The sequence below is a fragment of the Aquarana catesbeiana genome, linkage group LG10 (assembly GCF_042186555.1).
Source record: "Aquarana catesbeiana isolate 2022-GZ linkage group LG10, ASM4218655v1, whole genome shotgun sequence".
NCBI classification, from domain to species: Eukaryota; Metazoa; Chordata; class Amphibia; order Anura; family Ranidae; genus Aquarana; species Aquarana catesbeiana.
This window is the reverse complement of record NC_133333.1, coordinates 94,307,707-94,451,885: the sequence shown is the minus strand read 5'-3', so window position 1 is coordinate 94,451,885 and position 144,179 is coordinate 94,307,707.

Below are 144,179 nucleotides of genomic sequence, written 5' to 3'. Positions count from 1 at the left end.
ATTGTCGGCAATGCAATAGCCGCGGGTAGTTTTAAATGAGTTTTTTCCTTCGAAATGTCATTTTGCTGTCAGATTGTTCTAAACACAGGAAACATGCGCCCCTTTACAGGCATACTATAGACACCCCCCAGGTACGAAATTTAAAGGGATATTACACTTTTATTGATTGACTTTAAGCATTATTAAAATCACTGCTCCTGAAAAAACGGCCGTTTTTAAAACTTTTTTTTGCATTGATCCATGTCCCCTGGGGCAGGACCCAGGTCCCCAAACACTTTTTATGACAATAACTTGCATATTAGCCTTTAAAATTAGCACTTTTGATTTCTCCCATAGACTTTTAAAGGGTGTTCCGCGGCATTCGAATTTGCCGCGAACACCCCAAATTGTTCGCTGTTCGGTGAACTTGCGAACAGCCAATGTTCGAGTCGAACATGAGTTCGACTCGAACTCGAAGCTCATCCCTAATCATCAGTTTAAAGATCTTGAACAGGAAACAAATGAAATACGCTTACGAGAAATGGTGGATTCAGATGCCGGTGACACCGAATCAGACAGGCTTAGAGATCCAAGATGGAAGTGGTTGTCAAAGGAACCCCGGATCTCAAGGGGAATCCTTCCTCTGTTGTCCCAATCGCGACTGCCAGTCCGGAGTGACCGAAGGGAAGGAGGGAAATCCAAACCACATGGAAGTCTCGGATGTGTGTGTAGCTCAAAAAAATATATAAAAGCGCCAATGGTGCAGATCAATGGTATATTTATTGGATGACACCAATAATCCAAAAAACAGTTAAAATAGCGTGATCACGTTAATAAGTAAAATCAAAGTGTAGGGAAGAGTGTAGCTCGTCCAACGCATTTTGTCCAATTGGACTTCAACTGGGGCATCAAACTCATCCTCTACACTGTATAAATATATATAAAAACTACACAAATACTAAGACCAATCAAACATCAGTAAAATGGTCACATGATAAATCAGCTCTTGATAGGGCAGAGAGGAGTCAGCTGTTTGCTGTGAAGTATCCAATGGGACCCCAACCAATAAGAAAAGAGGGATATATCTAATAGCCAATGAAAAACACACTAAACAGATGGAGAAGATAAAGGCATGTGAAAAAAGCCCGCGAACATAGAATCTCGACAGAGCTGTAGACATCTGTGCCCAATCAGAACTGTTAGGAGTAAGACACGTGGAAGACAAAAGGTCACATGACCGCGTCTCATCCGGCACGACACAGTGACCCGAATAATAAACACTACGCAATCGCGTGAACAAGACTAATGTGATATGTAGAAAAACAAAAACAAAAGACCACGTGACCTGTCACCTGATAAGAATGTGAGGATCCAAAAGAGGAACACGTGACTTGTCACCGGACAATGTCACGTGATCTCGAGGAACCAATGAAAAGATCCCTTGGAAAGGCCAAGCCAGAACAATACGCAAGGAGCGTAATCTGACGGCATTCAATATAAGTGCAGCGAGTCCTAGCACGGGGACACCCGGAAGTTATGGTGGACAATCGCCACTGCTTCTCATGGTGTCACCCATGAGAAAAAAACCATGACTGGCGCCCCTGTAAACCCAAAAATGTGAATGGGATATATGTGAAAAAATCTATAAAAACAAATGAATGTGTGAACATCAATTTATAAAAGGCTGAGATGGTACGTGAGGAGTTGTGTGTGAAACTCATAGGGTATAATGGAAAAAAGATAAAAAAGTGTGTGAATGAAATGAGAGGGGAAAAAAACAAGGGATAAAAGGATGAAAAAGTTTCCATGACTCTTAAAGTAACTCTAAATGGTGTGATGGTATGTATATAAATGTGAAAAAATATTAAAGGGTGAATATATATAGTATAACAACCACTATGTGGGCAAGATGACTAAGCCTGATTAATGAAGGAATTATTGTCCCACTCAACATTCATCCCGTGGGGCGAATAAGTCCGTAGTTCGAATATCCAGTATGTCTCGAGTCTAGAGACACCCCGTAATCGAGATTCGCCCCTCCAGTTGGCAATAAATTTATCAATTATGAGGAACTGAGTACCAGTGGGATCCTGATTGTGGTGCATCAAATAGTGCCGTGGAACTGTATGGTTGATCTTGCCTGCCTGAATGTTGGTTAGATGTTCACCTACTCTGACAGGAAAGGTTCTTTTAGTACGACCCACGTATTGTTTTTTGCAAGGACAAGTTATAAGGTATACTACATATTGTGTAGCACAGGTAGTAAAAAGTTTCATGGGGTATGTACGTTGGGTAACCGTAGACTGAAAAGTCTCAGTCTTTCGTCTCCCATTGGTATTGTGAAAACATACCCTACATTTCCTACAAGGAAAAAAAACCTTTACAATTCTGAAAAAAAGGCACGTTTTTAGGTGGGTCAATAACATTGGGGGCGATTTGTCCTTGAATGGATCTGGCTCCTCTGAACACAACTCCAGCTTGTTCCGGAAGCACCGTGCCTAAGAGGCCGTCATTTCGAAGAACCCCCAATGTTTTTTACTAATATTCCGGATTTGTCTGGCTTGAACCGAATAGGTGGTAAAAAAAGACCACTTAAATTTATCATTATTACTCTTCCTCGGATTGGTAGCCAATAAGGACCGTCTATCTGTAGACGCAACCCTTTGTATTTCGGCATCCAATTCAATGCTAGTGTAGCCTTTTTCTATAAACCTGTTTTTAAGGGTTTGGGCTTGAATTAAGTAATCTACCTCATTGGTGCAGTTACGTCGTAGTCGAAGAAATTGGCTGCGAGGCACGGATTTTAGCCACTGCGGATGGTGGCAACTATCCACTGGGATGTACCCTTTTCAATCCGTGGATTAGAAATATGTCCTAAACTCTAAACGTCGATTGTGGACATTAATTTCCAGATCTAAAAAAAATGTATGGAGGTAAGACTGGCTTCATAGGTTAGCTTGATGCCTCGATCATTACAATTCAAATGGGCCATGAATTCCTGTAGGGAGGGAAGGTCACCCTTCCATAGGAGGAGGATGTCGCTATGTAACGAGCCCAGAGAGCCACTTCTGGCCTTCCAGATGCATAGACAACATCCTCCTCCCATTTGGCCATAAAGGGGTTGGCCAAGCTGGGGGCAAACTTGGCCCCCATGGCCACACCTCTTATTTGTAAGTAAAAATTATCATGAAAATAATTATGAGTCATTGCGAATTTAAGAAGATCCATAATAATATTGTGCTGTAATGGTGGTAAGGAAACATTCTGAGACAAATAATATTCTATTGCAGCAAATCCGAGATCATGAGGAATGCAGGTATATAAGGCAGAAATATCGGCCGTAACCAGAATCATATCCTCCTGGTAAGGGATGGATTCCAATAATCTAATAGTGTCTCCTGTATCTTTTATGAAAGAGGGTGTACGACGAACAAGCGTTTGTAAACGATAATCAATGTATTGTCCTATCCTTGATGTGACCGAGTCAATACACTGACTATAGGTCTGCCAGGGGGGGATTGACTGGGTCTTTGTGTAACTTAGGCAGATAGTATATAGCAGGAATGCGAGGGGCCGATGGTATAAGGTAACTACTTTCTTTTTTATCAAGGATCCCTAAGGAGGAACCTTCTTTGACCAGCTGGGATAGGGCCTTTTTATATGTCGTGGTAGGGTCTATATGAATGCATCTATAAGTGGTTGAATCATCTAGAATCTTATGCATTTCACAAACATATTTTGCTTTGTTCAAAACTACTATAGCTCCCCCTTTGTCCGCAGGGGGGAACAATCAAATCCTTGCGTTCACAAAGTAGTTTTAAACCTGATCTGGAGTCAGCAGAAGCAGGAGACTATGAAAAGGTCAAGCGGGAAATCCTGGTGCGACTTGGTATCACCTTGGCAGTTCGAGCACAGTGGGTCCACAGCTGATTCTTCCAAGACGAGAGGCCCCCAAGATCACAGATGTTCAACCTAATTCACTTGGTGAGGAAATGGCTACAGCCGGAGTCCCTGTCTGGGCCACAAATAGTGGAGCGTGTGGTCATGGACCGGTTCCTGAGGTCACTACCTATCCCCTGCAGAAGTGGGTGAGTCAAGGAGACCCCAACTTGGTGGACAACCTCGTGGAACTTGTTGAAAGGTACTTTGCTGCAGAGAGCCTGGTCACCACAGCCGCACTTTCCTCCCAAAGCCACAGTCTCCCCAGGCAACCGGACTGTTCCAGGGGAAGTGGGTGGTAAGCATGGCAAGGAAATAGGGGGGAGGATTTTTTGGTGCCAGGACTGAAGTTTGGTGTTCCAAACAAGGGAAGCCACTGCCTGTCATCAAACCAAACTGGGGAAACATCAGGTGTTTTCGTTGCAAAGAACTGGGACATGTTGCAGCAAACTGTCCATTGACAGATGAACCAATGCAGTGTGATCTATCTATTAGAAGGCAGTCTATGTTTGCTGCTGTTTCATGCGCTACAGCACCAAATATGGGAAAACACATGTGCCAAATGACTGTTAATAATAAGCCTATTACGGTCTTGCTGGACTCTGGAAGTTTAGTGACTTTGGTTACAGCTGAGATGGTTTAAACTGTGAATTTGCATGCTAAAAAAGTTGCTGTGATCTGTGTACATGGGGATACCCGCAAGTATCCTATAGCCACTATTTAGTTTAAAACTGGCTTAGGTACGGTGACTCATCCGGTCGGACTTGTGCCCCACTTAGTGCACAAGGCCATCATTGGTAGGGACTTCCCTAAGTTTTGGGAACTGTGGGATTGTCCCGACCTGGTCGCAGTATCTGACTCAGTGACAGAGCCAGAACTCCTGGCCACTACTAACAATGTGGGTTCAGGGGACTCTTCTCAGGGCTCCCCAGGTTTTCCTTTCTCAGTTATGGCAGGAGAGCTGGAGGAGCCTGAGGAGGTCTCCACAACCAGTGGAGCTAGACAGCCATCTGCTGAATCTGAGCCTACATTGGAGTTTGCTGACCTTAATGTGCACAAGGAAAATTTTGGTACCAAGCAGAGAAAAGACCCGACCTTTGCCAGGGCCTGGGAAAATGTAATAGTGATTAATGATGTACCTGTTGAACCAGGGGACAGGCTCTGTTTTCCTTATTTCAACAGCAATAAAGATTTACTGTATCGTGTATGTAAAAAGAATGATGAAGTGGTTGAACAGTTGGTGGTCCCTAAGCCATACAGACGGGTGTTGTTGGAACTTGCCCATGGGCAGTTGCTAGGAGGCCATTTAGGGGTTGAGAAAACTACTGAAAGGGTGTTGCGCAGGTTTTATTGGCCCGGGATACAGAAGGATATTGAAAATTATTGTCAATCCTGTCCTGTGTGTCAGATGTCAGCCCCACTACCCCACTTCTGAAGTCCTTTAGTGCCCTTGCCCATTATTGAAGTTCCCTTTGAGAGGATTGCCATGGACCTTGTGGGTGCACTCCCCAAGTCTGCTTGGGGGGCGTCAGCATATCCTTGTAATCATGGATTATGCTACCCGTTACACCGAGGCAGTTCCCTTAAGCACCGCGTCTGCTAAAAACATTGCCAAAGAGCTGTTTATGGTGTTCAGTTGTGTTGGCATCCCTAAAGAGGTCCTTACAGACCAGGGCATCCCTTTTATGTCACGAATAACTAGGGAGCTCTGCAAGTTATTTAAGTTGACGCAGTTGCGAACCTCGGTGTACCATCCTCAAACGGATGGCTTGGTGGAATGCTTCAATAAGACATTAAAGAGCATGTTAAGAAAGGTTGTTTACAAGGATGGGAAAAACTGGGACTTCCTGATACCATGCTTGATGTTTGCCATCAGAGAGGTTCCCCAGTCCTCTACGGGGTACTCTCCATTTGAGTTGCTTTATGGGAGACACCCTCGGGGACTCTTAGACATAGCCAAAGAAACTTGGGAGGGGGAGCAGACACCCCATAAAAGTGTAAATGAGCATATCGCTCAAATGCAGGACAGGATTGCAGCAATCAGGCCAATGGTAAAAGAACACTTACTGCAGGCCCAAGCAGCTCAACAAAGGATATACAACAGGGGGGCCCAACTCAGTGTTTTCTCACCTGGTGACAGGGTCCTGGTGTTAGTTCCCACTGTTGAGAGCAAGTTCCTGGCTAAGTGGCAGGGCCCCTTTGAAGTAATTGAAAGAGTTGGGGAGGTCAATTACAAAGTATATCAACCAGGAAAAAGGAAGCCCGAACAGATTTACCACATAAACCTGTTAAAGCCCTGGAAGGATAGACCGGCGTTAACTGCGAGGTCCCTCCTGGTAACGCCTAAGGGTACTGAGTCCCCTCTGGTCCCTGAGGTAACGATTCCAGACACCCTGTCATATTCCCAAAAACAGGAAGCTAGAGAGTTCCTGATAAGGAATAAAGAGACATTTTCAGAGTTACCTGGCACGACTTCAGCAGTTCAGCATGATATTGTTACTGAACCTGGGGTCCATGTCAAGCTCAAACCATACCAAATTCCTGAAGCGAGGAGAAAGGACATCAGTGACAAAGTTAAAAGAATGTTGGAGCTAGATGTCATTGAGGAATCCAATAGTGACTGGTCTAGCCCCATCGTGTTAGTCCCAAAACCAGATGGCATTTGGAGGTTCTGTAATGACTTCAGGAAGCTTAATGCAGTGACAAAGTTTGAAGCATACCCAATGCCCAGAGTAGATGAACTTATAGACTGAGTTGGCAAGGCTCGCAATCTGACCACTTTAGACTTGACAAAAGGTTATTGGCAAATACCCCTGACTGGTAGCTCCAAAGAGAAGACTGTATTTGTGACCGCGGAGGGTTCCTTTGAGTATTGGATTGCAAAATGCCCCTGCGACATTTCAGAGTGCCATGGACAGGACCCTAAGACCCCACTGACGATATGCAGCAGCTTATCTAGATGACATAGTGGTACATAGCACTGACTGGGGGTCTCACTTGCCCCGTGTACAGGCTGTCCTTGATGCCCTCTTCAAAGAAGGTTTTATGGGAAATCCAAAAAAATGTGCCATTGGTCTAGAGGAAGCCAAGTATTTGGGCTACACTATTGACCGTGGTGTCATAAAACCTCAAGTGAGTAAAATAGAAGCCATCCAGGAGTGGCCACGTCCTGCAAACAAGAAGCAGGTCAGAGCCTTTCTTGGCATTGCGGGGTATTATAGAAGGTTTATCCCAAATTTTGCAACTATAGCTACCCCACTGACAGACCTTACGAAAGGGAAAGACTCTGTAATGGTGAAATGGTCCTCAGTAGCAGAGGAATCTTTCTGAGTCATGAAGAAGGCTCTTTGTGCACAGACAGTACTGTACTCCCCCGATTTCTCCAAAGATTTTTTGGTTCAGACGGATGCGTCTGATGTTGGTATTGGGGCAGTACTATCACAGGTACACAATGGGGAAGAACACCCTGTGGTGTACCTAAGCAGAAAGCTCAATGACCATAAGAAAAGGTATGCAGTCATTGAAAAGGAGTGTTTAGCCATAAAGTGGGCCATGGAAGCGATCAGGTACTATTTGTTAGGGTGCCAGTTTGAGTTAATAACTGACCATGCTCCCCTAAAATAGATGGCCCAAAAGAAGGAGACTAATAGATGGGTGAAACGGTGGTTTTTGGCTCTACAGGATTACTTATTCACTGTAAAACACAGACCAGGTGTTGAGATGGGGAATGTAGATGCCCTGTCCTGTGTTCACTCCTGCTGGGCTACAGATGTTCCAACCCTGGGGTTGAAACGGGGGGGGGGATATGTAGCAGAGCGTCCCAGAGAGAGACAGGAAAAGTCCTGTTCGGGGTTTATACATCTCCCAGGCTCCTCTCATACACGTTCAGGGATCTCTGATCCATGGTCCAGTTCAGGCCTTGGTCCTCTCCCCCAGGCTAATTTAAGCTCACCTGAGCAGACAGCCTTTGCTCTTGGCCTGGGAACCTCAGACAACTTCTGTGTAGGAGAGCAAAAGGTTGGTAGAAGCTATTAAGCTGTGAATGTGGCAGCTGACAAGCTGTAGACTTGCTCAGCCTGGTAGTTAGGATCTGTAAATATTGTTTAGTTAGCGCCGAGACACGGCTAGGTTTTGTTTTGGCTATTTTTGTTCCTATTTGTTTTTGGAACAATGTACAGCACCTGTATATAGACTTGTATATATCACAAATAAACACCGCACTGTTTGTCACTACTTCACTGGATTTGGTATCTGTGCCTGAAAGACTGTACCTGCTACCTGTCCCCCAGGTTGCAATATATATATATATATATATATATATATATATATATATATATATATATACACAGTGGGGACGGAAAGTATTCAGACCCCCTTAAATTTTTCACTCTTTGTTATAATGCAGCCATTTGCTAAAATCATTTAAGTTCATTTTTTTTCCTCATTAATGTACACACAGCACCCCATATTGACAGAAAAACACAGAATTGTTGACATTTTTGCAGATTTATTAAAAAAGAAAAACTGAAATATCGCATGGTCCTAAGTATTCAGACCCTTTGCTCAGTATTTAGTAGAAGCACCCTTTTTAACTAATACAGCCATGAGGCTTTTTGGGAAAGATGCAACAAGTTTTTCACACCTGGATTTGGGGGTCCTCTGCCATTCCTCCTTGCAGATCCTCTCCAGTTCTGTCAGGTTGGATGGTAAACGTTGGTGGACAGCCATTTTTAGGTCTCTCCGGAGATGCTCAATTGGGTTTAAGTCAGGGCTCTGGCTGGACCATTCAAGAACAGTCACAAAGTTGTTGTGAAGCCACTCCTTCGTTATTTTAGCTGTGTGCTTAGGGTCATTGTCTTGTTGGAAGGTAAACCTTCAGCCCAGTCTGAGGTCCTGAGCACTCTGGAGAAGGTTTTCGTCCAGGATATCCCTGTACTTGGCCGCATTCATCTTTTCCTCAATTGCGACCAGTCGTCCTGTCCCTGCAGTTGAAAAACACCCCCACAGCATGATGCTGCCATCACCATGCTTCACTGTTGGGACTGTATTGGACAGGTGATGAGCAGTGCCTGGTTTTCTCCACACATACCGCTTAGAATTAAGGGCACAAAGTTCTATCTTGGTCTCATCAGACCAGAGAATCTTATTTCTCACCATCTTGGAGTCCTTCAGGTGTTTTTTAGCAAACTCCATGCAGGCTTTCATGTGTCTTGCACTGAGGAGAGGCTTCTGTCAGGCCACTCTGCCATAAAGCCCTGACTGGTGGATGGCTGCAGTGATGGTTGACCTTCTACAACTTTCTCCCATCTCCCGACTGCATCTCTGGAGCTCAGCCACAGTGATCTTTGGGTTCTTCTTTACCTCTCTCACCGTGGCTCTTCTCCCCCGATAGCTCAGTTTGGCCGGGCGGCCAGCTCTAGGAAGGGTTCTGGTCATCCCAAACATCTTCCATTTAAGGATTATGGAGGCCACTGTGCTCTTAGGAACCTTAAGTGCAGCAGAAATTTTTTTGTAACCTTGGCCAGATCTGTGCCTTGCCACAATTCTGTCTCTGAGCTCTTCAGGCAGTTCCTTTGACCTTATGATTCTCATTTGCTCTGACATGAGTTGTAAGGTCTTATATAGACAGGTGTGTGGCTTTTCCTAATCAAGTCTAATCAGTATAATCAAACACAGCTGGACTCAAATGAAGGTGTAGAACCATTTCAAGGATGATCAGAAGAAATGGACAGCACCCGAGTTAAATATATGAGTGTCACAGCAAAGGTTCTGAATACTTAGGACCATGTGATATTTCAGTTTTTCTTTTTTTAATAAATCTGCAAGAATGTCAACAATTCTGTGTTTTTCTGTCAATATGGGGTGCTGTGTGTACATTGAGGAAAAAAATTAACTTAAATGATTTTAGCAAATGGCTGCAATATAACAAACAGTGAAAAATTTAAGGGGGTCTGAATACTTTCTGTCCCCACTGTGTGTATATATATATATATATATATATATATATATATATATATATATATATATATATATATATATATATATATATATATGTATGTGTATGTAGGTAGATGTTTTTACAGGAAGATGATATATATATATATATAGTTTGTGATATCATGATAAAATAAGGCCCCATCTTACCTTTTAAAAATACTTGTTCCTCTGTCTTGTGGGAACTATTGAATGTATCCAGGTGTTAATTGAATTCCTTTTGTTTTACAAATAGTCTTTGCAGACGTCGAGGCTCCATCTCCCCAGGGGCCATTGACATGCTGTCAGGGAATCAACAGCAGGAGACGGGCTCTAGGACCCAGCATCTCTACCAGCATCTCTGGCAGGAGAAGGACTTTAGGATCCAGTATCTCTACAAGCAGGTCACATGGGTCTATATAAGGAAGTCTGCTAGTGTCTGCAATTGCTGGTTTGTCTTCAGCTCCCCCTGTCTTCCTGTGCCCTGTATTATCTGCTGATCTGATCTCCTGTGTACCGACCTGGCTTGTTTTGACCTGCTCTTCCTGATCCTCTGGCTTGACCCTTTGGCCTGCACCTGACTTCATCCTGCCTGCTCCCAGCATCTGACCCCGGCCTGGCTATTGGACTCTGCTTATCCTGCTCCCTGTACTAAGATGCAGCTGATCTTAGGTCATTCTGATCCTGGACTGTCTCTCTGTGAATGACCCCTGGCCTGGCTCCCGGCTCCGCTATTTAGTTATTCCACTGGACTTTATCTCCTGGACCTTTTGAGCACACCTGTCTCCAGAAACCCAGCACCCGTGATTCTGTGGGCACCACACCTGCTGTTTCCACCTTCAGTGGTGTGCTGCCACAAGGGGAGCCCTCCCAGTATCTCGGACTCCTACCAAGTTATTGACACATGCAAATGTCAGAACTGTTTGGGCTGGGGATCAAAGGAGTTGTTCATTAAGTCATAGACTTGGAGGCACCATAACCTTAAAACCTGAGCATGAACTTTTGGAAAGCTTCAGAGGTAGCCAATCAGAATTTGAGGTAACTCTTAACCAATGAACATTAAGCTTCAGAGGTAGCCAATCAGAATTTGAGGCAACTCCTAACCAATGAACATTAGGCTTCAGAGGTAGCCAATCATAATTTGATGCAACTCTGAACCAATGAATGTGTTGCATCTGTTGATTGGTGGATAATGAATATAAAATAGGGGGAAAGCTATCTGTTCTCCCTGTTTGACTCCAGACCATTGAAACCACAGGATGTCTGTGTAAAGTATACTCTTATCTCTCTTTACTTTTTCCCTAACCTTTTCTATCCTAGGATTTATCTTATAATATTGATAGCCAGTGTATGTCCTTAGTAACCTTATCTGAGTTTGGCATAAATTATCTCTGTAGCCTGGCAACACTGTACCTGTAACATCACTTGAGATATCTGATCATTTCTAATTATTCGATCGTTTCTTTTCTGTATAAATAAATGTAATTGTTTATCTTTTCGCACCGTTATCGTTAGTTTTTAATTCTTATATAGACAAAGGTTTTAATCACTTATTTTATGTATCGTTAATCATTTAAGTGAGGTATAAACATTGCCATCATACATGTTAGGTATCTATTTACTTGACATAACATCATTTTTCATATTTTACAAAAAAATTTGGGTTATGTATTGTAATTCATTAAAATATAATTTTTCCAAAAAAATGTAAACATTTGAAAAACTGTTTCACGAGTACTATGTGACATAAAAAATTGCAAAGACCACCATTTTATTCTCTAGGGCCTCTGCTAAAAAAATAAAACAATCATATATTATTTGGGGGTTCTAAGTAACTTTCTAGCGAAAAAACCTTGGATAGGGATGGGAAGATATGGAATGCCCAGAACTGTTGTTAAAAGTAACTTTAGGATTTGACTCGGCTACCAAATAAACATTATACGCCTGTCATCCTGTAGGATAAACAGATCAGCTCCACTGGTCAAAGAAATTATTTCAGACATTGAATTGAAGTGCATTCTGTTCACAGAATAATTGCCAAGGCACCTGGCTTCTCTTTAGGATCCCCAAGCAAGCGGTGCATGTGGGTATCTGTGCTAGCTTTATTTGGCTCTAAGCTATCTCTCTGTAGAATGCTAGCTGGGTATTGCACATGGCTGCTTCTCCTTAATAGGCTCTGGGGTGTAGTGGTTGAAGCTACTAACTCAGTCCCTTCAAAGATCCTGTAGCTCATGTGGTGACTGCTGAATAGGTCTTCTGTTGGACTCGTCCCATTGGCTCCTAGGGTGACTCAGCTAAGCCTAGCTAAAGGCTAAAGGCTGTGATGCTTCCTCTGCTGCGCTCTCTCTTTCTCTCTGTTTCTCACTGGCTCCTTTGTTCTGACCAGGTGCAGAGTCCCCCAGCATAGAGGCCCCCTTCAGGCGACAGAACCCTGGACTCTGCTCCCACATGGCTAGGCTCCAGAATATTTAAGGCTTGTCTCTCCACCTTCTGGGCCATCCTCATCTTGGCATTGGAGGAGATTCCATACATTTTCTGGTCTCATCTCTGCCCTTTTGTGCATTACTTTTATAGATCTTGAGAAAATAATTATACATTTTTGAGTATATTTGGTTGTTTGTCAAACAAAACCATGTAAAAAAAGTTTTCAATAAAAATCACTTGATTAGAAAAAAAGCTACAACTCTAATGTGGAAATGAGGCCAAATGACTTGACTATGCAGGAAAACACAAGAACTGGCTATAACAGAAGGCAATTTATTCACAGAAGGCCTGAGTAGTGGTACCAGGATAAACATTTAGGGTTCCTTGCAGATTTGGGGATGCATTTCTGCACACAGAGTTGTAAATTTGGTGATAATTAATTGTCTCCTTGGTGCTGCAATGTACAGGGAGACATTTATTCATCATGCAGTACCATCATGCAGGGGTGGACTGACCAGTCGGTCCAATCGGACATGGACCGAGGGCCCGGCCGCTAAAGGGGGCCCGCCAGCGCCACCTGCTGGAGCCTTTAGGGCTGGTGATCATCTTTTCGGGCCCGCACGGGCCCCAGCGCTGCCTCGGAGGGTAAGGGGGAGGAGGGCAGGCGCCGCCGCATCACATAGAGCGGGGATCTCCCGCTTACCGATGTCGTCCGATGTCCCGCCTCCTTTGATAAATATCTCACTGGTCCAATGCTGGGACGTGTGATGTCTAACAAAGGAGGCGGGACATCCGATGACAGTGGTCGCCAGGTGTCACAGCGGGAGTTACCCGCTCTGTGTGATCCGGCGGCTATTCCCCATGCACTGATCAGCCTGCATAGAGGGGGGAGGGGGCACTCTGAGGCTGCATGGAGGGGGCACTCTGAGGCTGCATAGAGGGGGGAGGGGGCACTCTAAGGCTGCATAGAGGGGGGAGGGGGCACTCTGAGGCTGCATAGAGGGGGGAGGGGGCACTCTGAGGCTGCATGGAGGGGGCACTCTGAGGCTGCATGGAGGGGGGAGGGGGCACTCTGAGGCTGCATAGAGGGGGGAGGGGGCACTCTGAGGCTGCATGGAGGGGGCAATCTGAGGCTGCATGGAGGGGGCACTCTGAGGCTGCATGGAGGGGGCACTCTGAGGCTGCATGGAGGGGGCACTCTGAGGCTGCATGGAGGGAGCACTCTGAGGTTGCATGGAGGGGGCACTCTGAGGCTGCATGGAGGGGGCACTCTGGTGAGGGTGCATGGAGGGGGCACTCTGGTGAGGCTGCATGGAGGGGGCACTCTGGTGAGGCTGCATGGAGGGGGCACTCTAGGTGAGGCTGCATGGAGGGGGCACTCTGGTGAGGCTGCATGAAGGGGGCACTCTGGTGAGGCTGCATGGAGGGGGCACTCTAGGTGAGGCTGCATGGAGGGGGCACTCTAGGTGAGGCTGCATGGAGGGGGCACTCTGGTGAGGCTGCATGAAGGGGGCACTCTGGTGAGGCTGCATGGAGGGGGCACTCTGGTGAGAAGGCACTCTGGTGAGGCTGCATGGAGGGAGTACTCTGGTGAGGCTGCATGGGGGGAGCACTCTGGTGAGGCTGCATGGAGGGGGCACTCTGGTGAGGCTGCATGGAGGGGGCACTCTGGTGAGGCTGCATGGAGGGGGCACTCTGGTGAGGCTGAATTGAGGGGCACACTGGTAAAACTGTATTGAGGCTGCATTGAGGGGCACTGGTGAGGCTGCATTGATGGGCACTTTTCAGGCTGCATTAATGGGCACTGATCAGGCTGTATTCATGGGCACTGGTGAAGCTGCATTCATGGTGAGGCTGCACTGATTGGCACTGGTGAGGCTGCACTGATTGGTACTGGTGAGGCTGCATTGATGGGTACTGATGAGGGCTTTTTCTAACATAGACTCTCAAATGGGCACAGAGAGGGCCCGCACACGCAGGCAACGTCATTATGTGTTGCGCCATGTGTCTCCGCGCACAGGGCCTGCTGCAAAACCTTCTAGATCTACCGTCCCGGATAGGGCAAAGGTCACCACTTCCCTCCAAGTACCTCCCTCACCTCGGCAAACAGTTCCCAAAATGGCGGAAGAGGGGAGGACACACCAGCCAGCCAGCCACCCACCCACAGCAGGGCCAGGGTGCCAGCCAACCACCCACGGTGATCCACCCACAGTGGGGCCAGGGTGCGTGCCACCCAACCACCCAAGGTGACCCACCCACAGCAAGGCCAGGGTACCAGCCACCAACCCACAGTGACCCACCCACACCAGAGCCAGCCAGCCACCCACAGGAGCCAGCCACAGAGGATGCGGGAGCCAGCCAACCACAGAGGATGTGGGAACCAGCCACAGCTACAGTACACGTAGTTAAGGTAAGAAGAGCTCTACACAGTGCCAATTTTATTTCTACTTTGTGAGAGGTTGGGGCAGGGGTGAGAGTCATGGCACAAGGAGGGGGTCTTATGAGGACCAGAGTGAATGAAGGTGTTCACTGTACACTCTGTTAGAAAGAGGCCCCCCTCCAGTTCCCATTATACTCCTTTGTAGTCTCTAATAGGTCCTGGAGGGGGGTCTCTCTCTCTAACAGAGATTCTCTAATGGACACTGTTAGAGAGAGACCCCCCTCCAGGTCCCATAAAAAAAAAAGGCAGAAGTTGTACTTTGTGCAAAATGTAGGGGCGAGGTCAGGGGCAGGCCATGGGCGGGGTTAGGGTGAGTCATGGGCGGGGCCTGACAGGGGGCCCTTGCTTTATTTGGTCCGGGGGCCCTGAGTGTTGTCAGTCCGCCCCTGCCATCATGGAGACATCTGAATAGTCTCAAATTCATTCTAGAACAAGGTAATCACTCCTTCAGCTAACATAAAAACCAGTCCTGGAAGGGATGGTATGCTCCTGCCCCCAGAGCCCCTAACATCATTTGGTCCGTCTGGAGCTAAATGAGGGAACAGAAGCAAATGAGACAGCCTAAATCCACAGAAGAACTTTAGTTGATTCTAGATGTTTGGAACAACCTACCTTTCAAATTCCTTAAAAACTGTGTGCAAATGTACATATGAAAAGGGGTGTTGTTTTAAAGGCAAAGCGTGAACAAGATAAACATTGATTAGAAGTTTTTTTTTTTTTCGTTTATACACTTTGTATGTTGTTTTTTGATAATTAACAATTCATTTATTTTCATTACTTAAGTTACTTATTTATTTATTATTATAACCATCGCTTTCTGTTTGCTATTGTTTTCTTCAGTTCTTTATTGTTTATAATGTGAGTCTTCTTGATCTTAATGTATATTTATGACTGTGAGAAGAAGGAAAGAGAGAAAGATAATAGGCAGGGCTTTATTTATATTTTAAGTATATTTAATATTTACATACATATTAATAGTTATAGCAACAAAATATAATTAAAATAGGAGATTAAAACATTAGCAAGTGAAAAAAATACTGCTACTACTTGACTTTTTTTGGATTGAATATCATTACAGATTTTATGTGTGCGTGTCTTTTAATTCCTTCACTGAAGATTTCCCCCACTGTCTGGTAATTATAGTTATTATATCTTGTAAAGGGGTCTCATACAAATCTCCAAAACAAATAGTTTTCGATTGCTTTACTATTGCTGGTTTTAATACTTTAATTAATAATCCAATGTGTTCTATATTATTTTTGAAAACTATATACACTCCCTGTCACTTTTTGTATTTAATTGTGTTTTTACTATTAGCTCCAGGTAATGGCATTTTAATACATCATTCTGCTCCTCTGTGCCAGCCTTGCGTCAACCCAGCTTAGTATGTGGATCTCCTAATAATCCTGCTCACACAATAGCTGTGAGGACAGAACCTCAGCCATAATTATCTGTAGAATGTAGAGCAAGGAAGACCAGCAGATTAATCTTAAAACGTCTGCTTTAATCTCTGTGCTTCTTCTGTAAACCCCCCTCTCTTTCATCTTCACTTCATTTGTTGTAAAATGTAAATTTGTTGGAAACCTGCAGGTTAAAAACTAGAGCCAGAGTGAAAATTAAATTCGCTTCCTACAGACAGACGACACACTGTGTTGTGGACTTTCAGATCAGAACAATCTTTGCCAGTCTTTGCCTATCCTCTTTCTACCAATTGCAAAGACATTTGGCTGATGTCCAATTCTGTATCTATAACTTTAAAAAATGCATATGTTTCAGATGTTGCTTTAAAGTTTATCCAAAATGAAAAAAAAAAACATGTTTTGCCTAGAGATAAAGTGTCACCATTGAGGATATTCTCCACTCTCTTTGTCCTGCTAACCATAGGCATGCACAGGGGGTGTGCCGGGGCATACCCCAATCCAGGGCCGGCAATCAGTCGATAACAATCTACCTGTCGTTTGTGGGCAGGTGATGAATGGACCATAATCCTTCCATGACAACTCCCGGAACCTGAACAGGAGGGGAGCCCTTTACTGGATCTGATCTGTATTTTCCTCCTGCAGCCACTGAAAGTCTGCTTCTTCTCCTCTCCCTCCCGCCAGCATTCAGCAGCTGAAGGAGGAAAATACAATGGATTGGTACCAGTATATGCCACCCCTGCCGCCCCTACTCTCCTCTTATTTTTTTCAATACCAATCACACACCATGTTCATTTAATGAATTAATCAACTGCTAATTTCAACTATTAATTATACACTATTAATCACTTACAGATACTTATTTTTTCCATGTGGGGTTTTTTCTTAATAATAAAAACATATATATATATATTCATATTTTTGATAACATAATCAAAATAAGCTCATTCATATACTGTACAATAGAATTTTTTTAAATAAATATAAATATTGGAAAGGACTTTAATAGTCTGTCTGGCATTGTGTCAGTCTGTCAAGAGTTTGATAGCTGATTGTAACTTGACATATTGTCTTTACCTGGGATTATGCTGCAGGTGATGTCTTTCTTCTGCCTCAGAGGGTATTTAAAGTGTGGCTTCTTGTAAGCCCCTTTGGGCTGGACTCCTTCCCTGGAGAGGCGGGGATGAGCCATGGAGCTTACGGGACAACCTAACAGTTTTTATATTTCTGGTTGCGGGATCATCTCTTCCATTTCCATTTTTCAGCTGTAAATATTTTATTATTGTGTGTGTGGGTGTGTGCATGTAGCACTTACCCCCGAAGGAGCTGCTGGTATTTGATTGGGCTTACCATTCCTTTCCTGTTTCACCATATCCATCATAGGGGTCCCATTAAAGACTTCATTTAGTAATTTTAGCTCTGACACACAGTCTCATTCTTAAATGCTTTATTTAGGAAAGACACATGCAATAGAGGGATGAAGGGTTTAGGGGAATTCAGGTACCTTGAATTTGCAGATCAGGAACCCTCTCTTTGATCCAGAGGACAACAGCTCCACAACTGGATTCAGCAACCACCGGACAGGCCTCTCTCACTGACCTAGCAGCTGATGTGATGCTCGGTTATTGTCTCTGCCACAGACTTTAAGATTTGGTGTAACTGTTACACAATCCTCTGCGACAGGATTGGGTAATTAGTGACTTGTTGCAATATCAAGGCTTGATCACACAGTACCAGTTCCCTTCTTTCGAACCTACGGTACTGTACGGTAGGTGACCCGGGACGCATCCTCCAACTGAGTCTCCAGGCTCTTCTAGAGGCACCGGCCTTGTTGCGCAGTCCTCTCCTGAAAAGTCCTCCCTTGCATCCTACAATCACTCGGTTTCTTCCCGCAGGCAAGACAGCACAGGACCATCCCTGGATCAGTAGGCCCCAAGACTTTTGGGCCTGCCTTCAGTAACGATGCCTCAGGCCAGCCGGCCCTGAGACAATTTGATGACAGCTACACACCTTAGGACAGGAGGGCCATCAGGTTCGAAGTCTCTCCTGTCACGGGGTCTGCTCCTTAAGTACCCCCTCCCAGAAGGCACAGCAGGCAGACCACACCCACTGACTGTTTCCGGGCAAGAAGGCACTTAATACACCCAGCTTGTTGCAATTTTCATCCTTGGCCAAAATAATAAAGCGCCATCCCCAGCTAAGCTGAAACAGAACCAGAATTTACAACAATTGCAGTCTGAGAGCAGCTAACATCAGAGCACTGAGCCACTCTGTGAAAAATGACAGGACACAGGAGGCTGCAAAATGGATTGATGCTTGGCAGCTGCAGATGGGCATGTTAGCTGCCCGGGCCCTCCTCCTGAACTGACAGGTCCGGGCCCCGTACACCAGGGCTGGTGGTCCCCCCTTATCAGTGGCCGTGACCATATGCAAAATGGTGAAGGTGGGGTAGTTTAAGCTAATGCAGTTGGGCAGTACTTAACTGATAGGAGATGGAGGGGCTTAACTAATTATTACCCTTTCCAAAATATAAAACCCTCACAAAAATGCAAGATGCTGCTTTCAAAGGCACACTTGATATGACTGTAAACATATTTTTTAACAAACATGTTATGCTTACCTGTTTTGTGCAATGGTTTTGTACAGAGCAGCCCCGATCCTCCTCTTCTCGGGTTCCCCGGCGGCGCTCCTGGCTCCTCTTCTTCATCGGGTGCCTCTACAGAGAGTCGCTTTCCATGGGGGCACCTGTGCCTGCTGCTATCAATCTAGCCACTGAGCTTCTGCACATCGCTGGAACGATCGGGCTCCTCAATTCAGGTCCCCCGCTGGCACTCCTGTCCCCTCCCTCTGTCCAGTTCCCCCATGGGGGCACTCATGCATGCTCGCACCTGAGCTCCACTGCTGCATCCATTGACACAGACAGTGGGACTCAGCCCCCTGCTCCCTTGTCACAGGCTTTGATTGACAGCAGTGGGAGCCAATTACATGCCCTACTGACACTGTCTTTTTCGTAGGGGGGGGTGCCAAACGGAGTCTTTGCCCCGGGTGAAAGAATTTCTAGCTTCGCCACTGATGGTGGCACACCTGTGGGCTCAATCTCAAGCTACCCTGTCTGCCTCCATTGATACAGTGCAGCTTGGTCCCACCTACCACTCCCCCACCACAGGATTTGATTGACAGTAACAGGGGCTAATGGCTCCTGCTGATATCAATCTGCCCTGTGAGGAGCCAAAGAGAGCGTAGAGAGCTTCTGCTCTCAAACACAGTGCTGGAGCAAGATTGGGCTCAGTTAAGTATACTGTAAGGGAGGGCTGAGGGTGAGCTGTACACAGAAGTTTTTTTTTTCTTATAACAACTTAAAAAAAAATATTATTAAAAAAGAAAAAATAATCCACTAAACTGATTCATTTATTTCATTATTCATATTCATATTAATGCATCTCTGCTCATTCGGTTTCTGTACAGATTTGGTCATGAAGATCTCCTACTGATGTTAAAAGTTATAATACATTCAAGCAGACCAAGACAGGATGAGCAGAAAGCGAAGCAGATTATCAAGGAAGTAGGACTGCAGATGTAGCACCCTTACCAGTTTACCTGCTGTATTATCCTTTTCCTATACAAAATTGTTTATTTTGCCTAGTGTTATTTTGAATAATTTACCTGTCTAAATAATTTTAAATGTAAAAAAAGGTTTAGTCACATAGAAGGCTTTTATTTGCAGACTTTTTAATAAATCCCATACATGTTTTTCATCAAGTAGGAAAACAACCAACAATATTTTCAGTTATTTTACAATTACCAGTTTTTGATTAAAAAAAAGTTCAAAATGTTTTTTTTGTTTTTTTTTTGTTTCCTTTTTTACTCATTGTATTGTGACACCTGCAGACTTTCTATGCAAGTCCACAAAGGCATGGATTAATGAGTTTAGGTTGGAGGAACTTGACTGGCCTGCACAGAGTACTGACCTTAGCCCGTTAGAACACCTTTGGATGAATTAGAGCGGAGACAGCGAGCCAGGCCTTCTTGTCCAACATCAATGTCTGACCTCACAAATGTGTTTCTGGAAGAATGGTCAAACATTCCCACAGACACACTCCTAAACCTTGTGGACAGCCTTCCCAGAAGAGTTGAAGCTGTTATAGCTGCAAAGGGTGGGCCAACTCAATATTGAACTCTACGGACTAAGACCGGGATGCCATTAAAGTTTATATGTGTGTAAAGGCAGGCGCCCCAATAATTTTGACAATATAGTGTATATATATATATATATATATATATATATATATGTATATGTATGTATATATATATATATATATATATATATATATATATATATATATATATATATATATATATATACAGTATCTCACAAAAGTGAGTACACCCCTCAAATTTTTGTAAATAATTTATTATACCCTTTTATGTAACAACACTGAAGAAATGACACTTTGCCACAATGTAAAATAGTGAGTGTACAGCTTGTATAACATTGTCAATTTGCTGTCCCCTCAAAATAACTCAACACACAGCCATTAATTAAAGTGAAAATGTCCAAATTGGGCCCAATTAGCCATTTTCCCTCCCCGATGTCATGTAACTTGTTAGTGTTACAAGGTCTCAGGTGTGAATGGGGAGCAGGTGTGTTAAATTGGTGTTATTGCTCTCACTCGCTCATACTGGTCACTAGAAGTTCAACATAGCACCTCATGGTAAATAAAACTCCCTTAGGATCTGACAAAAAGAATTGTGGCTCTACATAAAGATGGTCTAGGCTGTAAGAAGTTTGCCAAACATTGAGACTGAGCTGCAGCATGGTGGCCAGGACCATACAGCCGTTTAACAGGACAGGTTCCACTCAGAACAGGCCTCTCCATGATTGACCAAAGAAGCTGAGTGCACATGCTCAGCATCATATCCAGAGGTTGTCTATGGGAAATAGAAGAATGAGTGCTGCCAGCATTGCTGCAGAGGTTGAAGGTGTGGAGGGTCAGCCTGTCAGTGCTCAGACCATACGTCGCACACTGCATCAAATTGGTCTACATGGCTGTCGCCCCAGAAGGAAGCTTCTTCTAAAGATGATGCACAAGAAAGCCCACAAACAGTTTGCTGAAGACAAGCAGACTAAGGAAATAGATTACTGGAACCATGTCCTGTGGTCTGATGAGACCAAGATAAACTTATTTGGTTCAGATGATGTCAAGCGTGTGTGGCAGCAACCAGGTGAGGAGTACAAAGACAAGTGTGTCTTGCCTACAGTCAAGCATGGTGGTGGGAATGTCATGGTCTGGGGCTGCATGAGTGCTGCTGGCACTGGGTATCTACAGTTCATTGAGGGAACCATGAATTCCAACATGTACTGTGACATACTAAAACAGAGCATAATCCCCTCCCTTCAGAGACTAGGCCGCAGGGCAGTATTCCAACATGATAACGACCCCAAACACACGTCCAAGTCGACCACTGCCTTGCTAAAGAAACTGAGAGTAAAGGTGATGGACTGGCCAAGCATGTCTCCAGACCTAAACCCTAATGAGCAGTTGTGGGGCATCCTCAAATGAAAGTGGGAGGAGCGCAAGGTCTCTATCATCCCCCATAAATATATATAGTTTTTCTGCTTACAAGCTCCTTGTTTCATAATTTTCGACAGTTTGAAATTAAGACACAAATCTGGCTGTCGTGAGCAACTTTTTCTTATATCGGTGTCTACAAATTTACCAGTACAGTAATAAGTATTTAATTGCAGTATTAAGATAAACATAGTATACACCTGTTAGGTAGATCATATATTTACCATATTTATCGGTGTATAACACGCACAGGCGCATAACATTCACCCCAATTTTAGGAGGGAAGTTTAAAGAAAAAAAAACTTACATTTTGAATAAAATGAGCAAAATCAGGGTCACAGCTCATCAATGCACCCTGGTCAGTGCCCATCTGCAGCCTCTAAATTGCCCATCAATGAACCCTGCTCAGTGCCCATCTGCAGCCTATAAATTGACCAAAAATGCAGCCTGTTCAGTGCCCATCTGCAACCTCACCTTTCCCATCATTGCAGCCTCGCCAGTGTTGGATTATTCCTGCTGTCTCCAAGGGAAGATGAGGAGCAAGCGCCGCTGAATTACACAGAGCCGCGATCTCCTGTGTACCCGGCGCTCCGTCACTCACAGCCATGCCTCCTGGCCCTGCTCATATGATAGACAGAACAGTGGCCCAATGCGGGGCCAGGAGGTGTGGCTGTGAGTGACGGAGCGCCGGGTAAACAGGAGATGGAGGCTCTATGTATTTCAGCAGCGCTCGCTCCTCTTCCCTCAGAGACAGCAGAGATCGGTGTATAACACGCAACCACGATTTTCCCCTGATTTTAAGGGGAAAAGGTGCATGTTGTGCCCTGTACACACGGGTGGACTTTTCGGCAACAAAGGTCTGGCAGTCTTTCCGACGGACTTTTGAATGGACTTTTGACGGACTTCCAACGGACTTTCGAACAAACAGACTTGCCTACACACGATCACACCAAAGTCCGATAGATTCGTACGTGATGACGTACGACCGGACTAAAATAAGGAAGTTCATAGCCAGTAGCCAATAGTTGCCCTAGCGTCGGTTTTCGTCCGTTGGACTAGCATACAGACGAGCGGATTTTGTGATAGGAACTGGGTTCGGCGGAGTTCTGATGTAAAGATTTGAAACATGTTCCAAATCTAAAGTCCATCAGATTTTCGACAGAAACAGTCCGCTGAAGGTCCGATGAAGCCCACACATGGTCGGATTGTCTGCCGGATTCGGTCCGTCGGACATGTCCGCTCATGTGTAGAGGGCATTATATGCCGATAGATACAGTAATTGTATATTTATGTATAAATATATATACATTAGAGTTAAATGAGTGATAGTTGTAATAGGAAGGATAGAGGAAATTCAAAAAGAGTAACAATCTGTGCAAAAAATGACAGTTGGATTCTATATAACAGTCAGAATAACAGAGACACAATTAAATTAGTGAGCCTGCTGCTCTCTGTGTCTGAAGACAGAAAAGGATAATAGCTACATGCTCACACAGGGATTATTATACTAAAGAGAAGTGAAGTGTTCACTTCAAACATCCAATCATGGATAGGAATTTCATTTACACATGGTAGCATGTTTGAAGTGAACACAGGTTTACTTCAATTGCCTTCAGCATTTTAGTAATTGACCCCCATGGTGGTTTTTGAAACACAGCATTCTGAGATCCAAATAACATATGGTTCATGAATTATTAGGAATGTTGTATATAAAAAACAGCTTTCCCTGCTGTGTGTGAGCTGCTGTTGCTCATCCTGACTCATGGACAGAATGACATGAACACCTACAGTATCTCTAAAAGTCCAAGGGGACTGCTGACATTTAAACTATTTGTAAGATACTTTTTGTTTTGGAAGGAGTAAGGAAAAGTTAAAACCCTTGTGAGGCATTTTACTATATGTGTCCCATTGGGGAGAACATCTCTCCAATTAAATAATTTTTATAAGTTCATACTGCAACAAGCATCCTCTTTGGAAGATTCCCCCTTTATTCCTGTTCTGGTATCAATTTTTCTCTCATTTTCATTCCTGGTGACAATTGTCTCCAAGACAAAAAATGAGAGTGAATCCCCCAATGGGGACTCAAACAGCAATATGAAACTGATATGGGTCCTAAACCTTTAATAATGTATTCAAAATACAAAAGAAAAGTTTTGACTTTAGATACTCTTTAAAGGAAACCTTTACTAAGGGACCACCCAGACTGCCATTGCTGTAATTTCCTGAAAATTCCAATTGCCCATTTACCTCTCATTTCAATACTTTCTGTGACACAGACTGGGAGCTCACATGAAGATCTGAAAAGTCAAGGTAACGTCAGAAATATTTATTTCCTGGGACCTACATGGCATTATACATATAGTATACATGTGGTTGATGCTCTGCTATTATCCAACCCAAAGGTCCAATGGATTGTTAGAAAATATAGGTCTTCTATCACTCCCTTCTGTTTCTTGATATCTGATATTGATGAAATATGTGATATTGATTCAATTCCATTGTTTGGCATCTACCTACCCATGTAACTAATAATTTACAACATGTATGTTGCCATGTAGATACCACAATTTAAATATTATATGCTTACCTAACGTAACTTTCCTTTCCTGATTCTTACTCATGGCAGTGTACTGTTCCCTCCCTTGTCTTTTTCTATCTGTGAGAATTATGGAAGGCTATAGTGCCAGTCTTGTATAAATATTCAGTGTGCCTGTGGGTCGGGTGGGTTTAGAGCACCAACCACATGCAGGAAAAAAGTATATTATACGTATGCTACCATGGCTAGGCACCAGAACAGTAAATTTACATTAAATATGCAATTTTGTTTCTTTATAGCAGGATACATATATATATTGTACATTCACATTTGTCCCTGCCCTCAATGAACTTAAAGTTTAGGGTCCTTAAAGCAGTTGTATACCCGCACATTAAAAAAAAAAAAAACAAACCCTGCAACCTATGCAGAGCATACTAGTTCATTATGAAATACTTACCTCAGAATGAAGCCCCTGTATCGGAACCCAGTCCCATGCCGAGGGAGCTGACATCTTGTCCTCAGCGTGTCTTCCGGGTTCGCGGCTCTGGCGCTGTGAGTGGCCGGAGCCGCGATGATGTCACTCCTGCGCATGCACATGGGAGTTTTCTTCTCGGCAAGGTCCAGCAGAGTCTGCCGGACTTCAGCTGGGCATTCAGAGAGCATGCGCCACTGACGTCAGTGGCTGCACGCAAAGGGAATATCTCCTAAACCGTACAGGTTTAGGAGATATCAATTTTACCTACAGCTAAGCTTTATTATAGGCTTACCTGTAGGTAAAAATGTCAAATTTGGGTATACAACCACTTTAACGCACATCCATACATACACACTCTAGGGCTAATTTAGACAGGAACCAATTAACCTACCAGCATGTCTTTGGAGTATGGGAGGAAAGCGGAGAACCCGGAGGAAACCCATGTTGGGACAGGGAGAAGATGCAAACTCTAGGCAGGTAGTGTCATGCTTGGGATTCGACTGACGACCCTAGTTCTGCTTCGTGGAAATGCTAACCAATGTTGCATAATTGTTCCATCCCAGTGACTAAGGAAATACTCAAGCCTCTGTATAAGCACGACAGCCAGATAACTGTTTTTGTTCAGTAGGAAAGGTTAAAAATGGCAGTTTCCATATTCTCTCAGTTCAAATATCCTGTTGACACCCCTTGTATTCCAGTTAATGTACTGATTATTATTTAGAGTGGAGTTCTATAATTTTCCGAAATACTGTAACTGTTTTCCTGTGCTGTGTAGGTGACAAGTTCTTAAGCTTTCATAATGCAATTATTTTTTTAAACTTTGCATAATAATAAAAAATAGAACTATTTCAAGAAGACGGCCCCACTCATTACACACAGCAGGCGCTGTGTGGCCGTTTCAAGTTTTTGCTGCAAATGTATTTCACTATGACATTTCAAGCCACTCCTCCTGACCAACTTGTCATATTGATGGCTTTCTGTTTCTTATGCATGCATGAATATTTATTGTTTAGAATTATTTAAATTCTTTTAACAGTACAGCAAATTGGTAATTGAAATTACTATCTGAAACAGCTGGATTTCTCCCGCATCTTAGAAATTACCTTTAGTGGGCTACAGGATTAAAAAGAAGGTAGTGATTTTGAGAACAATATTCTGTGCCTGCTCCTTTAACAGTCTTGGCAGGTTTATATTTTCCTGGTTTGATCCTTTTACTGTACAGAGTGAAATAAAAAAAAAATCTCACAGCAAGTCTTGGCAGGTAAAGGAACACGCAGTAGCAGAACTCGGAGTGAAAGCATAAAATACAAAGTAAACAGTAATGCTAAAATATAAGCAGCAGGTTTAAAGACAGTTTTTTTTTCTCTTTCAGAATCCTGAATTGACATATTAGGAAAGGCTTGGTACTGTGCTGCCAATTGGGAATCAATAATCACTGCAGATTACTTTTTGGCAAATAGAGTTGTTTTAATTTGTGTACCGATAAAAATAGGTAGGTCTTTCATGACAACAGCTAGTGCAGTATAGAGCTAGGGAGACATTCACTGTATACGGTTAGATGCTGGTGTTCGCCCTCTGTGTGGCTTCAAATTAATGAATGACACAAGTTCACTGCAGCTGAGCCCCTGAATAGGTTCTTATTAATAATGGGCACTCAGCAACACTGCTTCAAGCTCCCTTTCTCTATGTTTTTTTCTTTTTTTGTACAGCACATAAAAAGTACTATTTATCTCCCCTGCATTGCTTTGTATTAATAATGAGCATTATGTTTCACCATGTACAGCCCCCAGATCGCTTACAGATAATAAGCAAAATCTCCACTGTATCCATCTCTTTTTACAAAGGGCACAGTATATCACAGCATGCACCTCCTTGCCTAGATTCTATTAACCATATTAATCTACAGGCAGTTCCACAGCTTCACTGTTGTGAGCGCTTTTTGGAAAAGATTCTGAGATGAACCTGTTCGGGGACTAAGAGACAACTCTTTTTAAGAATATAGGCCAGCTGCACACACTTTTCTATTTTCTTTTGTACACAAAATAATTTTTCCTTATGTTGGTTTTATAAACTCTTCCAACAGCATACAGTTATTGTTTCGCTCTCTCTCATTTATTCAATAAGGCAATTGGCTAAGTGCAGTAACAACAAGTTTATTTATCATTTATCGGATTATAGTAAGCTCAAATTCAATTGTTTGGTTTAGGTTAAAGCGGAGTTCCACACAAAAATGGAACTTCCGCTTTTCGGAACCCTCCCCCCCTCCGGTGTCACATTTGGCACCTTTCAGGGGGGAGGGGGGTGCAGATACCTGTCTAAGACAGGTATTTGCACCCACTTCCGGCATAGACTCCCATGGGAGTCTACACCTCTTCCCGTCCCCACCGCGCTGTCTCCTGGGAACACACAGCTCCCAGGAGAGAGCGGGGACCATTTGGGACGCGCAGCGCGACTCGCGCATGCGCAGTAGGGAACCGGGAAGTGAAGCCGCAACGCTTCATTTCCTGATTCCCTCACCTAGGATGGCGGCGGCAGCTGCCGAGAACCGAGCGGGTTCTTGGCGTCCCCTGCCGACATCGCTGGACCCTGGGACAGGTAAGTGGCCATGTATTAAAAGTCAGCAGCTGCAGTATTTGTAGCTGCTGGCTTTTAATAGTTTTTTTTTTTGGCGGTGTGGGTGAACCCCCGCTTTAAATCAGCGTGTACATTTTTTTCTTAATATTGCCTTACTAAGGTTGTGTAAGTTAATAGCTCTCTAAAATAATACTGTTGTGTAGTTTCTGCTTATGTTACCGTCTGAAGAATACATAGCGGGGGAGTATTATTATTATTTTTTTACAGGGGCGCTCTTATAAGGTTGCAGGACTACTCAGTTACATAGCACTGTACAGTATGCATAAAATAAACATGATGGAGTGATATTTGGAAATACAACTGTTCTACACTGAAAGCATAAGAGCTATCTTACAAAAAACAGTTTGTTCTAATTTAAGGTATATATATTATATACAGGGCTGTTTGAAGGAATTTGGGGGCCCCAAGCAAAATGGACATGGAGGCCCCCTCAATTCCCCCCGCACGCACGCAAAGCCTACAGGAATCACAGCATAGTGATACAGTTTAAGTTCACCAACACTTTATATAAATAAAAAAGGTTTACAGTGCAAATACTGCTGTTGCAAATAATTTTCTAATGTTCATAAAATTTGAACATTTTCAACAATTGAAGGGGAGGGAGGGGGACAGAGGCTGTGGACATACTACAGGAGGGGGACAGAGGCTGTGGACATGCTACAGGAGGGGGACAGAGGCTGCGGACATACTACAGGAGGAGGACAGAGGCTGCGGATATACTACAGGAGGGGGACAGAGGCTGCAGACATGATAGTGTCCTCCTCACCCCCTCACAGTAGCCTCCTCCTCTGTCCGCCATCATATTATAGTCTCCACACCAGTGTGTGCTGCTCCTGTGCTGCTTCCCTTTTACTCCTCCACAGTCCACAGGGCAGCACATCAGTGTCCTTCACTGTCCCCCTGCATGCCATGGCTTCACCCCCACTCCCCCCAGTAATGCCATGTCATCCTCTGTCGCCTGTCCCCAGACCCAGTAGTGTCAGCTGCTGTCCCCAGTAATGTCATCCTCTGCCCCAGTGTCACACTCTTCTCCTCACTTACCCCCCCTCGACTCCTCGGCCTACGGCGAGTGCACAAAACGCGGCTGCCGTGTCTTAGCCAGGAACAAGTGTACTCTGGAATCTATTCAAAAATGGCGCCGGGCGGCACCATTAAGTTACTGCGCATGCGCCGCCCGGCTGAGCGAGTACGAGCTTTCCCGAGCCCGGCCGGCTTCGGAACGGCGCATGCGCAGTTACATGATCGGCTCACGGCCATCTTTTTTACGGGCACCGCTGCCCATAACGGACATTTACGGATGGGCGGTTGGCAACACTGGGAAGCAGCAGCCGGTGGCGCGGCTGGAGCCACCGACCCCCTCGGGGCCCCAAGCAATTGCTTGTTTTGCCTGTCCTGTCGCGACGGGCCTGATTATATATATGTACTGGGAAATTAATTGCAAATTAGGAAGCAGGGTTTATATTATTCTGTTGCATCAAAACATTATAGTCAACATCTATAACCATAATTAAAATGACTCCAACTTATATAAATAGATATAGGCTCTACTGGACAGGGTCCATTTCTCCTCCTTTGTTATTTATCTGTACTTGTTCTCCTCTGTAATATGTCTTTTAGACCCCCGTTATGTACAGTGTGGTTTAATACATTTGTTTTTTAAATAAAAGATAATAATCAAAGTAATCACATATGCAAAAACAGTTTTACTTGCCAAGGAATGGGATCAGTGAACCCCGGAGTGGGACGCAGGCTAATGCAGCGTACACACGAGCGGAATGTCCAACAGAAAAAGTCAGACGGAAGCTTTTTATCGTATATTCCGATCATGTGTATGCCTCATCGGACATTTTTTTTTTAGAAAATTCTGACGGACCTAGAAATAGAACATGTTCTAAATATTTCTAAAGGAACCGATTCCTATCGGGAAAACCGCTCGTCTGTATGCTGTTCCGACGGATCAAAAAGGATGCATGCTCTGAAGCAAGTACGAGACGCAAGCTATTGGCTACTGGCTATTGAACTTCCTTTTTCTAGTCCCGTCGTACGTGTTGTACGTCACCGCGTTCTTGACGGTCGGACTTTGGTCGGACTTTGGTTTGACCGTGTGTAGGCAAGACCGCTTGAATGGAATTCCGTCGGAGTTCCTTCGGAGAAACCTTCAGAGTTAATTCCGACGGCAAAATTGGTCGTGTGTACAGGGCATTAGGGAGGGCTGACATGAGGGGGTAGCAGAGGAAACCAGAAATGTGGGAGTTAATAATTAAGGGGTGTGTGTACAGGCCAGTGTAGGGGGTATGTCAAATGGAAATACAGCGCTGTCTAAATGGCCCTTCAAGAAGATGTAATAACTGAGGTCCTGCTTCTTCTAAAGGATACAACAATTAAGGTCCTGCTGCAGTTTATAATGTGAGATACACACAATAAGTAAATGTCAAAGAAAAAAACTGCGCTATATGAAACCATATACGTGATAGTAATTCACTGCAAATGATAGAATGTCCTTATCCTGTAAGGGACATATTTACTCCCTAGCAATAGAAAAATTCTAATACCTGGAGAAAATCAATTTGCATCACAATAATAAATCTGAAATGTATTGTGCAAATAATCATATGATGAAGTCATAAAAAAGTCAATGAAGATATTGTTGTTCACACAGATTGTCTAAACTGATAATGTTGCTGGTTGCTGAATGTTCACATTAAAGGGATGTCTCTCCTTCATAGATAATAGTGACTTCAAACCGGGAAACACCGTAGGAAAAAGTGATATGAGACAGGAAAGTCCTTCCACTTGGAAAATAACTGCCTCTTACCAGCTGATCTCTTTTTTAAGGAGATCGGCTCTGCTTTTAGGCTTATATCTCAGCCACAGTCTCTCTGTTTAACCATCAGATGGCAACTCTCCTCCTCTCTGGTCTTCCCTGAATAACTCCCGGTCAGCAGTTAACCCAATGGAAAGGAGAAAACTACCATAGTGTAAAACTGTAAAACATCTTTATTAATAGTAAAAAATATTGCACTTACAGAGTATGCGAAAAATAAGTGTCATCTAGTAAAACATCCGAGCCAGCTGGCTCATTCAGATGATCGCCCGTAGCTTTCGGGACTACACGTTGTGTTGGTGGCGTCAGCACGCCGCTCCTCCCTACGTCGTTTCGTCAAAGGTGACGTCGTCCAGGGGCACGGGCAGCGTGCTGACTCGGCGTGCTGGGGACCTTGTGTGGACACGCTGATACGGTGACAAATTTGTTTAGTGCCTCCAGGGATTCTCAACATTGGTTAAAATGTATCTGAGGGAATATTGTGTTTTGGTAATAAAGGTTATGGTTTGAAATGTTTAATAAAATGGCCGATGTGGCCAATTTACTCCAAAACAGGTGTTATTTGGTTACTTAACAGGTTATGTGTAGGGGTGTAGTATTAAGAGGTAACAAGAGGTTTGCATAGGCTATACCACACTCATGTAATTCTTTTACACAAGTCTAGCAATTCAGCTATAGTACCTTAGCCATACTCGTCAAGCAAGGCCACCTCTCTTGGCGGGGCCCCTATCAGGGAGGCAGCCCAGCATGGGAGAGGTTGCCCTGTGGGCACCGGCCAGTCTGTGCGAGCGGCCGGCGGTCCCCCTTCCAGCCACCAGAATGGTTGGTTCCTTAGGTCGGGGGTGGAGCCAGGCGGGTGCCCCCCATCCAACACGTCGGCTTTTCCCGCCAGGAGATCCGGTCAGTGTGCGGAAGGTGCCGAAGGCACTGGAACGAGGCATAGTACGGGGGCTGGGACCAGCACTTCTGGAGCCGTGGCTTTTTTGGTGGGGTTCCCGTCAGTGGCGAGTCTGCAGTATGCGACCTTCCCCCGGTCTGTAGGGGAGTTGTCCAGCTCAGAGGGCCAGTTCGGGCAGCAGCGTTGGATGTCGAACGCACGGCTGTGGGACCTCCTCCTGTGCAGCCTGGTGAGTCAAGTACTAACCCTTTATCTTCTTTGCAGGTTGTGTTGGGTAGTCTGTTGGGTTTGGGGGTGGGGGGTGGTGGGGGGCAGGGTGCACCCCCTCCCCGCCAGTATTGCCGACCGCACCCCCTCCTCAGGCAGCAGCCCCCGGGGCTGCGGCGTCAGGAGCTGGGTCTGAGTTGCAGCATCTCTTGTTGGGTTTGCGCTCACTGGTCCAGCGTTTTGAGGTGAGTTCCGTTGCCCCTTCCCCTGTGTTAGGATGGGTTCCCAGTCAGTCAGGGGCGGCCTCCCTGCCCGCGTCGGTTCCAGTGCCGGGGACGAGTGGGGGTTCGTCTATAGTGGGGGGTGGGGCAGGGGTTCAGGCAGGGTCGTCAGTTTTGGACAAACCTGATGCTGGTAAGGAGTCCAGTAAGGCAGTCGACAGGGTGAAGCCGAACTAGTCTAAGAAGGAGGAGGAGGAGAAATGTAGGTATCGCCTTATTTCCTGGCTTTTTGCCAATTGGCTCCAGGCGCTATTTTAGCAAGCGTGATTGGTGAGAAACAGCCCGAGTGCTGCTCGGCGCTCTTTTGCTACCTGGATGCCATTGGGGAAGCGCAGCAGGTTTATGGGGGACAGGCGTGGCTCCGATATGACGAAAAATTTCATCAGCGGAAAGCTGTTCGCCAATCCTTACACTGGGACCACAAGGACACTAGCTTGTGGATGAAGCTGACGTCTTCGGCGCGGCCCCCTGCTGCATTATTTTCAGGCAGGGTCGGAGGTGCAGATGCTTCGGGACAGCTAGTGGCAATTCAAAGAAGGGGCGTGTAGGTTTAAAAACGGTTGTCGTTTCAAACACGAATGCTCTGGCTGTGGGGGTGGTCACGTGCTGTCCTGGTGTTTTAAACATGGTAAGGGAAAGCCCAGGGATTCTTCAGGAAAGAGGGATCACTCCAGTGAAGATGGGAAGGATGCGTCCTTTTCTAAATAGGTAACCAGATCGGGCGGCTGCCCGGTTGTTGGAATTGGGTTTTTCAGAGGGGTTTCATATTCTGTACTCGTTGCAACGCATTCCCCCTGTGGCCAGGAATCTCCAGTCGGCTTTGGAACACCCTTTGGTAGATTCTGAGAAGCTGGCCAAGGAAGTAGCATTGGGCCGCATGCGTGGCCCCTTCCAATCCCCCCCTTGGCCGACCTTGTGGTTTCGCCATGGGGGGGGTCCCCAAGAAGGATCCTGAAAAATTTTGATTAATTCACCACATGTCCTTTCTGAAAGGGGGTTCTGTCAACGATGCCATTGACCCTGATGCGTGCTCGGTATCCTATACCTCTTTCGACGCGGCGGTACGTTGGGTATGGCGATATGGACATGGGGCACTTATGGCAAAAACTGATGCTGAGGCGGTCTTTCGGTTGCTTCCGGTTCATCTGGACATCCGGACAGTTTTCACCTTTTGAAGTGTCAGTGGCAGGATGAATACTATGTAGACCGGTGCTTGCCAATGGGCTGTTCTATCTAATGCTCGCTGTTTGAGACGTTCAGTTCATTTGTGGAGTCGGTGGTGCGAGGAGAGTCGGGAGTTGGGGTCAGGAGTCAATACCATCATACATTACCTTGATGATTTTTTATGTGTAGGTCCCCCCTTCGTCCTCATCAACATGTGCTTTGGGGTGGGGGGGCGCAGGGCCCCCCAGCCTTAAAGCATCCACCCCACCATGTTGAGGGCGCTCGCTCATCCCCACCCCCTTTCCTGACCTGCCAGGCCGTGTGCTCGGATAAGGGTCTGGTATGGATTTGGGGGGACCCCATGCAGTTTTTGCGGCGTGGGGGTTTTCCTTAAAATCCATAGCAGACCGAAGGGCCTAGTATGCTCTTGGAGGGGGAACCCATGCCATTTTTTTTTTTTACAATTTGGCGTGGAGTTCCCCCTAAAGATTCATACACGACAGTACCTGGTATTACTGGGGATCAAAGTCGGATCCCTGTTTATTAAAGTCGGACGCATGTCAGACTTCAAGTCGCAGGGCAAAGTCAGGTCTACAGTCGTACGACTGTCGTGTCGTACAATTGTGAAAGAAACTGGTGGTGACAAGAGCTTAATGGAATGAGACAACCAACCCGCATCCCTTTATACATATACAATGGACGATTTTTCCTCTTAAGTGGGATTTTAAAGGGTGGAAGTCTCAAAAAAAGGTATAACAAAAAGTATAAAAAATTATCAGAATTTTATTGTATCAAAATTTAAAAGAAAAGCATGTGCTAGAATAGAAACAATGGATAAAAGCAACAATGGATGCCAGAATTAACAAATGATGAAAAATACAACCAGGATATACATGACAGGTCGACAGAGCTACACAAAACCCCACAAAGGCTATATCAGCAAGGAGCCAATTGACAGTGCAGGCCCAACGCGTTTCGAGGCTTTATATAAGGATTACGACCTCTTCTTCAGGGGCTAGAGGTAAGGTGTATATCTGTCTGCGAAACATTGTTACAAAAAAAGAGACAAAAAGACACACAATGAAAAACATATTAATGTCAGAAAATCATGCATATATACAGCTATTTACATAATCAGATTGTGATGTAATTACAAAAAATGTATCCTAACCATGCTATTGCAGGGTCAATACCGTATGGCATCCACCCCAGGCAAGGGGGAAGGGGAGAACGGTAAGCCACCGGGGCCCAGATCCGAATATCAGCGACGCCGCCACACAACCAGGACCGCCAGCAGATCAGGACCAGACACAGAGGGTGTCATGTCCCTTAGCTGTATTTTAAATTCTCTTTATTAAAATCTCTTTGTCAGCTAAAAACCAAGAAGTCAAGGGGAGGGTTTATAAGTGTGGGATACACAGGTCCCAGGACAAGATTTTACTATTTTGCTGTATGAGAAGCTCCCCCTAATGGGTTCAAGACGGGGGACTCTAGTAAGTGTAAAGTTGTACCTACCTATTGACGCAGGCTAGGATTATCTAAGCCTTGACTCCTCGGGCGGGTAAACAGCAACTGACAGCACCCCCAGTGTGTAGGATATACTAAGAATCAGCATCAGAAAAAAAAAAAAAAAAAGGGGGGGGGTTACTCAAATAAATATTTTTCTTGTAAACACACATCCACAGGAGTCCTGTGAACATACCTATTGGTGCATAATGAAGGGTTGATCCCTGTGCTGATTCACACAACAGTGTTGTCTATAGTGGCTGATAGATTTTAGATACCTCGCTCCGGGGGAAAAGATTGCAGAAGAGCGTCTATATTCAGCAGCTAGAGTGATATAAACAGGGAAAGTATGTGTCTCAATGGTAAATGAATAAAGGCTCTTAAATGTATCAAAGAGCATAGGTTGTAAAAATATCTTACAACTCCATAAGCCCTATTGGTGCTCAGTGTGTATATGCACACTGCAGCTCCATAATTAGTTTCAAGTAAGCCTTAATTATGGATATAACAAAAAGAGTTAAGTTCTTTACCTTGAGCATATCATAGCAGCTGCACTTTCAGTTCTGTGTCCTCCCAGGGTATGAGCTGACAGTCTTAGTGTGGTTTTAAATAGTGTTCCTAATTAGGAGCATATGTGAGACAGCTGACTCCACAGGGAGCAGCGTCATTGCTGACAGGAGGAGCCGCCCCCCGAGTCCCCGGCGCGCAGACCAGCCCCCCCGCCCCACGCACGAGTCCAATCCAAGAGCGGATTGTATCACACCCTGGAAGGAAAGCATGACCCGTGCTGGGAGGGGACTGGCGTCCGCGTCAGGCACCCGCGGCGCACAGATCGCCATGACAACGGGATAAGCAAATCCCGGTCATGAGCGATCGTCTATACGGAGGCCGAGCATTGCCAGCTAAAAGTGGCAGCTTCGGCCCCTGTGCGCATAGTGTCAGATCCGAATGCCGACAGGCGAGACCGCACACACAGCGGCGCCCCCAGACCCGCATCCCCGACGGCACATATTCCACTCTGCCCTGGGGCCTGGGGGGGCGTAACACAACATTGACCCATGAATAGCCACACATGAAGGACAATAACAGCAAGATGTCAATGCAGACATTTGGTTGAGAGCATGTATTGCAAAGGGAGGGGAGGAAAAAAAAAAAAAGATTTTCCAGCATGAGTGTGAAAAAAAAAAAAAAAAAAGGGATTTTCCAGCATGAGTGTGAAAAAAAAAGAAAAGAAAAAAAAAAAGATTTTCCAGCATGAGTGTGAGAAAAAAAAAAAAAAGGGGGAGAAGGAAAAAATTAATTGAACGCTAATAGTGACATACAAAAAGGATGATGGCTCTTTTCTAACACAGTCCCCATCCGATTGCAAATTATTATTGGCTCACCTTTATCCAATTCCCACTGATTCTACAGGAAAAGGGGGGTATTTACATCGGGGGGTTCCCACTCAGACCCCCCGAAGTAAAACCCTCTAGAAAGGGTCTAAAGGACGTGGTATCGTTAAGGCCTGGTGCCCTAGTGGCCTGAAGGCGAAAAATCCACTTTTGTTCTTTTTGCAGAAGGATTTTGTTCCAATCCCCCCCACGTAACCCTGGATGGACGCGGTCAAGAATCAGAAAAGACAGTTTGGAAAATACCCCAGAATGAAAATTAGAAACGGCGGTAGGCCCTCCGCCAGAATTCCTGGTTTGTTTTACCGACATAATAGCTTGCACAGTCACACATGAGTAAGTATATTACACCAATTGTTTTGCAATTAGCAAAGTGTTTTGGTGTATATTTGCTGCCATCGGGTAGTTTGATATTAGATTTGGTATTCATAAACTGACAGTAAGGGCATCCGCCACAGCGGAAGGTTCCCATGCGTTTGCATGGATCTCGCTTTCCTGTCCCACCCCCCACATATTCGCTCGATACCAAATTGTCCTTAATGGACCTAGCGCGTTTGAACGTAAATGATGGTTTATCTTGTATAAATGGACCGATGGTAGGGTCTAGTTTCAAGACGTGCCAGTAGCGTTCAATGATATTTTTGACAGTTTTATGTTGATTTGAAAATTTAGTAATTATTCGAATAGGATTCGTTTTTTTCCTGTTTGATACCGTGCCAAAAATAAGGTCATGCCTGGTCTTCTGACAGGCCCGTTTGTATGCCCTCTTAAGGCATTTTTTTGAGTACCCGCGTGTCAGTAACCTCCTCATCAGCAAGTCGGCCTCTCTTTTAAAGACTTCGTCACTGGTGCAGTTACGTCTGACACGCAGGTACTGACTTTAAGGGATTGATTGGATCAGAGGTTGAGGGTGGAAACTTGTGGCGTGTAGAATGGAGTTGCCCGAAGTTGGTTTGCGGAATAATGAACTAAGAAGTGAACCGTCTTGTTGTTTGTGGATTGTAACCTCCAAAAATGTTATGTCCCATTCGTGAAATGTCATGGTGAAGGTTAAATTGAAAGGGTTATTGTTGAGTTCCTGCAGGAATCTCAATAAGTTGTCTGGAGTACCGTCCCATACAATCAGCACGTCGTCAATATATCGACGCCAAAGGACTATATTGTCCATGTATGGGCGTGTGGATTCGGATTGCTTTAGCATGGTTTCCCATTCCCCCAGGTACAGGTTGGCATACGATGGGGCACAAGAAGTCCCCATCGCAACCCCCTGTACCTGGAGGAAAAAGCTGCCATTGAACGCAAAGTAATTGTGATTAAGGACAAAGTCCAGGGCATCAATCAGAAAGTTCTTTTTCTTTGCGTCAAGATGGCTGTCGGATGACAGCACATGCCGGATGCATGCCAGCCCTTTGTCGTGGGGTATCGAGCTATAAAGCGCTTCCACATCCAGCGCTACCAGTAATGATTTAGGTGGGACTTGGATATTATTTATGGTTTGCAAGAGATGCAAAGTATCTCTCGTGTAGCTGGGTATGTTTAATACGTGTGCTCGTAAATGGCCGTCTATAAATTGACTTAGATTCTCGGTCAGAGAGCGTTACCAGAAATAATTGGTCTTTCCGATGGTTTATGTAGGTCTTTATGAAGTTTGGGGAGAGCATAGAATGTTGGAGTGCGAGGTTGATTGGTCCTAACATAGTCATATTCTGGTTTACTTAGTACGCCAGTGGCATATGCTTCATCTACCAGTCTGTAGAATTTTTTATTAAATTTATCGATTTTATTAGATGAAATTTTTGAATACCATTGTTGGTTAGATAGTATTTTGTTGCAAATTGCAACATATTGATCATTATCTAAAATGACTATGTTACCCCCCTTATCCGAAGGTTTTATAGTGATGTTAGGATTAGACGCTAATGATTTAAGAGCTTTGAGTTCATCGGGACTCAGATTGGATTGTTTCTTGGAACGGGTGTCAGGACTGTATAGGAACTTTGTACAAAGAGAGCAGAGAGACACTGAATTGTCATCATTGTTCTCGAATCTTAGAAAGGTTCTAGAGAAAAAATCTTCCTATCATTGGCATATTCACTCGTTCAAACAATATATTAGAAATGAGATGAACCCTCTCGGGTTACGCATTCAAATTTTTCCCACTCTTGAAGACATGAGTGTTAATTTTAAAAAAGAATGGGAAAAAAATCTCTCAAAATGTTCAACAGGTATGATGTCTTTACTAATAGACGAATACCAGCGCAAATTGATTGACATAGAGAAAGAATTGGAACGCCTTAACAAACAACTAATAGGCTTTAAAGATCACGCCCTGTTTGAACAATATGATAGAAATTTGAATGAACATCTCGAACACTATAACAAAGAGATCCTGATCAAGAAGGATAAAAAGTTTTTTAGGGATAGGGTGGCGTTTCAGGAGTCTAAGGCGTATAACTGGAAAACTGTAACAACAAATAGAAATACAAAACGTCATGTTAATAATGCTGATATGCTTTCTGAAACCTCATCTATTTCCTCTGTCTCATCCAAGGGCTCCTTTAGGCGGAAATCAACACGAAAAACCAAGAGGGACTCGCAAGGCAGTGGTTCACACGAAAAGAAACCCAAAAAACGTATCACTGATTTACACACAAGCACTGGTATCTCCATTTCGCACATGGTGTCAGGTAAAACAGGTGGTGATGGGTCTTCTGCACCGGTATCCACAGAAATGAATATCTCCCAGACTGATCGATCAGCCAGGGGAACCCAACAACCTCGTATACAACAAGACAATTTTTTAGTCAATCCAATAGACAGTACAGTAATGTGAACGTTTCTGCCTCTCAGATGGAGATATCTCCACCGACTGAGAGTCATGACTTTAACGTAGTAAATCTTTCCTCATATACTCTCAGTGAGGCTGAGTTATCTGTCCTGACCCGTGGCCTTAGCTTTTGCCCCGACCAGGATCTGGACAAATTTGAGGTGACTAAAGATATTCAGTTATTCGCACGTAAACTTATTTTAAAACAACTATATTCCAAAGAAACACCCAAGGAACCCACCTTTAAATCACAAGAGCTGACTGCACTTGACAATCTGATATCACTGTTGGACGAAAATGATCCACCGGATCTGATTGACCAAATCGACCTGGAGCATTTGCTTGGCCGATTTGATCAATCCGATCCCCCCCAACCCCCGACAAAATAATTCAAGAAAAAATCAGACAAATTTCCGGCCCTCGGCACCAATTCCAATGTGCTGGCCTTCGTTAATTTAACATGCAAAGAAATTCGGAAGATCGACACCCGTTCCAAGAAACAATCCAATCTGAGTCCCGATGAACGCAAAGCTCTTAAATCATTAGCGTCTAATCCTAACATCACTATAAAACCTTCGGATAAGGGGGGTAACATAGTCATTTTAGATAATGATCAATATGTTGCAATTTGCAACAAAATACTATCTAACCAACAATGGTATTCAAAAATTTCATCTAATAAAATCGATAAATTTAATAAAAAATTCTACAGACTGGTAGATGAAGCATATGCCACTGGCGTACTAAGTAAACCAGAATATGACTATGTTAGGACCAATAAACCTCGCACCCCAACATTCTATGCTCTCCCCAAACTTCATAAAGACCTACATAAACCATCGGGAAGACCAATTATTTCTGGTAACGGCTCTCTGACCGAGAATCTAAGTCAATTTATAGACGGCCATTTACGAGCACACGTATTAAACATACCCAGCTACACGAGAGATACTTTGCATCTCTTGCAAACCATAAATAATATCCAAGTCCCACCTAAATCATTACTGGTAGCGCTGGATGTGGAAGCGCTTTATAGCTCGATACCCCACGACAAAGGGCTGGCATGCATCCGGCATGTGCTGTCATCCGACAGCCATCTTGACGCAAAGAAAAAGAACTTTCTGGTTGATGCCCTGGACTTTGTCCTTAATCACAATTACTTTGCGTTCAATGGCAGCTTTTTCCTCCAGGTACAGGGGGTTGCGATGGGGACTTCTTGTGCCCATCGTATGCCAACCTGTACCTGGGGGAATGGGAAACCATGCTAAAGCAATCCGAATCCACACGCCCATACATGGACAATGTAGTCCTTTGGCGTCGATATATTGACGACGTGCTGATTGTATGGGACGGTATTTAACCTTCACCATGACATTTCACGAATGGGACATAACATTTTTGGAGGTTACAATCCACAAACAACAAGACGGTTCACTTCTTAGTTCATTATTCCGCAAACCAACTTCGGGCAACTCCATTCTACACGCCACAAGTTTCCACCCTCAACCTCTGATCCAATCAATCCCTTACAGTCAGTACCTGCGTGTCAGACGTAACTGCACCAGTGACGAAGTCTTTAAAAGAGAGGCCGACTTGCTGATGAGGAGGTTACTGACACGCGGGTACTCAAAAAAATGCCTTAAGAGGGCATACAAACGGGCCTGTCAGAAGACCAGGCATGACCTTATTTTTGGCACGGTATCAAACAGGAAAAAAACGAATCCTATTCGAATAATTACTAAATTTTCAAATCAACATAAAACTGTCAAAAATATCATTGAACGCTACTGGCACGTCTTGAAACTAGACCCTACCATCGGTCCATTTATACAAGATAAACCATCATTTACGTTCAAACGCGCTAGGTCCATTAAGGACAATTTGGTATCGAGCAAATATGTGGGGGGTGGGACAGGAAAGCGAGATCCATGCAAACGCATGGGAACCTTCCGCTGTGGCGGATGCCCTTACTGTCAGTTTATGAATACCAAATCTAATATCAAACTACCCGATGGCAGCAAATATACACCAAAACACTTTGCTAATTGCAAAACAATTGGTGTAATATACTTACTCATGTGTGACTGTGCAAGCTATTATGTCAGTAAAACAAACCAGGAATTCTGGCGGAGAGCCTACCGCCATATAATTTCTATGAAAACGTGTAACCCCAGTTTACCACTGGGCAGACACGTTTCTAATTTTCATTCTGGGGTATTTCCCAAACTGTCTTTTCTGATTCTTGACCGCGTCCATCCAGGGTTACGTGGGGGGGATTGGAACAAAATCCTTCTGCAAAAAGAACAAAAGTGGATTTTTCGCCTTCAGGCCACTAGGGCACCAGGCCTTAACGATACCACGTCCTTTAGACCCTTTCTAGAGGGTTTTACTTCGGGGGGTCTGAGTGGGAACCCCCCAATGTAAATACCCCCCTTTTCCTGTAGAATCAGTGGGAATTGGATAAAGGTGAGCCAATAATAATTTACAATCGGATGGGGACTGTGTTAGAAAAGAGTCATCATCCTTTTTGTATGTCACTATTAGCGTTCAATTAATTTTTTCTTTCCCCCCCCCTTTTTTTTTTTTTCTCACACTCATGCTGGAAAATCTTTTTTTTTTTTTTTTTTTCCTTTCTTTTTTTTTTTTTTTTTTTTTTCACACTCATGCTGGAAAATCCCTTTTTTTTTTTTTCACACTCACGCTGGAAAATCTTTTTTTTTTTTTTTTTTTTTTTTTTCCTCCCCTCCCTTTGCAATACATGCTCTCAACCACTAGTTATGTCTGCATTGACATCTTGCTGTTATTGTCCTTCATGTGTGGCTATTCATGGGTCAATGTTGTGTTATTCCACTCTGCCCTGGGGCCTGGGGGGGTGTATGTGCCGTCGGGGATGCGGGTCTGGGGGCGCCGCTGTGTGTGCGGTCTCGCCTGTCGGCATTCGGATCTGACACTCGGCGCACGGGGGCCGAAGCTGCCACTTTTAGCTGGCAATGCTCGGCCTCCGTATAGACGATCGCTCATGACCGGGATTTGCTTATCCCGTTGTCATGGCGATCTGTGCGCCGCGGGTGCCTGACGCGGACGCCAGTCCCCTCCCAGCACGGGTCATGCTTTCCTTCCAGGGTGTGATACAATCCGCTCTTGGATTGGACTCGTGCGTGGGGCGGGGGGGCTGGTCTGCGCGCCGGGGACTCGGGGGGCGGCTCCTCCTGTCAGCAATGACGCTGCTCCCTGTGGAGTCAGCTGTCTCACATATGCTCCTAATTAGGAACACTATTTAAAACCACACTAAGGCTCCATTCACACTAGCGCGTTTTTTGATGCATTTTGCATTTTGCAGAAATGCACGGGAATTTTTTAACATGGGTTCCTATGGAACATGTTCACATCAATGCCTTTTTGTTTCTCTGCATTTTTGGAAAGGGTCAGGGACTTTTTTTCATGCAAAATGCAGCATTTTGCATGTAATAGAATTCAATGGACAAGCATAAAAAACGCAAGTGCACCGTTTTTGCAGCATTTTTGCAGCATTTTTGATGCGTTTTTGCCGTTTTTTTTTTTTTTTTTTTAATTTTTTTTTTAGACTGTAAAAAAAAAAAAAAAAAACGCAAAACGCAAATCGCGGCAAAAACGCCGCAAAAACGCTGCTCAAAAATGTGGCAAGCATGAATAAAAAACCTCCAAAAACGCTCAAAAGCAACATGCATAGGTGTGAATCGAGTCTAAGACTGTCAGCTCATACCCTGGGAGGACACAGAACTGAAAGTGCAGCTGCTATGATATGCTCAAGGTAAAGAACTTAACTCTTTTTGTTATATCCATAATTAAGGCTTACTTGAAACTAATTATGGAGCTGCAGTGTGCATATACACACTGAGCACCAATAGGGCTTATGGAGTTGTAAGATATTTTTACAACCTATGCTCTTTGATACATTTAAGAGCCTTTATTCATTTACCATTGAGACACATACTTTCCCTGTTTATATCACTCTAGCTGCTGAATATAGACGCTCTTCTGCAATCTTTTCCCCCGGAGCGAGGTATCTAAAATCTATCAGCCACTATAGACAACACTGTTGTGTGAATCAGCACAGGGATCAACCCTTCATTATGCACCAATAGGTATGTTCACAGGACTCCTGTGGATGTGTGTTTACAAGAAAAATATTTATTTGAGTAACCCCCCCCCTTTTTTTTTTTTTTTTTCTGATGCTGATTCTTAGTATATCCTACACACTGGGGGTGCTGTCAGTTGCTGTTTACCCGCCCGAGGAGTCAAGGCTTAGATAATCCTAGCCTGCGTCAATAGGTAGGTACAACTTTACACTTACTAGAGTCCCCCGTCTTGAACCCATTAGGGGGAGCTTCTCATACAGCAAAATAGTAAAATCTTGTCCTGGGACCTGTGTATCCCACACTTATAAACCCTCCCCTTGACTTCTTGGTTTTTAGCTGACAAAGAGATTTTAATAAAGAGAATTTAAAATACAGCTAAGGGACATGACACCCTCTGTGTCTGGTCCTGATCTGCTGGCGGTCCTGGTTGTGTGGCGGCGTCGCTGATATTCGGATCTGGGCCCCGGTGGCTTACCGTTCTCCCCTTCCCCCTTGCCTGGGTTAGATGCCATACGGTATTGACCCTGCAATAGCATGGTTAGGATACATTTTTTGTAATTACATCACAATCTGATTATGTAAATAGCTGTATATATGCATGATTTTCTGACATTAATATGTTTTTCATTGTGTGTCTTTTTGTCTCTTTTTTTGTAACAATGTTTCGCAGACAGATATACACCTTACCTCTAGCCCCTGAAGAAGAGGTCGTAATCCTTATATAAAGCCTCGAAACGCGTTGGGCCTGCACTGTCAATTGGCTCCTTGCTGATATAGCCTTTGTGGGGTTTTGTGTAGCTCTGTCGACCTGTCATGTATATCCTGGTTGTATTTTTCATCATTTGTTAATTCTGGCATCCATTGTTGCTTTTATCCATTGTTTCTATTCTAGCACATGTTTTTCTTTTAAATTTTGATACAATAAAATTCTGATAATTTTTTATACTTTTTGTTATACCTTTTTTTGAGACTTCCACCCTTTAAAATCCCACTTAAGAGGAAAAATCGTCCATTGTATACAATTGTGAAAGGGGCCTTAGTGTCTGAAAAAAGCTTATTTTTGGGTGTGATGGAGAAAGCAGCAGTGAGGGAGGGCTGCCTGTAAAGGTATAGTTTTCTGATGTCCCTGCCTTGGTGCTTTTGTTTTAGTTGCCTGAAGGGATCTTTGTTGATCTAATGTATTTATTCTTTCACAAGGTTTTTATTAAGTTCTATTTTTTTTTTTTTTTTATAGAAGGGAAGTACAAAACAAATAGATATACAGTCAGGCAGCGTACAAATAACATTGGAGGCAAAAAGAAAAGTGGTTACAATTCCATTAGATATATGGTATTAGTGCATGACTGTCACAATTCAAGCCAAAGGCATCAACAAGTGCGCTAGTTAAACATTATTGTACTTCTGAGAGCGGTCCAGTGGCAATAAAGGCTATCAGCCAAAGCTTTTCCCCATTGAAGAAAAAGGAAAAGGGAAAATGAGAAGGGGGAAAGGGGGAGAAGGATGATGTTCCAGGGTCTGAGGTGAAACATCATATTAGGGTGAGGGAGAAGAGGAATAGAAGAGAGTCGCCTAGAATCATCTGTGAGCAGTGAAGGGGAAAAGAGGAAGAAAAAGGGATATGCCTGGAGAGGGGTGGGTTTCCCATGCGATCAAGCCTGTTACACAGCATAGGGGTGAGCCATACCTGTATTCATATAGAAATCAAGGAATGATCAGGTGGTCATTGTAAGTTATCCATGGGTCCCAGATCTTCAAGGATTTGGCATGAGTTTCCGTAAGGATAGAGGTGAGTTTCTCATGGACCATGATCCCCATAAGCCTCTGCTTAACTTCATCAAAATTGAGAAATGGCTGGCTCCAGGACTTGGCTAATGTCTTTCAAACAGCCAAAAACACAAATCCCACCAGCCTCCACTAGGCTTTAGTAAAGGACAAGATTGGCCTATGTAGCAAGGCTAGTAAGGGTTTCTGTGGAAGCTGAACGTTCAGAACCGATATGATCAGAGAGTGGACCTAGGTCCAGATATGCAAGGCTTTTGGACATGACCAAATGTAAAGAGGAAGGGAACCTGCGCTAAAGAGCAATTAAAAATACTGAACTGCAGCTGAAACAAAAAAACACCAATATCCGTGTAATAAACTAAAGCAAATAAATTAAGTGCGCTAACAGTCAGATGGTCACAAATCTAAATTGATATATTGCTTACATGAATGGATAGATGAATACATATACATTGTGAATAATTAATGAATCAGATACCATAAATGAAAAGGTGCTGAAAAATCAATAAGATAAATGAATTAAGTGCTCAATACGTAATAAAGCAAGTAAATAAATATAAAGTGAATATGTATAAAAAACAAATAGAAAAATCAAATAGCATAAATGGTATATAAAACGGTGAGTAAAGTCCATTCAAAGACAGCTCAGTAGATATGTATCAGTCCCATGAAGGAAAAGTCACAGATCCACAATTCATTGGAGACAGCCAGTGTAGGTGAAGAGAGGAAAATTGATGTGATGGGATATCCAGACAGACAGTAAGTCCAGAGGACGCTATAGATGGACCCTTACCAGGAATGAAGGACCTCCCTGATAGCGAGGTCTTGTATGCATGCAGATATAGCCCTCTGCGGGACAGCTGGATGGTGGCGTCCGAATCAGCTGATGAATGGAGCGTTCCAACAGGGGGCGAATCCAACCCGTCAACCTGGAGGGGGGCACCCACTAGACCTGGAGGTCGTCTGTGCAAAAGAAGCAAAAAAGGGGCTCCGATGGTGTAGTAGGATTAAAAATATTTATTGATAGACAAAGGCAGAAAGGACAACTCCGCCATACAATAATTAAAACTAGTTATAAAAGCCGGCATGTAAAAAAGCGAACACCCGTGCAAGCATGGGGCGAACGGCGTGATGGCGTACAGTGTGTAGCCGTGCCCTACATGTTTCATCATAAATGACGTCTTCAAAGGGGCGTGGCCATCGGAGCCCCTTTTTTGCTTCTTTTGCACCGACGACCTCCGGGTCTAGTGGGTGCCCCCCTCCAGGTTGACGGGTTGGATTCACCCCCTGTTGGAACGCTCCATTCATCAGCTGATTCGGACGCCACCATCCAGCTGTCCCTGCAGAGGGCTATATCTGCATGCATACAAGACCTCACTATCAGGGAGGTCCACCATTCCTGGTAAGGGTCCATCTATAGCGTCCTCTGGACTTACTGTCTGTCTGGATATCCCTTCACATCAATTTTCCTCTCTTCACCTACACTGGCTGTCTCCAATGAATTGTGGATCTGTGACCTTTCCTTCATGGGACTGATACATCTCTACTGAGCTGTCTTTGAATGGACTTTACTCACTGTTTTATATACCATTTATGTTATTTGGTTTTTCTGTTTGTTTTTTATACATATTCTCTTTATATTTATTTACTTGCTTTATTACGTATTGAGCACTTAATTCATTTATCTTATTGATTTTTCAGCACCTTTTCATTTATGGTATCTGATTCATTAATTATTCACAATATATATTTATTCATCTATCCATTCATGTAAGCAATATATCACTTTAGATTTGTGACCATCTGACTGTTAGCGCACTTAATTTATTTGCTTTTGTTTTGGACATAACCACCAGATATGGAGCAGGCCGCCTAAATCCCTGGAAACACATGAAGGATGTGAAGGGAACAGCTTTGGCCACCCGCACCGGATTCATATACTAGTGCAAGCGCAACCTGTAGGTGTTTTCTTGGGTGAATATGTTCTAGGAGAACTTGGATGAAGATAGCCAGATTTGACTCCAAGCTGGTTGATCTAGGGTTCTGCCTAAATCAGCTTCCCATTTTGATGTAGGAGAGAGTGTGAGGGCCAATAGCATCAGTGAGGGTGGTGTATAGATCAGACAAATAACCTGTGAAGATACTTACGGCAACGGTTTTCAAATGGGGTTAGCAATTTGGAGGAATATGACTGGCATTTAAGATTATGGATGTGATGGCGTATTTGGGCATAACAGTACATCTCATTAGCCAGAAATTGCCAATGTTCTCGTAAGGATCTGCCTTGGCACCCAACAAAATTCCAATGGGTTGTCATAGGCAGGGAAAAATTGGGGGATGTCCAGGATCCCTGAAAGGGAAGGTGAGGGGAGATCTGTTGTGTTGTGAATAGGAAAGAGCGAGCATTGCAGGATCGCCAAATGGACCCAGATAAGCATGTTGGAGGAGGCGTGAAGAGAGACAAGAGGGGACATTTGTGCTGCAACATAGTAGGATTCAACCATTGGAGCATAGGGGAGCACTGGCTGAAGGAGGAGTGGAGATCAGGTAAAGTAAAAGTGCTTTTTCCAGTACCCAAGACCTAAAGAAGCATTTATCTATTGCAGTGCAGGGGGGTAACCCCACTTCAAGAGGATATTTTTTCTTTCCCTGGAGATAGGCATTAATTTTTTCCATGGCAAATGGAATGAGACTTTATTTCTTGTAATAGCCAATGTTGAGTGCTGTTTCATTTAATCCTAAGCCACTAATAAGTATATGTCTGCACTCCAATATAGCAATGGGAAGTGATTGTTGGGACAGAGAAAAGTGCAGGCTGCAAAAACTTGCCTTCTTCCTCTGGAGAGCACCTGTCTATACACTCATCAGAAGAAACAAGCCAGCTGCCTTACCCCTTCTCCCCTCTTTTCAGCTAGGCAAGGAGCAGAGAAGGGTAAGACAGCTTCTCCCAACTCAGTCTTCCTCCAGTAAGCATCTGTATAAATACTATCACGGTTAGGGGCCAGGCTCAAAGGCTAGTAGCTATAATAGTAGAAAGGTTTACAGCAGGATAAATACACAAGCAGATACCCCTAGCAGGTGGCACAGACTCATCCAAGGTGGGGATTTAAGCACTAACCAGTAGTCACTAGAACTCCTGATGGTGAAGATGGGTTTCACAGCATGCTAGTGCCTTGCCATGATCCTCATGATTACCCCACCAAGAGGTGAGCAAGCAGGGATCTTGTAACAGATGTAGCAGGTTAGGATCAAGTGAAGCATAGTTGATGAGTAAGTCAAAGGTTGGTAACGAGTGGTAGCGAAGAAGTGAACAGTAGCTGGAGTACAAGGAACAAAATAATGACTGGAGCAGAGGACAATAATCTGGCAAATAGGAACTGCAGAGACATGGCCTAAATAGGACATTCATGGGAGGAACAAGGAGTTTAATGTTCAACAGAAACCAGATTAGTAAGTAAGGTTGTCCAAGGGATTGGGCAGGGAGAGCTTCAAGTGGCAAAGTAAGAAGAGCTACTATGTTATAGAGGTCCAGGATTCAGATCTGGATTCTGACTAAAGCTGATCTGAGGGAGTCATCCAATGTACATACCTGTGCCTTATTGTACCAGGCAGATTCTGCAGCTAATATCTGCACCACATTGTAGTGCAGATATTAGTTTATAGAGCGCAGATACTGCAACATTCCTGCAACAAATCATAAATTGTGATTTTCCTCTTCAACATAGGTGTATGATCTTGTTTACTTGGTGCTTGTCAAGCGCACATAATTTGAGCGTTGAAAAAAAACAATAGTTTATCTGGCCCATACTCTGTATCTCTCCTGTTACATGCTTACACTCTATGCAAAGTACATACAAGTAGCATTCATTGTTTAAGGAGTGTGGAGAATAGGGCGCTCCCCTTTATGGCATAACCAAAACTTGGCCGAGATGAGGGGTATAGAGAGACTCAGGGAATGGGAAGGTGTTAGCCGTTTAATTTAGTTATATGAGCGTAACCTCATGAAGTCATTTCTAGACCTAAGATGGGAATTTAACATATCAAACAAGGCATTTTATAAATACCTGCAGATTAGGCATGTCATGCAAGTACAGTTCAGGTCTCAGTCTATGGAGTGGATCCAGATCCCCGTACTCCTAAAAATAATTAACTCAGCCTCCACTAATGCCGCGTACACATGGTCGGACTTTTCAGCTACAAAAGTCCGGCGGTCCGTCTGACAGACTTTCGACGGACTTTTGGTGGACTTTAAATGGACTTTCTAATGACCGGACTTGCCTACACATGATCACACCAAAGTCCGATGGATTCGTACGTGATGACGTACACCGGACTAAAACAAGGAAGTTGATAGCCAGTAGCCAATAGCTGCCCTTGCATTGGTTTTTGTCCATCGGACTAGCATACAGACGAGCAGATTTCTGGGTCTGGCGGAGTTACGACGTAAAGATTTGAAGCATGTTCCAAATCTAAAGTCCGTCAGATTTGCAACTGGAAAAGTCCGCTGAAGGTCCAGTGAAGCCCACACATGATCGAATTGTTCGCCAGATTTGGTCCGTCGGCGTCCATCAGACAAGTCCGGTCGAAAAGTCCGACCGTGTGTACGCAGCATAAGGGTCTAATTTCCAAGCTGTATGCTAGTTTGGGGGATAGAATTATTAGTGAAGTGAGACCTCTTAAGAGTAGAGAGGGGTGGGAGAGAGACGTAGGACTAATAACTAGGGATGAGCCGAACATCCCCCTGTTCGGTTCGCACCAGAACATGCGAACAGGAAAAAAGTTCGTTCGAACACGCGAACACCGTTAAAGTCTATGGGACACGAACATGAATAATCAAAAGTGCTAATTTTAAAGGCTAATATGCAAGTTATTGTCATAAAAAGTGTTTGGGGATCCGGGTCCTGCCCCAGGGGACATGGATCAATGCAAAAAAAAGTTTTAAAAACGGCCGTTTTTTCAGGAGCAGTGATTTTAATAATGCTTAAAGTCAAACAATAAAAGTGTAATATCCCTTTAAATTTCGTACCTGGGGGGTGTCTATAGTATGCCTGTAAAGGGGCGCATGTTTCCTGTGTTTAGAACAGTCTGACAGCAAAATGACATTTTGAAGGAAAAAACTCATTTAAAACTACCCGCGGCTATTGCATTGCCGACAATACACATAGAAGTTCATTGATAAAAACGGCATGGGAATTCCCCAAAGGGGAACCCCGAACCAAAATTAAAAAAAAAAAATGACGTGGGAGTCCCCCTAAATTCCATACCAGGCCCTTCAGGTCTGGTATGGATATTAAGGGGAATCCCGGCCAAAATTTAAAAAAAAAATGACGTGGGGTTCCCCCTAAATTCCATATCAGACCCTTCAGGTCTGGTATGGATTTTAAGGGGAACCCCGCGCCAAAAAAAAAAAAAAAAACGGCGTGGGGTCCCCCCAAAAATCCATACCAGACCCTTATCCGAGCACGCAACCTGGCAGGCCGCAGGAAAAGAGGGGGGGACGAGAGTGCGGCCCCCCCTCCCTCCTGAACCATACCAGGCCACATGCCCTCAACATTGGGAGGGTGCTTTGGGGTAGCCCCCCAAAACACCTTGTCCCCATGTTGATGAGGACAAGGGCCTCATCCCCACAACCCTGGCCGGTGGTTGTGGGGGTCTGCGGGCGGGGGGCTTATCGGAATCTGGAAGCCCCCTTTAACAAGGTGACCCCCAGATCCCGGCCCCCCCCCTGTGTGAAATGGTAAGGGGGTACATAAGTACCCCTACCATTTCACGAAAAAAGTGTCAAAAATGTTAAAAATGACAAGAGACAGTTTTTGACAATTCCTTTATTTAAATGCTTCTTCTTTCTTCTATCTTCCTTCATCTTCTGGTTCTTCTGGCTCTTCTGGTTCTTCCTCCGGCGTTCTCGTCCAGCATCTCCTCCGCGGCATCTTCTATCTTCTTCTCCTCGGGCCGCTCTGCACCCATGGCATGGGGGGGAGGCTCCCGCTCTTCTCTTCTTCTTTTCTTCTCTTCTTCTCTTCTTCATTTTCTTCTCCGGGCCGCTCCGCAATCCATGCTGGCATGGAGGGAGGCTCCCGCTGTGTGACGGCGCTCCTCGTCTGACAGTTCTTAAATAACGGGGGGGCGGGGCCACCCGGTGACCCCGCCCCCCTCTGACGCACGGGACATGACGGGACTTCCCTGTGGCATTCCCCGTGACGTCACAGGGAAGTCCCGTCAAGTCACCGTGCGTCAGAGGGGGGCGGGGTCACCGGGTGGCCCCGCCCCCCCCGTTATTTAAGAACTGTCAGACGAGGAGCGCCGTCACACAGCGGGAGCCTCCCGCCATGCCAGCATGGATTGCGGAGCGGCCCGGAGAAGAAAATGAAGAAGAAAAGAAGAGAAGAAGAGAAGAAAAGAAGAAGAGAAGAGCGGGAGCCTCCCCCCAATGCCATGGGTGCGGAGCGGCCCGAGGAGAAGAAGATAGAAGACGCCGCGGAGGAGATGCTGGACGAGAACGCCGGAGGAAGAACCAGAAGAGCCAGAAGAACCAGAAGAACCAGAAGATGAAGGAAGATAGAAGAAAGAAGAAGCATTTAAATAAAGGAATTGTCAAAAACTGTCTCTTGTAATTTTTAACATTTTTGACAGTTTTTTAGTGAAATGGTAGGGGTAAGAACCCCCTTACCATTTCACACAGGGGGGGGGCCGGGATCTGGGGGTCCCCTGCCAGGGTTGTGGGGATGAGGCCCTTGTCCTCATCAACATGGGGACAAGGTGTTTTGGGGGGCTACCCCAAAGCACCCTCCCAATGTTGAGGGCATGTGGCCTGGTACGGTTCAGGAGGGGGGGGGGGCGCACTCTCGTCCCCCCCTCTTTTCCTGCGGCCTGCCAGGTTGCGTGCTCGGATAAGGGTCTGGTATGGATTTTTGGGGGGACCCCACGCCGTTTTTTTTTTTTTTTTTGGCGCGGGGTTCCCCTTAAAATCCATACCAGACCTGAAGGGTCTGGTATGGAATTTAGGGGGAACCCCACGTCATTTTTTTTTTTTTAATTTTGGCCGGGGTTCCCCTTAATATCCATATCAGACCTGAAGGGCCTGGTATGGAATTTAGGGGGACTCCCACGTCATTTTTTTTTTTAATTTTGGTTTGGGGTTCCCCTTTGGGGAATTCCCATGCCGTTTTTATCAATGAACTTCTATGTGTATTGTCGGCAATGCAATAGCCGCGGGTAGTTTTAAATGAGTTTTTTCCTTCAAAATGTCATTTTGCTGTCAGACTATTCTAAACACAGGAAACATGCGCCCCTTTACAGGCATACTATAGACACCCCCCAGGTACGAAATTTAAAGGGATATTACACTTTTATTGATTGACTTTAAGCATTATTAAAATCACTGCTCCTGAAAAAACGGCCGTTTTTAAAACTTTTTTTTGCATTGATCCATGTCCCCTGGGGCAGGACCCAGGTCCCCAAACACTTTTTATGACAATAACTTGCATATTAGCCTTTAAAATTAGCACTTTTGATTTCTCCCATAGACTTTTAAAGGGTGTTCCGCGGCATTCGAATTTGCCACGAACACCCCAAATTGTTCGCTGTTCGGCGAACTTGCGAACAGCCAATGTTCGAGTCGAACATGAGTTCGACTCGAACTCGAAGCTCATCCCTACTAATAACTATGGAACAATGGGATAAGATTCTAGAACAAGGAGCACTGGTCTTGATTTCCCCCTCGAAGAAGATTTCTCACCTGCTCCTCATCCACAGAGTGTATTATACCCCCAAAGAATATTTAAACTTGGATGGAAACAAAATGATGAGTGTCCCAAGTGTAAAGCGACAGGAGACCTTATCCACATGGTGTGGAGGTGTCCAAAGCTTTTCAGATATTGGGTGGAGATAACTGATAGGATAAATAAAATCTTTGGGAGTTCATTGGAATCTGAGGCCAAGACATGCCTATTAGAGAACTTGGAGGAAGATAGAGTCTTGCCTGGTACTACTGTAGCAGTGCTGAGATGCCTGTTCCAAGCGAGAAAATTAATTGCATAGAAATGGCAGGCACACACTCCCCCGACTGTGGAGAATTGGATTTAAACCATTAATTCAATGGTCTGGAGTAGGGATGAGCTTCGTGTTCGAGTCGAACCCATGTTCGACTCGAACATCGGCTGTTCGATCGTTCGCCGAATTGCGAACGTTATGGGCCGTTCGCGCTAAATTCGTGTGGCGCGTCACGGCCCATAATTCACTGCGGCATCGCAGTGCATTACTGGCTGATGATTGGCCAAGCATGCACTATGACCCGCATGCTTGGCCAATCACAGCGCTGTCAGTAGAGAGAGCTGTAATTGGCCAAAGCCAGGGTGGCTTTGGCCAATTACGGCTCAGGGCATTTAGTACACACCCCACACTATATAAGGCCGCCTGCACGGCGGCCCTGTGTAGTGTGTGTTCCGGTGTGCTGAGAGATAGAGAGAGAGAGAGACAGTGTCATTTGATTTGAGTTAGATAGATTAGGCAGAACAGTCAGTCAGTTAGCTGCACTTACAGTGTATTGTGTATATATATGCATCCCAGGTGTTGCATATATATATATACACTGTATTCAGTTTAGCTAGATCCGTTCCTGTTATCTTCTATCTAGACTATTTACATTTAATGCAGTGCGTCCTGCTCACAGTGTTCAGCTAGATCCGTTCCTGTTATCTTCTAGACTATTTACATTTAGTGCAGTGCGTCCTGCTCACAGTGTTCAGCTAGATCCGTTCCTGCTATTTACATTTAGTGCAGTGCGTCCTGCTCACAGTGTTCAGCTAGATCCGTTCCTGTTAAATTCCTACTGACCGGCAGGCTTGTCTGGTTACAGTATATAAAGCTACCTGAAGAAAATTACAGGTGTTCTATTTGATCCTATTAGTACCACGGTCAGGCAGCTAGACTATTTACATTTAGTACAGTGCGTCCTGCTCACAGTGTTCAGCTAGATCCGTTCCTGTTATCTTCCTACTGACAGGCAGGCTTGTCTGGTTACAGTATATAAAGCTACCTGAAGAAAATTACAGGTGTTCTATTTGATCCTATTAGTACCACGGTCAGGCAGCTAGACTATTTACATTTAGTACAGTGCGTCCTGCTCACAGTGTACAGCTAGATCCGTTCCTGTTATCTTCCTACTGACAGGCAGGCTTGTCTGGTTACAGTATATAAAGCTACCTGAAGAAAATTACAGGTGTTCTATTTGATCCTATTAGTACCACGGTCAGGCAGCTAGACTATTTACATTTAGTACAGTGCGTCCTGCTCACAGTGTACAGCTAGATCCGTTCCTGTTATCTTCCTACTGACAGGCAGGCTTGTCTGGTTACAGTATATAAAGCTACCTGAAGAAAATTACAGGTGTTCTATTTGATCCTATTAGTACCACGGTCAGGCAGCTAGACTATTTATATTTAGTACAGTGCGTCCTGCTCACAGTGTTCAGCTAGATCCGTTCCTGTTATCTTCCTACTGACAGGCAGGCTTGTCTGGTTACAGTATATAAAGCTACTTGAAGAAAATTACAGGTGTTCTATCCCAGCTTAGTGCAGCTACAGGCCATTAGTATGTCTGGAAGGCCAAGAAGGAGAGGCAGACAGTCACAAGCCAATAAGAGAGGGCAAGCAGGCTCTGTGTCTAGTGCTGGTCGTGGAGACGGTGCATCCTCATCAGCACGTGGCCATGGGACACGCTTGGCCTTTTTTTCGGCAGCTGGCCATGTTGAGCCGCAACATGCGGAAGACTTGGTCGAGTGGATGACCAAGCCGTCCTCATCCTCCTCATCCTCTCTCACCCATGCCCAGGGTGCTTTGTCTGGCAAAGCAGCGGCCTCTTCCCTCAGCTCAATGTCATCAGTGACTCCTTCCCTAGCTCCACCATGTCCTCATGAGGATTCCCTCGAACTGTTTGACCACAGTGTTGGGTACATGCTCCAGGAGGATGCCCAGCGTTTGGAAGGCTCTGATGACGATACTGAGCTCGATGAAGGCAGTAACATGAGCGCGGACAGAGGGGGTGCCCAAGAAGGACAGCAATCTGGCAGTCATGCTCCCCCTGCTGCAGCATACTGCCAGGTTTGCTCCAGTGATGAGGAGGGAGGGGATGATGAGGTCACTGACTCAACGTGGGTGCCTGATAGGAGAGAGGAGGAGGAGGAGGAGGAGGAGGAGGAGGAGGAGGCGGCAGCACATCACCAACGAGGCAGGATGCCCTCCAGGGGCCAGCCTAAGGGCAACACATTGACTGCATCACACCCCAAAGCTCCACATGTGCAGGGCGCTGCAGTCTCTGCGCGTTATTCAAAAAGTTCTTTGGTGTGGGCCTTTTTTGAGACGAGTGCATCAGATCGCACCGCTGCTATTTGCAACATATGTCTCAAGCGTATCTCGCGTGGCCAAAATATCTCCCGCTTGGGTACCACATGCTTGACCAGACATATGTTGACCTGCCATGCAGTTCGTTGGCAAGCGTATCTAAAAGACCCACACCAAAGAACAAAGAGGATCTCTCCTTGCTCCTCATCAGCTGAGATTTCCAACCCCACTAGACCTTCAGTCCTCTCTGAGACCTGCAGTGAGAGGAATGAAGGTGTAGAATTAGGTGTGTCACAGCCAAGTACTTGTGGGCAATCTGCTTTTGGTACACCGACGTCAGATTGTACCAGGCAAATTTCCCTGCCCCAGCTGCTGCACCGCCGAAAGAAGTTTGCTCCCAGCCATCCACATGCCCAGCGGTTGAATGCTAGCTTGGCAAAATTGCTAGCACTTCAACTGCTGCCTTTTCAGTTGGTAGACTCTGCCCCCTTCCGTGAGTTTGTGGAATGTGCGGTTCCTCAGTGGCAGGTACCCAAACGCCACTTTTTCTCACGGAAGGCGATTCCGGCTCTCTACCGGCATGTGGAAGGCAATGTCCATGCCTCGCTGGACAGGGCGGTCAGCGGTAAGGTGCATATTACCGCTGACTCATGGTCCAGCAGGCATGGACAGGGACGTTACCTAAGTTTCACGGCGCATTGGGTGACTCTGCTGGCAGCTGGGAAGGATGCAGGACAAGGTGCAGTAGTGTTGGAGGTTGTTCTGCCACCACGCCTCCAAAATGCTGATTGTGACACACCTCTCTCCTCCACCCCCTCCTCTTCTTCTTCCTCCATGGCCTCTTCCTCGGAACCAGCGGTGCTCCGTAGGCGTTCAAGGGGCTACGCAAGTACGCAGGCCAAAAGATGCCATGCGGTGCTTGAGCTGGTGTGCTTGGGGGACAGGAGCCACACTGGGGCAGAGGTTCTGTCAGCTCTGCAGGGGCAGGTTCAGAGGTGGTTGACGCCACGCCAACTTAAGGCAGGAATGGTGGTTTGCGACAATGGCACCAACCTCCTCTCTGCCCTCCGACAGGGACAAATGACCCATGTGCCCTGTTTGGCTCACGTCCTTAACTTGGTGGTGCAGCGGTTCTTGGGCAGGTACCCGGGCTTACAGGATGTCCTGAGGCAGGCCAGGAAAGTCTGTGTGCATTTCCGCCGGTCATATAATGCCAGTGCTCGGCTGACGGACCTCCAAAAGGAGTTTAACCTGCCCAAGAACCGCCTAATCTGTGACATGCCCACCAGGTGGAACTCAACGTTGGCCATGCTGCAGCGGCTGCACACGCAGCAGAGGGCCATCAATGAGTACCTGTGCGACTATGGCACCAGGACAGGGTCAGGGGAGCTTGGTTTTTTTTCCCCACGCCAGTGGGCCATGATCAGGGATGCATGCACTGTCCTGTCACCATTCGAGGAGGCCACGAGGATGGTGAGCAGTGACAGTGCATGCATCAGTGACACTGTCCCCCTTGTCCACCTGTTGGAGCACACGCTGCGTGGAATAATGGACAGGGCACTTGAGGCAGAACAGAGGCAGGAAGAGGAGGACTTCCTTAGCTCTCAAGGCCCCCTTTATCCAGACAGTGTTCCTGCGTGCCCGCCGATCACACAGGAAGAGGACGAGGAGGAAGAGGAGGAGGAGGAAGATTGTGTCAGTATGGAGGTGGAGCCTGGCACTCAGCATCAGCAGCAGTCTTTAAGGGATCAGTCCCAAGAAACACATGGACTTGTACGTGGCTGGGAGGAGGTGGCTGCAGACCATGTCGTTCTTAGTGACCCAGAGGACTCCGGACCGAATGCCTCAGCAAACCTACGCTGCATGGCCTCCCTGATCCTGCAAAGCCTGCGTAAGGATCCTCGTATTCGTGGTATCAAGGAGAAGGACCAATACTGGCTGGCAACCCTCCTTGATCCACGTTACAAGGGTAAGGTTGCGGACCTTATCTTGCCATCGCAGAGGGAGCAGAGGATGAAACATCTTCGGGAGGCCTTGCAGAAAGGTCTGTGCAACGCGTTCCCAGAGACTGGGAGGTTACAAACTCCTGTTTCTGGACAACGTGTTGCTGAGGCTTCGGTCAGTCAAAGAAGGAGCGGTGGAGAAGGTGGCCGTCTGACCGATGCGTTCAGACAATTTTTTGGTCCGCAGCCCCAAGGTATGATCGGTTCCAGCAACCATCGCCAGCGTCTGTTTTACATGGTGCAGGAATACCTAGGGGCAAGATCAGACTTGGACACCTTTCCCACCGAAAATCCTCTGGGTTACTGGGTCTTGAGGATGGATCACTGGCCAGAGCTTGCACAGTATGCAATTGAGCTACTGGCCTGTCCTGCATCCAGCGTTCTTTCGGAACGCACATTCAGTGCTGCTGGAGGCGTGGTAACCGATCACAGGGTGCGTCTGTCCACCGACTCGGTCGATCGGCTGACCTTCATAAAAATGAATGAGTCTTGGATCACCACCAGCTACCAAGCACCTGATGCTGATGTAACCGAATAATTTTTTTTGAAATCTCAGATCCCTTCAAAGACTGCCTATGCTGATGCTGAGTGACTATCCCTGAGTAATTATCCTCTTCCTCCTCAATCATCACGCTGATAGCTTGTAAGAACATTTTTGGTTCTGGGCGCCACCACCAGTGCCTAAGGCACAATTTTTCAGCCCCTGTTTAACAGGGGCGTGTAATTACAATTTTTGATGTAATACTTTGCAGCAGGGCTCGTTCCTGCATTCCAACTAGAGTGTCTGTGAGGGGTTGCAGTGTTGTGGCACCAGCACCAGTGCCTAGGGCCCAATTTTTCTGCCCCTGTCTAACAGGGGCGTGTAATTACAATTTTTGATGCAATACTTTGCAGCAGGGCTCGTTCCTGCGTTCCAACTAGAGTGTCTGTGAGGGGTTGCAGTGTTGTGGCACCAGCACCAGTGCCTAAGGCCCAATTTTTCTGCCCCTGTCTAACAGGGGCGTGTAATTACAATTTTTGATGCAATACTTTGCAGCAGGGCTCGTTCCTGCGTTCCAACTAGAGTGTCTGTGAGGGGTTGCAGTGTTGTGGCACCAGCACCAGTGCCTAAGGCCCAATTTTTCTGCCCCTGTCTAACAGGGGCGTGTAATTACAATTTTTGAAGCAATAATTTGCAGCAGGGCTCGTTCCTGCGTTCCAACTAGAGTGTCTGTGAGGGGTTGCAGTGTTGTGGCACCAGCACCAGTGCCTAAGGCCTAATTTTTCAGCTCCTGTTCAACAGGGGCATGTAATTACAATTCTTGATCTAATATTTCACAGCAGGGCCCTGTGAGGGCTTACAGTGTTGTGGCCACAGCAACACCTAAGGCCCAAATTTCTGCTGAGTATATAGGGCAGGACCCTACTTTCAAACATCTAACTTACAAACGACTCCTACTTGCAAACGGAAGGAGACAACAGGAAGTGAGATGAAATCTACCCCTAGGAAGGGAAATTCTCTCCTGTAAGAGTTAATATGGGAAAACAATTTCTCCTTTCCACTGATGCTTTCCAATCCTTGTTCCACAAAAAAACCCAAATTTTCAAAAAACATTTTTCATTGGGACAAAAAAGTGAGGTGAAATCTTCTGAAGAGGAGGAAAGACAGCAAAACAAATGTCACAGGGGTGATAACCCTTCCCTATGTTTTCCAAAAAGCTTAGAAAAGATTTTTTGGCTGGAGCTAAACACGTTAAAAATGTTCAAAATTACAAACAGATTCTACTTAACAACAAACCTACAGTCCCTGTCTTGTTTGCACCGCCTGTATACTGCTGTTCAGAGTATATAGGGCCTGGTGGCCCCACACCTTTCCTTATTTTAATTTGGGTGCGGGGTTCCCCTTAATATCCATACAAGACCCAAAGGGCCTGGTAATGGACTGGGGGGTACCCATGCCGTTTGTCTCACTGATTTTCATCCATATTGCCATGACCCGACATGACATTAAACCCGCAAGCAGTTTTAAATGAGATTTTTTCCTTTAAAAATGACATTTGGTGCAGGGACTGTTCTAAACATGGGAAACACGCGTCACTTTACAGGCATACTATAGACACCCCCCAGGTACGATATTTAAAGGAATATTTCACTTTTTTTTTTTTACTTTAAGCATCATTAAAATCACTGCTCCCGAAAAAACGGCCGTTTTTAAAAGTTTTTTTGGCATTGATACATGTCCCCTGGGGTAGGACCCGGGTCCCCAAACCCTTTTTAGGACAATACCATGCAAATTAGCCTTTAAAATGAGCACTTTTGATTTCGAACGTTCGAGTCCCATAGACGTCAATGGGGTTCTAACGTTCGTGCGAACTTTCGGTCCGTTCGCGGGTTCTGGTGCGAACCGAACCGGGGGGTGTTCGGCTCATCCCTAGTCTGGAGTGAGAGAGTGTCATATATTAGACAAAATAACCTCAGAAAGTTCAAGAGAATGTGGAGACTTTGGCTGGAGGAGATGGGGTGCCCCGTATGAGGGGATGGGGTGAGCTGAGGTGAATCCACTCCCGCTCACCACCATGTCCCCGTCTCCCCCCTCTTTCTTCTTTCTGTGGCCTCTTTCCTGTATTCTCTATCTGTCTATGGAGTGGATATTCTCTCTCTTTTCGGCTATATAGATAGACAATAGATAAGAAGACATTTATAAACAATGTTGGGTGATGTGTGGTAGGGGGTGGGATTAGGTTGGGAGGGAGGGATGGAGGGAGGGAATGGGAATATAAAATAATAACAATGTTTTTGTACTATGCAAAATTACATGTTAATTCATGATGCTATATGTTTTTAATTTTTGCAATACAAAAAACAATAAAAAGGAAATATATTAAAAAAGGAGAATAGGGCGCTCTGGATAACAAGGAGACTTTAACAAACAGTACATGACTGGCTCTTGAGATGTGATTAATGCACCACCGCAGCGCTTTAGAAGAGGGAAGTACACTCTATAGGAAAAACAAAGTAGAGAAGAAAGTGCATCTAAGTGCAGTAATAAAACACTTTAATGACAAGTAAGGGTTAAAAACTCTTACAAGATGGAAGTGAAAAACAGGCATATCAATAAATCCATAATGTCCAGTGGGATGCCTCATGGGAATAAGACAGCTAGGTGGAAGTTCCAGCTGACCAGAGGTGCTAAATACTGTCTCTCTGATCCAAGATGGAGGGCTGTGCTGTCAGGACCAGCATGGAATCCAGGCAACTGCTTCATCTTGGATCAGAGAGACAGTATTTACCACCGCTGGTCGGCTGGAACTTCCACCTGCAGCTGTCTTTACTCCCAGGAGGCATCACGCTGGACGTTATGGATTCATTGATATGTCTATTTTTCACTTCCATCTTGTAAGTGTTTTTAACCCTTCCTTGTCATTAAAGTGCTTTATTACTGCACTTAGAAGTGCCTTCTTCTCTGCTTAGCATTCATTGTTTGCTTATAAAACATGCATGGTTCTTTAGCAGCTTCTTCATTCACTAACATTGTATCTCTGCTCCACTAACCCACTAAATGATATTAAATGTCTGAAGTGCAGCCTTCTCCCCCCTGTATCATTTTTGGGCAGTTCCAGAAATTCCTGAATATAGATGTTTCCTAATTAGCAGAGATCAGGGAACTGATAGAGTGTTATTATGAGCAGCATCCCATTCCTGATATCAGCATCAAATCTGCATCTTCCCAATGAGCTGCATATCAGACACATCCTCACAGGAGCTTCCCACCATCTGAAGTATATACACAAGGCTTTTATCACTTCAATAAAATGTGGAATATCAGCACAAATCAGAGATAAATCTTCCCTTGTTGAGAAGACAGAGATAGAGATACTGAAGGGAATTCATCTCACAGTCTGTCCCTCTGCAGGATATAAAAACACTGCCAGATGCAGGAACAATCGCAGCACCGTGTTTACTATCCTTTTGAGTCCAGCGCAATACGCTTCAATAAAAGGAGTAAGAGTAGTATAGTCTAGCCATGATTAAAAACATAGCATTTATCACATCTTACCTGAAAAAATGGCACTTTAACAATACTTGTGCTGACTATTGTGAGAACGCTGTGGCTCCCACTTACCTACTATGGAATGGAGGACCTAGCCAACCCTCTGTCTTGTTACCAGATATCCACATTAGAGTCTTCCTTCTCTGTGTCCAGCTACACTTACTATGAGTATGTGCCTGTTCCATCTGCTGTTTGATATAGAATACTGCAGTGAAGACACACTAACAACTCTGTGACATTACACCACAGTTTATACACATTCCTCTCAGTTTATTGGTTTGGTGTCCGACTAAAATGCTCCTGTTTCCTCCTGCTGAGACTCATGAATTTGTAGAGGCCGATCTGCTGACAGCCTAAAGTTTTACTGCTGCTCAGGGGCTCTGGGCTTCAAAAAAATGCAGTCTCCAGCAAGAAGAACCAGGAACAATGCTGGAGGCAATTTACAGCACACACTTATTTTGGTAGCATAATTATTAATGTGTATTGTATGTTACATAGTTACATAGTAGGCGAGGTTGAAAAAAGACACAAGTCCATCAAGTCCAGCCTATGTGTGTGATTATAAGTGAGTATTACATTGTGTATCCCTGTATGTTGTGGTCATTCAGGTGCTTATCTAATCGTTTTTTGAAACTATCAATGCCTCCCGCTGAGACCACTGCCTGTGGAAAGGAAATTCCACATCCTGGCCACTCTTTCAGTAAAGAACCCTCTACGTAGTTTAAGGTTAAACCTCTTTTCTTCTAATTTTAATGAGTGGCCACGTGTCTTGTTAAACTCCCTTCCGCAAAAAAGTTGTATCCGTATTGTGGGGTCACCAGTACGGTATTTGTAAATTGAAATCATATCCCCTCTCAAGCGTCTCTTCTCCAGAGAGAACAAGTTCAGTGCTCAGATCATTTTTTCATAACTAATATCCTCCAGACCCTTTATTAGCTTTGTTGCCCTTCTTTGTACTCACTCCATTTCCAGTACGTCCTTCCTGAGGACTGGTGCCCAGAACTGGACAGCATACTCTAGGTGTGGCCGGACCAGAGTCTTGTAGAGCGTGAGAATTATCGCTTTATCTCTGGAGTTGATCCCCTTTTTAATGCATGCCAATATTATGTATGCTTTGCTAGCAGCAGCGTGGCATTACATGCCATTGCTGAGCCTATCATCTACTAGGACCCCCAGGTCCTTTTCCATCTTGGATTCCCCCAGAGTTTCTCTAGGTTGCCGTCATATTTTTGCCACCCAAATGCATTATTTTACATTTTTCTACATTAAACCTCATTTGCCATGTAGTTGCCCATCCCATTAATTTGTTCAGATCTTCTTGGGGGCGTGGCCAGCAACTGGGATGTGAGGACGTGTTCAGCCTGAGCTCTGTTTGAACCGCACACATCCTGAACAGATCCTGCTATCCAGGCCGCCATCCGAGGGTCCCACCTGTCCCCACAGCACCCAGGGAGCATAGTGCCCATCGGGGGATGGTCAAATACGGACCACCGATGGAGGAGGCCCTGGGATTCGAGCCGCCATTACCGCCATGCAGGCTGCAGCAAGATGGCGCCGATCAGCACAAGGGGATCGCACAGAGACAAGCAGCCTCCACATCCACACCATGGAAGCAGCTCAAGGGGAAGGGTGAGTGACAGAGATCCCCCCCTACTCTAAGCCCAGAAGACCCTCTCTTGCTTTCCCCTGCTGAGGAACATGATCCTATCTCCCTTAGAACAGACAGGGATGATGCAGGCCCTGCAGAGCCATCCCTAGCCCAGATTATGGCAGCCATCCAGCACAGCCATGCATCTCTCACCTCACAGATGGACACTATAAAAACAGAATTATCCTTTCTGAAACATGATGTCCACACTATCCGCCATAGAGTGACTAATGCTGAGCAACGTATTAGTGAAATGGAGGATGAAACACGGCCCTTACAAGGCTCTATGAGGGAACTGCGACAGGCCCAAGAATATACTACAGATAAAATCACTGATATGGAAGATCGTTTCAGGAGAAATAACCTACGCTTTTGGGGGTTCCCAGAGGGTGCTGAGGGCAAAACGCCAGAAACATTCATGGAAAAATGGCTGATGAATGAGTTTGGTGCCAATACCTTTTCACCAATGTTCGCCATAGAAAGGGCACACAGAATCCCCATGCGCCCTTTACCTTCTGGGTCCCCACCACGTGCCATGATTATAAAGCTACTTCACTTCTGAGACAGAGAGGCTATTCTTAGAGTGGCTCAAGAGAGGGGCAAAGTCTCCTTTAATGGCAATGGCATTACCATATTCCCAGATTTCTCCGTAGCAACGCAGAAGCAAAGATCCACTTTCCTGGCAATCAAACGCAGGTTACGGGAGCTACATCTTCCACATAACATGTTATATCCTGCACGTTTGCGAATTATTTACCATGGCAAGGCCTATTTTTTTACGGATCCCAAGGAGGCATCACATTGGGTGGACACTCTGGGACATCCAAATCGCAGAAACCAGGATAGGAGATCTCTTCCCCGTTAGTGTTTCACTTTACAAGAAGCTCGTTGAACCACCTTCATTTTGCTCCATGGCCGGCGGATAGGAAGAACATGGGAATAAGGGGAACTGGAGGGGTTTTGTTTATTTTGCTCCCTCTACTTCATATATCCCCATCTCTACACAGCTGATATGGGATTTTGCATATTAAATCCTCTGAAGTAGCAGATATCTCCCGTGCTATTCTTGGATGCCAACCGATAGCATACCATCCTCCTTGTTTTTCATTTCTCCTACTGTTGTTTTTTGACATTATGATTTTTCAGGCCAAGAGATGCCACACATTTTTAATCTGTGCGGACAAACGCAGATGGAGACCCAGAGTTGTGGACTTTTACACGTCTCCTGGGACTAGTTGGTTGGGGGTCTGAGCCATGGCCCTTCTGCTGAATAGTTTTGGTTATGGGAATAAAGCTCTCATATGTTGGGGGATGGGAGCCGGGTGGGCTAGGGAGGGAAGATTTGTTGGGGAACCTTTTGTGGGGTTTTTCTTTACTGCCAAGGTTATCTACAAACGACACTGGTACGCAGATGTATATGTATACTTCAACATTGGTTTTGTGGTCTTACAGGTCCCGCAAACCAAAGCTCAGATTAATGGGTTGATGATTCACATATTAATGATGTTCATGTCTTGGTGTATTTCTCAGGGCTCGCTAGACCCTCTGCTGAGGGGGGCTCTGGCGAACAATGAGAAATGGGTTCCAACAGTTATAACTTATATATACACATGTCTAGACTCCGCTTAGTTTCATGGAACGTTAGGGGGCTTAACTCAAGGGTCAAAAGGTCATTGATGTTTGAATATTTGGCGAGACACAATCCGCACGTGATCCTCCTCCAGGAAACCCACCTTCAGGGATCAAGGGTAATGGCTCTAAAGAGAGCAAAAATTGCCTATGCCATACATTCTACTTATTCCACGTATGCTAGAGGCACGTCAATCCTTATAGCAAAATCAGCACCTGTCACCATAAAACATGTCAAAACTGACCCTAATGGGTGTTTTGTTATTGTGGTACTTGAACTTTTGGGAAAGCCCTATACGGGTACAAATCTATATGTCCCACCACCCTTCACTAAAATATTTTTCGAACGGGTTATGAGTTCCATATTGGCGATAGCGGAGGGCCCTCTGCTGATAGCAGGGGACTTTAACACAGTACTCGATAATTCTATTGACATATTCAAATGCTCTACATTGCCCCCTACACTTCTGTGCTCCTTTTTGACCCAATTTGATCTGGTGGAAACCTGGAGGTGGAAACATGCGGACGGGAGTGAGTACTCGTGTCAGTCTGAAACGCACGGTACTCTATCCCGGATTGATCTATGCTTAGTTTCATCCGAATTGTTAAATAGGGTGGTCGAGGCCAAATATCTCCCTAGAGCGGTGTCTGATCACTCTCCCTTAATGGTGGACCTCGCCCTGGGTCCTCCCACCTCATACCGAATGTGGCGATTGAGCCCCTTATGGCTAGCAGATCAGGTGGTGGTAGATCAAAGTGCAGCAGAAATGAAAGCATATTGTTTGAGTAACCGTCGGAGTGTCTCTGTCCCGTTAGCCTGGGATGCCTTTAAGGCCACCACACGTGGCACCTTTGCAGCGGCGATCGGACAGGCTTGCAAGGCATCTCAGTCCAAACTAAAGGACGTGGAGAGAGACCTCAGGGCAGTGGAAGCCGCTTATTCCACGGCCCCCACCCCGACAACGTATGCTACCTGGAAACACAGGTCCAGAGATTTGGACCTAGTCCTTCTGGAGCGCACTCAGAAGAAATTGCTATATCAAAAAAAAGCGACTCTTCGAGTTCGGGGACAAAAATAGCTGATTATTAGCTTATTTGTCTAGGCCTGATTATCAACCATGCAGCATTCCAAGAATTAAAAATATAACGGGTGAGGTGGTGGAACAGAGCGAGGAGATAGTGGATGCTTTTATAAAATTCAATTCCTCGTTGTATGCTACTAAAGCCCATTATACCATTGTAGAATTAGATGATTACTTGGCTGATATTTCACTACCACGGCTTCAAGAAGCACAGGCCTCACTCTTAGATGACCCCCTGACAGAGGAGGAGATTGGGGAAGCCATACAGTCCTTTGCCAGAAACAAAACGCCGGGACTGGATGGCTTTCCTATAGAATGGTATATGCAATTTAAGGAACTCTTAATACCTCATCTACTGAAAGTTTATAATTTTGCTATGCGGACAGGACAGTTACCGCCCTCTATGTCAGAGGCACTGATTGTCCTCATCCCTAAACCTCATAAAGACCACCTACTTTGTGAGTCATATAGACCAATATCACTGATTAACTCAGACGTCAAGATTTTAGCTAAAGTGCTCGCCCGGAGATTGAACACAGTTATTACTACCATTATCGGGGCGGATCAGACTGGGTTCATTCCGGGGCGATCAACGTCCATTAATTTACGGAGACTGTTTACAAATCTGCAAGTCACTCATGATATTGTGGGAGCCAGAGCCGTACTGGCCTTAGATGCGCATAAGGCATTTGATTCGGTCGAGTGGCCTTATTTGCTGGAAGTCCTGGCGAAGTTCGGGTTTGGTAATACCTTCATCAAATTGGTTCAACTGTTATATTGGAAGCCTACTGCTAGGCTGAGGATAAATGCATCTGTGACTGATCCATTTCTGATCAAAAGGGGCACCAGGCAGGGATGCCCCCTATCGCCGTTACTATTTGCGCTAGCGATAGAACCTCTAGCGGCATTGATAAGATCAAGTGGGGAGATAATGGGACTGACGATTGGGGGCCTAGAAGAGAAAGTGTCTTTATACGCTGATGACATGCTAATATATCTGGCGGACCCCCAATCATCTGTCCCAACCCTGCTGGAAATTATCCGAAAGTTTGGCCACTTCTCAGGGTTTCAGGTCAATTGGGATAAATCCCTTCTATTTAAGATAGATCGAGAAGCGTCGTTCACACTCCCTCCCTCTTGCCCACTACAGATAGTCGACTCCTTCAGATACTTGGGGGTCCTGATCCAACATCCTCTTTCCTCCTATATTAAAAACAATTTAGACCCTCTTATTAACAGAATGAAAACTACATTAAAGACATGGACCAACCTCCCCTTAACAATATTAGGTAGGATAAATATTTTTAAAATGATATTCCTCCCACGATTCTTATATGTCCTGAGTAGGGATGAGCCGAACACCCCCCTGTTCGGTTCGCACCAGAACATGCGAACAGGAAAAAAGTTCGTTCGAACATGCGAACACCGTTAAAGTCTATGGGACACGAACATGAATAATCAAAAGTGCTAATTTTCAAGGCTTATATGCAAGTTATTGTCATAAAAAGTGTTTGGGGACCTGGGTCCTGCCCCAGGGGACATGGATCAATGCAAAAAAAAGTTTTAAAAACGGCCGTTTTTTCAGGAGCAGTGATTTTAATAATGCTTAAAGTCAAACAATAAAAGTGTAATATCCCTTTAAATTTCGTACCTGGGGGGTGTCTATAGTGTGCCTGTAAAGGGGCGCATGTTTCCTGTGTTTAGAACAGTCTGACAGCAAAATGACATTTTGAAGGAAAAAACTCATTTAAAACTACCCGCGGCTATTGCATTGCCGACAATACACATAGAAGTTCATTGATAAAAACGGCATGGGAATTCCCCAAAGGGGAACCCCGAACCAAAATGTAAAAAAAAAAAATGACGTGGGGGTCCCCCTAAATTCCATACCAGGCCCTTCAGGTCTGGTATGGATATTAAGGGGAACCCCGGCCAAAATTTAAAAAAAAAAAAAGACGTGGGGTTCCCCCTAAATTCCATACCAGACCCTTCAGGTCTGGTATGGATTTTAAGGGGAACCCCGCGCCAAAAAAAAAAAAAAAAAACGGCGTGGGGTCCCCCCAAAAATCCATACCAGACCCTTATCCGAGCACGCAACCTGGCAGGCCGCAGGAAAAGAGGGGGGGACAAGAGTGCGGCCCCCCTCCCTCCTGAACCGTACCAGGCCACATGCCCTCAACATTGGGAGGGTGCTTTGGGGTAGCCCCCCAAAACACCTTGTCCCCATGTTGATGAGGACAAGGGCCTCATCCCCACAACCCTGGCCGGTGGTTGTGGGGGTCTGCGGGCGGGGGGCTTATCGGAATCTGGAAGCCCCCTTTAACAAGGTGACCCCCAGATCCCGCCCCCCCCGTGTGAAATGGTAAGGGGGTACATAAGTACCCCTACCATTTCACGAAAAAAGTGTCAAAAATGTTAAAAATGACAAGAGACAGTTTTTGACAATTCCTTTATTTAAATGCTTCTTCTTTCTTCTATCTTCCTTCATCTTCTGGTTCTTCTGGCTCTTCTGGTTCTTCTGGTTCTTCCTCCGGCGTTCTCGTCCAGCATCTCCTCCGCGGCGTCTTCTGTCTTCTTCTCCTCGGGCCGCTCCGCACCCATGGCATGGGGGGGAGGCTCCCGCTCTTCTCTTCTTCTCTTCTTCTTTTCTTCTTTTCTTCTTTTCTTCTCTTCTTCTCTTCTTCTCTTCTTCTTCATTTTCTTCTCCGGGCCGCTCCGCAATCCATGCTGGCATGGAGGGAGGCTCCCGCTGTGTGACGGCGCTCCTCGTCTGACAGTTCTTAAATAACGGGGGGGGCGGGGCCACCCGGTGACCCCGCCCCCCTCTGACGCACGGTGACTTGACGGGACTTCCCTGTGACGTCACGGGGAATGCCACAGGGAAGTCCCGTCAAGTCACCGTGCGTCAGAGGGGGGCGGGGTCACCGGGTGGCCCCGCCCCCCGTTATTTAAGAACTGTCAGACGAGGAGCGCCGTCACACAGCGGGAGCCTCCCTCCATGCCAGCATGGATTGCGGAGCGGCCCGGAGAAGAAAATGAAGAAGAAGAGAAGAAGAGAAGAAAAGAAGAAAAGAAGAAAAGAAGAAGAGAAGAAGAGAAGAGCGGGAGCCTCCCCCCCATGCCATGGGTGCGGAGCGGCCCGAGGAGAAGAAGACAGAAGACGCCGCGGTGGAGATGCTGGACGAGAACGCCGGAGGAAGAACCAGAAGAACCAGAAGAGCCAGAAGAACCAGAAGATGAAGGAAGATAGAAGAAAGAAGAAGCATTTAAATAAAGGAATTGTCAAAAACTGTCTCTTGTCATTTTTAACATTTTTGACACTTTTTTCGTGAAATGGTAGGGGTACTTATGTACCCCCTTACCATTTCACACAGGGGGGGGGCCGGGATCTGGGGGTCACCTTGTTAAAGGGGGCTTCCAGATTCCGATAAGCCCCCCACCCGCAGACCCCCACAACCACCGGCCAGGGTTGTGGGGATGAGGCCCTTGTCCTCATCAACATGGGGACAAGGTGTTTTGGGGGGCTACCCCAAAGCACCCTCCCAATGTTGAGGGCATGTGGCCTGGTACGGTTCAGGAGGGAGGGGGGGCCGCACTCTTGTCCCCCCCTCTTTTCCTGCGGCCTGCCAGGTTGCGTGCTCGGATAAGGGTCTGGTATGGATTTTTGGGGGGACCCCACGCCGTTTTTTTTTTTTTTTTTGGCGCGGGGTTCCCCTTAAAATCCATACCAGACCTGAAGGGTCTGGTATGGAATTTAGGGGGAACCCCACGTCATTTTTTTTTTTTAAATTTTGGTCGGGGTTCCCCTTAATATCCATACCAGACCTGAAGGGCCTGGTATGGAATTTAGGGGGACCCCCACGTCATTTTTTTTTTTTAATTTTGGTTCGGGGTTCCCCTTTGGGGAATTCCCATGCCGTTTTTATCAATGAACTTCTATGTGTATTGTCGGCAATGCAATAGCCGCGGGTAGTTTTAAATGAGTTTTTTCCTTCAAAATGTCATTTTGCTGTCAGACTGTTCTAAACACAGGAAACATGCGCCCCTTTACAGGCACACTATAGACACCCCCCAGGTACGAAATTTAAAGGGATATTACACTTTTATTGATTGACTTTAAGTATTATTAAAATCACTGCTCCTGAAAAAACGGCCGTTTTTAAAACTTTTTTTTGCATTGATCCATGTCCCCTGGGGCAGGACCCAGGTCCCCAAACACTTTTTATGACAATAACTTGCATATTAGCCTTTAAAATTAGCACTTTTGATTTCTCCCATAGACTTTTAAAGGGTGTTCCGCGGCATTCGAATTTGCCGCGAACACCCCAAATTGTTCGCTGTTCGGTGAACTTGCGAACAGCCAATGTTCGAGTCGAACATGAGTTCGACTCGAACTCGAAGCTCATCCCTAGTCCTGAGTAACTCACCAGTATACGTTACGAAAATTAAATTTAAGGAAATTGATTTGATCCTTACCACCTTCATTTGGAAGGGGGGAGCAGTGAGAATTGCCGAAAATACTCTCCAACTGTCGGTATTGGAGGGGGGGTTGGCATTGCCATGCCTCCAGATATACTATATTGCCTCTCAACTGGCTCATGCGCATTGGTGGTTTTTCCCTGAAGCCAACAATGCGGCTACAGCCCTGGAGGCGGCCATACTCACCTCTTATGAATCCCTACAATATCTGATCCACCGTCTATCCCTTAGAGGGAGGGAGGGCACTAGTATCCTTGCAATGACTCTACGAATTTTTAAACTAACTGAAATGCTGCCATCAACCGAACATCGAACCTACTCGCCGAATACTCCATTATGGGGGAACCCAAATTTACAGGAATTTGCCCGTAGGACAGATGGGGAATTCTGGTCGAAAAAAGGGGTAAAAACAATAATGCATTTGTTCTCAAATAATACGTTTCGGTCATTTGAGGAGTTTCGCCAGGACTATCAGCTGCCACGCACAGCCTATTTTCTTTACCTGCAAATACGCCATACGGCAACCACGCAGTTTGGGCTGCATAATATAACTGTCTAACTATCTCCGCTAGAGCACTTACTAGTAGATCCTTCTCATAATAAACTGATCTCCACATACTATAAATCCCTATTACACTCCACGACGCTCAGACTTAGTAACACAGTCAACAAATGGAAAGCTGATATCCCCGAGCTGACGGAGGACATATGGCAGGAAATACTTCCCTTCCAGGTTTCCTCTGTCATCTCTTCCAGGGATAAGGTCATGCAGACTAAACTGTTATATAGATCATACTTTACGCCATCCTTATTATTCAAACTCAACAGACTTCCATCGGCAATGTGCTCCAGATGCAGTATTGCAGATGCTACATTTTTCCATTTGATGTGGGAGTGCACTGCGATCAGGCAGTTCTGGTCGGGGGTCACTGCCTTCATCAGTTCCTTGACTCAAATACCTAATATTTGTAACCCCTGAGATGGACGATGAAGGTATATCTAAAAATAAGCAAGCATTTCTGCGAATAGTACTATTTTATGCTAAAAAATCTATTACTATTCATTGGAAATCACAATCTCCACCCACGATAGCATTTTGGTTGAACAGTGTTAATAAGGCTATACCGTTATACAAACTAACATATGAAGCCAGAGGGTGCCCAAAAAAATTTCAAAAAATATGGGGCTTGTGGACTAATTCCGAAAATACTATTACACCTGACATATGAAGTATATAAGGAAATTCTGGTCACAGTTACAAAGTTTAATAAAAATCGAGTGAAAATGCAACTGAAAAGTATGATAACCTATGTACCAATTGTATACCAGTGTCTTGTATCCTGTATTGGAATGAGCGATGTTCGCTTAAAATATATGTATGTATGACTGTTTGTTCGTTTTGTATTAAAAAGAAACAAAATAAAAAATTTACTTTTAAAAAAAAAAATTTGTTCAGATCTTCTTGCAAGGTTTCCACATCCTGCGGAGAAGTTATTGCCCTGCTTAGCTTAGTATCGTCCGCAAATACAGAGATTGAACTGTTTACCCCATCAAAGAATATTATTTTTCATCAAGTTGTTATGGGTTTTCGATTTAACAGGTTTAAAATCCCACACATAGGTTGGACTTGATGAACTTGTGTCTTTTTTCAACCTCACCTACTATCTAACTATGTAACTATATAACAGTTTAAAAAAACAGTCAAGGGGGCAGGAGGCGGAGCCTAGCAGAGCAGACATGCATTGTTAGAGCTCCACACCGCTGAGGAGAGAAGAGAAGGACAAAGCGGAGCCTGCAGGCTCAAAAGGTATCCATTTGAACCTTTTTGCCCCAGGGAACAAACTGTGAAAGTTTGGGCAGGAAATATGGTACTGGGAGGAAACCGTGGCAGAAATAAAAATCACCTCACAAAGAGCTCACAGGCACTCACTGCAGCTGAAGCAGCTCCAGTCACCTCACAATATACAGCACCAGGGCGCTCTCACAGACAGAAAATGTCACAGCAAGACTCTCCATTTGAGTCAGATACAGAACAAATCCTCTCACAAACTTCTCCACAAGCCTCCTCAGCATCCTCAGTAATATTATTACAATTTGAAAAGATGCTTCATAAGGCTTTAAAACAAACCTCAGACCAAATAACAAAAAGCCTAACCAAAGAAATAAGAGAGCTGGGAAACCGCACCGCAGCCTTAGAAATAAAAATGGATGAAATTGAAATTACAACCCAAGAAAATATAACAGAATTGGAACAATTAAAAAAAGAGAATTTAATACTTCAAACTAAGCTCGAAGATTACGAAAATAGAGCCAGACGTTCAAACTTGCGCATAAGGGGAATACCTGAAACTGTGACAGACCTGCAATCTACTATTGCTGCTCTATTACAAGAACTAAAGCCAGATATCCCTATTGAACGTTTAGAACTGGACAGAGTACACAGAGCCCTCACAGCCAAAAAGAAAGATGGACCCCCACGTGATATAATCACAAAATTTCATTATTACAGAACGAAAGAACAAATACTAATTGCTGCAAGAGAAAAAAAGGAACTTAATTTTCAAGGACACAATTATCAAATTTTTGCTGACCTATCCCAACTTACTATTACTAAAAGACGATCCATGAAACCCCAACTAATGGAACTGCAACGCCACAACATTATGTATCAATGGGGCTTCCCCTTTTCAGTCAGATTTAACTACCAAGGTACAATTTACAGAAGCAGATCAGCAGATGAACTACAACAAACCCTTTTAAAATTAAATCTGACAGAACCCACAAGCAGCAACACTCCCACACGCAGAAGAATGGCATCATCTTCACCTTCAGGCAGCACCCAGAAAATTTCAGAACAAAATGGGAATCATCATTCTCACAAAAGAGGCCGTTATGCCACATCATCCATGGACCAAGAAGATTCAATGGACTGACATCCTAATTCCTGATATCTCTTCATTTATTATACTAAGAGATGGTTCTCTATAAAAAACCTATATTTATAACTGAATGTAACTGCATTCTGATAGTCACACACTGTGTGGGATCATGTTACATTCCAGTTATATTTCTTATTACTTCTGATTCATATAGCCTTAAAATATATAAGTGAAATAAGGAAATTCTTGTTCAGTTATATATTATCAGGTAATAACAATAGATTTATTACTTTTTAGGACAAATATGTTCAATAATCCAGAAGTAATGGAAGCTTTTTCTTTCTTTTCTTAAAACAAATATATTATTACCTAACTAGTTCCTAGAATTATGTTTTTGTTTATTCTAATCTGAAGCAATACAACCTCAATTTTATGAGTTAACATATCTAAACAGTTACATATGAATAAAATATGTAATTGTTTACTCTAAAAGGGTTAAAATCCCAAAATAATTCAAACTATCTTCATCAATACCAAAGTTATTAACAGTACCTTTCTAACTGAATTATTTAGCCTAGGGCAAGACTAACCATATACAACCACCCTGGAATAAATAATTTCAACAAAAACTATATTCTGCACTCCAATTAATGAAACATCATTTTGATGTCTTTTGACATAGCACTTCTCTCCTGTAAGCGGAAGATCCGTGTACCCCCATTAGCCCTCCTCATTCTCCCAACCATATTATGTGGGAGTGTGACGAAGGCACTTATTCCCCTGAGAGAGATATTTATTCTCTTTCACGGGTAAATTGTGATTACTTGCAAAAAATAATTTATACAATGTATCATCTAATCTCATATGTTTTTTGTTTACTCTTTACTCCAGAATTCACTGGTTTCTTTTCTATCTATTCATCTCTTCAGTCCACACAGGTTGATCTGCGCAGTCAGCTCTGCATAACAAAAAGTAAGTCAAAACTATTTGATCTATTGCCATGGCACCACTGAATATAATTTCCCTGAATGTTCAGGGAATAAATGTCCCTCAAAAAAGGACCAAAGCCTTCCGTACTTTCCATAACAAGAAGGCTCACATAGTATGCCTCCAAGAAACACACTTCACCAAAGATTCTACTCCAAAATATATTTCTCCTTTTTATCAACAAATTTACACGGCTTCTGCCTGTACCAAGCAAAGGGGAACTCTAATTGCATTTCACCTATCCACACCATTCACCTTATCATCAGAAATTAAAGACCCAGAAGGTAGATACCTGATACTCATGGGTTATATAATGGATACAGCAATCACTGTGATTTCCTACTACGCTCCTAACAAACAACCTACACCATTCCTCTCACATATATTACAAGTGATTAATACACACAAAATAGGAACAGTGATAATGTGTGGGGATTCGAACCAGGTCCTCCTCCCATTTCTAGATAAATCACCTTTTACACCATCCAAAATAACCTCTAGATTACCTTTTTCTCAACTTCTTTCCAAATACAATCTGGTAGATTCGTGGAGAGAAAGTAACCCAATGAAAAAGAAATTCACTTATTTCTCGCACCCTCATCAAACCTTCACCAGAATAGATCATATTTTTCTAACAATAGGAATGATACCAGAAATTATTGCATCAGATATAATTCTGATTCCGTGGTCTGACCATAATGCAGTATACACTACTATAGCCTCAGCCATACCAAAAGCGCATGACCCAACGTGGTACTTACCGGACATAATGCTCAAACACCCACTACATCAGATGGCCATTGAACAAGCTTTAAAGGAATACATATCAATTAATAATACAACAGACATCTCCCCAATAACACTGTGGGAAGCTCATAAGCCTGTCTTGCGTGGTACAATACAAAGACAAATGGCACTATTTAAACGGGAACGCAAAAATCTAGCAAAAAAACTAGAACTCAATTTTAATGCAGCCTACATATCATTTCAAGATAATCCATCTCAGAGTACAAAATCTCATCTGGAAAAATCTAGATTGGAATACGATCTATTTCTCACTGAATCAGTTGATAAATCCCTCAAACGCTCCAAACACAATTTCTACATGAATACAAACAAACCAGGTACATATTTGGCTCGGGCATTAAATTCAACTAACAAATCTTTCAAACCAATACGCTTGAAATTATCAAAAAATGTTTACACTTGTAATCCAGTTAAAATAGTCCATAAATTTCACTCACATCTCGCAACTTTATACAAGACAAACAATGAATTTAATCCTACAGAGGCTGAATCCTTCTTCTCAAAAATAACCTTACCTGAGTTATCTCAGAATCAAAAAAGCAGTTTGGATGAGCCTATAACTATAGATGAAGTTGCTAACGCCATAAAAGACCTAAAACTTAACAAAAGACCAGGCCCAGACGGCTACTCGGCTTTATACTATAAAACATTCTCAGAAATACTCTCTCCCATTCTCACTGAAACTTTTAACAAACTTCTAGATGGACATTCTTTTCGGCAAGAAACACTAATGGCAATTGTTTGTATGATCCCAAAACCCCTTTCTGATGATACTTCCTGTGTGAATTATCGGCCTATCTCTCTGTTAAACCTCGATATTAAATTATTAGCAAAAATAATAGCAAAACGCCTCAATAGCATTATAGGAAAATTAATACATAGAGATCAAGTAGGCTTCATGCCAAATAGACAGGCAGGCGATAATATACGCAGGGCAGTGTTATTGGCACATATTGCTAAAAAACGGAAAATCCCTTTATGTTTTCTATCTCTCGATATTAAGAGGGCATTTGACACAGTATCCTGGCAATATATGCAATATTCATTACAAAAATGGGGTTTTGGACCCCACTTTTTAACATGGATCAAAGCATTATATAATAAACCCAAAGCCTATATAAAATATGCTGGATACAAATCTGAAGCCTTTAATATCGAAAGAGGTACCCGACAGGGTTGCCCATTATCTCCCTTATTATTTGCCCTTATACTCGAACCCATGGCCCAATACATCAGAACAAACCAAACTATAACTGGCATTGAAGTAGGAGGTATTACACACAAATTATGTATATTTGCAGACGATATATTACTTTTTCTATCATCACCACAGGTCTCTGGTCCTAACTTAATACCAGCTCTTGATGGATTTGCAGCCCTATCCGGCCTTATGATTAATCCTAAGAAATGCCTAGTGCTTAATATTTCACTCACAAACATGGAATTGATCCCGGCTAGGGCTGCACTCCCATTCACATGGGCAGAAAAATCAATCCCATATCTTGGAATTAATTTAACAGCATCTCATTCTGACTTATTCTCAACCAATTATCCTCCTGTATTAAGACAGATCACAAATCTAATAAAACAATGGTCGCAACTTCCTTTATCCTGGATAGGGAAGATTAATGCAATCAAAATGACTATTCTACCCAAATTGCTTTATCTATTCAGAGTCCTCCCTATTCCAATTCCTTCCTATTTTTTGAGAATAGTACAAAAAAGAGCAACTTCGTTTATATGGGGCTCTTCTAAACCACGTATACCTATACACACACTACATCTTCCCAAAAATAAAGGAGGCCTGGGATACCCTAATTTTACTAACTACTACAGAGCAGCACATTTGGCCAGTCTGTCCAAATACCATGCAAAACAGGAAATCCCATTATGGGTATTTATAGAGGCTTCAGAAAATGACCCTCTATTAATATCAAATTTATTATGGCTTGATCCTAAAGACCGCTTTAAAATTCATAATCCCATAACTAAACACTTCTTATCTCTCTGGGATAAACTAAAAATCAAATATCAGTTACAATCTCCACACAATCCTCTCCTTTCTTTTATCAGAAATCCGGCCTTTTATCCGGCATGGATCTACCCAAACTCTTTTAAAGCTTGGACAACATCAGGCATTCAGACACTAAATGACTTCATAGCATCTAAATCATTCCTTTCATTCCCATCGCTTAGAGAAAAATATGATCTACCAAACTCTGAGATATTTAGATATCTCCAAATCAAAAATTTCTATACACCATTCCTAAAGGGGGATACACCATTATCCCAATTATCCATTTTTGAATCAATCTGTACAAAAGATCCATTTGCTAAAGGTACAATTTCATCACTTTATAATCAATTATATGGAGTAGCAAATCTTAATAGACCCTCTTACGTTCAGAGGTGGGAGGAGGACCTGGGACGAACTTTAGAAAACACGGACTGGTCTAACATATGGCTCACATCTAAGTCATCTTCACCCAACATCTTAGCACTGGAGACAAATTATAAAGTCCTAACTCGCTGGTACCTTGTACCCGCTAGAGTGGCAAAATATTCACCTAATACCTCAGCTCTTTGTTTTCGAGGATGCCCAGAAATAGGCACATATTTACACATATGGTGGACGTGCCCAGTAATCCAAACCTTCTGGAAGGAAGTCTTCGTGATTGCATCTAAAATATTTAAAAAAATAATACAACCAGATCCATATTTAACTTTACTTAATCTAAAACCGGAATGGTTAACACTCTCTCAATTCAAACTTATGATCCAACTAATAACGGCTGCAAAACAAACAGTGGCCAAGGCATGGAAATCTCCTACATTGGTACTAGCAGAAACAATTCACAGAATGAATAATACAATGTCCCATGCTAAGATGGTAGCCATCGATCAAAATCAAATTTCAAAATTTGAAAAACTTTGGCATCCTTGGATAAAACAACAGTTCCTGTCAAACTTCAATGACTCTGTCCTGTTGCCATGGTAACAGATTAAATGACTTACAGAGACACCCATTCTAAGGCTTCAAAGAGAACTAAAAAGAATAATAAACTGACGAGCGGGACAACCTTGTGGACCATACCTCTACCTTTCAACCCTTTTTCTTCTTTCTCTTTCCTTTTCTCCACCTTACGATTAAAGCTCATTATCAGAATTTATTTGACCTATATACACTCTACTTGTAAACAATATGTATAGTAGGTATAAATCATTTAAATACCTACAAAAGTAACTAAGGAAATGATATATATCTTTAATTTAGGTTTACGTGAACCCAATGTTTAATATTTGAAATTTCATGATATTTACCTATATAAACCCTACTGTAAAACAATGAGCTTACTTTATAGATCCTTGTAAACTTACTTTATGTATCTTTATAACATTGTATACTCAATAAACTTCTTTTGACAAGGAAAAAAAACAGTCAAATTCAAGGCATGCTGAGAATGTTAACTGTCACATTTGCTTTTGCTCTCATCTGATCTGTCAACCCATCAAATGGTTGGTGTCAACACTGATCATATGTGCAGTACCATGGTAGTTGCAGTTCAAACAGAGGCTAAGGTGGCAGCTTCCTTGGCTGAAAAGGATAGAAAGGTTTAGATCTGCTTTAATATTCTCCCTGTGGTAGAACTTTGCCTAAATGCTTCCTGCCCTGACCTCTGTTGATTTATGGCCTATTTTCTGGGTAGCGCAGTGGCTAATCAATAACCACTTTTGGCTTGTATCTCTGTATCCTGAATTCCAAAATTATCTGAAGTGCTATCTGAGATGTAATACTGCAATGATTCTTGGTTGGTTAAAGTGGAACTTAACTGAGAACACAGTTTTATTCATTTTTTATATTTAAAGTGGAGGGCCACCCTAAAATAAAAAATAGCATGAAAAATCTTAAAAAAATAAAAAAAAAAACATTTGAAAAAAAAAAATGTAAACTTACTTGAACCCTTGTTGCTAGGCAGTCTTCCTAATCTGCCTCTTCTTATTCCTGCTCCTAGGTGAGTGGCCCGTTGCCTTCTGGGAACTGTGTGTGTTCCCAGAAAACCACGGGGCCATTTTTTTTTTTTTTTTTTTCTGTTTCATCAGTCTATCAATTAAGGGGTGTGGTTAATTGCTCCCAGGTGCCTATTTAACTTGTTGTAGGACTCAGTTTGAGCGTGCTCAGTTTGAAGCTGTGGAGCTTGGTGTAAGTGGAGCTGGATTAAGTGGGAGTTAAAAACAAGAGTTTAAAACAGGAGGTTATAACAGGGGTCATAGTACCTGTGTAGTGTGAGTATCTGAGTGTTGTCTGAGTAGTGTGTGTGGATCGTTAGTACTTGTGTATTGTCTTATCGTGTACCTGTGTATTGTCTTGAGTATTAGTGCCAGGAAGCTAGTTGTTAGGTAATTTGGACAGGGTAAAATCCCCAAATCCTCACTAAATTTAATAGGTACGATGCCCGGCGGGTGTGGAGAGGCGACTCTTTGTACATCTTGCCGCATGTATGCGTTCCTTGATCATCCGATCGAGGGCAAATACTGCTGTGCAAAATGTAAGCACATTGTTTCCCTGGAAGCCCAGGTTCTGAATCTGGGGAAGCAACTGTCAGCACTGAGAAGTCCCTCCATACTAAAGGTGAGCCAGGAATGTACACGGCAGGTGCCGGCAGGGGCCAGCACAGAGGCGGGTGGAGACAAAGAGGTGCAGGCACTAGCAAAGAGTAGATGGGTGACAGTTAGGAGGGGTAGAGGGGGAAGTGCCAGGGAGGCCGATCCAGGACTGGAGCATCCCAATAAGTACGCTCCATTGAGTGACATTGGTGTAACCAGTCAGGGACCAGCACTGCTGGAGATGAGGGACTCTCCTAGCTGCCAGGGGAAGAACTCCTCCAGTAAGAGTGGGGGGGCAGCAAAGGGAAAGGAAAGACAGATTCTGGTGGTAGGGGACTCAATCTGTAACCAAGACCTGAAGCGCCGAACAGTATGTTGTCTACCGGGCGCTCGGGTTCGGCACATCACGGATCTTGTGGACAGATTACTGGGAGGGGCTGGGGAAGACCCGGCTGTCATGGTGCACGTTGGCACCAATGACAACGTCAGAGGCAGATGGAGTGTCCTAAAGAACGATTTTAGGGACTTAGGAGCTAAATTGAGGAAAAGGACCTCCAAGGTAGTGTTCTCAGGAATACTACTGGTACATCGAGCCACACCAGAGAGGCAGAGGGAGATTAGGGAAGTAAACAAGTGGCTGAAGAGCTGGTGTAGTAAGGAGGGGTTTGGGTTCCTGGAGGACTGGGCCGACTTCTCAGTCGGTAACCGGTACTATAGAAGGGACGGACTGCACCTAAATGAGGAGGGTGCAGATCTGCTGGAATGAAGATGGCCAAAAAGTTAGAGGGGTTTTTAAACTAGGCGATGGGGGGGAGGGTCCAGAGACAGTGATAGCCAGCGCGGAAGATATTCCAGAGGGTAGTATTGGGGGCATTAGTGGTAGGTTAACCAAAGCGCAAAAACACAAGGTGAGTATAGTAGCAAGTCCAAGTTGCAATCGTGAAACACCCAATACGAGGACAATATGCGACCGGTCTAAACTATGTGGCATGTTCACCAATGCCAGGAGACTGGCGGACAAGATGGGTGAACTAGAGATACTGTTGTACAAGGAGGATTTGGATTTTGTGGGAATTTCAGAGACCTGGTTCAACAGCTCTCATGATTGGCTGGCAAACATTCAAGGGTATACCCTATACCGCAAGGATAGAGAGGGTAAAAAAGGGGGAGGGGTATGCCTATATATCAAGAATAATGTACAAGTGAATGTGAGAGATGACATCACTGAGGGGGCTAGGGAGGAGGTGGAATCTTTATGGGTAGAGCTCCAAAGGGATGAAGCTAAGGGGAAAATAATACTGGGAGTATGCTATAGGCCCCCTAACCTGAGGGAGGAAGTGGAGACGGATCTCCTATCACAAATTGGATTAGCAGCAAGGATGGGAAGTGTTATCATAATGGGGGATTTTAATTATCCAGACATAGACTGGGCGGAGGGAACCGCGCATTCATTTAAGGCTCGCCAGTTCCTTAATGTCTTGCAGGACAATTTTATGGGTCAGATGGTAGACGCACCAACTAGAAATAAAACATTACTAGATCTACTGATTACCAACAATACAGACCTGATAACAGATGTGGAAATACGGGGCAATTTAGGTAACAGCGATCACAGGTCAATTAGTTTCAGTATAAATCACACAAATAGGAGACATGAAGGGAACACAAAGACACTGAATTTCAAAAGAGCCAACTTCCCTAAACTACAAACCTTGCTAAAAGGCATAAATTGGGATAAAATATTAGGAACAAAGAATACAGAGGAGAGATGGGTTTGCTTTAAAAGCATATTAAATAAGGGCATTAGCCAATGTATCCCATTGGGTAATAAATTTAAAAGAGCGAACAAACATCCTGGATGGCTTAACTCCAATGTAAAAATGCATATAAAAGCAAAGGAGAAGGCCTTCAAAAAATACAAGGTTGAGGGATCATCCACAGCATTCAGAATTTATAAAGAATGCAATAAGAAATGTAAGGGTGCAATTAGGATGGCTAAGATAGAACATGAAAGACACATAGCGGAGGAGAGCAAAAAAAATCCCAAGAAATTCTTTAAGTATGTTAACAGTAAAAAAGGGAGGACAGACCATATTGTCCCCATAAAGAATGAGGAAGGACATCTGGTTACAAAGGATGGGGAGATGGCAGAGGTATTGAATTTATTCTTCTCCTCAGTCTTCACGAGTGAATCGGTGGGCTTCAGTAACCAAAACTGCAGTGTTTATCCTCATGACACAACACAGGTAGCACCTACATGGTTAACAGAGGACGGAATTAAAATTAGACTTGAGGAACTTAACATTAATAAATCACCGGGACCAGATGGCTTGCATCCGAGGGTACTTAGGGAACTCAGTCAGGTGATTGCCAGACCGTTGTTCCTAATTTTTACAGACAGTCTATTGACTGGAATGGTACCAGCTGATTGGAGAAAAGCCAATGTAGCACCAATATTTAAAAAGGGCCCAAAAAACATCCCTGGGAATTACAGACCAGTTAGCCTAACATCAATAGTATGTAAACTCTTGGAGGGGATGATAAGGGACTATATACAAGATTTTAGTAATCAGCAGTAATCAGCATGGATTCATGAAGAATCGTTCTTGCCAAACCAATCTATTAACCTTCTATGAGGAGGTGAGTTGCCATCTAGATAAAGGAAGGCCCGTAGACGTGGTGTATCTGGATTTTGCAAAAGCATTTGACACAGTTCCCCATAAACGTTTACTGTACAAAATAAGGTGCGTTGGCATGGACCATAGGGTGAGTACATGGATTGAAAACTGGCTACAAGGGCGTGTTCAGAGGGTGGTGATAAATGGGGAGTACTCAGAATGGTCAGGGGTGGGTAGTGGGGTCCCCCAGGGTTCTGTGCTGGGACCAATCCTATTTAATTTGTTCATAAACGACCTGGAGGATGGGATAAACAGTTCCATCTCTGTATTTGCAGACGATACTAAGCTAAGCAGGGCAATAACTTCTCCGCAGGATGTGGAAATCTTGCAAAAAGACCTGAACAAATTAATGGGGTGGGCGACTACATGGCAAATGAGGTTCAATGTAGAAAAATGTAAAATAATGCATTTGGGTGGCAAAAATATGAATGCAATCTATACACTGGGGGGAGAACCTCTGGGGGAATCTAGGATGGAAAAGGACTTGGGGGTCCTAGTGGATGATAGGCTCAGCAATGGCATGCAATGCCAAGCTGCTGCTAATAAAGCAAACAGAATATTGGCATGCATTAAAAGGGGGAATCAACTGCAGAGATAAAACAATAATTCTCCAGCTCTACAAGACTCTGGTCTGGCCGCACCTGGAGTATGCTGTCCAGTTCTGGGCACCAGTCCTCAGGAGGGACGTACTGGAAATGGAGCGAGTACAAAGAAGGGCAACAAAGCTAATAAAGGGTCTGGAGGATCTTAGTTATGAGGAAAGGTTGCGAGCACTGAACTTATTCTCTCTGGAGAAGAGACGCTTGAGAGGGGATATGATTTCAATTTACAAATACTGTACTGGTGACCCCACAATAGGGATAAAACTTTTTCGCAGAAGAGAGTTTAATAAGACTCGTGGCCACTCATTACAATTAGAAGAAAAGAGGTTTAACCTTAAACTACGTAGAGGGTTCTTTACTGTAAGAGCGGCAAGGATGTGTAATTCCCTTCCACAGGCGGTGGTCTCAGCGGGGAGCATTGATAGCTTCAAGAAACTATTAGATAATCACCTGAATGACCGCAATATACAGGGATATGTAATGTAATACTGACACATAATCACACACATAGGTTGGACTTGATGGACTTGTGTCTTTTTTCAACCTCACCTACTATGTAACTATGTAACTATGTAACAGAGCTCCGCGCCGCTCGCGCGTGCACAGTAGGAAACTGGCAGTGAAGCCGCAAGGCTCCACTGCCTGTTTCCCTTAGTTAGGATGGTGGTGCCGGGACCCGAGAGCCGAGGGACGGGTCGGCCTTGGGTGGCCAACATCGCGGGCACCCAGGACAGGTAAGTGTACTTATTTAAAGTCAGCGGCTACAGTGTTTGTAGCTGCTGACTTTTAAAAAAAAATTACTGGCCAGAATCCTGCTTTAAGGCAAACTAACCCATCTATCTATGTCTCCATGCTTTGTTTTGTTGAGAAATCACTTTGCCCCCCCCATTTGCATTTTAACCTACGGCCATCTTCACTAAGGGCAGATGATTCATGTAGCAATTACTTTCTGCAATACATCTGCGAGGGATGTATGACATAATTTTGGCCTAGTTCAGAAACCAGGCAGCCTCTTAAAATAGAACTATAGGCAAAAACCTTTTTTTCATTTTGGATAGAGTAAGGAAGGGTTATAACCCCTGTCAGATTTTTTTTCGGCATCTGTGTCATATTGCGGAGATTTCCCTTGATTGCCTGTCCCATTGCCAAACATGAAGTGAGAGGAAATCCCTGCAAATTAAGGGAATTAAAACAAGCAAATATATCACACATTCCTTTCTATTTACTAATGCCAGCAGCATTAGGATTACAAATAGTTCATGTTGATTTGGAGAATTCAGTTCCACTTTAAATATGTAGTCAATCCTTTTACACACATAAACATAGGAGGGAGGGGAAAAGAGCTAGCTGAGGAAAAAGTGGTTACTTCAAAATGCATCCTGGTTTGTGCAGCTCCAGCAATGACATCATCTGGGGGCCGGACAGGTTGGAGTGTGGAATTTCTCTCTCACCCTTTCCATCTTGCCAGGCTGGGCTCTTGACATCAGTCAGGATACTGTCCATCGATCCCCCCATGCTTATTGTTTGGCTGCTTGGAGCCTGAACTCAGACTAGCCCATGCTGTTGCACTTTCCCAAATTTCATTGCGATGTGAGTAGAATCATTGTTATTTTAATAAAGTTGTTTTTGCACACTGCACTACTTACGATCTTGTGCTGTCTTTTCCCCTTCCTCTTTGTTTTCATGCAGGGGGAGCTCCCTTTTCCATTTAAACAGCAGCATACTTATTTAGTGTCAGTGCTGTTTACATGTGTGTCTAGTGTATGCGCTACCCACTCTACACAGTGTTATTAAAAATTTGTGACTTTGTATATGTTACCTTATACATTGTGTCTTCACACATTCATACATTTTTTTTCATTCATTACATTGTGAGGATTGTTTATCAACCAAAATTGTTGAGTGTGTAAGTGCTAGGCATTGTGCTCTTTTAGAGCTCCTCCTTTTTTTGTTTTTTGATCACATAGACATAGGCACTACTATGTGTTTTAAGCCCTGGTTCACACTGACTGCGAGAGTGAAATCGTGCAAGTTCAGCTGAACTCACATGATTTCATTCCCACATGTCAGTCCCGACTTCAGGGGAGATTTCAGAGACATCTGTGTGAGTTTCTGCACATATCTCAATACACCTCAATCTCAGTACAGAAACTACTTTTGGGAATCGGTGCTGCACCACAAATGCGGCGTCACACTGATTCAGACACTGCTATTGCTGACAATTGCTGCTGATTTGGCATGCGATTTGACATGTCAAATCTCATACCAAATCGCATCAATGCGAACCAGGGCTAATGGAAACCTGTTGCAATTTTGACCTTTAAGAAATGTCTGTGACATTTGCTGTCACACCCAGACAGGAATTTAACAGAGCTGAGAAAACAGTGTAAGACAATATTTACAAGAAATATAAAAAACAGACAATTAGCAACAGTAAAATAAATGAGACCAATGAAAAGTACTTACCAAAGTGCTCCTGGCCTTTGGCTCTGTGAATTATAAGTCTATGCTGATATTTCAGAGTCACTGGCTCTCATAAAGGACCCTTAGTATTCCTTTAGAGTTCTAATGACAACCAAGGGCATCTGCCTAAAAATTGTATAATTTTTAAAGGTTTCTAAGTAATATTCTAGCAAAAAAAATGCAGATTTTTACATGTATGAGAAAAATGTCATAATTGACTTGAACTGGAGGTGGTTATATAATATGCCTGGGGGGTGTCCTAATTCTGCCTGTGAAAAGGTGCATCTCTGTTAGGGATGAGCTTCGAGTTCGAGTCAAACTCATGTTCCACTCAAACATCGGCTGTTCGCCAGTTCGCCGAACAGCGAACAATTTGGGGTGTTCGCGGCAAATTCGAATGCCGCGGAACACCCTTTAAAAGTCTATGGGAGAAATCAAAAGTGCTAATTTTAAAGGCTTATATGCAAGTTATTTATATGAAAAGTGTTTGGGGACCTGTGTCCTGACCCAGAGGACATGGATCAATGCAAAAAAAAGTTTTAAAAACGGCTGTTTTTTCGGGAGCAGTGATTTTAATAATGCTTAAAGTCAAACAATAAAAGTGTAATATCCCTTAAAATTTCATACCTGGGGGGTGTCTATAGTATGCCTGTAAAGGAGCGCATGTTTCCCGTGTTTAGAACAGTCTGACAGCAAAATGACATTTCAAAGGAAAAAAAGTTATTTAAAACTACTCGCGGCTATTGCATTGCCGGTCTGACAATACACATAGAAGTTCATTGATAAACACAGCATGGGAATTCCCCACAGGGGAACCCCGAACCAAAATTAAAAAAAAAAATAACATGGGGGGTTCCCCCTAAATTCCATACTAGGCCCTTCAGGTCTGGTATGGATATTAAGGGGAACCCTGGCCAAAATTAAAAAAAAAATGACATGGGGGTCCCCCTAAATTCCATACCAGACCCTTCAGGTCTGGTATGGATATTAAGGGGAACCCTGCGCTAAAATAAAAAAAAATCGGTGTAGGGGTCCCCCAAAAATCCATACCAGACCCTTATCCGAGCACGCAACCTGGCAAGCCGCAGGAAAAGAGGGGGGACGAGAGAGCGCCCCCCCTCCTGAACCGTACCAGGCCACATGCCCTCAACATTGGGAGGGTGCTTTGGGGTAGCCCCCAAAACACCTTGTCCCCATGTTGATGAGGACAAGGGCCTCATCCCCACAACCCTGGCCGATGGTTGTGGGGGTCTGCAGGCGGGGGGGCTTATCAGAATCTGGAAGCCCCCTTTAACAAGGGGACCCCCAGATCCCGGCCCTCCCCCCTGTGTGAAATGGTAAGGCTACCATTTCACTAAAAAACTGTCAAAAATGTTAAAAATGCAAAGAGACAGTTTTTGACAATTCCTTTATTTAAATGCTTCTTCTTTCTTCTGTCTTCTATCTTCCTTCATCTTCTTCTTCTTCTGGTTCTTCTGGTTCTTCCTCCGGTGTTCTCATCCAGCATCTCCTCCGCGGCGTCTTCTTCCCTTCTTCTCCTCGGGCCGCTCCGCATCCATGGCATGGAGGGAGGCTCCCGCTTTTCTCTTCATCTTCTTCTCTTCTTCATCTTCTTCTCTTCTTCATCTTCTTCTCCAGGCCGCTCCACATCCATTCTGGCATGGTGGGAGGCTCCCACTGTGTGACGCGTCTCCTCTTCTGACGGTTCTTAAATAACGGGGGAGGGGGCACCCGGTGACCCTGCCCCCCTCTGACGCACGGGACATGACGGGACTTCCCTGTGGCATTCCCCGTGGTTGTGGGGGTCTGCGGGTGGGGGGGCTTATCCAGCATGGATGTGGAGCGGCCCGGAGAAGAAGATGAAGAAGAGAAGAAGATGAAGAAGAGAAGAAGAAAAGAAGATTAAGAAGAGAAGAAGACGAAGAGAAGAGTGGGAGCCTCCCTCCATGCCATGGATTCGGAGCGGCCCGAGGAGATGCTGGACGAGAACACCGGAGGAAGAACCAGAAGAACCAGAAGAAGATGAAGGAAGATAGAAGAAAGAAGAAAGAAGAATCATTTAAATAAAGGAATTGTCAAAAACTGTCTCTTGTAATTTTTAAAATTTTTGACAGTTTTTTAGTGAATTGGTAGGAGTACTTTTGTACCCCCTTACCATTTCACACAGGGGGGGAGGGCCGGGATCTGGGGGTCCCCTTGTTGAAGGGGGCTTCCAGATTCCGATAAGCCCCCCGCCTGCAGACCCCCACAACCAACGGCCAGGGTTGTGAGGATGAGGGCCTTGTCCTCATCAACATGGGGACAAGGTGTTTTGGGGGGCTACCCCAAAGCACCCTCCCAATGTTGAGGGCATGTGGCCTGGTACGGTTCAGGAGGGGGGGCGCTCTCTTGCCCCCCCTCTTTTCCTGCGGCCTGCCAGGTTGCGTGTTCGGATAAGGGTCTCGTATGGATTTTTGGGGGGACCCCACGCCGTTTTTTTTTTTTAATTTTGGCGTGGGGTTCCTCATAAAATTCATACCAGACCTGAAGGGTCTGGTATGGAATTTAGGGGGACTCCCACGCCATTTTTTTTTTAAATTTTGGCCGGGGTTCCCCTTAATATCCATACCAGACCTGAAGGGCCTGGTATGGAATTTAGGGGGACCCCCCACGTCATTTTTTTTAAATTTTGGTTCGGGGTTCCCCTGTGGGGAATTCCCATGCCGTTTTTATCAATGAACTTCTATGTGTATTGTTTTAAATGACTTTTTTCCTTTGAAATGTAATTTTGCTGTCAGACTGTTCTAAACACGGGAAACATGCGCCCCTTTACAGGCATACTATAGTCACCCCCCAGGTATGAAATTTAAAGGGATATTACACTTTTATTGTTTGACTTTAAGCATTATTAAAATCACTGCTCCTGAAAAAACGGCCGTTTTTAAAACTTTTTTTTCATTGATCCATGTCCCCTGGGGCAGGACCCAGGTCCCCAAACACCTTTTATGACAATAACTTGCATATAAGCCTTTAAAATTAGCACTTTTGATTATTCATGTTCGTGTCCCATAGACTTTAACGGTGTTCGCATGTTCGAACGAACTTTTTTCCTGTTTGCATGTTCTGGTGCGAACCGAACAGGGGGGTGTTCGGCTCATCCCTAATCTCTGTGATGTACAGAACGTGCTGCAGCAACACTGACATTTAATAAATTAAAAAGTTTTAAAATTGACGGCAAATTACTTTAACATCTGTCATTGCTAGCTTCTTTGCTAATAAAAAAAAAAAGAAAAAAAAAAAACAGTACACAAATTGCCGCGATGGTCTGCTATGTATTTTGGGGGACCCTTGGAGGTAATGCTAGCCGAATGGATGCTCCCCGGGCTGTCATCAGCTTTGTAGGGGAAGAAGAAGGGATAGTGGTGACATAATTGACCAAATATAGCCATGAATTATTGAATTAATCCCCACTCTGCGCCAAAACTAAAAAGATATATATATTTTAAAAGAAAATATAAAAAATAATAATTTTCCTTGCAGCTGCAATATAAACTGCAGTATCATATACCAAACATACAAAATACTAAGAATCTGCCTTGCAAAACTATACAGCATACCTTACAAAAAATATACAAACTACTCCTAAATGTCAGTTATTTATATCTAATTTCCATCGTGCTAAAGTGCTCCAAAGTGCTTCGAATTAAATTGCAACAATCAATAATTCATTAAACAAAGTCCAATTTCCAAAGTGCTCTGTGTTTCCACACTTCATTAAAAAATGAGGTTTCCCTCCATTCTCTGAGTCTGACTCCCATCAGAGCATCACCAAATCTTTTTGCCTTTCTGAAAACAGGTCGGCAAAAACAGCTCATATACTCCTCAATAGGGCTGCTCTTTTACACCTCCCGGACGGTAATTCTTTTCCACTGTAGATGTTGCATCCACAAGAAAAAGAAAAAAATCAGCACAATCAAGTAATACCATAAAAAAATTGTACTTTATTAGGCCCCAAATAAAAGGCTACTCACAAACTTTTATCAGACCTGCTGGGACTCTGCATGCACTCTGTGGGAAGAAGCTGGCTAAAGCTGCTGCTCTGCTTAGCCTCTGGTCTCTGCTCTCCTCACTTGACAGCCTGGACACACCCACTGATTAGGCCACGCTCAAATGTGTTTCTTTGAAAAAGGACTTTATCAAGAGGATAGTTACATAGTTACATAGTTAGTTGAAAAAAGACACAAGTCCATCTAGTTCAACCATAAAAATAAATAAATAAATAAATAAATAAATAAATAAATAAATAAAATAAAAAATATCATACAATCCCATATACCCAATCCTATACCCACAGTTGATCCAGAGGAAGGCAAAAAAAAAACCCAGGATGGCTAATATATGTATAGAAAATCCTTAAATCTGAACATTACTCATAACAACTTGATAAAAAATAGTGTTCTTTAACAAAGAACATACATTCCACATTTAATAATTACGCTACCAAAAGTTTGTGCATTTTTCTACATAAAACCTCATTTGCCATGTAGTTGCCCACCCCATTAATTTGTTCAGATCTTTTTGCAAGGTCTCCACATCCTGCAAAGTTATTGCCCTGCTTAGCTTAGTATTGTCAGCAAATACAGAGATTGAACTGTTTACCCCATCCTCCAGGTTATTCATGAACAAAATAAATAGGCTTGGTCCCAGCACAGAACCCTGGGGGACCCCACTACCCACCTCTAACCATTCAGAGTATTTCCCATTTATCACCACCCTCTGGACTCGCCCTTGTAGCCAGTTTTCAATCCATGTACTCACCCTATGGTCCATGCCAATGGACCTTATTTTGTACAGTAAACGTTTATGGGGAACTGTGTCAAATGCTTTTGCAAAATCCAGATACACCCCGTGTGTGAGACTTTTACACAGCCTGGCCACATACAAAGGCATAACATTGAAGTAGCACCTTCAGGCGTTCTACGAGCATAAATTACACATCTCATTTCTCAACCACCTATTACACTTTTGAAGGCCCTGGAGCACTGGGACAATGGAATTGCCCACAAAATGACCCCATTTTGGAAAGCAAACACCCCAATGTATAATTTATGAGGCATAATGAGTCTTTTGAACGGTTCATTTATTTCCAGAAGTTTTTGTAAAATGTGGAAAAAAATGAAGACGCATTTTTTTTACACAAAGTTGACCATTTGTAAGATATTTCCAACACATAGCAAATACATAGCAAAAAATACACCCCAAAATACATTCTGTTACTTCTCCTGAGTATGGCGATACCACATGTGTGAGACTTTTTCACAGCTTAGCCACATACAGAGGCCCAACATCCAAGTAGCCCCATCGGACGTTCTAAGAGCATAAATTACCTATATCATTTCCTAACAACCTATCATTTTTGAAGGCCCTTCATATTTCTAACACATAGCATGTACATGCCAAGAATTACAATCCAAAATAAATTCTATTGCAGAAAGGGTAAAAAAAAAAAAGTATTACCTGTGCCTTTAGTAGTGTCCACAGAGGAAAGCACTGGTTTAGGCAGCAAGCAGGTATGTGCTTAGCGCCAGCAATAGTAATTATCCAGGCAGCAGGCAGGAATATTGTCTATAGTAAGCACAAGGATATTGTCAGCACAGCCAAAGCATTTGTCCATAGAAATTGTCCAGGCAGAGACAGCCAGCACAGCAATAATATTGGTCCTGGTACACTGCTCCCTGCAGACACTCATTATTGTACTGCTCTCCAGCTCTTCATAAACATACTGCCTCTTGCTATAGCTAATTATTTGCATAGTCCAAGTAGCAGGCAGAGGTGTGGTCTGTTCATGTGGCAGGCAGAGGCATGATGGCAGTAAGTCAGCAGCAGGTTGAGGGCCGCAATCAGGTAAGACCTATGCACAGGGGTACAGGGGTAGAGGCTTCGCCTGCCCAAGTCTCTATGAAGCCTCTGGACTCCAGACCCTAATCCAGAAATTATGAAACCCGGAAAAAAACAAAAAAATGTTTTCTCCATCCGGAAAAACTATTCTGGAGCCCCTCACATATGTGAGACCCCTGTGTACTACAGTAGCAGGGCAACAGATCAGTCCACACAGTAGGCAAAAGCATAGTCCATAAAACAGACCAGGGTCAGTCCACGTGCAAGCAGTACAAGCGGAAAGCAGAAGCGTAGTTGATAAAACAGGCCAGGGTCAGTTCACGTGCAAGTAGTCCAAACGGTAGGCAGAGGTATAATCACAAAACAGGCCAGGGTCAGTTTATGTGGAAGCAGTCCAAACGGTAGGCAGAGGTATAGTCAAAAAATAGGCCAGGGGCAGTTCACGTGGAAGGCAGTGGCATGGTTATTTGGGGAAGCATGGAAAATGGTCAGCACAGATGATGAAAATGGGGAAATGGGTAAAAATATGGGCTAATATTTTAGGGATGAACGATAAAGTTGGAAGCATTCACCGATGCAAATATAAGTAGATAGATCCGCGCTTAGGACAGAATGAGAGCTGCTGCCAATTTCTAATTAGTACCCCTTAGGGTCTAATTGCATAATGAATAAAACAGATAAGAATGGAACCGGCGCTGCCCTTTATAGTATTATTGCATACCAGGTAAAATTGTCACAGGATTCACATCTAAATCCAGGTGACCATGATACATAAAAGCTCCACCAATATTAAAAGATAATACAGTCTAAAACAGGGTGGATCATATATTTAAAGATGGCCAAAGTTTCAAAAAACACCATTGCTTTAAAAACTACTAAATAAAGTGCATCCCTTCGGCGGGGTGGAGGTGTTAACCAATTTGGATTTTAATAAATAAGTGAAGAGAGTTATTATAGTGAGCTGTGCAAAGAAGCAGTGCAAAAGATGGAATTTAGCCCCAATATTCAAAAATATTGGGACAAGATGGCACCCAAAAAAAAAATTTTTTAGATAGTAAGGGAGAAAATGTGAAATTTATTACCAGTGTAATATCTGTGTTACCCTTTCATATATATATATATGTGCAAAAAATAATAAATACAGTAGTGTTTGACTCAAATGTTCAAAAATATTGGGACAGTGTGGCACTTGTGAGACGTGAAGTGTCCTGATATGTGACAGACTAAAAATTCAGTAGAAACCCTGCCTGTGCATAAATAAAATTAAAAAGGTAAATAAATAAATATTCAATTAATTCCAATTTCCTATCTATGATGCCAAGCAATATGGTTAATTTCATGAAAAGTTTATATATAATCCATGCAGAGAAGAATATTGTAAACCAGGTGGGGAGAGCAGAGTTCGGCTATAAATGCTGTTTATTTCACCCTAGAGGGTACACCGCAGTGACTTCTGTGCGATTTTTCATAAGGTGACTTGAAGTGCTCACCCCCCAGTGCTGCCCCACTCACCAGAAATAATCACCCCTACAGGGGTACCGAGCGACAAAGTGGGTGCCTTAGGGCGGGTGTTGTTCACTCCAAAAACTGTTTCCAATCCTCTGCTTAGTGCGGTCCTCACGGTTGTTCCAGGGAAAGTGAGTGTTCTAATATCACCATACTACTCCAGCAGTGTATCACCTTTAAACTGCATATATTATACTCATGTGACTGAAATCAAGACATGATAACCCAATGCTCAACAATACCATGCTTTTGTTGTTTGTCATGCACATGTTCATTTGGCTTTCTGTATTTGAAATGTTTTTTTTTTTTTGCACTTTGTAAGCTCAATTTTTTTAAAATAAATATACAATAAAAAAAAAAAAAAATCATAAATATAAAATTAGACATTTACAAAATCAATTTCACATCTATAATGAATTATCAACATTGTTTTTATCTAATATGGCCTATATTTTAGCCAATATTTATTCTAATAGAGCTTACATTATAACCGTGATTTATATTTAAAGGATAAGTTAAACTTTTGTAACATATTACATGTTACACCCATATTTGAGGTGTAACCTGTAACATGTTACAGATACACTGGCCCCTGCTCCCCTGAACCCCTGGTCTGACAGCTAGTGGGGGATCTTCTCCCCCCCGCTAGTTGTCATAATCTGCAAAAAACGCAGCCGGACAGGTGGAGTATTCTGTGAATGGGAAAACTACAAGGTCCAACAGCCGCTAGGTGCTGTTGAGTGCTCTGGTAGTTCATTAAGTCTTATGCCCCGTACACACGGTCGGATTTTCCGACGGAAAATGTGCGATCGGAGCGTGTTGTCGGAAATTCCGACCATGTGTGGGCTCCATCGGACTTTTTCCATCGGATTTTCCGACATACATAGTTTGAGAGCAGGCTATAAAATTTTCCGACAACAAAATCCGATCATGTCAATTCCGACCGTGTGTGGACAATTCCGACGCACAAAGTGCCACGCATGCTCAGAAGAAATTCTGAGACGGAACAGCTCGTTCTGGTAAAATTAGCGTTCGGAATGGATAGAGCACTTTCGTCACGCTGCAATCTTTAAAATTGTTTAATACAGCACACTCTCTTCTTCTTTATAATGCAGGAAGAACGAAGTAGTTTTGCTGCTGATATTCACACAGAGTTCTCACAAACTTCTTTCTTTATTATTTATTGTGATTCCCTCAATATATTATTGTAGCACTGGTAGATTTACAATCTACCACAGGTTAGGTAAATTTAGTAAATTGTGTTAGTAAGGTTAAAAGTTCGCCTCTGTTCCAGCTTGGCTGACGTTGTGTGTGCTTCCGTGCTGACCGGTGGGTGTCGCTGTTACCATTAGTCAGTGTTGGAAAGGCAACATGTCGAAGTGTATGGCTGCTCCTCTGGCTCGGAGGCAAGCTCGGTGGAGGTGGTCCTCCGAGTTGCATTCTGGGCGAGGGTATTTATGGGACAGATGCCATGTTCTAGGGTTTTTTTGCAGCCACCTGCTGGCCCTCCTGGCCGACAGGCATGCGTTAAGGAGCTACCTCGTGGTCCTCCGATCGGGAGGCCCACGATGCTACGGCGCAGGGGTGGGTCCAGAGGCTTGTCTGGGGCCTACCACTGCGGCCGAGGAATGGTCCTGAGCTGTCGGTCCTGTGTGACAAAGCTGGACAGCCGAGGAGATCCCAGGGAAGGACCCGTCTTGGAGAGATCACGCAGCGTGCTGGTCTATAGAGGGGCCTGGTGACTCGGCTGGAGGACGTATCCAAAAGAAGTAACCATACAGCATAGTGTCGCCGGTTTGGCTTAAAGGTTCAGGCACTGTGACTGACTTTTCACTGCAGAAGATCTGATACATCCTGTGGCAGAGGATTGTGCAGATTTACCCCCCCAAATAAGTCTGTGGCAGAGACTTTTGATTCATGCTGCGTACTGGCTGCTAGACCGGTGAGAGAGGCCTATCCAGATGAGCAAAGAGTGTGTCCCATGAGGGGAACACATTTCACATAATTATCTGAATTCTACCAGGACATTTGTCGCTGAGATTTGTGCAAGAAGATATTTGAGTTTCTCCTGAGAGTTTCCTTTTCCGTCTCTTTCCTGCTACTTCCTAAAGTTTGACTGTTCAATAAAGCATTGAAAACGTACTCCACTGTTGGTGCATGTGTCGTCCAGCAGTAAACTCAACGGAACCCCTAGACCGGGTGCCGGTGAAACAGAGGGAAGCAAAGTGAAGGTAACAGACCCGCTTAAACCAGCAGCTCCACAGTGAGTTAGTGCTACATGTGGGGGCGTTGTCCGGGATTTGTTGGCCGACAATTGTTGCAACCCAGTGGAGTGTTTTACCGGGAGTTTATAGAGAGAGCTGGACTTTGAAAAAAAAATCTTTTCAGGAAGAGGAAAGGTTAAACTACAGGACTTTGCTTTGGATGCATAGACGCTGGGCGCCAGAAGAGGCCCAAGAGCTACGTGACTGAAAGAACAAGTAGGAGGAGTTACCCTACTTGCTACCGCGTGGGACGCGTGTAGTGTGCTTGGCGCCAGAGGAGAAGAGAAGCCTCATAATCGTGCTGAAAAGATCAGAGTGTGGCCATGTCTTTTCCAGCGTTGCAATCGGTTGTGGGACCCACAGTGTTCCCTGCAAGCACTGTGATGAATACTGTGCAATATGGAACTCTGCTCACGGTCCTGGAGTTCGAATGAAGCCACAGGGGAAGTTTGTCCTGTATACCTTGGGAGATGTTGAGGGACTGGGCATGACCTGCCATCGATGTGGAGGATTGGCTGTGCATCTTCTTCCATTCGGCCGATGTCCGCAATGTGGAGAGTACTTGTTTGTAGTGGAGTCACCTACTATGCCACCCCGTCCCTACCGGATGGATTGGGTGACAGGTATCACTACAGTGGAAGCTGCTATCGCTACAGAGAGAGAGAGCGACGGGCCGCTACTTCGCCTGTTGCTACTGACAATGTTTCGGAGAGAGACGCTGCTGCTGCCGTCTCATCAGGAGACATTACTTTGGTTTCTGAATCCACTACACCTGTTCCTGTGGTGCCTACTCAAAGGAAGGTGGGCTATGTGAGAGCTTCTCTCGGCCGTGGTCTAACCCAGAGGTTACCTGAGCCGGAGCTACCAGAGTCTACGTCTGGAACGGGTAAGCCATTGTTGGGGACTGTAAATAAGTATTTGCCAGCAGAGGAATTGAGAGACTCGGAAATAGAATCCATGTCGGATCTTTCCGGGGATGATGACTTGTTCGAAACCATGTCGCAAGAGCTATTGTGGTCACAAGGCGAAGATGTTGCCTCCACAATGACCCTTCCTGAATGGACTGCCATGAGTTCTGAGAAGACGTCGCCCTGTGTGGAGACGCACAGTGCTGTTGCTGGGACTTTGTCAAAAGTTATTGATTCGCTATAGACACCGGCTGGGTCTATGGTGAAAAAGTCATTAGACTCCTGTGTACCACCTGGTTTGGGAAAAGACAGATCTTTGCCAAAACTTGCTCGCTTGCAAAGGATGTTAAACAAGCGTGTGGCTGCAGAGTATGGATTGGAATTCCCCTATGTGCCCCAGGATGTCATGAGATTGAAGCTAATCGGGAACTTTGGTAGAAAAAAGCTATTTGGGACTACTTGTCTGTGCCTAAACCCTTTAGAAAGACTGGATGTTCTGTCCGGATGGATGAACGTTTTAACTGATGCTTTGTTCATTGGAACTATCTATGCTGATAAAGTGTGGCGCTACTCTATCCTTCCGTACCAGACTGCAGAGAAACAAGATAAAAACTAATTGGTCAAACCACATCTGGGTATTCCTCCTATTAAAAGTATCGTGTGTGGCAGTAAGTTATAGCCACTAAACCAATATTCCTAATAAGTAACCTGCATGTCAAATAAATAAATGAATAAAGCAACTTGTGCAAAAACACAATCCCTGGTGCAGTGACCAAACTCCACAATGTAAATAATCAAAAATATTCCTAATGAATAACCTGCATGTCAAATAAATAAATAAATGAATAAAGTGACTTGTGCAAAAAGTGCAAACCCTGGTGCAATGACCAAACTCCACAATGTAATAAATAATCAAAATGGCATACTGGTGACTCTGCAAAAAATGTTAATAATAAATTCAACGTGCTATAACATAAGACGTGTGACCTCGTCTTCCCTAAAATATATCGAATAAACCAGTGTGGAAAAAATCAGAATAATAAGATGCAACTACGAATGCAAAAAAATGCTCCGCAACAATATAAAATTAGGCATAAAATAAAACTGAGCAAATAGTGACATAAGTGCAATAAATAATGTTATACACGCATCCCTTTACGTGTGAGATGCAAACAAACCACAGGCAAAAAAATAGGAAAATAAGAAAAATAAATATAAAGTGTAGTCCAAGAAATGTGACAATGGTGCAATGCAGTCCCACTATCATGCAATCTGTGACTTCAAGTGTTCCAAAAGTCTATTAAAGACGTGCAGATAACAGTGACTTGTGCTGTTCCTTGCTTCTGGTGCACACACCGATTGTTCCCCCCCAGCCTCTCACCTCACGTAGCGTCCCCCCAGTGCGCCGAGTCAAGCAGATGGATATTGCTATTATACAGGGGATGTGTTTCCTGCAGCAGCGGCATCAGCATTCACCTTCCCTGCGGGGTATCCCTAGATCTGGCTCTCCGCTTCACCTCCCGCCACTCACAGTAATCCAGGGACAATGGTCAGGAAAAAAGGAATAGCTCCCATAGTGTAGTAATTAAGATAACGTTTATTGTAGCATAAGTAGTAACTTACATTTAAAATTAAAAGCGAGCAGTGAGAACTGTACAAGGCTTCTGGGTTCGGCCGTCCCCGAGAAGCGTCGGCACCTGACTCCTCCTACCCTGACGCGTTGCGTCACACCACGTGACTTTATCAAAGGGATTCCTTTTCCGTCTCTTTCCTGCTACTTCCTAAAGTTTGACTGTTCAATAAAGCATTGAAAATGTACTCCAGTGTTGGTGCGTGTGTCGTCCAGCAGTAAATTCAACTGAACCCCTAGACCCGGTGCCGGTGAAACAGAGGGAAGCAAAGTGAAGGTAACAGACCCACTTAAACCAGCAGCTCCACAGTGAGTTAGTGCTACATTATGATTTGTCACATCTGACCAAAAATCTATATAATTTTTTTTTGTGTGTTTTTTTTTTTTTTTTTAAACCCTGATGTGATTTTTTTTATTTATTTTTTTTTTGGTTTTCAATTTTTTCAAGGCTGATCTTGTTTTTTTTTTTTGTTTGTTTTTTAACATCCTGAATATTTTTGTGTGTGTTTTGTGTGTCAAGTTACCACGACACCATTGTTATCTTGTATTATTTAATCTCAAGGAGGTTGCTTGGTGTTGGTGTCTCTTGTTAATCTCACATTGTATTTTTGAAATGTACCTGAATCCTCACAAACAAACTGTCCTTTTTGAAGGAAAACACACATAGGCAAGTCCAAATGAAACCAAAAAACCTTTATTAAGGGCTCATAACCAAACAAAGAGGGAGGCAACGCTGGAGAAACAGCAGAAATTGGTGAAGCCTTTGACCCCCAGGGCACACATCAATTATTTTACTGCAAAATTGGTGGCCTGAGGAGTCCATATCTAAGGGAGTGCAGTCTGGTCCAGAAGTCCCAGAGATCATGAAAGCAGCAGATGACATGTATGTCCCCAGGCTGTGGTACTACAAGAGACTGCATCTTTTTCCAGACCAGACTGAACCCAGGTCATCACTCTCTGCTCTTCCTTCCATGCTTCCTTCCACGCTGTGGCTCTGGTGGTGGAGTTGTGGCAGGAGGAGGAGGAGGATGTTCCAACTCAATCATGTGGGTATTGGGTGTGATTTCACCCCTCACCCCCTTAGTTAAGACTTTATAAATAAGGTCCTCACACAGGAGGCGTGGCCCTCCTGCATGCCCTGCAGTTTGGTGGCAGCCATGCAGGCAAAGGCCTCTTCAGGGGTGGGGGTGGCTCTGAGGGACACAGAAGCCTCCTGAATGAGCCTGAGTGCTGAATCCTGCACGTGACTCCCCTTCCTGGGTCTTTTGTTTGGAAGGCGGAGGGGAGGAACCTGCGATTCGGTCAGTCAGGCTCCTACTGGTCCCAGGCTTCTCCTGGCTGCCACTTAGCCCCGCCTCCTCCTGGCTGCCACATTCCACAGCCTCCTCCTGTGTGCCATATTCCAGAGCCTCGTCCTGGCTGAGGTCTTCCTGTGTATGAAAAAGGGACATAATTTTAGTTTTTACTTCATCAATCACACACAATTTTCATCTCATGACTGTTGCAAATTGAATGTTAACAAATATAAAAGACTATCATTCTAAGCCCAGCATTTTTCATTCTTGTCCCAAAAATTTTTGCCCACTACTGTCTATTGATATGTAAAACACTTTATTAAACCAGCAATTAGTGATCAATAATAACATCTAGTAAACATCATTTTTTATTGACCAGAAATCTGTAGAAGAATTCTATACCTGGCTCAAGCTGGGCTCCTCCACTTCTTCCGGGCTGGAAGTCCCAGGTTGGACATCGGAAGCCTCAGCTGGGGTGGAAGATAGGGTGGAAGGAAGAGTGGAAGATAGGGTTGAGAGGGATTCCCTGACTTCAGTCTGGTCTGACAGAAATCGCAGTCTCTCATAGTACCACAGCCTGGGGACATAAACGTCATCTGCTCCAGCTCCGGGTCTCTGGGAATCCGTGACCTTCTTGCGCTCCCTAAGATAAGTGCTCCTCAGGCCACCAATTTTGGCTTTTAAATAAGGGATGGTTGCTGTGGGGACCACCGGCTTCACCAACTCCAGCAGTTTCTCCAGCGCTGTCTGCCTCTTTTGTTTATGATTATAATGGGGATGTTTCACCTGCCACAGACAGGGCAGCACCCTGTACTTGTCTATGAACAGGGGGAGGAAGTTGTGGTCATTGAAGCCATCCATTTTCTCTGCAATACACAAGACAAACCCTAATGTCAGGCAAAACTCTCCTAATCTTGTTACAATATAGGCCTCAATGTAGAAGCAGCATAAGTCCAAGGTTAGATCTTACCTTCGTTATCACGATCGGCGCCTCCGATACTCCTTCCTCCACTCACAGATCGTACGTACTATGCACGCCTGTTACGCTTTATACACACTGCGCATGCATGAAACTTCGCCCGCCCCTGACGTTCTTTCTATTCTATTCCCCGCCCCTTCTCGTTCGGCGCAGTGGGGGAGGAGCACATGGCGGAGACACAGCAGGTGCGTGCCAATTACAGCAACAAGAAGGAGGGGGAGGAAAGCCCGGAGCCAGAAACGTCCTGATCCAGAAGGAGACGATTTAAGGCCTCAAATATGTCCTTTGGGGAGATGTTGGAGATGGTCGACATCCTGAAGAAGTCCGACTATAACGGGAAGTATGGACCTTACCCCAACCCCAATGTCAGAAAGGCCAAGATCATGGCGAAAGTGGTCAAGAGTAGGGATGAGCTTCGAGTTCGAGTCGAACTCATGTTCGACTCGAACATTGGCTGTTCGCAAGTTCACCGAACAGCGAACAATTTGGGGTGTTCGCGGCAAATTCGAATGCCGCGGAACACCCTTTAAAAGTCTATGGGAGAAATCAAAAGTGCTAATTTTAAAGGCTAATATGCAAGTTATTGTCATAAAAAGTGTTTGGGGACCTGGGTCCTGCCCCAGGGGACATGGATCAATGCAAAAAAAAGTTTTAAAAACGGCCGTTTTTTCAGGAGCAGTGATTTTAATAATGCTTAAAGTCAATCAATAAAAGTGTAATATCCCTTTAAATTTCGTACCTGGGGGGTGTCTATAGTGTGCCTGTAAAGGGGCGCATGTTTCCTGTGTTTAGAACAGTCTGACAGCAAAATGACATTTTGAAGGAAAAAACTCATTTAAAACTACTCGCGGCTATTGCATTGCCGACAATACACATAGAAGTTCATTGATAAAAACGGCATGGGAATTCCCCAAAGGGGAACCCCGAACCAAAATTAAAAAAAAAAAATGACGTGGGAGTCCCCCTAAATTCCATACCAGGCCCTTCAGGTCTGGTATGGATATTAAGGGGAACCCCGGCCAAAATTTAAAAAAAAAAATGACGTGGGGTTCCCCCTAAATTCCATACCAGACCCTTCAGGTCTGGTATGGATTTTAAGGGGAACCCCGCGCCAAAAAAAAAAAAAAAACGGCGTGGGGTCCCCCCAAAAATCCATACCAGACCCTTATCCGAGCACGCAACCTGGCAGGCCGCAGGAAAAGAGGGGGGGACGAGAGTGCGGCCCCCCCTCCCTCCTGAACCGTACCAGGCCACATGCCCTCAACATTGGGAGGGTGCTTTGGGGTAGCCCCCCAAAACACCTTGTCCCCATGTTGATGAGGACAAGGGCCTCATCCCCACAACCCTGGCCGGTGGTTGTGGGGGTCTGTGGGCGGGGGGCTTATCGGAATCTGGAAGCCCCCTTTAACAAGGTGACCCCCAGATCCCGGCCCCCCCCCTGTGTGAAATGGTAAGGGGGTACATAAGTACCCCTACCATTTCACGAAAAAAGTGTCAAAAATGTTAAAAATGACAAGAGACAGTTTTTGACAATTCCTTTATTTAAATGCTTCTTCTTTCTTCTATCTTCCTTCATCTTCTGGTTCTTCTGGTTCTTCTGGCTCTTCTGGTTCTTCCTCCGGCGTTCTCGTCCAGCATCTCCTCCGCGGCGTCTTCTATCTTCTTCTCCTCGGGCCGCTCCGCACCCATGGCATGGGGGGGAGGCTCCTGCTCTTCTCTTCTTCTTTTCTTCTCTTCTTCTCTTCTTCTTTTCTTCTTTTCTTCTCCGGGCCGCTCCGCAATCCATGCTGGCATGGAGGGAGGCTCCCGCTGTGTGACGGCGCTCCTCGTCTGACAGTTCTTAAATAACGGGGGGCGGGGCCACCCGGTGACCCCGCCCCCCTCTGACGCACGGTGACTTGATGGGACTTCCCTGTGACGTCACGGGGAATGCCACAGGGAAGTCCCGTCAAGTCACCGTGCGTCAGAGGGGGGCGGGGTCACCGGGTGGCCCCGCCCCCCCGTTATTTAAGAACTGTCAGACGAGGAGCGCCGTCACACAGCGGGAGCCTCCCTCCATGCCAGCATGGATTGCGGAGCGGCCCGGAGAAGAAAAGAAGAAAAGAAGAAGAGAAGAAGAGAAGAGCGGGAGCCTCCCCCCCATGCCATGGGTGCGGAGCGGCCCGAGGAGAAGAAGACAGAAGACGCCGCGGAGGAGATGCTGGACGAGAACGCCGGAGGAAGAACCAGAAGAGCCAGAAGAACCAGAAGAACCAGAAGATGAAGGAAGATAGAAGAAAGAAGAAGCATTTAAATAAAGGAATTGTCAAAAACTGTCTCTTGTCATTTTTAACATTTTTGACACTTTCTTCGTGAAATGGTAGGGGTACTTATGTACCCCCTTACCATTTCACACAGGGGGGGGGCCGGGATCTGGGGGTCACCTTGTTAAAGGGGGCTTCCAGATTCCGATAAGCCCCCCGCCCGCAGACCCCCACAACCACCGGCCAGGGTTGTGGGGATGAGGCCCTTGTCCTCATCAACATGGGGACAAGGTGTTTTGGGGGGCTACCCCAAAGCACCCTCCCAATGTTGAGGGCATGTGGCCTGGTACGGTTCAGGAGGGAGGGGGGGCCGCACTCTCGTCCCCCCTCTTTTCCTGCGGCCTGCCAGGTTGCGTGCTCAAATAAGGGTCTGGTATGGATTTTTGGGGGGACCCCACGCCGTTTTTTTTTTTTTTTTTGGTGCGGGGTTCCCCTTAAAATCCATACCAGACCTGAAGGGTCTGGTATGGAATTTAGGGGGAACCCCACGTCATTTTTTTTTAAAAATTTTGGCCGGGGTTCCCCTTAATATCCATACCAGACCTGAAGGGCCTGGTATGGAATTTAGGAGGACTCCCACGTCATTTTTTTTTTTAAATTTTGGTTCGGGGTTCCCCTTTGGGGAATTCCCATGCCGTTTTTATCAATGAACTTCTATGTGTATTGTCGGCAATGCAATAGCCGCGAGTAGTTTTAAATGAGTTTTTTCCTTCAAAATGTCATTTTGCTGTCAGACTGTTCTAAACACAGGAAACATGCGCCCCTTTACAGGCATACTATAGACACCCCCCAGGTACGAAATTTAAAGGGATATTACACTTTTATTGTTTGACTTTAAGCATTATTAAAATCACTGCTCCTGAAAAAACGGCCGTTTTTAAAACTTTTTTTTGCATTGATCCATGTCCCCTGGGGCAGGACCCAGGTCCCCAAACACTTTTTATGACAATAACTTTCATATAAGCCTTTAAAATTAGCACTTTTGATTATTCATGTTCGTGTCCCATAGACTTTAACGGTGTTCGCATGTTCGAACGAACTTTTTTCCTGTTCGCATGTTCTGGTGAGAACCGAACAGGGGGGTGTTCGGCTCATCCCTAGTCAAGAGTCTGCCCGGAATTTCGGGGTACGACGATCGAAAGATCAGCTCAGGAAGCGGTGGTCGGACCACAAATTAAGAGAGCATGAGCAGTACAGAAAGATCCGGAGAGTGCTGCAAAAAAGTAAGTAGTTGTCTTGTGTTCCTATTCTTTATGTTTATTACGTTCGTGCTGCTCCATGTGCTTTTCTTAACTGTTATCCAGTTTAAAATGGCAACTTTCATGTTCATGGGCACATTATTCGTTCGTATAAAACATTGTTCGTTCGGCCTAGAAAACACCATTGTTTTGGCCATATGCATTTGCCCACATTTTTTAGGGCCTACTTGTCTGCAAATAATTTGGTTGGGTAGATGGGTTTGTAACTAGAATGAAATGCAAACTAGATTCTGTGTAAGGAGAGGACACTCAGCAGCAGTTTTCACATCTGGACGCTGGAGCACTAGTGTGGGACACATGAACACCCTTTTTATTAGGGGGCCCACACAGGTGCTCCAGTGTATACTATAGGGGTGTCTCCATCTGTGAAGCTTGTACAAAACAGGTAAGTATTCAAGCTTGACAAAGGACACTAAAAATTCTACATCTTGGAACTCTGCCAAAAAAAACAATTGTACCCCACTTCCAAGCAATGTTTCATATTCCTATTTCTGCCATCAAATGTCTGTGTGCTAAGTATACTTTTTTTTTTTTTTTACATAGGGGATAAAAGACTCGGAGGACACCCCTCATCCGAGGAGACCAGAGACCCCCCACCTGTGGAAGAAAGTGAAATCCACCCAAGCAACGCAGAGCAGGAGGAGGAAGACGTGGTGGAAATTGGCACCACAACAGGTGAGTGTCTGCGACCACAGGCTCAGGTTAGAGATGGATGCTGGCATATTTATAATACATGGTGTGTTTTTGTTTCTATCTTTTTAGGTAATCGTGATCTTGTGGATCCAGATCCTTTCACCTCGGAAAGTGCACAGATCCTGATCGGGGAGATCATGGGGTGTAATAGGGACTTGGAAAACATCCTTAAAAACATCAATGATGTTCAACAAAAAATGAAGAACATCATTGATGTTTTAGGGAGAGTTTAAAACCCCTCAAAATCCCTTTTTTGTTTGCACTTTTTGTGAGCTAAAAATTTTTAGCATTTTTTGACATATTAGCGAAAAGCCAAATTTTGAAGAGGCACACAATGGACCCGTTTTGGGGGTGCAACCCCTTCCTCAATAATAAAGTAGCTGTGAGGAAGGGGTTGCACCCCAAAAACACGTCCCTTGATCCCCCATGATGGCAGCTAGGGATGAGCCGAACACCCCCCTGTTCGGTTCTCACCAGAACATGCGAACAGGAAAAAAGTTTGTTCGAACACGCGAACACCGTTAAAGTCTATGGGACACGAACATGAATAATCAAAAGTGCTAATTTTAAAGGCTAATATGCAAGTTATTGTCATAAAAAGTGTTTGGAGACCCGGGTCCTGCCCCAGGGGACATGGATCAATGCAAAAAAAAGTTTTAAAAACGGCCGTTTTTTCAGGAGCAGTGATTTTAATAATGCTTAAAGTCAAACAATAAAAGTGTAATATCCCTTTAAATTTCGTACCTGGGGGGGGTGTCTATAGTATGCCTGTAAAGGGGCGCATGTTTCCTGTGTTTAGAACAGTCTGACAGCAAAATGACATTTTGAAGGAAAAAACTCATTTAAAACTACCCGCGGCTATTGCATTGCTGACAATACACATAGAAGTTCATTGATAAAAACGGCATGGGAATTCCCCAAAGGGGAACCCCGAACCAAAATTTAAAAAAAAAATGACGTGGGAGTCCCCCTAAATTCCATACCAGGCCCTTCAGGTCTGGTATGGATTTTAAGGGGAACCCCGCGCCTAAAAAAAAAAAAAAAAACGGCGTGGGGTCCCCCCAAAAATCCATACCAGACCCTTATCCGAGCACGCAACCTGGCAGGCCGCAGGAAAAGAGGGGGGGATGAGAGTGCGGCCCCCCCCTCCTGAACCGTACCAGGCCACATGCCCTCAACATTGGGAGGGTGCTTTGGGGTAGCCCCCCAAAACACCTTGTCCCCATGTTGATGAGGACAAGGGCCTCATCCCCACAACCCTGGCCGGTGGTTGTGGGGGTCTGCGGGCGGGGGGCTTATCGGAATCTGGAAGCCCCCTTTAACAAGGGGACCCCCAGATCCCGCCCCCCCCCTGTGTGAAATGGTAAGGGGGTACTTACCCCTACCATTTCACTAAAAAACTGTCAAAAATGTTAAAAATGACAAGAGACAGTTTTTGACAATTCCTTTATTTAAATGCTTCTTCTATCTTCCTTCATCTTCTGGTTCTTCTGGTTCTTCTGGTTCTTCCTCCGGCGTTCTCGTCCAGCATCTCCTCCGCGGCGTCTTCTATCTTCTTCTCCTCGGGCCGCTCCGCACCCATGGCATTGGGGGGAGGCTCCCGCTCTTCTCTTCTTCTTTTCTTCTCTTCTTCTCTTCTTCTCTTCTTCATTTTCTTCTCCGGGCCGCTCCGCACCCATGCTGGCATGGAGGGAAGCTCCCGCTGTGTGACGGCGCTCCTCGTCTGACAGTTCTTAAATAACGGGGGCGGGGCCACCCGGTGACCCCGCCCCCCTCTGACGCACGGTGACTTGACGGGACTTCCCTGTGATGTCACGGGGAATGCCACAGGAAAGTCCCGTCATGTCCCGTGCGTCAGAGGGGGGCGGGGTCACCGGGTGGCCCCACCCCCCGTTATTTAAGAACTGTCAGACGAGGAGCGCCGTCACACAGCGGGAGCCTCCCTCCATGCCAGCATGGGTGCGGAGCGGCCCGGAGAAGAAAATGAAGAAGAGAAGAAGAGAAGAAAAGAAGAAGAGAAGAGCGGGAGCCTCCCCCCATGCCATGGGTGCGGAGCGGCCCGAGGAGAAGAAGATAGAAGACGCCGCGGAGGAGATGCTGGACGAGAACGCCGGAGGAAGAACCAGAAGAACCAGAAGATGAAGGAAGATCGAAGAAAGAAGAAGTATTTAAATAAAGGAATTGTCAAAAACTGTCTCTTGTCATTTTTAACATTTTTTAAATTTTTTTAGTGAAATGGTAGGGGTAAGTACCCCCTTACCATTTCACACGGGGGGGGGCCGGGATCTGGGGGTCCCCTTGTTAAAGGGGGCTTCCAGATTCCGATAAGCCCCCCGCCCGCAGACCCCCACAACCACCGGCCAGGGTTGTGGGGATGAGGCCCTTGTCCTCATCAACATGGGGACAAGGTGTTTTGGGGGGCTACCCAAAAGCACCCTCCCAATGTTGAGGGCATGTGGCCTGGTACGGTTCAGGAGGGGGGGGCCGCACTCTCGTCCCCCCCTCTTTTCCTGCAGCCTGCCAGGTTGCGTGCTCGGATAAGGGTCTGGTATGGATTTTTGGGGGGACCCCACGCCGTTTTTTTTTTTTTTTTGGCGCGGGGTTCCCCTTAAAATCCATACCAGACCTGAAGGGTCTGGTATGGAATTTAGGGGGAACCCCACGTCATTTTTTTTTTTTTATTTTGGCCGGGGTTCCCCTTAATATCCATATCAGACCTGAAGGGCCTGGTATGGAATTTAGGGGGACTCCCACGTCATTTTTTTTTTTAAATTTTGGTTCGGGGTTCCCCTTTGGGGAATTCCCATGCCATTTTTATCAATGAACTTCTATGTGTATTGTCGGCAATGCAATAGCCGCGGGTAGTTTTAAATGAGTTTTTTCCTTCAAAATGTCATTTTGCTGTCAGACTGTTCTAAACACGGGAAACATGCGCCATTTACAGGCATACTATAGACACCCCCCAGGTACGAAATTTAAAGGGATATTACACTTTTATTGTTTGACTTTAAGCATTATTAAAATCACTGCTCCTGAAAAAACGGCCGTTTTTAAAACTTTTTTTTGCATTGATCCATGTCCCCTGGGGCAGGACCTGGGTCCCCAAACACTTTTTATGACAATAACTTGCATATTAGCCTTTAAAATTAGCACTTTTGATTTCTCCCATAGACTTTTAAAGGGTGTTCCGCGGCATTCGAATTTGCCGCGAACACCCCAAATTGTTCTCTGTTCGGCGAACTTGCAAACAGCCAATGTTCGAGTCGAACATGAGTTCGACTCGAACTCGAAGCTCATCCCTAATGGCAGCTAGCAGATGTTGACATTCGGCAATTGCTGTGCATCTTCAAAATTTGGCTTTTCTAGGGGTGACTTCACCCCATCTGAACACAATATCAAGCAAAGTTTGTAAATACTCATGTCTGATATTGCCTTCAAGTTCTACCAAATGTGAACTTTGTAAGTTCAAGATTTGTGTCTTTCTTGTTGGTTTTAAACATGCCTGTTTTATCTTAAATGGACATTTCTACTTTTTCTAATGTGACCCCAAAAATTGTTATACAACAAACATGTTGGTTTGTTTTAAAAACCTTTTCTAAATGCACATGTGATTGTGCTGGTATTAAAAAAATTGTTAATCAAGAATGTGTGGATTATTGTTTCAACGCTCCAACACTTTTGTTGTGCTCTAATTGGTGTTTTCAGTGACAATGGGGGTTATTTCATAAGAGCAAATCCACTTTGCACTACAAGTGCAGTTTCAACTGCACTTGTAGTGCAAAGTGTCTTTGCATTTAGTAAATAACACCCAACAATGCTTTGTAATGTTACACAATCACGCCATTTTCAGGACTCACCACATTTCTGTCAGGGTCAGCTAAAAGAAACACAAGCAGTAAATGTCACCAAAAGATTTTAGTAGGTAGGTAATTTTTTTTTATTTGAAAAAGGTTTCAGACATTGTCTGGCATATTGATAGCCCTCCTACCCGCAAAGTATTCAAGGTATCTTAGACGGACATCAAGTGCACTCAGGGGGGGCAAGCCAGGACGACCACTTTCATCTGCAACGAAGACGAATGGGAGTCCTTCCACATTGTCTTCTGGAGGTGGCAAGTCCAAGCTGCCATTCTGGAGACGCCTGTAGAACTCCGTCTGGGCGATGACTCCACCATCGGACATCCGGCCATTCTTCCCCACGTCCACATACAGGAACTCGTAAGTAGCCGACACCACCGCCAACATCACAATACTATTGAACCCCTTATAGTTGAAATAGTATGACCCCGAGTTGGGTGGTGGGACGATGTGGACGTTTTTCCCATCAATTGCCCCTCCGCAGTTAGGAAAGTCCCACCACTGGGCAAAGTGGGAGGCCACAGTCTGCCATTCCTGTGGCATGTAAGGAAACTGTGGAGTCAAACAAGAAAAAGAAATTAGTCATTTTGCACATAAACAGGGAAAGCAGATTAGACACAAACATTCTTGGCCAACATCAAGATAACATTTATTTGAGGGTGTTTTTAAAGACCAAAGTATAAGGTACACCTAACAGATTCCCCCTCCCCCACACCCTCTCATGGGCCATTTCTAACATTATAGGGGGGGGACTCTTGGACAGGTAACCCTCTCCACTTCATTGAGAGATGCCTAAATAATGTGTATTACTTTCGCCAGCCCCTCCTTAGTTACACTATTGGCAGCCCACTGGACAGGTAAGAAGTGTCATAATACAAAGATATAAATACACATTGTACACATTGGAGCACATTTGTACATTCTGCTATTACCTATTAAGATAATAATAGTATACAGAAACTTTTAACAGTACCATTTGAAAGTATACAGGCAGGCCCTTGCACTACATGCTTTGGGGAATTCATCCATAAATCTGACCACAAAAGAGATGGGTATAGTGTGTATGGGTTTGGCAAAGTCAGCAGATAGATGATTGAGGATAGATAGAGAATTGGTATCAGCTGACTTAGCATTTGGGGGAGGGAGGGTTCCAAATGATTTGGGGACCCCCCCCCCAAAAAAACTCTGCCACTCTGCCTGAATTTAAAGCACAAATCACATTTAAAAACATTTTAGGGGGTGTTTGGGGTAAAGCACTACTATGGAGCTGATAAAATACATTGTTAAGTGACTACATGAGGTGAATATAGGGCCAGGAGACCATGCTGGGGAGGTAAGTGAAGGCAAATATGTATGAAGGACAAAAAAAAAATTACATAAAAATCCAGCATGCATGAGGACAAAGGGGACATTCACAGCATATTACAATCATGGTAATTAGGGAATGAGGAAAGAAATACAATACATTAGCAAAACATTATATATAATAAAATGTGATATTAAAGGATAAAAATCTTACCTTAATATACTCCTTATGCAGGACCTGTATGATGGCAGAACAGGTCTCTGGAATAATGATCCCCAGAGCCTGGGGGAGATGCCTTTCGAGAACTTCAAGTCCTGCAGGCTTCTCCCCATCGCCAAGTACCGCAGGGTGGCGACGAGCCTCTGCTCCGGAGTGATGGCTTGCCTCATGCAGGTATCCTGCCTGCTAATATAAGGGGTCAGCAAAGCCAACAAACGGTGAAATACGGGGTCTGTCATCCGGAGAAAGTTCCTGAAATCATCAGGATTATTCTCACGGCTGTCACGGAGCAAAGGCATATGACAGAACTGGTCACACTGAAGCAACCAATTCTTGGTCCATGAACTCCTCCCCACCCTGTTCATGGACTGGACTTGTGTCAAGGTCAGGACCCCAACACCAAGCCCCCGCACAGCACGAACTCTACGAGGAGTATGCATACGCAACATGGCTAGAAAACGGTCGGCTGCTCAGAACGAAGTAACAGAACGCACTGAAGAACAGCAAGGCCTGTGAAAAGCGACCTGAAAAACAGTAACGAACGAACAAGAACAGAATGACAAGAGTCACGTGTCACTTGCTGCACGCACTGAAGAGCAGATACAAACCCACAAGCACAAACTGAACAGCAGAAAATGATCTGAAAATCACGAGTCTGAAAAAGCGCGAATCGTCTCTCACCAAACTTTTACTAACACGAGATTAGCAAAAGCAGCCCAAAGGGTGCCACGCTTGGTTCTGAACTGGCCTTTTCTAGTCTCGTCGTACGTGGTGTACGTCACCACGTTCTTGGCAATCGGAAATTCCGACAACTTTGTGCGACCGTGTGTACGCAAAACAAGTTTGAGCCAACATCCGTCGGAAAAAATCCTAGGATTTTGTTGTCGGAATGTCCGATCAATGTCCGATCGTGTGTACGGGGCATTACTGTCACAGTGGTATAACTGCTTGGCCGTATTGGGGGGGTTTGGCCAGACAGATACACAGACAGTCTGCAGAACTGTGGCATTACACCCACAGTCTGCTAATCATGGGTGCAATGCTTTACAAATCCATTACAAAAAAAATAATAAATGCATATTTTTTTACCTGTGAAAAAATGTCCATTTATAATTTTTTTGTAAAGGGGAACTTATGCCTTAAAATAAATGAATGCATAATCATGAAATTAAATAAATAAATATAATCTAAATACCTAAAATTACATAAAAAATAGACATAAAAATTGCTACACAAAAATCAATATCAACCAACATTTGTAGACTTATTAAATAACCCTGTGGAAAAAATGTATTTTTTGTGGCCCTTGCTCGCCCACGGAGCTAATGCAAGTGCCTGGCTGTCACGATCACCGCTGGGCTCCCGCGATCACTCAGGGCACACAGAGAACCGGGATCTGTGTGTGTAAACACAGTTTCCGGTTCTCTGAGGGGAGAAGTGATAGATCATCTGTTCATACACTGAGTATGAACAGCGATCTGTCATCTCCCCTACACAGTCCCCCCCCCTTCAGTTAGAACACACACTAGGGAACACAATTAACCCCTTGATCGCCCCTAGTATTAACCTCTTCCCTGCCAGTGACATTTTTACAGTAATCAATGCATTTTTAGCACTGATCGCTGTAAAAATGCCAATGGTCCCAAAAATGTGTCAAAATTGTTCAATGTGTCCGCCATAATGTCGCAGTCCCGATAAAAATCGCAGATCGCCGCCATTACTAGTAAAAAAAAAAAAAAAAAATGCCATAAAACTATCCCCTATTTTGTAGACCCTATAACTTTTGTGCAAACCAATCAATATATGCTTATTGCAATTTTTTTACCAAAAATATGTAGAAGAATACATACTGTATCAGCCTAAACTGAGGAAAAAAATATTTTTTTTACATATTTTTGGGGGATATTTATTATAGCAAAAAGTAAAAAATATTGCGTTTTTTTCAAAATTGTCACTCTTTTTTTTTGTTTATAGCACAAAAAATAAAAACCGCAGAGGTGACCAAATACCACCAAAAGAAAGCTCTATTTGTGGGAAAAAAAGGACGTCAACTTTGTTTGAGTACAACGTCGCACGACCGCGCAATTGTCAGTTAAAGCGACACTGTGCTATAAATAAGTGCCATGATGGGGCGTGAAACATGTTAGCTATCTTTCCTGTTCCTCCCTGTACATGAGGTGACTGCATTTGGATTTTATTTCTTCATATCAATAAAGATGCCTTCTATGGTGTGCGGCCGTCCAGGATTTTTTTCTTTCCTCAAGCTTGTGCAGAGCCAGCACCTGTGAGTTCCATTAGGGCAGGTGTCTTGATATGAATTTGAGAGATTGGAGTGGCAATCTTTTACTTATAAAGCGACACAGTGCCGAATCGCAAAAAGTGCTCTGGTCAGGAAGGGGGGGGGAAATCTTCTGGGGCTGAAGCGGTTAATAAGTCTACAAATGTGCTATGACTTTGTCTAAAATACGAATATAAGGTAAAATATAAGCTGTATTAGATTAAAAATTGGACCTTGGCATCCCTGGTCTGGTGAAGCTGTTGATGATTTCAGTGGTCAGCAGGAGATGTCTACATGGGCCCTCTTGTGGTGTATGTGAGGCAGTCAGCTGGAGATCTACTATAGTGTTTTGCGGGTTCTCAGGGGTTCAGCAGGTACAGTATATTATTTCCTTTGGTAGGAGAGGGAAAGTGCAAACAGAAAGGCACATCTGTATTTGCTTTGCCAAAAAACTTGTAGCTGGGTATTCATGGCTATGGTAATAGAGGACAAATTACATGCTGTAGTCAGTAATTGATCCTTCATGGAGAAATAATAAAATTGAGTTATAATATCCCTGGGACATCTTGGGGGGGCGACGAGCAGGGATCGTAAGGACTCAGTCTAGTTCGAGTTACTCACTCAGGATTGAATGTAAAAGTTTCTGGAAAAACGCTGTTCCCATGGACTGTAAGTCCAATACAGATTCTGGAAGGCTCTCTCTAAGGGTCTCTAGCTCACAGTCTCAAGACCCTCCACATGATTTTCTAAGTGTTTTGTGTGCAGTGCCAGATTGCAGAATTTGTGAGAGAGGCAGTCAGTGGTTTGCTCAGGTGCGGCTTTAATTGCCTTCTAAAGCATCTTTTCAAATTACTTTAGTAAGCTCATTTGTGAAAACCACCCTTGCAGCTCATGACCTCTAAGTTCCAGATCAGAGTTCCTCTCCTAACCTGTGTCAGACTATAATGGTGCAAGCAGACACAGTGGAGCAGTGCTGGGGGGGGTCGCTATATTAGAAGGGGTCGGGGCTAGAGCTTCTTTGATTGAATTTGTACATGGCCATTTCCCCTGCCACTACAGGCACTGAGGAGGCAGTGGATCTTGGTCACTCTAAGGGAGAAGGCTGTGTCTTTTCTTTGGCCTGAATAATTCTTCTGGGCGGTGTGGAGCTCTTGACGGATATGACCACCCCAGTGAGCAGCGTGCCTGCCGGTGTTCTGCCGAGAAAGTTCCACTCAGCGGATAAGGACCCCCCTCGCAGCGCCTGTGCAGTAGGATCCGGCGGAAATAGCCGAAGGGGAATAGGTCCAAATCAGCTGTAGACGGCGCCTGTAAGAGGGCCCCTCGTGGGCTCGCTTTGCTCTCCATGCTTCGGGCACGGCCTCGCTGCGCTTGGCTCTTTTAGATTCCCCCTCTAGGTCCACTTGAATGGTAGGGAAGGAACCTGGACCCAGAGCGCAGGCGCCGTGTACAGCTGATTGTGGATTTTGAGCTTCGGCTATCTCCAGCGGCTGTTACTAGTTCGTACTGCGCAGGCGCTGCGCCTGCGCAGTACAGGGGGGGAACTTATCCGCCGAGGGAACTTATTCGGCAAGACACCGGCTAAACAAAAAAAAACTGAACCATGCATGGCCAGCTTTAGAAAATGTAAACAATTTTTAGATCTGAACACCTTTCTAAGTATTTTGTCTTAATCCAAAAACAGCAACATGCATATGGAAAATCAACAGGGAGTTTTAAAAGCTCATAGAAGTCCTAGTTGGGAAATGGCTTGTCAACAGAAAATCGCTTTGTGAACTGAGAAACAAGTTGGTGTTAGGATGTGGACAGGGATCCTTGCACCAGCCCTGACTACAGTACGAAGTGATGAGGGGGATATCGGAAGGAACCACAGTGTGCAGTGGGGAACACGCTATCTGAAACACCCCAACATTTTAGAAAGTAGTGACAAACAGTGATATCAAGTTGCCCTTGACGAGATTTAAGGTGTATTTCACTGCCTACCAGATAAGAACATTCAGCTTATTATTTTTATACTGCCCTGATAGTGACTTCCCCTTCCTCTGTCCCCAGAAGGATCATCTGCATCCTGGACTAAGATACCAGTTTGTAGATCACACAGTAATGTAATCCCCAACAGTCCACAGTAGTCTGTATTCTTGTGTGTGTACACATGTCGTTTCACATAGGTCAGCCAACTGATGCTGTCGACACACTTTCAGGGGTGTTGGATGTCTGATCCCCCACTGAACATTGTGGTTGACTTTGCTGGTGGATATATCACTACTGTGTCCTTCAGACTAAGAAATGTTTGAGATGCTAAATAATCTTTAGTTGCAGTAATTCTTCAAAAGAGAGTGTGAAGATCAGTGGCATGCATTGGTGGTGAAACAGGAAAGTAGCAACTCTTTTAATAACAGAAAGAATTTTTTTGTACTTTTAAATCTGAAGTTCAGGTAAAATCTAAAGTAACCCTTGCAGTGAGGGTCCCCCACATTGCAAGGGTTAAATGCTCATTTTTTTGTCTAGGGGAACATTAAAGTGTATGCTATCCCAAAAGTATTGAAAATATGTGTCTGTGGGGAAATTCTTTTTGTTGCTCAGTCAGTTGCAGGCACTGTGACATAATCATTGTGTACAATGCAGGACCACCAGTCCTGCATTATAAGTGAGTACGCCAAGTATCCATCAACATTCCCAAGCATTGGAGAGAAGGGGAGGGATGATTTAAGTAAAACTAAATTGAATTCTCCTCTTTAAAAAAAGAGCAGTAAAAGCTGAAGTTTAGTATATTTTTTTGTTTGTTAATTTTCTGATGAATTCAAAATTTTCAGAACAATTCAAATTTGGAACGGTCTAAAAATGTTCGATTGATTCAAATTCAGTGTAAAGAAAAGCTAGTTGTTAAGGAGCAGGTGGGAAGCCGGCCACCACATCCTTAACAACCGATGACTCATCAGCTGTCAGCGTGCGTCCCCACTGACAGCTGAAATGTAAACAAAAGAATGCCTACAATGAAAAATTCAGAAAAAACAGCATGGGGTCCCTCTCTCAATCCATACCAGGCCTTCAGGTTTAAAATGGATTTTAGGGGATACCCAAGCCAAAATAATAAAAAAAACGGTATACCCCCCGAACCATACCAGGCCACATGCCCTCAACATAGGGGGGTGCTTTGGGGCAAGGTGGCTCTGCCCTCTCCACACCAAAGCACCTTGTCCCCATGTCAATGAGGACAAGGGCCTCTTTCCCACAACCCTGGCCAGTGGTCTGCAGGTGGGGGCTTATCAAAATCTGGAAGCCCCCTTTACCAAGGGGGCCCCCAGATCATGCCCCCCTAATGGTACCCTTACCCATTCACCAAAAATGTGAATAAAGACACAAGCTTTTGACAATTCCTTTATTAAAAAAATAAAAAATGAAAAAAAAATCCCTTGGTGTTGATCCATCGTTAATTACAATGCCAATTAGTGCCGCCAGACCCAAAAAAAATCTGATCTCGTCAAAGGCTCCCAAAGTCTGCCTGCTCCACTGTCTGATATTTCTTAAATAACTAAGGGGTGGAGTCACCCGATGGCGTCAAAGAGTGATCCGACCTCCTTGTGATGTCACCGACCCAGCATGTCCCGGTCGTTGATGTCAAAAGAAGGCGGGGTCACCCGGTGATGTTGCTGGGTGACCGCACCCCTTAGCTATTTAAGAAATTTCAGACAGCGGAGCAGGCAGATGGCAGGAGCCTTCGACAAGACAAGAGGTTTTTTGTTTTTTTTTCAGGTCTGGGTGTGTGGCGGGCAACGTGATAGATGAAGGATCTACACCGCAGGACTTTTTTCATTTTTTAATAAAGGAATTGTCAAAAACTTGTATTGTGTTTTTATTCACTTTTTACACTTTTTTGGTGAGTGGGTAGGGGTACCCCAAGCCATTTAAAGAAAAATTGGTGTGTGGTCCCCCTTAAAATCCATACCAGCCCCAAAAGGCCTGGTATAGATGGGGGGGAACCCACGCTGCTTTTTTTCAGAATTTTTCATTGCCGGCACTTTTTACATTTTAGCTTTCAGTAGGGAAGCCCGCTGACAGATAATGAATAATGGGTTGTCAAGGATGTGGCACCCGGCTTCCCAGCCCACTTCTTAAGAGCCAGCTATTCTTCACTAGTGTTGGGCAAATAGTTCGGCCCGAGCAAAAATTAAAAGTCAGCAGCTATAAATCCTGTACCTGCTGACTTTTAATATATGGACACTTACCTATCCTGGGAGCCTGTAATGTTAGCACCCAAAGCCAACCCATCCCTCGGCTCCGGGTGCAGGCACCGCCATCCTTACTAATGCCCTGTACACATGATTGGACTTTCCGACAACAAAACAGTGGATTTTTGTTCGAAGGATGTTGGCTCCAACTTGTCTTGCATACACACGGTCACACAAATGTTGGCCAACAATTACAAACATAGTGACGTAGTACAAGACGTACTTGATATCTCTATTATGAACGCTAGTTTTACAAGACTGAGCGCTTCCGGCTTCATACTTGATTCCGACTTTTGTCTAACAGGCTTGTGTACACACGATTGGAAAGTCAGACAACAAACATTTGTTGGCGGAAAATTTGAGAACCTGCTAGCCAACATTTGTTGGCAGAAAATCCGCCAAGAAATGTTCAATGGAGTATACACACGGTCGGACTTTCCGCCAACAAGCTCACATCCAACATTTATTGTCGGAAAATCTGATTGTGTGTACGGGGCATAAGGGAAACAGGAAGTGAAGCCTTACAGCCTCACAGTCTGTTTCCTACTGTGCATGCGCGAGTCACGCTGGGCTTTCTGAATGGTCCCTGCTTTCTTTTGGGACCTGTGTGTCTCTCAGAAGGCAGCGGTGGAGGGGGGAGAAGGAGGGCCGGACACGCCTTTTGCGATAAGCTACACATGTGTAGATTATTGCACAAGGATCTTTTCCTGAAAGTGGGAGCAGATACCTGGATTTTACAGGTATCCGCTCCAAGCTTCCCCCCTGAAAGGAAAAAAATGTGGCACCGAAAGGGGGGAGGAATCTGATCTGTGGAAGTTCCATGTCTGGGTGGAACTCGGCTTTAAGCAGTGGGGCCGGGAAGCCTGCCATGGCATCCTTAACAACCGATGAGTCATCAGCTGTCAATGGACTTCCCCACTGACAGCTGAATAAAAAAAAACATTTGCCGGTAAATATAGTAAAAAAAAAAAGGCGTTGGGCCCTAATCCATACCAGACCCTTTTTCGAGCATGCAGCATGGCAGGTCAGCAAAGGGGGGGCACGAGCGAGCGCCACCCCCTCCTGAACCATACCAGGCCACATACCCTCAACATGGGAGGGGCTTTGGGACGGGGGGGCTCTTCCCCCCCAAAGCACCTTATACCCATGGGGACAAGGGTCCCTTCCACACAACTCTGAGCTGTGGTTGTGGGGGTATGCGGGGTGGGGGAATTATTGTATATAATATATATATATATAAAAACAATATATACAGTATCTCAGAAAAGTGAGCGCTCCCCTCACGTGTGACAACACTGAAGAAATGACACTTTGCTACAATGTAAACAGTGTACAGCTTGTATAACAGTGTCAATTTTTTGTCCCCTCAAAATAAATCAACAGACAGCCATTAATGTCTAAACCACTGGCAACAAAAGTGAGTACACCCCTAAGTGAAAATATTCAAATTGGGCCCAATTATCATTTTCCCTCCCCGGTGTCATGTGACTCATTAGTGTTACAAGGTCTCAGGTATGAATGGGGAGCAGGTGTGTTAAATTTGGTGTTATCGCTCTCACACTGTCATACTGGTCACTGGAAGCTCAACATGGCACCTCATGGCAAACAACTCTCTGAGGATCTGAAAAAAAGAATTGTTGCTCTACATAAAGATGGCCTAGGCTATAAGAAGATTGCCAAGACTCTGAAACTGAGCTGCAGCACGGTGGCCAAGACAATATAGTGGTTTAACAGGACAGGTTCCACTCAGAATAGGCCTCGCCATGGTCGACCAAAGCTTGCAAGTGCTCAGTGTCATATCCAGAGTTGTCTTTGGGAAATAGACATATGAGTGCTGCCAGCATTGCTGCAGAAGTTGAAGGGGGGGGGGTCAGCCTGTCAGTGCTCAGACCATACGCCGCACACTGCATCAAATTGGTCTGCATGGCTGTCTTCCCAGAAGGAAGCCTCTTCTAAAGATGATGCACAAGAAAACCCACAAACAGTTAGCTGAAGACAAGTAAACTAAGGGCATGGATTACTGGAACCATGTCCTGTGGTCTGATGAGACCAAGATAAATTTATTTGGTTCAGATGGTGTCAAGTGTGTGTGGGGGCAAACAAGTGAGGAGTACACAGACAATTGTGTCTTGCCTACAGTCAAGCATGGTGGTGTGAGTGTCATGGTCTGGGGCTGCATGAGTGCTGCCGGCACTGGGGAGCTACAGTTCATTGAGGGAACCATGAATGCCAACATGTACTGTGTTATACTGAAGAAGAGAATGATCCCCTCCCTTTGGAGACTGGGCCGCAGGGCAGTATTCCAACATGATAACGACCTCAAACACACCTCCAAGACGACCACTGCCTTGCTAAAGAAGTTGAGGGTAAAGGTGATGGACTGGCCAAGCATTTCTCCAGACCTAAACCCTATTGAGCACCTGTGGGGCATCCTCAAATGGAAGGTGGAGGAGCGCAAGGTCTCTAACATCCACCAGCTCTGTGATATTGTCAGAGGATTGGAAGGGGACTCCAGTGGCAAACTGTGAAGCTCTGGTGAACTCCATGCTAGAAAATAATGGTGGCCACACAAAATATTGACACTTTGGGCCCAATTTGGTTATTTTCACTTAGGGGGTGTCACTTTTGATGCCAGCGGTTTAGACATTAATGGCTGTGTGTTGAGTTATTTTGAGGGGACAGCAAATTTACACTGTTACATTCACTACATTCATTACTTTACATTGTAGCAAAGTGTAATTTCTTCAGTGTTGTCAGATGAAAAGAGACAATAAAATATTTACAAAAATGTGAGGGGTGTACTCACTTTTGTGAGATACTGTATATAAATAAATATATAAAAATAAAAATAGTAGACAGGCTTTTAACAATTCCTTTATTTAAAATTAAAAAAAAACAGTGTCCCCCCTTGTAAATCCATCGCAAATAAAGACGTCTTCACCACTGCCATCCTGAAAGCGAAAAAAAACAAAGGGATCTATGCTTATGTTCTAAAAAGTGCTTGCAGCAATTTTCATTCAGCCAGAGGGGCTGAGGTTGTTCGAGTCAAAGAACAGAATAAATAGCCCAAATAATCAAGTGGCTCCTTCAGAGGTAGTGCTACACTAGATTCTCAGTCCCCTATTAGACTCCACCCACTCAGTGACAAGTCATCTCCCAAACATGGGCATTGCCAATGTTTAGGTAATGACATCAGCTGTAACCCTGGCCCTTTTGCTTACAGTTTCCTTTTGGCTGGGGAATCTAACTGACAGATGAATTTGGTCAAGGATGCAGTTCTGTGCTCGGAAGCTGTCATATACATGACAGCTTCCGTGCACTGGTATGGCCCCCTCTGAGTACTGGCATACCTCTGCATGTCAAGTCAGAGTTTGTCTTAATCACCACCAGTTTCCTAAATGGAGAACCAGCTGTAATGTTTAAGAATGTGTTGATGCCATAGTGATAGGTTCTTAAAGTGTCAGTAGTAAGAAATACCTGAATTTGCCACTCGTATCTATAAAGTTACCGTCACTGGTGCAAATGCTTACCTTAATTAGTTGTAGGTAGTAAAAAACAAAGCAAAAAGGTAGTTCTTAAGGGAACTATGTGCAAAACAGATTTTTTTATTTCGGGTGGATTTGTTTCATTTTGTTTATTCATTTTCTAATGAATTCCAAATTTTCAGAACAAAAAAATTTTCAGAGCAAAAAAAAAAAAACTGATAAACAAAAAGTGCCAGAAAAAGTCTGGTCCTTTCTCTGTTTTAAGATAAAAAAAAATCTTCCAAGATTACCCCCCCAGTCCCTCAAAATACTTACTTGAGCCTGAACCCAATCCAGCATTGTGCCTAAGAGCAGCAGCACTGCTCTCTTTTCTCTCCTCAGTGGACATAGAGGCAGCAATGGGAGCCATTGGCTTGTGTATTCAATGAAGAGGAAGCTGGGGGGTGGGCTGAGCCACACTATGTGTGTCTATAGACACACATAGCCCAGCTCAGACACTTGCAATGGGGGCAGACACTGAACAGGAGGAGTGGACAGCACCGCAGGAAACCTGAGAAGAGGAGGTTTGTGGCCACTCTGTGAGACACCATTGCACAGAGGTGAGTATAACATGTTTGTTATTTTAATTTTTTAAAAAATTGCCTTTAGTAATGTTTTAATGTCATCGGAATTGTGCATATAATTGTCAGTTAAAATATTTGATAAGACATAATAGTCATAATGATATGACTCTTTCAATGTTGTATAAAAAATTCAGTCCTGCAATGTTGTATCAAAAGTTACTCTGCAAAGAGAATGTAAAAAAAATAGGCTTTTAAAGGCAAGGCCAGCTGATGTTTTACTTGTGGTAGTCAGTAACCTTCAAGCTGATGGTCTGAGAACATGTTCTGTACAAGAAAATCCAGGAGGAGAGTCTGTACTCTGACCCAGGGGAGCTGTTTCAGGACAATAGAATTAAGCTAACGATCTCTTTGGGCTGATGAGATTTCCTCCCATGCCGCTTGTTTTGAGATGGGCAATATCTGACATGGCCGTGGCCCTTGAGATGGTTCATGTCGGCCCTCTTAATACACAGATTGGAGGAATCATTACCCCAGAGTCCCAATTAGCAGAGATCCAGACTTGGATAATTACAGTTTGATAGGAGCCCGCAGCCGTTATCCGCAGGCGTAGTGCAGGCAGAAAAGATGTCTCCTTGTTATAGATTATGTTCTTTGGACAGGGAAGATTTCACAAGTGGCCCTGCAAATTAACCATTTCAAAAATGTATAAAGTTACTGAATATTACAAACAATGTACCACATGAAATTTTCAATCTACAGTACTCAAATGCATTCTTGATTCTGGCTGTAATATGGTGATTCCATTAGGTTGAATATGGCCTGGCTTTACTTTAACTGACAAGACTTTACACTAACAGTAAAGTGCAAAGAGAGGTAGTAATGTGATTATCCATTCCATCTATACAGATTTAAGCTTCCTCCTTTACTAAGAACGCTTAAGTGAAATGGGCTGGATTGGTTGTCATCAGTTATTGCACTTCACACATTGCAATTGTAATAATGCTTTTAAATTATGAATTTTATATCTTGTCTGCTAGTATGTCCTGCATGAGTATTTATTTTTTTATTTAAAAAAAAAAAATCTTGTCTGTTTGCATGGCCTGTAATTTAATCAATGAGAATTAATAATAATAAAAAATCCTAAAGCAGAACAAGAGGTTGTTTTTTTTTTTTTTTTTTTTTTTTTAAGGCAAACACTTTGAAAGTGCAAGTTAAAAATAGTGCATGCATTCACAGTTGAAAATATGTGTCTTTTGCCTTATCCAAAAGGTCTCCCAGCAACTGCACAAGCACATTACCAGACATGGATTTTTTTTATCCATGTGGCCATAGATATATTTTTTAATGAAAAGTCTTATGCCATGTACACATGGGCGGACTTTTCGATCGGACTGGTCTGACGGGACGAATCCGTCGGACAATCCGACCATGTATGGGCTTCATCGGACCTGCAGCTGACTTTTTTCGGTTGAAAATCAGATTTGAAACATGTTTCAAATCTTTCCGACGGACTCGAGTGGTCGAAAAATCCACTCGTCTGTATGGTAGTCTGATGGACAAAAACTGACGCTAGGGCAGCTATTGGCTACTGGCTATGAACTTCCCTATTTTAGTCCAGTCGTACGTCATCACGTACGAATCCGTCGGACTTTGGTGTGATCGTGTGTAGCCAAGTCCGTTCGTTCAAACGTCCATCGGAAGTCCATCAAAAGTCAGTCGAAAGTCCGTTGGAAAGACCATCGGACCTTTGATGCTGAAAAGTCCGCCCGTGTGTACACGGCATAAGGCTGGGTTCACATATGCTGCAGCCACGGTTCACAGCATGGGGTTCAGTGCGTCCTGTTCACTGATTCAAAATAAAAGGGGGGCTAAGCGGGACTTTGAGTGAAGCACGTAGTCATCAGTGAAGGGTCAGGACAAGATGCTTTCTTACATACCATAAAAATTCTTACAAATAAATAATGTCACGATATAATTCATTTATATACAAAAAAGGAACACGATAATACATGACAGTGGAAAGGGATTGAGCCTACACAACCTGAGAACTTCCTATTTAAAACTCATGAACATATAGAATTGTATAAATGAATAATATAGAGGACATAGTCAGTTTAAACATTGCATATACAAAGGCTCTACGCATTTCGTGAAGTATTTATATGAATTTTTATGGTATGTAATAAAGCATCTTGTCCTGACCCTTCATTGATGACTACGTGCTTCACTCAAAGTCCCGCTTAGCCCCCCTTTTATTTTGTTCATATATAGGGATGGAGGCATGAGACCATACCCGGTCTCTGCCTCACTTAAAGTCCCATATTCCCCCCCCCTGCCCCCCTTCTTTTTTTGCTGTTCACTGATTCAGGTGCGAATCAGGTCCGAATTTTTGCCTGAATTTGCACCTGAATCGGAACCAAAGATGCACAGAACCCTTTTTAAATGTGAATCGCGGCCATCGCGGAGATGTGTGGACCAGCTTCATTGAGAGCCAGTCACACTCTCCTATCATGGGAATTTAATGCAGGGAAACTCGCATTCAATTCGCATATGTGTGAACCTTGAGAAAATTTGTAAAACTATTTCTCAGAACATTCTCAAAACATTAAAATGTAATTCAAAATATTTTATTTGCTTTTAAAGTGGTGCTAAAGGCTGAAGGTTTTTACCCCCTTATACTTACCTGACGCTGAACTTGATTCAGCGGTATGCATTAAAGCAGCGGCTCTCGCAGCTCCTCTTAGGCTCAAAGGCAGTCAGAAAGTCAATCACAGCCAGTGAGGAGGGAGGGGGGCCGGGCCAAGCCATACTCTGTGTGTCTATGGACACACAGAGCCAGCTCAGAAATTATATACATTAAAAAATGTAGCGCATAATGTATGCGTAAGTGATTGAAAAAAATACATTATTTAAAATTTGTGCTTCAAAGAAAAAATAATTAAAAGAACATCAGCCTGATGGCCTGTGCTAAACATAAAGTCATTAATAAATAAACAATAATGTCCCGCAACCCAGGTAGGTGAGTAGACTCCGAAGTCTGGTGGTGTTCAGATGATTGTCCCAAATTGAACTTCATAACAACCGGACTATAACAAAGAGATGAGGCAATGGTAGAAAGGATGGTATGTAGAAAAACTCTTACCAGATCCCGTGGATTCCCATGTCAACGACAGGGAATCACATGAGCAGTGTGCCACTCAGGGCGTGGAAAGCGACGTCCCCTCACTGGAATCCTCTAGGCTGGAATCTGCTTGGATCTCCGGGGGCCACCAGGCAGGTCCTCACAGCAAACAACCAGGGTACAAATCAGGTGGACAGAGACGTCACTTATAAAGCTGAAGTAGGCACTTGACCTCCTCTGCCACCAAATCCTGCAACGTCTCCTCTCTACGTTCAGCACAGGCCATCAGGCTGATGTTCTTTAATTATTTTTTCTTTGAAGCACAAATGTTAAATAATTTATTTTTTTCAATCACTTACACATACATTATGTGCTACATTTTTTAATGTATATATTTATTGTCTTTGTCAGATTGTATGTAGCTGCTATCTTTTGTTTTTTTATGCAGTAGCGCAGTGTTTTCCATGCACTTTTTCAGCTCAGAAATTAGCCTGCACGACCAGATAAATATAACATACTTGTTATTTTAAAAATAATAAAGAGGGTTTACAATCACAGAAAGAATGGTTTTTACCAAATGAATACCAAATACAGTATACTATTATAAATTACTTCATCTGAGAAAAAAATTTCCATCCTGATCCTTCAAATTTTCTCATCACTGCAGTTGAAAACAAATGTTGATTTGCACCACTAATGATTAGAAAAACAAACAACCTTTCTTAGTACATTCTTTTTCTTTAGTATGGTCAGCTTTATGGCTTCATCAATGTATGCTGCTCAGAGGTCATAGTATTTCCACAATTTCCTCTCAATGTATCATTATGCTTCTGTATTTTGATAAGAAGCAGAGACAATCACTGCATAGAACAATGTAACTCCTCTCATACTCCCCATGGATGGCTTAAATGTTGCTGAATTGGATAAAATTTGACCCTGTAAGAGCTCAGCAAAGCTGGCCCCCCTACAATCAGCACAAATAAAAACTCAAGTGTGTTTCTTTAGTGCTACGTTTGTGCTGTTTTGTGCCGTAAAAATTTACACTTGTGCTGCTTTTATTTTTAAGATATTAGCAATTGTTTTTTCCAGACTATGACATCACCTAGCCCCCCTACAACACCCAAATGACACAAAACTGGTCTCGTTGGTTAGTGCTACGTTTGTGCTGGTTTGTGCTGCTAACATTTCCGTTCTATCTATTATTATTTTTGCGTTATTAATGATTTATTAAAGGTCACCAAAGGTCACTCAGTCCCCCTATAATGCCCAAATGACACAAAACTGGTCTTGTTGGTTAATGCTACGTTTGTGCTGTTTTGTGCTGCTAAAATTTCCATTCTATCTTTTATCATTTTCGTGTTATTAATGATTTATTAAAGGTCACCAAAGGTCAGTCAGCCCCCCTACAATGCCCAAATGACATGAAACTGGTCTCGTTGGTTAGTGCTACGTTTGTGCTGGTTTGTGCTGTTAAAATTTTTATTTGTGCTGTTATGGTTTTTAAGTTATAACAGTTTATTTATTTTTTTCAAACCCCACTCACTTTGCCCACCCTACAATCAGCACAAATAAAAACTCAAGTGTGTTTCTTTAGTGCTACATTTGTGCTGTTTTGTGCTGCTAAAATTTCCGTTCTACCTTTTATCGTTTTTGCGTTATTAATGGTTAATTAAAGGTCACCAAAGGTCAGTCAGCCCCCCTACAATGCCCAAATGACACAAAACTGGTCTCGTTGGTTAGTGCTACGTTTGTGCTGTTTTGTGCTGCTAAAATTTCCGTTCTATCTATTATTGTTTTTGCGTTAGTAATGATTTATTAAAGGTCACCAAAGGTCAGTCAGCCCCCCTACAACACCCAAATGACACGAAACTGGTCTCGTTGGTTAGTGCTACGTTTGTGCTGGTTTGTGCTGCTAAAATTTTTATTTGTGCTGTTATGGTTTTTAAGTTATAACAGCTTGTTTTTATATTTGTGCTTCTTTGTGTCATAATAATAAAAATTTGTGCTGCTTTTATTTTTAAGATAATAGCAATTTGTTTTTTCCAGATGATGACATCACCCCACTCTCCTGTCACGTACCTGGTTAGTGAGCTCCTGGTTAGAAAGCAGCCATGGGAGCACAGTGAGGTATGAGTGCCTGTGATCAGTCCAGTAGACTGCGTGGTGGCAGCAGTCAGCAGGTGGATGTGGCGGCAGAACCAGCTGGTGGCAGATGAGCTGGCACTGAGCTTGGCTGGTGGCAGACTGTGGGTAAGCAGCTGGAAGCAGGAGACAGATGAGACCTTGCTGGGCTGAAGAGCTGTAGCAGGCTGGATGAGCAGGATGCAGGGTCAGATGAGCCGGATCCATAATGGTCAGGCAGATCAGGCATAGATGGCACACAACAGGATAGTCGGGTCACAAGCCAAGTCAGCAACAGGAGGTAGATCAGGCAAGAAGAGAAGGCAGAAGCAGAATCCAGAGACAAGCCAAGGTCAGGGCAGGTAGCAGTCAAACGGAGGTCAGGAGCAAGCTGGGTTAGGATCAGAGGTCAAACACAGGAATCAGGAATGAACACACAGAAGCAAAAGGAGATAGAATGGAAAGTGGCACACCAAATTGCAGCCTGTTTAAATAGTCTGTCTGGTGCCAGCATTGGTGACAGGCTCACGCTCATCTGCCCAGCCAGTTGCCAGTCTGCGCATGCGCATATGTATGTACAGGGAGACATCATTTGTGCTATGCGAAAGCCTTCCCTGACACACCCTACAACAGCCAAACAAAATGAAAAACGGGCTGGTTGGTTAGTGCCACGTTTGTGTTGGTTTGTGCCTATTTACTTTCCATTCTATCTCCTTTTGCTTCTGTGTGTTCATTCCTGATTCCTGTGTTTGACCTCTGATCCTAACCCAGCTTGCTCCTGACCTCCGTTTGACTGCTACCTGCCCTGACCTTGGCTTGTCTCTGGATTCTGCTTCTGCCTTCTCTTCTTGCCTGATCTACCTCCTGTTGCTGACTTGGCTTGTGACCCGACTATCCTGTTGTGTGCCGTCTATGCCTGATCTGCCTGACCATTATGGATCCGGCTCATCTGACCCTGCATCCTGCTCATCCAGCCTACTACAGCTCTTCAGCCCAGCAAGGTCTCATCTGTCTCCTGCTTCCAGCTGCTTACCCACAGTCTACCACCAGCCAAGCTCAGTGCCAGCTCATCTGCCACCAGCTGGTTCTGCCGCCACATCCACCTGCTGACTGCTGCCACCACGCAGTCTACTGGACTGATCACAGCCACTCATACCTCACTGTGCTCCCATGGCTGCTTTCTAACCAGGAGCTCACTAACCAGGTACGTGACAGGAGAGCGGGGTGATGTCATCATCTGGAAAAAACAAATTGCTATTATCTTAAAAAAAAAGCAGCACAGATTTTTATTATTATGACACAAAAAAGCACAAATATAAAAACAAGCTGTTATAACTAAAAAACCATAACAGCACAAATAAAAATTTTAGCAGCACAAACCAGCACAAATGAGGCACTAACCAACGAGACCAGTTTTGTGTCATTTGGGTGTAGTAGGGGGGCTGAGTGACCTTTGGTGACCTTTAAAAAAATCATTAATAACGCAAAAACGATAAAAGATAGAACATAAATTTAAACAGCACAAAACAGTACAAATGTAGCACTAAAGAAACACACTTGAGTTTTTATTTGTGCTGATTGTAGGGGGGATAAAGTGAGTGGGGTTTGAAAAAAAAAAATCTGTTATAACTTAAAAACCATAACAGCACAAATAAAAATTTTAGCAGCACAAAACAGCACAAATGTAGCACTAGCTGAGTGACCTTTGGTGACCTTTAATAAATCATTAATAACGCAAAAACGATAAGAGATAGAACGGAAATTTTAGCAGCACAAAACAGCACAAACGTAGCACTAACCAACGAGACCAGTTTTATGTCATTTGGGCGTTGTAGGTGGGCTGAGTGACCTTTGGTGACCTTTAATAAATCATTAATAATGCCAAAACGATAAAAGATAGAACGGAATTTTTAGCAGCACAAAACAGCACAAACGTAGCACTAACCAACAAGACCAGTTTTGTGTCATTTGGGCGTTGTAGGGGGGCTAGGTGATGTCATAGTCTGGAAAAAACAATTGCTAATATCTTAAAAATAAAAGCAGCACAAATATACATTTTTACGGCATAAAACAGCACAAACGTAGCACTAAAGAAACACACTTGAGTTTTTATTTGTGCTGATTGTAGGGTGGGCAAAGTGAGTGGGGTCTGAAAAAAAAAATAAACTGTTATAACTTAAAAACCATAACAGCACAAATAAAAATGTTAGCAGCACAAACCAGCACAAACGTTGCACTAACCAACGAGACCAGTTTAGTGTCATTTGGGCATTGTAGGGGGACTGACTGACCTTTGGTGACCTTTAATAAATCATTAATAACGAGAAAACGATAAAAGATAGAACGGAATTTTTAGCAGCACAAAACAGCACAAACGTAGCACTAACCAACAAGACCAGTTTTGTGTCATTTGGGCATTGTAGGGGGGCTGAGTGACCTTTGGTGACCTTTAATAAATCATTAATAACGCAAAAACGATAAGAGATAGAACGGAAATGTTAGCAGCACAAAACAGCACAAACGTAGCACTAACCAACGAGACCAGTTTTGTGTCATTTGGGCGTTGTAGGGGGGCTGAGTGATGTCATAGTCTGGAAAAAACAATTGCTAATATCTTAAAAATAAAAGCAGCACAAATGTAAATTTTTACGGCACAAAACAGCACAAACGTAGCACTAAAGAAACACACTTGAGTTTTTATTTGTGCTGATTGTAGGGGGGCCAGCTTCGCTGAGCTCCCTGTAAGCACTACCTGGCTTGAAAAAGTCAGTGTAAAAATTAGCATAGCCAGATGGTTACAGTGACTACATACTATCAGATGCAGTCAAAGTTATGCTATTCAGACAGCAGTGGAGATTATTCCATCCAGACTGCTAGCATGGATGGGGGTGGGGAATGGATTGTTTTTTTTTTTTCTTGTTAAACTTGCAGCCTGAATAATAGCAGATTAAGCAGCCTTTATGGTAGCCTGTATGGCAGCCTGCATTTTTTTTAAACAAGTAACAAATGGCTAAAAAGGGCAAGAGAGAGGAAGGATTGGGTTGAAATAGAAACATCCTGTCGATGTTGATGGGGACAAGGTCCTCTTCCCCACAACCCTGGGCTGTGGTTGTGGGAGTCTGCAGACAGGGGGCTTATCTGAATCTGGAAGCCCCCTTTAACAAGGGGGCCCCTAGATCCCATCCTCCCATGTGAATAAGTATGGGGTACATAGTACCCCTACCCATTCACCCAAAAAAAAGTATAGTGTAAAAAAAATGCAACTTTTTTGACAAGTCCTTTATTAAAAATGACATCACATGCCCATCATGCCTGGGGCGGTGACATCAAAAGAGGGCGGAGTCTCTGGTTGACATCACTTTATAGCCATGCTCCATAGCAGGCTGCATCTTTGGATAAGGTTCTGTTATAGATTCTGGGTGGGACCTCACACCGTTTTTTTTAAAATGTTCACGTGGGGGTTTCCCTTAAAATCCATACTAGACCCAAAGGGCATTTTTCTATTGCGAGCAATGGCTTTCAGCCGGGAAAATCAATTTAAATGAAATTTTTTGCCACTTTACAGGCAGACTAAGGGCGGACCCCCCCCCCCCCCCCGCTCTATATGTAAAGCTCGTCAGAACCTTCTTCATTGTTACTGTTCATTCCTGTTTAAGTCCACATCAGAACCTTCTTCATTGTTATTATTTCACTTTAAGCATCATTATTTTTGCATTTATACATGTCCCCCAGGGCAGTACCCAGGTCCCCATAACCTTGTTATGGCCAATAACTTGCATATAAGTCTTCAAAATGGGGACTTTTGATTTTTACAAGTTTGGCGGTACTGAAACTCATAAGAGCAGGATGGATTACAGCAAGGGATACAAAGGAAAGAACAAAAATAGATACAAAATTACAATAAAATGGATACAATAAAGTTTAAAAGAAAGCCATTTATCTTATATACAGAAATCACTAACATATGTTGTGCATGCTGAATACTTCACTGAGATCTAAGCAATGCCACAGGATAGTCTTCATGAATGCCATTTTTTCTGTTCACATGACTATTCTGGCCAGTTTTCTGCTTTTATTCCAGCAGTGGCTGGGTAGTGAATACTGTTGGGTGCCCTCATGTCACTTCAACCCTCCAGTCCTGGACAACATTTCCAGCATGTCATGCAGAGCTTCACAAGGTGCAACGCTGCTGGAACTTTAGCAGCGATCTTGCATTGTTAGTAGAAAAACCGAATGGTTAACGCTGCGCTTGAAAATAAAATTTAAATAAGAAGTGAAAACATTAATGTGTATAAAGCTGCCAGCACCAAAAAAACAAAAACAAAAAACTCAAATCAGTGTAAAACGTGGGGTGGGTGCGGCGCTGAATGTATCCAGAAATAAAAAACTGAATAAAGTGAATAATCAGTAGTGGTGAAAAATGAAATGGAAAACTAAGACAAAGTCCCTATACCACAAAAACAAGAAAAAAAGGGAACAAAAACCAAATGAATGAACATTCAGTAGTAGTGAAAAAATGCATATGAAGAAAATTAAGGCAAAATCCCTAAGGCTATGTTTCCACTATTGCGTCCCCAAAGTCGCGCGATTTTGCCGCGATTTTTTACCGCGATTTTACCGCGACTTTTTACCGCGATTTGAAGCAATGCCTGTATCTATGGACCTCAAGTCGCATCAAAGTGGGACCAAAGTAGTGCAGGGACTACTTTGAAGTCGCTGCGACTTGAAGTCGCACAAATATGAACGGTACTCATTGGAAATCATGGGATACAATTTGTCATGCGACTTTTCAGTCCCAAGTCGCATGAAAAGTCGCACTAGTGGAAACATAGCCTAAACCTCAAAAATAGGGAAAATGACAATCATATAAACAAGTAAAAAGAGAGAAAATTGTGTAAATCCTATAAATGACTATAATAATAATTTGAGTCATAAATATAGAAGTGAAATATCACAGAAGATGGAATGACAAAGCATCAGAAAAAAACCCCAAATATAAGTATATATATATATATATATATAGTGGTGATCACAAGATATATACAAAAATCACTTGTATAGATTGTGTAATTACAAAAGCAAAACCAAAAAATTCAGCAAATAAAGTCCCAAAATATGATAACAAAATAAATAAAATAAAATGAAAAATGTCCATGCAAGTGAAACAGCTTGATGCCGTGAAGAGAAAAGTGGAGGCCCTTCTTCCAAACAAATTAGGCACCCAGAGTGAGTATGTAGTCTCCTTACCCGCAGGGATGCCTGCAATGGCGGTCACACTAAGCCCAGGGAATTGGGTCTCCCAAAAACTTAAACGGATATCCCGGTCAGCTGAGTCCTTATCACTCAAAGACATAAAAGAGAATTGCACCCATAGTGCAGTATGTACTAAAATGATTTATTAAGATCAAACAAGATTGCACTTACAAGATGAAGCTGATCTTAGTGCATTGTGTAAACAAAATAGCGCGGCTCCTCGAGCTTCCTCCGCCTGCTAGCCTGCGGGCCCGTGATTGTGACATCATCACGTTTGTCTCTTTGGAGATCGTAGTTTGGTGATACAGCAACTAGCAGGCGGAGTAAGCTTGAGGAGACGCCGCTATTTTTATTTTATTTATTTTGTTATCATATTTTGGGACTTTATTTGCTGAATTTTTTGGTTTTGCTTTTGTAATTACACAGTCTATACGAGTGATTTTTGTATATACCATATTTATCTGCGTATAACACGCACCGGCGTATAACACGCACCCCAATTTAGGAGGGAATTTTAAGGAAAAAAAAACTTTTAGGAGGGAAGTTGAAGGGAAAAAACTTACATTTAAATGCCCATCATTGCAGCCTTCTCAGTGCAGCCTTGCCCCAGTGCAGCCTTGTCAGTGCAGCCTTGCCAGTGCAGCCATGTCAGTGCAGCCTTGTCAGTGTAGCCATGTCAGTGCAGCCTTGTCAGTGCAGCCTCGTCAGTGCAGCCATGTCAGTGCAGCCTTGTCAGTGCAGCCTTGTCAGTGCAGCCATGTCAGTGCAGCCTTGTCAGTGCAGCCTTGTCAGTGCAGCCTTGCCCCAGTGCAGCCTTGGCCCAGTGCAGCCTTGCCCCAGTCCAGCCTTGCCCCAGTGCAGCCTTGCAGCTCGCTGAGCTTCAAAATCGCCGATCGCGATTTGCAAATGGCGCTGCCGGCGCCGAAATACACAGAGCCGGTCCTCAGCTCTTCTCGGCGGCTCTCGTTCACTTTCGGCTCCACTCGGGATGGGCGTGACGGTGAGTGGAGCTATCCGAACCTAGCCGAGTACACTCGGCTAGGTTCGGGCGGCGCTCGAGCGAAGCCGAAAGTGGTCGAGAAGAGCCGAGGACCGGCACTGTGTATTTCGGCGCCATTTTCAAATCGCGGTCGGCGATTTTTTAGATCTGACAGCGGGGGGGGATCGCAGGGGATCGGCGTATAACACGCACCTGCGATTTTCCCCTGATTTTAAGGGGAAAAAAGTGCGTGTTATACGCCGATAAATACGGGTATCTTGTGATCACCACTATATATATATACTTATATTTGGGGGTTTTTTCTGATGCTTTGTCGTTCCATCTTCTGTGATATTTCACTTCTATATTTATGATATTATTATTATAGTCATTTATAGGATTTACACAATTTTCTCTCTTTTTACTTGTTTATATGATTGTCATTTTCCCTATTTTTGAGGTTTAGGGATTTTGCCTTAGTTTTCTTCATATGTATTTTTTCACTACTACTGAATGTTCATTCATTTGGTTTTTGTTCCCTTTTTTTCTTGATCTTGCATTGTTGCCCTCTCCTAGAAATTATGTTATTGACAGAAAACTGTCAGAATCAACAGGTAAGTAGGGAATTAAACAGATGTGCAATTTAACATTTAGATGGTTGCAATCATATAGCAAAGCACATTATTTGCAGAAAAAAAATATTTTAAATAAGATGTGACTTAATTCATTAGGTGCTGAAAAGATAAGATGAAATAAAAGCTCTGGGATAAAAAAATAAATAAAAAGTATAACAAATCAGAAATATAGAATATGTTCTAGGATCTATCTATAGCCAGCAGACCATATGACTGCATAAATGTTTAGCAGCATAGGGGTTCAGGGCTGCCTAGCAGTAAATTAAGTTATCAAGGCAGCAATAATGTTTGTCATAAAATATGTAACATAATGACTGATATACAATTCAGGCACATCTATTAGATTAGAATGAATGTAGCTCCTTCAGGTCCTTCTCAGGTCTAGATAAGCATTACTCTCTTCCACCTTCCCAGGCGCTCCACTACTACCAACTTACCAGTTATCTCAAAACCTGTTTAAGCCCACGTCAGAACCTTCTTCAAGGCTCTTTCATCTATGCTATGATTAGCCAAGACCACTACTCAATATCAGAGATTTACTCTCACCTTCTAACGCATCAAACCTCTAAATACCGCCTTGCTCCCTTTAAACCCTGGATATCAGTCCTAGATAAGCAAGATGCCCTGGAAATGATTCTGGCAGGATATCAGAAAATCCACTCGCTAGTAACTTGTAAGTCATGGAGAGAGACTCAATTCAAGATCGCTCACCGAGCCTACTATCCTTTTTGTCATAATCCAACAGAATCTTCTTATTCCTCCTGCCCGTGGAGTGCTATCTCCAGGCCAACTCTATTCCACCGGCTTTAGGACTGCCCAGCAATCTCGGCCTTCTGGGACCAGGTTCTAAAATATATTGATAGAACTTATCAAATCACTGTACCTAAAGACATCATGCTCTGTGTCTTCAGTTGTGACACCTTGATGGCTTCACCACCAACATTCACTCTTAAAAACCTCCCTCAATGGGCCCATATATGTCTTCTGGTGGCACGTAGGATCATCATGCAAGCATGGATCAACCCTTCTCCACCACAATTGATGGCAGTGAAGCAGGCGCTTCGGACTCACTGGGCAAATTCCCCCAAGTCCAGGCCCCCTTTCCTAACCCCCCCCCTTAGACATTCTAAACTTTAGTGTTGTGTTTATTAACTGTCTGTCTCATTTATCCAGTTACCAACTTATCTGCTTCCACTCCTCAGGTCCCATTGGTAGATCCTGTTTCTTCACATTTATTCTGTTTTGTGACATATTTTGGCCTAGTGTATGAAAATATTTTTATATGCCTCCTTTTATTATGTGCGGCGAAGATGTTATGCTTCATTTCAAAACCCTTTTTCAATCGTTGTACTGCCATCTCTTCTCTCATAATGATTAAACATATTTAAAAAAAAAAGAATGAATGCATCTAGTAAATTTGTGAAAGTGATGCTTATTTATAGTAGTTGTTTTAGAAAAGCTCTTTTATTGTGCTTTCTTCAATCTGTCATGATAAAAAAATAAGGAAAACTGCTGCAGGTATAGAAAGCATATATATGAATCTGCTATAAGTGCTTTTCACATACATCATTGGTCAGATGGAGTGGTTAGGGACAGCTTAACTTCTGCACATAAGTAACAGCAGTGTTTTGTACATTTGAAACAGATGATTAAGGCTCCATTCAAACCTAGGTGTTCTGGATCGTCGTTTGTGATGCCATTGTTTCTTAATGGCACCCCAAACACTATGAAAATGTTGCCGCGATTGTCGAGCGACGAATTGCGCTACATTTGTGGCAAAAATCGCGACTGCAAACACTCCTGGCTCTGTGCCAAGATTTGGTACATGAGCTTCTTTTGCAGCGTTTTTGGAGCAGAGAATAGCCCATCAAATGAATAGTTCTGCTCCAAAAACGCTCAAGTAAAAAACAAAAAAACCCCAAAAAACATTGCTACAGACCGCTCAGGTGTGAATGGAGCCTTAATAGACTATAAAGTACCATTGTGTTTACAATGTGTTTACAAAGTTTACTTCAAAATTTCAATAAACAGCAAATTTTTAATAGTGCTTTCAGATGTTCAGAACTAAAGTGAAGATTTTAGAGGCAAAGTTGAAAGTTGTTATTGATTATTATTATATCTGTTAGATTTCAGATAAAGTAGAATTGTTTTTAACCAATTTTATTTTTTAAGTTTATGAGCTCATATACTATGAACATGTTATGACATTTATTTAAAATCTTTCTTTTAATGTTAGCATACACGCATACAAGATACAATGCTGTCAAAACTAGAAATTAAAGCTGAATACCAGACGGATATAAAATATACAAATAATCCAACTTTGTATTCATTAATAAATCCTTAAAGTGTTACTAAACCCAGGACCCAGCAATCTCTATATCTGGTCTCCCACAGTACACAGAACATGGAAATGAAATTATTTTAGTAAATACAAACTGCTAAATACCTTTTCAGATCAGGTGTATATAGCAGTCTTTGTGACTTCTATCAGTGCCCAGCCGAGCACTGGCTAAAGCTTGTAGGAGGTTTCATTCTTCTCTGACTTTCCTATAAGGCTGCATGAATTCCTGACCCTCTGTCTGGACAGTGCTGATTGGCCCTTTGCCAGTCACATGCACCCTCCCCCCCCCAAAAAAAAACTCTCTAGAAATACACACCAAACTGAGCATGAGCAGAGTGCCTCCAAGGCTCTGTACTATCAGCAGATGGATTGGGGACAGTAAAAGAAGGGGAGAATCGGAGAAGACAGGATCAAACAGCCTTTTTACACAGTGTGGAGCATTAACCCCTTAGGTTCCACAGTGAGTATAACAAGCATGCTTTACTGCATATACAGACTGGTTTTACTGTTGTGGGTTTAGTAAAACTTTAAAGGCATTTTTAATGTAATCTGTGTAAGCCAGTGAATTTAGCATGGAATTATTCTCTTGTAGATCCTGTACAGAAGAGATCAGGCTGGGAAGAGATAAGCAGCACTAAGAGCCAATCAGTTCTGCTGTGGTACAAGCAGCTGTGCCGCTTAGTCCGATGACCAGGTTAGGAACTATAGCTAGCAAGTGTTTCTTCCATCTATAGCAGACCTTGTTCCCTTAAGGCAAGCACACCTACTGGTAATTGGCTTCCCCCAGGTTGTAGTACATAATGCTGTATAGTTCCTGGCCAAACGACACTGGGACTGAGAAAATGTAACAGAAATTAGGTACCTGTAGTCTGGAGGCTGGTCAGGCATGGTTTGTGGTACACCATCTACCATCTGTGTGACAGTCAGGGTAGGCTACTGGCAAGTGTGATCCAGTAAGCAGTTTTGAGGTCAGGCAAGGCAGCAGATAGGCATAGTCCAGTAATTCAGTCCGAGGTCAAAGAAGAGTAGTGAGTAATCTGAGCAGGAGTCAGCAACATAGAATTCAAGGCAGTTAGATAGGTCAGGGACTAGCAGGAATAAAGGCAGGGATCTAGGAAGCAGGAACACTATCACAAACCAAGAACCATGGGGCTTGTGATGCTTAAATAGAGCACTGTAACAACAAAACCAGGTGGAAGAAGACAGGAGGGTCGTTCTTAGCAGCCAAGAAGCTATCCATTAGTTATAGGGTGATAGACAGATGGTAGGGAAAGACAGGTGCTAATGAGAGATATATCTATTTATATACATATTTTTTTTATTTTTAGCACATCATCTATGCTTATTGTGCTAGCAGGGCAGCATTGTGTTTATTTCCCCTTTTTTGGAATAGGTGGCACTGTGTGTATATGTATTAGTATATACTGTATTTGTAGAGACCAAATTTCTTGCACGTTTTTGAATCAATATTTATTTATTTTATTGAATTGGGATGTGTTAGCAGCGAGGCACTGTTTTTATAATTTTTTTTTCCTGTTTTAATGTGGGAACACATTCTGGTGCTTGCAGCAGCTCTTATCAGGTTTCAATATTTTGCACGTTTAGGTGGCAGCACATTAGAGGTCTTTTTTTATTTGTATCCTCAATCTCCTTTGTCTCAAAAGTGAGACATCAGGAGTCTGTTTAGACCCTTGATATTTCACCAAAGCACCCCAAGAGGGCTGCTAAAAATTGGAAAAAATGATAAAAAATATAATTGTGAAAATAAATTTTAAAAGTGGTATTAAAAAAAAAAAAAAAAAATAAGAGTACTGACACCGTCCACTGCCCTACTGACACCATCTACTGCCCTACTGACACCATCCACTGCCCTACTGACCCCTTCCTCTGCCCTGCTGACACCATCTACTGCCCTACTGTCACCGCCCACTGCTCTATTGACTGACACTGTCCACTGCCTTACTGACACCAACCTCTGCCCTATTGACACGTCCACTGCTTTACTGACACCATCTACTGCTCTACTGACACTGTCCACTGCCCTACTGACATTGTGCACTTCTAAGGTAGGCTACGTTTATATAAGTAAACAAACTAAATAGTACGTTTTCTATACTATTTAGTTAGGCCTTGTTAATTCATTTCTTAAAAAACGGTCACTAAACCCTGATAACTGATGATCTCTTTTATGTTGTTCAGGTAGATCTCCAACTCTCAAAGGTTGCCTATCCCTTCTACAGGGTATTCAAAAGAATTGGAGAGGTATGTCAAATTGTGGACTGTTTTTCCCAAATCTTTAGAATTATCTTCTCATACACTCTTCAGTGCGACACTTGGTCAATGCAGCTGCAGCCAGGGCCTGTATCCTAGTACATTGGAAATCAAACACACCCTCCACTGTCGGCCAGTGGCTGAAGAATTAATGACATTAGGCAGATGAAGGAACTCACCTCATCTCTAAGGAGCCTGATTAAAAAAAACATGGTTCTACTGAAAAACAGCACAGGCACACAGGAATGTTGACACGTCCCCACACAATGAAGTGCTGCAGCATTTTGGTAAATCACAGAGATGCTCATCTTCACAGGTAGGGCACCCCCAGGCATGTTATTTAAAGGAAATTGCAATGTTTTAATGTTTCACTTTAAGCATTTTAAAAACTCACTACTTCTGGCCAAATGGCATTTGTACATTTTTTTATGCATCGGTACATCTTTCCAAGGGCAATGTCCACCCCCCCCTTTTTTTTTGCAAACTCTTACCTAATTTCCCAAGAAAATGGGCATTTTTAATTTGACAGATTCAGCTCCTATTGATTTCACTGGGGTTCAGGTTCACCATCAAAGCTTTTTGGAAGGTTGTCATACCCTTCTTGAACCGCATCCAGGGCAATTCGGCTCATCCCTATTCCCCATCCACAGTCGCATGTATACAAGAGGTGTATGTAGATGTGGCTAAAGGGTAGGGAATCCCAAAAGTATATCATTAATCACGATTCCCACCACCTGTCGACTGGCCAAAAAAAAAAAATGCTTGATGACCCACCACATTCAACCGATCAAGGAAATACACATAACCAAATGACAGCTTCCTGAGATGTGATCAAATGTATAAGGGAATGGGCTGGAAATAGTGGTGACGTCATTGCCCAAATATGGCCTAAAACAACAGGCTATCAAAAGTCTTCAGTTGGTGTAATTAGTGCAATATAGCATTCTCTACAAATAAAGTCTCCCATCATCTCCTTTTTCCATCTTTCAGTTACACTAGAAAGGACACGTTTCCAGGTCCATGATCCCCCAGAGACAGGGGACACCCTTCTAGTCACATGGGGAGGCTTAATATTTTCCAAGGAACAGGTCTTTTCTCGTGATTGCCTCTGGAAAAATCCTTCTTCTTCCGACATCCAGTGTCCACTGTTTAGATTAGATAAAGATTTGATCCAATCAAAAAAGCAGACCAAAGCCACACACCACAATAAAAGAAAAGGGGTAAAAATACTGTAAACACTGCTAACAAGCTTAGACTACTTGTTAAATTGGTTTACAAATTACAGAAGAACAGACTTTTGAAGTGCACACATTTTCCGCACCTGTGATCAATAGGTTTTAATGGGCAATTGTAAAGACCTATTCTGACAGGCTTCTGGCCTTATGCCGCGTACACACGATTAGACATGCCACCAGCAAAACTCAGATGAGAGCTTTTTGTCGGAAAGTGCAACATTGTGTATGCTCCATCGGTCTTTTGCTGGCGGAATTCCAGCCAGCAAAAGATTGTGAGCATGTTCTCTATTTTTCGGTCGGGGAAAGTTCCTATCCGAAAATGCGATCATCTGTATGCAATTCGGACGCGCAAAAATCATGCATGCTGAGAATCAAGTACGAGATGGAAGCGCTCTTTCTGGTAAAACGAGCGTTCGTAATGGAGATAGCACATTCGTCACGCTGTCAATTTTTGGAACTTTTAATGCAGCGCATTCTCTTCTTTATAATGCTAGAAGAATAAATTTGTTTTGCTGCTGATATTCACACAAACTTATTTCTTTATTATTTCTCATGATCTCCTGAATAATCTTTTTTGTCTTTATCTCCATAATAATGTTTAGAATTATTTTTTATAGTAATTTTTTTTTAATCAAGATCTCCTATTTTTTTGATTATCTTTTAAATTATTTTCTAGTGATCGCCATGTGTTTTTTTTTTTTTTTTTGTGTGTGTCAAGTTTCCACAACAACATTATTATCTTGTATTTTTAAAGCTCAAGAAGGTTGGTTGGTGTCCTTTGTTAATTAGACATTGTATTTTGGAAATATACCTGCCTACTCACAAACAAACTGTCCTTTTTGAAGAAAAAAAGCATAGGCAAGTATTTTCATATAAAAAAAATTTACATTTATTCTGGCTCATAACAAAATAAAGAGGAAGGCAACGCTGGAGAAACTGCTTGTATTTGTGAAGCCTTTGTACCCCAGGGCACACATCAACAATTTGTAACTAAAAATTGGTAGCCTGAGAAGTCCATATAATAGGGAGCACAATCTGGTCCAGGACTCCCAGAGATCATGAACAGCAGCAGATGACATACAGTATATGTCCCCAGGCTGTGGTACTACAACATTCTGCATCTTCTGTCAGACCAGACTGAACCCAGGCCATCACTTTCTTGTCTTCCCTGCAGCCTTCCCTCCATGCTTCCCTGCAGCCTTCCCTGCAGCCTTCCTTGGAGGCTGTGGCTCTGAAGGTGGACTTGTGGCAGGAGGAGGATGGGCGAGCGCACATAAGTGCATGTTCTCACTAATCTGGCCCCTCAACCCCTTTGGAAGGGACTGAAAAATAAGATTCTCACACATGAAGCTGGGTCCTCCTTCATTTGCTGCAATTTTGCAGCTACATAGCAGCCATAGGCCTCTTCAGCTTTGGGGGGTGTTTTCAGGGCTGCATTAGCCTCCTTAATGAGGCCCAGTGCTGCCTCCTCCATGTTACTCCCCTTCCTGGCCCTTTTTGTTGTAAGGTGGAGGGGAGGCACCTGGGATTGGGTGAGGCTACTGGGCCTGGCCGCCTCCTGGCTCACACTTACCCCTGCCTCCTCCTGGCTGCCACATTCCAGAGCCTCATCCTGGCTGAGGTCTTCCTGTGTATGAAAAAGGGACATAGTTGTAGTTTTTGGCTCATCAATCAGACACAATTTTCAGCTCATAATAAAAAAAAAAAAAAAACTCTATTCAGGGGAATGGCGCTGTTCAAATAATAAGTATAAACTATATATGAATCCAATCCACTATTATAAAGTTTCCCAACAACGTATGAAGTGAAAATGTTAAAAGTAAACCCCTACACAAAAACAGACAAACGTAAAATACATTAAAATAAATTATATGGTAAAGATGTGTGTGTACACAGCATGGGTCAACTGAAAAAAAATTATTAAAAATAGCATATGCTGCAAGTGGGCTTCATCAAAAAATATTAAGTGTTGGGTGCAACATAACACAATAACTAAAAAGATAAAAGTGTAGTATGTGAACATAAAAAGTAACTGCAATAAAAAACAACAACTGTGGGTGTTCAACTAATCAAAATAAATAATTGAAAAACATGTATATATTACATATAATAAAGATGAGTGTTCCATGCCAAAAAATATATATATGGACACCACGGATTATATCCACATATATATATATATATATATATATATATATACACATATATATATATATATATATATATATATATATATATAAAATTTATATAAAAAAACAGTGCTAATCTGCAAAAAAAATAGGTAATAAAGTGACAGGTGCTAATCCAAAATATTAAGTCCCAAAAATATGTATAATAAATATATGTGTATATTAATACACTATTAAAAAGCAGTCTGTGAAAAGTGGTCCATGCAAAAGTGGAATAGTGAAAAAATATATAGGTGAATCTTCAGTGTTCCCGACTTTCATCTGTATCACCCAATTGTGCTTGCACTCACCGGAGCGCCCCACCCCTACAGGGGTAACAGGCGTAGTGGATGTGTTCCAAAGGTGTTGTCCCTCTCTTGCTTGGGGTGTCCCCTCGAATCCGTGCAACTGTATTCCACCTCTCCAGAAGCGGCGTTAAGGATCTCCACCGACGGGCGTTCCCATCAGCCAAATAAACTGTTCCCATAGTTTTGAAAACATTCAGACGGAATTGACACCCATGTCAGGTAGTCAAAAATAGCAAAGCAGACAGGTATCCAGAGGCAGCAACTCAAGGCAGGTAAGTTCCCCGAATGGATATGGTATAGAAACCAAAAAGAAAAAAAAAAGAGCCTCCTCATAGTGCAGTAATGTTAAAAAACAGGTTTATTAAAACTACAGATTGCACTTACATGATAAAGATAAAAATCATGCCCATAAGAAATGGCAGGGATGCTGTCTGCATTCCACCTGCGTTCCAACTGGTGGCAGAAGTGACGTAGCATGTATCACGGGACCCAACGCGTTCAGCAGCGTCTGACGTCATTCGAGTTCACATTTATATATATATGTGGATATAATCCTTGGTGTCCATATATATATTTTTTGGCATGGAACACTCATCTTTATTATATGTAATATATACATATTTTTCAATTATTTATTTTGATTAGTTGAACACCCACAGTTGTTGTTTTTTATTGCAGTTACTTTTTATGTTCACATATTACACTTTTATCTTTTTAGTTATTGTGTTATATTGCACCTAACACTTAATATTTTTTGATGAAGCCTACTTGCAGCATATGCTATTTTTAATCATTTTTTTGAGTTGACCCATGCTGTGTACATACACATCTTTACCATATAATTTATTTTAATTTATTTTACTTTTGTCTGTTTTTGTGTAGGGGTTTACATATACCTTTAACACTCTTTTACTTCATACGTTGAGTTGGGAAACTTTGTTTCCTAGGACCCCACTCAGGTGGTGTTCTTAATTAGGGGGGCTGCAGTTCTACTTTCCCTAATATATTTTCTGTTTCTATATATAACTTTAGCTCATGACTGTTGCAAATTGAATGTTAATAAATAGAAAAGACTATCACTCTGAGCCCAGCATTTTTCATTCTTGCCTCAATCATTTTTTCCCCTACTGTCTATTGATATGTCAAACACTTTTTGTTCAATCATTCATTTGTTAGCAATAATAACATCTAGTTAATAACAATAATTTTCGGACAATAAATATGTTCAAAAATACTATACCTGGCTCCAGCTGGGCTCCTCATCTTCTTCCAGGATGGAAGGGCCAGGTTGGTCCCCGGAAGCCTCAGCTGTGGTTGAGGGAAGGGTGGATGGAAGTGTAGAAAGTGATTTCCTGGCTTCAATCTGGTCTTCCAGACTACTGTTGTAGTACCACAGACTGGGTATATACACATCCTTTGCTGCTGCTCCTGATCTCATGGAAGCCTGGACCTTATTTAGCTCCTGCCTATACGTGCTTCTCAAGTTACCAATTTTCTTCTCCACAAACTCGATGTCTGCGTTGGGGACCTGCATCTTCACAAATTACAGCAGTTTCTCCAGCGATGCCTTCCTAGCTGGTTTATTTCGATATAAGTGGTTTTTAACCTCCCAAAAATTTCTCATATCCCTGTATCTGTCTATGAACTGGCCCATGAATTCAGAGTTTTTGAATTGTTTCATATTTAATGCAAGACGAAACACAAACACTAATATCAGGCTAAACTCTCCTAATATTATCCCAATATAGGCCTCAATCTCGAATCAGTAAAGGCCACTGATGTCCCAAGTTAAAATGTTACCTTCGTTAGAACGTTCGGCGCTTCCTCCACTCACAGATCATACGTACAACACATGTGTGCTAGCTTTATATACACTGCGCATGCATGAAACTCTGCCCGCGTCGCCCGCCCCTAATGTTCTTTCTCAAATATTCCCCGCCCCTTCTCTATCGTCGCAGTAGGAGAGGAACATGGCAGAGACACAGCAGGTGTGTGATAATAGCAGTAACAAGGAGGAGGAAAGCCTGGAGCCCGAAACGTCCCCATCCCGCAGGAGATTTAAGGCCTCAAATATGACCTTTGTAGAAATGGTGGAGATGGTGGACATCTTGAAGAGGGCCGACTATGACAGGAAGTATGGACCGTACCTAAACCCAAATGTGAGAAAGGCCAAGATCATGACTAAAGTTGTGAAGAGTCTGCACAGGAATTTTGGGGTATGACGATCCAAGGAGCAATTGAGGAAACGCTGGTCAGACCTGAAATTGAGGGAGCAGGATCAGTACAGAAGGATCAAGAAAGTGCTTCTAAAAAGTAAGTAGTTGTCGTGTGTTCCGATTATTAATATTACTTGCATGCTGCTTCATGTGCTTTTCTTTACTGTTGTACAGTTTAAAATGGCTACCATTTTAACGTTCATGGGCACAGTAATCGGTCGTAGGAAACATCGTTCATTTGCCAACTAAATACGATGTTTTGGGCAGATACAGAGTTAATTACATTTGTTCATGCTAATTTGTATTAAAAGAAGTTTAGGACATTGTTGTCTAGATGTGTTTGAAACTAGAAAGAATTGTAAACTTGATTCAGTGTAATTGAAGGAGAGCACACTCTACAGCTGTTTACACATCTGGACCCAGGAGCACTAGTGTGAGACACAAGAACAAACTTTTTAGGGTGCCCCATACAGTTACTCCAGTGGATACTTGGGGTGTCTCCATGTGTGAAACTTGTCCAAAAAAGGTAAGTATTCCAGCTTTGGTAAGTGAAAAAATCATGTCTTCAGCCAGAAACTCTGCCAAAACAGACAATTGTACCCCACTTCCAAACAATGTTTCATATTCCTATTTCTGGCCTCAAATATCTGTGCTAAGTATACCTTTTGTTTCATTCTCACAGGGGAGAAAAGACTCCGGACATCTGAGGACACCAGGAAACCCCCACCTCCTGAAGAAGGGGAACAGAGGACACTACAACCTGGGGATGTGGAGGAAGGAGAGGTGGTTGAGATTGTTACCACAACAGGTGAGTGTCTGACACCACAAATTCAGGTAATAGATGTATGCCTGCATATTTATAATACATGGTGTGTATTTTTTCTTTTAGGTGATGTGCATGTTGTGGAAGAACAATCTACTCATTTCACGACTGACAGTGCGCAAAGGCTAATCCAGGACATAATGTTTTATAGTCAGAATTTAGACTTCATCAAGCAAAAAACAAATAACAAACAAAAACTGAAGAACATGATTGATGTACTAGGAAGAATCTAAAGAACAACAAAATGACACCATTTTCAATTTTTGGGGACCAATTTGTTTCAATTTTTTTATGCATTTTAAAAGCCAAATTTTGAAGATGCACACAGTGCGTCAACATTTGCTATCTGCCATCAGGGAATATCACTGTACGCGTTTTGTGGGTGCAACCCTTTCCTCGTAACTCAAGTAGGTGAGAGGAAGTGGTTGCACCCCCAAAACATGTCCATTGATCCCCCATGATGAAAGATAGCACATGTTGACATTAGGCATGGGATCAGGAGGGAAATCCCCAGTTTGACTCCCAATTTGTGTGCATCTTCAAAATTTGGCTTTTACAGGGGGACATCATCCCATCTGATGAAGGCAATATCAACACATTTTTGACACTATAATGTCTGATATTGCCTTCAGTTTTTCAATGTTGAACTTTGTAAGTTCCTGAGTTGTGTATGTTATGTTTTGAAACATGCCTGTTTATGTACTAAAAAAATATTTTCAATATAAAACTTGAAAAAAAAAATGTTTTTTTTATGTGAATGTGCACAGAGTAAAAGGTTTTATACTCAACAATGCGTGGCTTCTTTCAATGCTCAATACCATTTTTTGTATTAAGTTGGTGTTTACAGTGACAATGGGTGTTATTTAATAATGGAAAACCACTTGGGATTACAAGTACACTAAGAGAACCTAGGAGACAGCTCAAAAAAACACAAGCAGTAAATCAAAATCAAGATTTGATCAAATCAATTTTTTTTTTTTAAATATCTAAAATAATTACAAATTTGTTGGCATAGCAATGGCCTCCCTACCATAAAATAATCAACATATTTTTGACTCACTTCACGGGTCCTTTGGAGGGGCAAGCCAGGACGGACAGTTTACAGGGCTGTCAGTGGATTTTCTGGAAGTCCGGCCTCAGGCCCAACTGAGGCAACATAATTCGGAGCATTTCTCTTCAAAAAGTTGTGAAGTATGCAGCATGCTAGAACTATGTGGTTAAGTTTGTACTCTGCCATATTTATTGCCGTAAGAAATAGGCAGAACTGGCTGGCCATTATCCCAAAGGCATTCTCCACGACTCTTCTGACTCTGGCCAGCCGGTAATTAAAAACCCTCTTCTCCATGGTGAGGGTCCTCTGGGGGAATGGCCTCATCAGGTGATCACCCAGACCAAATGCTTCATCAGTGATAAAAACAAATGGGAGTCCTTCCACG